The sequence below is a fragment of the Gracilinanus agilis genome, chromosome 2 (assembly GCF_016433145.1).
Source record: "Gracilinanus agilis isolate LMUSP501 chromosome 2, AgileGrace, whole genome shotgun sequence".
In the NCBI taxonomy this organism is placed as follows: Eukaryota; Metazoa; Chordata; class Mammalia; order Didelphimorphia; family Didelphidae; genus Gracilinanus; species Gracilinanus agilis.
Genome location: NC_058131.1, coordinates 383,153,126 through 383,297,304, shown reverse-complemented (window position 1 = coordinate 383,297,304; position 144,179 = coordinate 383,153,126). Strand labels below are relative to the sequence as shown.

The window sequence follows — 144,179 nt, the reverse complement described above, 5'->3', positions numbered from 1 at the left end:
CAAGGTTAAATGACTTGCCCAGGATCACACAGCTAGTAATTGTCTGAGGCCAGATTTGAACTCGGGTCTTCCTGATCTCAGAATTGGTGCTTTATTCACTGTGCCACCTATCTACCCTATTACATAAAAAATGTTAAATGCATTAGCTTGAATTGAATAACTGTGGAGAAAAATTATTAATAGTTCAGTTTAATGGATGTTATTAAAATATAGGGCACTGTTCTAATATGGAGGAGGTGAAAGGTACTTTCCTTACAAACCCTGAGAATTTAAGTATTATAAGTATTGCCATCATATAACCAATTTCTTTATTGTACCCCCCAATTCCTCAGCTATGTAAAAAGTAATATAACAAGTTTTCTCTCCCTGTTCTTTCTTTGTACTTACAAGTAAATTTATGACAAATGCGGCCTCTCAGTTTGCCTCCAGCTATGTCTTTTATTGGAAGGATTACTTTAAGGACCAGGACCTTCTATATCCTCCAGCCTTTGATGGAAGAGTCGTAGTATATCCTAGCAACCAGACCATAAAGGACTATCTCAGTTGGCGACAAGCAGATTGTAAGTATTTTAAAATACAATGAAGTTCCAAGGCCTTGAGCTGTTTAATATAAACTATTTTTGACTATATTCATTTGACTAGCTTCTGAGGAACTTAGAAAAAATTAGGAACTTAAATCAAATAACTTTGGAAATGTTCACTTAAGGCATTTTTCAATGAAAAGAATAGTATTAAAAGTAACTGAAAATAAGGATTTGTCCACCAATATTAACACTTGTCCTACACATAGTTATTATTATTCCTATTGACTCCCAGAGGAGCTTAGGGCCGCAACCATCTCACGCCAACGGACTCTATTCTGGGCAACTTCCCCCAACTGGGCATATCTTTGCCAGGCCTGTTTTGGCCTTCCAACTTTTCTCCTCCCTGGTGGGTTCCATATTTTTTTTTTTCCATAGCGTCCTGACTGATGGGATACTGAATTGTTCTTTCCCAGAGTCTGGTATTGGAGATCTTTTCAGGCCATCTGATGTTCAAGATTTGACGTAGGCCTGGAGTTTGTTGGCTTTTGCCAGCACGCGTTGTGGACTCTGTTGGAGAGCAATCTTCCAGACTAGGCGATTGTTGGTTTTGTTGGTTTAATGAGGTTGCAGTTTCTATAGCAAGTGAGATTTTTACAGGGTGAGGTTGCTAGCCTTGCGCCCAACCCTCCTCCTTTTTCAGCCGGGCTTGGGACCGTCCTTGGCGGAGTTCCTACACATAGTAGGCATTCTAAATTTACATTGAACTTATTAAAAAAAAATATATATATATACTTATATATATTTTAAATATATACACACATATACACAAATGATAATGCCTCTGAATTCTCCATTTAAAGTAGAAAAGTTTCTTCTTGGTGGGGGAGAGGGAAGTGGTGGGTGGTGGTGGTGGTGGTGGTAGTGATAGGAAAGTGATTTCTTTGGAATATTAATGTTGCATAAATATTTTTGAACTTTTTCTCTACAGGTCACGTTAATAATCTTTATAACACAGTTTTCTGGATGCTGATACAACGATCTAAATTAACACCCGCACAAGCCCAAGAAAGATTACGAGTATGAAAATGTTACTATCTTATTCTTAGCCTATTTAATTTTCCTAGCCCATAATGCTATCTTTGATAGTCCAGAAAATGAGTATTAGAGGTAAAAAGGACCTAAAAAGAAGTCATCTGTTCCATTTCTTTCATTTGAAAGAACAGGAAACTGAGGCCCAGTAGAGCAAAAGTCACATAAAAAAAAAAAAAAAGGTGGAACTGCTATCTAAGTCCCCTGGCATTTAGGCCAATGCTCTTTTCTCCATGCTATGGCTTCTTCCAAGATAATAGAGAATGCTGTTTGTTTTTAAAAACCACCTAACCTCTTTTAAATGAGGCTTTTCCCTAGGTTATGTGCTATTTGAAAAGACTGTAATGGAATGCCATTAAAACACAGCTCAATGGCATCCACATTCTGATAAACACAAGATAATGTGATGCAGTAGAGAAGAAGTCTGGCTTTTGCTTTCAGAGCACCTGGATTCATATCCTGGTTCTGACACTTTGTATGTGATCTTGGGTAAGTCACTTAACCTTTAGGCCTCAGTTTCCTTATCTAAGAGAGAACTGTATGAGATGACCTCTACTAATGTTCTTTGTGGCTCCTAATCTGTAAACCTATGATCAAGTCCAATGCAGGACTAGATCTAGTAAAACCACTTATAATGTGCTTAGCTCATAACATTTTTAAGTGTAGGGATTGTTCATTTTTGGCATTTTTATGTACCCCAAGCTTTTAGCATATAGCCTGGCAGATAGTAGATATTTAATAAATGCTTGTTGACAAGTCAAGTGTTAGTCCTGCCCTTCAGATGATTAAGAAAAAGTTACACTGTTTATATTCTCACTGAGATTACTATTGTGGCTTATGAAGCCACTGGTTCAATAATGACAGATGGAGAGTTTTATGATTTTAGAAATCAAATTGATTTGAGTTCTTTAAAATGCAGTATATTTCACAGTTACAGATAAAAGCTCTTAAAGCATTTTTAAAATTTCCCTTCCTCTTTTTGGTTTACTATCTTATTGGCATAGATTAAAGGTATAGTTAAGGAGGATATTTTTAAAAATACCTTTTTTTGTGCTTTTTTTTAATCTTAGGGAACACTTGCTGCAGATAAGAATGAAATTTTGTTTTCCGAATATAACATCAACTACAATAATGAGCCACCAATGTTCAGGAAAGGAACTGTACTGATATGGAAAAAGGTAAAAAGTATTATTCTAGGTGGAATGGGGCAAAGGAATAACCACAGCTTCAGAGCAGTTCTTGTACTTTTAATAAACTATTAGTAATTGCTTAAGTTTTTCTTGTTGGCTGCTAATTCTGGGCCTCTCTTTATAACTGTAGTTGTACATACATGAAATGGTGTTCATAAGAAAAAAGATGCTGACTATTCTATATTTTATAAGATCATTCTGAATGTTAGTGGCTGGAATGCCTATTACATAATTTAGATCATAGAACTGTAGGACTAGAAGGGGCATGAGGAATAATTTCATTTTGCAGATGAGGAAAATTAAGCCTCTGAGAAGTGAAATAATTTGTCCCAAGGCCAGCAAGAAACTAGACCTCCTGTCCAAATGTTCATGTAAATCTGTAAGTCAACCAGCATGTATAAAGTCAACAAAATATTTCTATAATGTTTATAGGGGGAGTTATAGGACAGATTCAGATTCAAATCCTAGCTTAGACAATTACTGTTTACACGTTTTTTGGACAGGTTAACTTTTTTTGAACCTGGTTCCTCAATTGTAAAATAAATATGAGTAATAAAACACATTAAAAATGTAAGCTGTTAAGCAAAACTCCACTGGGGTAAAAGATAATTTTTTTTTTTAAAACTATAGGTATGGAGGTAAGGACATTCATCCTGCCTATTTTTTTAATACCAATGAGTGTTTGGGGGGAGAGATTGGTGTTATCTTCCCAGTTTTTAATAATCTCTTATAATTTGCTAAACTGTTATTTGTAGATTAAAGAAGTAAAATCCAAGGAAATCAAGCCTCCAGGAGAAACAGAAGGAAAACAAGTTGAAGTTACACGGATAAGGACTAAACCAGTTGCTTTACACTGTGACATCATTGGGGATACTTTCTGGAAGGAGCATCCTGAGATCCTTGAAGATGACAGCTGACTTGTTTGTCTTTCCTTTCTTGTGGTTTTCCATGCAGGCATAGGATTCTTGCTAACTGTCCTCCCTCTGAAATTGGGCAGAGTTCTGTGAAATACACATGTTATGTAAACAGCAGTAAGAAATACATGTTTTAAGGAGAGGGAAGGAGTGTGGAAGAAATAGCACATCTTACTCTTCTGAAAGCAGGACACCTTTTTGTGTACCATAGAAACATGGTTCCATCTGCAAAAACAGAAATAAAATTGTGTTACTATTTTTGCAAAGCAATTAAGCTATATCTTGCATAATTAATCTTTTTAGATTGTGGTATAAATCATTTTTAAAACCGCCACCTACGCCTAACTAGCTTAGAGGTAGGATACAGTGACCTTGAAATTCTTACCTTTCTAAATGATCTGTAAGCAGTTCTCCTTGGCAGACCTGGAAATAAACATGGATTTCATGTTTATGAATTATATGTTCTTTGTGTCTTTCAATTATGGTAACTCTAGATTGACCCACTGAATATACTCCAGTTGGTCACTAAGCAATCAATTATTCTGTTCCTGTAGCCTCTACTATTATTTTCAGCTTTCTTCTCAAGAGTAACATTTCAAGTCCAAATTTCTAAGAACTATGCACAGTTTTGGGAATGAGAAGTTCAGAGAAAGTGGGTACAGACCTGAGTACTTCCTTGCATTTTTCAACAGAAACTAAATACCTACTATGTTAGGGGAGATAAAGTTTGTATAAGTGATGGTCATTCCTCAAGAAGATCTAACACAAGAATAGGATACCAACACATAAATCTGCTTATCATAACTTTATTATATATTTTAAAGACAGCCATCTTCAGTTTCTGGATAGCTTTTTCTACTCACAAAGGTGAAGTTGCTCCAGTTCTATTTCTTTTATGGCTCTTTAAATAAAGATTCTTGCTCTGGGACTTAGACTAATTTTGAAGGGCAGATGGATGATATTTATATTTATGGTTGGACCACAAGGGCTTTCATTTTAGGGTGAAACAGAAAAGTCCCTTGAATATAGTCAGTCTGGACTGTTCCCTTTGAATTAGGGGCTATAAATATCTTCTTGTGATGGCAGTCTGAGTAGATATAAGGAGGACAAGAATAGGCAATATTACTGTTAACATTAAGTTGCCAGTTTATTTAGAATTGATAGGGAATGAAACATAATTAGGAGAATTGAAGGAGAAATACAATTTCCTGATGCAGCCCTTAGGAATTCATTCAAGGAATCTATATTCTGGTTTTTCATAAAGCTTAAAGCCAAGAAGTAAATTTATCACTAAAAGGTTTAAGCCTGGGCTCATCCCTCACTAGTTGACATCCCATCTGTTCAACTTCCAGTCTGTCTTCTTGATTTTTCCTATTCCAATAAGAACTTCTGTCAGTACATATCAATTTTTGGTGTTCGAAATCGGGTGAACCTGTTGAAAGTGAAATAAAGCCTTGTGGGTCTGTTGGCATAATTTTCCATTTCTTGATACAACCCAATATCGCATCAACTTTAAGCAAAGCTAATGGCTTTTTGTGCCTGTCCTCTAGCTATTACTGATAGCAATATATTAATTACTCTAGCCAGAAGACAGCACCATTTGGAGGTTTATCACCATTTTTGAGAAAGAAAACCTTTTGAATCATAACACCTCTATCCCAGTTTTTTTCTTGAACTTTGGGTTCCTACTCCTTAAGAGCTATTTTTGACTATCCCTTTAACTAGAGGGTTAAGTGCATGTTATGGCCAAGGCACTCTACTAGGTACTGGATTTTAATTTTAATTTCTTTTGCTCTCCAAGAGTGGGTCAGCAATTGTCCTAGGAACTTTCTGGAATCCTATGTGGCAAAATTGAAAGAACCTATTGAGCTGTTTATAATAGAGAAGCATAGGTTCTTAGCTAGAAATGCTAATGTATAATACAGGTAGGTCAATGGGAAACACTTGCTGTTACATCATATTGGACATTTCCCTTTTCTTTATACCTAAATTACCAAATCCCGTCATTTTGCTTCTACTAATCTACCTCTTCTATATTCCCAACTGCTACCTCTACCTTAGTTCAGGCATTCTAATAGTATTCTAACTGGTCTCAGATTTTTAGGTTCTCCTTCATATTGCACACTTGCCAAATGCATTTTTCTGACTCACTTTCTTGCTTAAAAGCATTCAATAGTTCATCGCTTCCTATCAGACAAAATACAAAACCTACCCTGGCATTTACAACATTGCACATTGTGGCTCCATCCTACCTCTAATGTATTTTTCCTTGGCCTCTGATCCCTTTAGAATATTTGATCTTCTGAGGTCGTGCCAAATTATATAACCTATTCACTTTTGAAGTAACAAATGCCTTGGGTCTGTTCTGTCCCGGATCAGTTAGCAGCAATTCACATGTCCTACTGTATCTAGCCAGCTTCAGATCACAGACTATACTTTACATTCCATTGATTGTTCCTTTGTCATTCAGCCTAATTGTGTACTCTTCATTCTTGCCCCTTGGGATAATAATCAAACCAAAATTTCCACTGCTTCTGAAGAGGTCTTGTCAAATGATTCCTCTATGGCTACATTCTATACCTGTGACTTCACAAACCAAAACAATTACCTGGCCTCTATTTTTTTTTTTTTTTACAGATGTCGCATCCCTCTATTCGAATATAAGCTCTTTGGGAGCATGGACTATCTTGCTTTTGCATATGTATCACCAGCTCCTATGGTTTGGCACACATTCAAGGAGAAAGAGCTCCCAGAAGTAACAATAGTAAGGTTCAATTACTCTTAATTCTTTATTTTGGTAGGCAGATCACTCTGAGTTGTAGAATGCCAGCAGAATACAGAGAGTCTCTGAAGGGTCTTTCCAAGGTGGAAAAGCTTCAGAGGCAAGGCAGGTGCAATTACTTGTTATCCTAGCCTCAGCCTAGGTATAGTGGGAGACATTCATTAGCAGATCAGGAAATACATTAGTTTGATGGTAGCACTCATGAAATGGTCTCCTAAAATTTGGAGATCTTGTCATCTCAGTGTGTGGAGGAGGGAAAGGAAGGAATGAAGAGAAGACCCATACTGGCCTTTAAACATTGGAATAAATAAGGTTCCCATTTTTTTTAAAAGAAGAGAATCTAAAAGGATTTTTTCATAGCAATCATATCGGATGGTTTACCAACTTACTAAATTATGCTATACAATATTCCTTAGGTTAATTCTGTAGTCAATGATTTTGTCCAAGGCCTCTACATTCTTCTGCTGATCCAAGAAGAAATTCTGTCTTCCAAGAAATCTCCCTCTTGAATGAGCCTAAATAGATCCTTACAAGAAAGTTTGTAACCTTAGTTGTAGTACCTATCTTAATCTTAGGAAGGCTCCTTAGTGATGGTGGGTTTAACATTTTCCAACTTTACTTACTATATAAAGACTATTGTTAGTCCCCCAAATTAAATCATTCCTTGATCCATGGCAGCATTATAAGAATAGATAGCACATTATCCTGAAACTGTAGGGGCTTTCCCAAACTCCAACTCCTAGCCAAGGCCCTCAAGATTCTTCTATAGCAAAGGCCCACCACAATCTGGGGAGCTAGCTAGTTCAATGGACAGAGTTCTGGGTCTGGAGTCAGAAAGACCTCAGTTCAAACCCATCAAATAGACATTTATTACCTGGTTAAGTTGCTTAACTTGTTTGCTTCCATTTCCTCAATTGTAAAATGGAGGTGATAAGGCACCTCACTCTCAGAGTTGTTGTTATTCCATTAGGGCAAGAAAGGATTGTAGAGGTCATCTTGTCCATCCTTGCCTATGAAATAAATTTGTTAAAATGCCTAGTACAGTGCCTGGCACATAATAGGCACTTAATAAATGCTTGTTTCCTTCCTTCCACTCTACCTTACCAGCATGATCTCGTATTTACTGCACAGACACACTCAAACATTCCAGCCTTACTGCATTTCTGGAGATCCCGTACATGGTTTATGTTTTTCCATCTTAATGACAGTTCACCAATTTACTCAGTTCCTTAATTACTAAGCTGCCTTGTAGCCTCAGCAAAATTTAAAAAAAATTTTTTTTTTCTTACTAAAGTCCCCTTGAATCTTTTGTTACTTCATCTAAGCACTTGAGATTATATTTCCTCAGAAACATGTTAGCTAAAGGATCCAGCTGCTCAGGAATGCTTCAGAAATGGGTGTTGTAAAAAAATCCTCATTAAATAATGCAGTACCTTGTTTATTGTGGTTTCTTCTATTATATCCTAATAGTATGTCTGCCTCTGCATTTCAGTGGGGGAAAGCAATGGCTGGGGTCTATCCATCAGTCTTATTTATTTCCCAACTTTAATTTTAACAATTCATTTCCCTGAAACATCTGTGATAGAGAGGGCTGGTGGTGTGTGAGTCAAGGAAGTGCCAGTAAGTCATGACTGATTGGATTATTCAGAACCTTCTTTACCAACTCTATCCTTCATGCATGAAGCATATATCATCAGAGAGCAAGCTGGTCATAAAGTAAATTAATTAAATAACAATAGATAGTACATATCACCTGAATACTAACGTTTAGTTTAAGCGGTGACATGGGTGTAGGGCACAGGATTTGGAGTCAGAGGACCTGGTTTCAAGTCCGGACAGTTATGTATTTTATTTGTGTGGTCTTAAGAGTGACTTTGGACTAGGGTTTTCTGAGGTCCCTTCCAGCTCTAATAAAAAACATTGAATTTTGACCCAGGGGACCTATATTCCAGTGTTTCTACCTCTGGACAATTCCTCTTGGCCTCAGTTTCTTCATCTGTAAAATGAAGGGGCAGGCGGGAATGGACAAGATGTCCTCTACGATCCCTTCTTGCCCTAGTGGAATAAGCACTGGCTTTCTAGCTTAAGAATCTACCTTCTAAGAAGAGGCAGAGTCTCAGCTTGGCTTCTTTCTCCCTGTGTAATCCTGGGAAAATTCACTTCGTTTTCTTCCTCTCACCCCTGCCCCATTTCGAGCTGTCAATCCAAGGTTACTTCGCTCTCTTCCCCCATGGGCTGCCCCTTCGCAGGACCCTGCTGCCCTCTAGTGGCGGCAAGTGGCACTGCGTCTGCGCCGCGTCGCCCCCTGGCGGCCGCCTTTCGGAGACTGGTTCTTTTTCCCATCGGCCTCCGCTTGCGGGTGTTTCAAACATGGAGGAGCGGGAGCGGCGAGGGAGCTCGGCCCGGGCTGGGAGCCCCGGGAGCCCGCCCAGCCCGCGGCTGGACATCAACTCGGACCGCTTCGATCCACTGCTGGCCCTCTACGCGCCACGCCTGCCGCCCATCCCCTACCCCAACGCGCCCTGCTTTAACAACCTGGCCGAGTACGAGAGCTTCCTCCGCCTGGGCGGCCGGGGCCGGGGCCGTGGCCGGGCTCGGGGTCAGGCTGGCCCCGGGGTTCCGGGCGCTCCAGCCCCCGGCCCCACGTCGTCTGCCTCCAGCTCGGCGCGCCGGACCTCTCGCCGTCGTGGAGCGCCCGCCCCGGACCCCGAGCGCATCCAGCGGCTCCGCCGGCTCATGGTGACCAAGGAGGAGCCGGACGCCGGGGGCCCTGGCCCCGGCAGCAGCGGCCGCCCCGGCCGCCGGAGGAAGGCACCGCGCAACGTACTCACCAGGATGCCCCGTGAGTGCCGGAGGGTCAGCACTGCTGATAAAGGGAGGGTGGGGAAGATCTGCACAGCTGTTGGGGAGTGAGGAGGGTCTGCACAGTTGGTAAGGGATGGTGGTGAAGGGAGGGTCTGTACAGCTGATGGGGGGAGGTGCGGAAAGTCTGCAGGACTGATAGGGGAAATGGAGAGGGTCCAGTTTTATTGATATGAGGAAATGGTCTTGTGTGACACATGGAGGGGATGAGGCAAAGGGTCTACACAGCCGATATTGATGGGGGTGCATATGGAGAGGGTCTGTTTGATGTAGGAAGTTTTAGAGAGGCTCAGTATCTTTGATATGGGGGATTTGGGAGAGAGTCTGTATGACTGATGCTTCAGAGGGGATGTCAAGGAGTGTCTCGGTAAGACTGATGGCCCCCGAGGTCCCTTCCAGTGCTAGATCTATGATCCTATTATACTGTGAGAGAGAGAAATCTGGGAAAGGTCTGTGGGCCTGATATTGGGGAAAGGGAGGGTCTGTATGACTGACATGGGAAGATTTGGGGACAGTCTGTGTGACTAAGATGGGGGGAATCTGAGGAAGGTCTGTATGACTTATATGAGAGATACTGAGAAGGTTGGCATGGTTGATATGAGGAAAATTTGTAGGAAGTCTGGCTGATATGTGGAGAATATTCATTTCTGATATAGGAGGAATTACATATGTCTGCATAGCTAATTTGAGGGGATGTAGAGAGGTCTGCATGGCTAATATGGGGGACAGTTGGATGGTTGATTTGAAATGAGTCTACTTGACAATTCAAGGAAGTTTTTTTTGTTTGATTTGATTTGAGGAAGATCCATATGTATAGTTTATTGGAAGGTCTGCTAGGCCAGCAATTCAAAAAAGTGTCTTTATGGTGGGGTTTGTGGACAGCATAAAGGACATCTACTCTTAGTAGTGTCTTAGTCTCTCCCTTTTCTACCAGCTTTCCCAGTGCTGAGCTAAGGAGTCTTTGGTAGATTCCAGAATCTTTAAATACACATTGTTTAATCAATCAAAAGATATAAAACTTGGCATGCAGGGGCTGCCACTAAGAACAACACCTTGTTTGCCTTCTGGATGCATGAACTATGTGGATTCATATTACCATAATTGTGGGTTTCTTTAAATTCCAGAGGTTCAAGTTGCATGAGGAAATTTCTGGGAATCTCTTAATAAATTCTGATAGTAGAACTGTAGGAGATGGAGGTTGCTAGAATGTGCGATTTGGGTCTTGTATAAATGTAATAAACAGCCAGGCTTATACCTTTGTCATCTGGCAGGCAGTTCTGACATCTGCCCTGTGAACAAAATGACCTACTTAGCTATTCAAAGCATCTGTATCCTGATAGCTTAATTGTTATAATATGCCTCTTAAATGAGCCAGTATGTTAAATGAGTGATGTTTAGATTTCTCTTAGTGGTGTGTTTATTGAAAAAGAACATCTCTACTGACAAGATATAGAGCTGTAACAAGTTAAGGTAAATGATGTATGGGGCCATAGGATTCCTTTCGTGAATTTACAGCACATCTTGCCTGTCTACATCAAGTCCATAAGTTGTTCCTAAATGGGAACAATAAGACCATACATCTCTTCTGTGAATTAGATAGCTAGGTCTCAGATTGTAACACTAATTAATTAGAAGGCCACTGTATGCATAGTTGTGTTACTTTGTTGCAGAATGCTACATTACTGAGACCACAGAACATTCCTATAATAGTTCTAGGAAGAAGTACTCTGAGACTTCTTCAAATTGACCAGAGCTGTAGGGTCAACTCTTCCATATCCCAAATCATCTCTGGAGTTCTTAGAAAACTTGTTCTGGGAACAGAAATCTCTATTATGTCACTGGAAGCAATTAAGTGTGTCTGATATGTGCACCAAAAAAGGATTATTAGTAATCATGAAGCCTAGAGCACATGAACAGTCAAGGCAAATATAGAGTAGGAATCATCAGGCTTGTGTAAGCTTCCTAAAGGAAGTGAACCAAAGGTTCTCAGAGAAGGAAAGGACAGGAGTTGGAAAAGAACAGGAAAAAGGAGAAATGTGTACAAATATATGAGTACAATAAATAAGTCACAAAGGACGATAAGTAGATTTGCTTTGGTGGAGCAAAACTTGGTGTTGGTCATAAAGAGAAATTAAATCTGGGAGGAGATTGTTTTGGGAGGAGGCCTTATAGGCCAGACTGAAGGATGGATTTGATTTCTAAAAGTAGGGAATCACCCTAGATTTTAAAGTATGGGAATGAGACGATGATAACATTATTTGAAAGATTTTTCTAGCAGGTATGTGTGTAGCAGGGAACACCGAGGATCCAGAGGCACAGACACTAGCTAGAAGGCTCTGTAATCTAGTCATGAGGTGTGATAAGGAGCTAGATGAGCCTGGTGGCTTTGTAACTAGAAGTGAAAGAGATAGGTCTGACAGAATTATTTGGGCAGGATTTAGTGATGGTAGGGTAGAAAAGAAAAAGTGGAGAATGACGTTCCAAATGATTCTAAGGTTCTAAAGGGATGTCATGTGTATTAAACCAAAGGTTCTGTAAAAGCAAGGACCACATCTTATTTCTCTGTATTCCCTACAGTATTTTGCATATAATAAGTCCTCAATGAATATCTGATGAATGATATCTTTGTGAGCAATAATAGAAGAAATTGGGAAGGGAAGATATTTAGGAAGAATAAGGAATGTATTTTTTGAGGTTTTAGGTGTTTAATAGACTTCCAGGTGGTATTACCTTAGAGAAGGAATGACAGGTCTGGAGCTAACTTTTACTTTGTCTTTTTGTTCTGGTAGGTGGTGCTGGTGCTGGTGCTGCATTTTGACAATACCAAGTTGATTCTTCCCCTACTAAGATGTGGCTTTGTTACCCTCAAAGTATGGTGGTCTCTCCAGGAGCAGGAGAGGAATGCTCCATGGAATAGCACCTTATTAAAACCATTCAAGGGAAAAAATGCACATGAAAGCCACAGATGTGAGTTGAAAGGTCCTAAACTAGGTTTGCTATTTGACTAATTGGTTTTCAAAGTTTATTGGATAAGGGAGCCACAGAGCAGTTTTAGAAAATGTTTTACCATTCCTATTTTCTTTTTGACTGGAGGAAAAAATAAGACTTTACCTCTGAAGAGTTCATTTGGGCACATATTCTCTCACACATTTTGTATGTGTCTCTCTCCACATGTGTGTGTGTATATATATATAGATAGATATGTATAGATATGTAATGTAACTATGTAGAGGCAACATAGTATAGTGAGTAGAGACTAGATTTCAGGGTCAATAAGACCTGAGTTCAAGTCCTGCAGTATACTGTATGGTACTGCAGTATACATGTATGGAATATTTGACCTTGCTTAACGTAACCCTCCCTTCTGCCTCAGGATGACTGTCCTTGCCAGATGTAGACTAAATTAGTTTAGGGACTTTCCTACTTTCCTCTCTGCCAGGAGTTTTCCCCTTCAATGAAATCCTATATAGGTCCAGATACACACACACACACACACACACACACATGCATTCATATATATACATATATAAAGAGAAAGGGAGAGAGAGCTAGCACTGTACATAAGGGTAAGTAAACAACCAAGGTGAATTTAAACATACCTATAAAATAAGTTATTTCAGAAATGTGCACCAAAAAGTTGCCAATTTTATTGGTACATATCCAGACATGGTGATGATAGCATATAATAATGCCATTATTATAAGTAAATATATGCTTACAAAAATTAAAATGCACTTTTTGACTCCAGTGTATTTGAAAGTATGTGGATGAAATAGAACTTTGTTTACAATCTCTTCCACTTCTTCCTTAAATACTATTAAACATTATTAAAAATTAATAATATGGAATCTTGAGATAGAAGACTAAAGTATGGTTCAAGAGTTTCCCCCAAGTCTAATTTGGGATCATTGATTCCTAGAACTGGGAGTGAACCTGTGCCAAACTTTTTCTCCCATTGACCTTTCAGGGTGAAAAACCCTCCCAAATCATACCTGCCAAGCCTCTTTCCTCCACTTTCTCAAAAAGTAATTTCCACTGCTAATCCTTGTCTGACCTACGTCATCAATTTATTAGATTAGGGGGAAATAGGAACCCAGAAATTTAGACAAGAGCTGACACTATTATTTTTCTTTATAAAACAAGAGAAAGTAATGGCATATATATCTAAGCTATTCTGCCTTGTGTATCTTTGGTACAGCATAGCTAGCTCACTGCGAGTACTTAAAAATTAAATAATAACAATTTTTATAAAATTCATCACTGTTCCTAAGCACTTGGAAAAGGATTCCTCATTGAGTTGAACAGTAAAAGCTAAAGTTCATAGTCCCAGCATTCCTTCTCTGAGTCATAATGATCCTTATATGTGGCATCTATTTGCCATCTTATAGAATCCACATGCTTGGCATGTGCCTTTTACACCATCAGAGTTTGGATTTCAATCAATATTTCATATTGTATGAAGACAGTGTGTAGTTAAATCATCCGACTTCAGAGAGTCCAGATATGGAGTAGACTATGCTTTTGCATCCAGGCAGTTTTTGCAAATGTCTTAGAATTATGGATATTTAGGGCAAATTAAGTTTTTCACTCCTTTAAACATGTGAATGTTGAGTTTTTTGTGACTCTGAGATGGAATTCAAGAAGAACCTACTTAAATGACATATCTTAAGGCATGGGATTGAGAACAATTTGTATACAGATCATTTGGGAAGCACGTTAAATTGGCTTGACTAGAAAGTTTGCCAAAGGGGGTGAGAATTATTCAGATGAATGGGGCAGAACAGTTTGTTAGAAGGCTTTGAAGAAAAATATGTTTAGTTTTGATATGATAGAGTGAACCAATGTAAGAAGAAAATCTTCATCCTAGTGGATGATGCAGGTCACATATATTAGAGAATGTATGTGTCCATCTTTTTGTCTGTATATGTGTGTATCCATACATAAAATAGTTCTGCTATATTATTATGGGGACACCATCTTGCTATGTGTGGGGAAAGCAACAATGAGACACATCGAAACATAAACTGTGTTCTGTACTGGGTTTGGGCAGAGCTTAAAGTTCATTCATCATCCACTTATTAAATGCCTATTGTGTGCAGGGCACTCTGCTGGGCTCTGAGAGAGTCACAAAGATAGAAGAGACCAGGATTCTGCCCTTAAGGAGCTTACAGTATATTAGGGGAATAAGATTTCTACACAACCATAATACAAAAGAGAGCATGGTAAGTGCATAAGCAAGTACAGCCCTAGTCATCAGACTTCTGAAAAAGGACTCTTTTTCACTGGGGTGATCAGGGAACCTTCTTAAAGGGTGGGTAAAGATTCCACCTGGTGAGATAGGGAGGATATGCCAATCAGTCAGCAGACTTTTATTATGTTTCTCCTGTATGCTGGGTACTGTGCATATGTACTCAATATCATATATATATATATATATGTATATTTTAAGTGTATATATTCAGGATAGAAACAAAAAGGATCAGAGTCCCTTCTCTTAAGGCACTTATTATTTTGACAGGGGAGACCAATACGTATGTATGTTTGTGTGTGTATGTGATATACAGAACAGCCAAAAAAGAGAATAAATATACATTGGTTAAATATGAGATAATTTGAGGGGAAGAGCACTAGCATTTGAGAGAATGATGAAGAAAGACTTCATGCATGCTAGAACTTTGTCTTAAAAAAAAGAGAAGGATTCTTTTATTTAGAAGTGAGGAAGGAGTACATTTCAGGCATGGCCAGTATAAAGGCATGGAGATGGGCAATGGAATGTCATGTTTGAAGAACCTAAAGGTCAGTTTAGCTGGATGATAGCCAAATAAGTTGTTGCCAGGTTGTGAAAGGCTTTAAAGCTTAAACCAGAGGCAGCTAGATATCACCGTTTGGAGATGGGAGGTCTTGGATTCAAATGTGACCTCAGACACTTTCCAGCTATGTGCTCCTGAGCAAGTCACTTAACCCCAGTTGCCTAACCCTTACTGCTCTTCTGCCTGATACTTAGTATCAATTCTAAGACAGAAGGCAAGTGTTTTAAAAAATAAAAATAAAAAAAACCTTAACTTATTTAATCCTAGAAACAATAGTGAACCAGTGCAATTTATTGAGCTGGTAGCAACATTGCCTTTGTTTAAAGAAAATCACTTTGATAGTAGGGTCTAAGATGAACTGGAATGAGGTAAGACCATTTAGGATGCTGTTGCAATAATCTAGGGAAGAGCTGATGAATATTTGAGGTGTCCATGTGAGTAGAGAAAAGGTACTAAATGCAAGAGATAGAGGAAGAAATGGCAATATTTGTCTGTTGATATGCTACCATGTAGCTGAGGGAGAATAAGGAGTTTAAGATAGTACCAAAGTTCTAGACCTGGAAAACTGAAGGAATGATGCTGCCTTCAACAGAAATAGGGATGCCACTTCCTACCTGTGTGACCATGGGACAAGTCACTTAGCCCCAATCAACTAGCTCTTGCCACTCTTCTGTCTTAGAATTGGTACAAAGACAGAAGGTAAGGGTTTAAAAAACAAAACAAAACAGAAATAGGGATGTTTGAAAAAAGGTTGCATTTTTTTGGGAAAAGATAAAATAAATTTTGTTTTGGACATGTTGAGTTTTGTAATTTTTTTGTGATATCCAGTTCAAAATGTATAGTAAGTTTATTGACAATTCAGGACTGATGCTTAGGGGAGAGAACCAGAGTTGGATATAAAGATATAAAGTCATTTCCATAAAGTGCTAATAAGCCTATGGGAAGTGATGAGGTCATCAAGAGAGTATAGAGAGAGGGGGCAGGTGGGTAGCTCAGTGGATTGAGAGCCAGGCCTAGAGATGGGAGGTCCTGGGTTCAAATCTGGCCTCAGATACTTCCCAGTTGTGTGACCCTGGGCAAGTCACTTGACCCCCATTGCCTACCCTTACCACTCTTCCACCTATAAGTCAATACACAGAAGTTAAGGGTTTAAAAAAAAAATTAAAAAAAGAGAGTATATAGAGAGAAGATGGGCCAGGATCTGTGTAATATGGATAATGAAACTTCAGAGGAGACTAAGAAGCAGTTAGATGTGTTGGCTGAAAATCAAGAAAGAGTAGTGTCACTGGAGAAAATCTCTATTAAGAGTGGTCAACAATAAATAGAGAAGGGGGCAGCTGGATAGCTCAATGGATTGAGAGCCAGGTCTAGAGATGGGAGGTCCTAGGTTCAAATGTGACTTCAGCCACTCCCTTGCTGTGTAACCCTGGGCAAGTCACTTGACCCCCATTGCCTACCCTACCACTCTTATGCCTTTGGCTTCAAGGTGGAAGGTAAGGGTTTTTAAAACAAACAAACAAACAAACAAAAAATAAATTGAGAAGAATGAGGACTGAGAAAAGACCTTCAGATTTGTCAATTACAAGATTGGGGGTAATTTTGGAAAGAACAGTTTTAGTTAGTGATGAGATTAGAAGTCAGATTACCAAGAGTTAGAGAAAGGGGAGGAAATAGAGGCAGTGAGTAGTATTATGGGGAAAACCAGGGGAGTTAACTTAAATATTAATGTGGGTCCAGAAGGATGTGAGGGAGACAGGAATGACAAAAGATGGGGACTTAACAAGTTAGGGAAACTGGGTTTAACTGCTAAAGAAAATGTCTGTTAATGGAAGTGGCAGTTAGGCCTAACAGTCACCCTGCACCATCTAGACAAGGGGCCTATGGAAACTAGCAAGCAAATGACAAGAATTTGTAACAAATTTAATTAAGGGAACTATGGTAAAGGATGGGAATAAGGGTTGGGTTTCTACACTTCCAGACTAAGGGCAAATCACAGGGTCAGGGGAGGGACTTATCTACACTCAACTGAGACCTAAGCAAGACAGAGCCCAGAGAATAGCAGGACTGAAGTGGGTATCCTCACAGCAGAGTCCTGACACACTTCAGCGATGTTGCAGCTCCTCCAGGACCACTGGCTGTACTCTTTCAGGTGGGTAGATTCTGGGAGCTAACTCAGCCCAAGTTAACCTGCAACTCAGGTTGGGATTAATAGTCTCTACCAAAACCTCCCACAAGTAGATGTCAGTCTTCCTTCTGTATCTCTGGAAATCTGGGTGCAAACTCCACTTCCTCTGAGGTCTCCCAGTGTCAGTTACAACTTGTCCCAACCACCATGGAATCCGTCTCAGAGAGAGAGCACACTTCCTGCTTCCCCATTCCATTTGGAATTCTCAAGCCCTTTCTGCTAAGTCTCCTAAATAATAACTAAGTAATCCTCCTCATAACAGTTGGGACAGTTTTTTTTTTCCCTAGGACTTAAGCTGAAAAAGGGAAAAGAGATATAAGACCAAAGCTTGATGAGTTGATAGTTTCTAGTGAGGAGGTTTTTTGTTGTTGTGTTTATTCTTTAACTTAATTGAAAGAGACAAGACTTGGGCATTATTTGAAGACAATAGGGTAGAAATCAGTGTTTTAAGAAGGGTTGAAAATTGAGGGTTTGGTAGTTAAGGTCGCCATCTACTGGAAAAAGTGGGAGGAAATGTGATTAAAGGAATATGTCTAAAGGGGTTGGCCCTGGCAAAGAAAAGGGCCATTTCTTTGTCAGAGGCAAAAAAGGAGAAAAGTGTGGGAGATCACTTCAAAAGATTTTGAGATAAAGAGAAGGGAAGAAGCAAGAGATTGACTTTTTGCAAAGTGAGCCTATTTGAAGTTGGATAACATGAATTTATAATATACCTAATTGGCATTATTGTGTGACTTCCCCTAGCTCTCTTTAGCATTATGTGAGTAAGGACATAGGAAGTGGAAGGTAGGAGCAATGCAGGTCTCAGATGTGACAAGGTAGGTTTTGCAGCAGTGAAACACTGTATGGAATTAGTTTGCCAAATTCATGGAGTCAAGACTGGAAAAAACGGAAAATGAAGCCAGAGCAGAAGTAATGGCTTTAGAATATATTCAGAGGTAAAAGGATTAAATGCTTCAATGAAAGTGAAGAATAAACTTTGGAGAGATGGGGCATAGGGTGAGACAGGATGATGGGAGATAAGAGATTGTAAGAGGTTTTTTTTAATAAGGAAGTGGAACAGTTGTGGATAATGGTGAGAGTCAGGGTTTAACTACCCCTTTGTGTTATTTCATTATAGTTAAGGAGTAAGTCATGTGAGAGAGATTGAGAAAATGGGAGTGAGGAAGTTTGGAGGAGCAACCAAATGCTGAACTACTTTTAAAAAGAGGAGAATGGCTTGGAGGCCAGCCAGTACTGAATTTTCTGGATTGGGTGGGAAGCTGTAACTGAGTGAATTAAAAAGAAGAGACATTGCTGAATGACATCAGTAAAAGGAAAGTCTAGAAGTGATAGTGGAGGAGAACAGAGTGTTCTGACTCTGCTTCAGGGCTTCATAGATTGGAGCACTGGTGAAGAGGATGGCCATCTAGTTGCATCATCTAGGAGAAGCTCTCTCTTAATGAGGGATAGATAGAAAGAGATCCAGAATGAAGGGAAGTTTGTTTATGAACAGGAATTCCAGAAGATACAATGGAATAGGTGGGTAGAGTTAGAGTGGGAGATAGGTAGATTAAGGTTGCAGAGATAGGAATAAGGGAATGGGAGGCAGAGATTGAGAATAGTTTCTTCTCTGTGACTGATAGTTGAGTGATTTCAGGATAAGGAGAGATAAAAGTGGCGGCAGATTATTAACCATAGTGGTACTAGTGAGTGGCAGACAAGTAATAATGTTCAATCTTGAAAGGGTGTTGTTGCTGGACAAGGGCCAGGAGTATAGTAGTGCCTTAGTTCCTTCTACTAGCTTACCTATATCAGAATCTCCCCCAGTCTAGTGGTCCTTCTCCGTGGTTGAAGGAGAGAGGTGGGTTGGGAACTGCTGCATTGTGAAACTTAGAGTGTAATATATGGGACATATTCATGTGACAAGTAGTAGTCCCGTTTTATTGGAGCATAATATGTATAAAAAGGAGTAGTAGGCTACAAAGGTAACCTGGAAATGGAAACCATATTGGACTTTATTCAGTAGTAGATCATTCTGCCTCTCTGACTCCTGACATAGACATTTGTGTGCTACCCTGACTATTGTGTTCTTTTTATTCCAGTGCATGAGGGCAGCCCACTGGGTGAACTTCACCGCTGTATCAGAGAAGGGGTAAAGGTCAATGTTCACATTCGCACTTTCAAGGGGCTTCGGGGTGTCTGCTCTGGCTTCCTGGTTGCATTTGACAAGTTCTGGAATATGGTAATTAGTTCTTTTTATGGGGCTGGAAAAAAATTCATAGGAATTAGCCCTTCATTTGATTAGGTAATCTACATAACCTTTTTAGAATAGCAATTATTCTGATAACTGCATTGGAGAAGAGTTGGAGTCCTTAAGCTCTACTGGAACCTGCATAAGATCTGTGTTCCACTTTGCTTCCTTTCCCCCCAAAGCCAATTCTCTTATCCATTCATTCAACAGGTATTCTTTGAGCATCTATTATATGCAAAGTCCTGTGCTGGACACTGTAGGGGGGATACAAAGATATATAAGACAAAGACTCTGCCTTCCAGGAACTTACAATCTAGTAATGGAGAGAAGACATGTACATAAATAAACTATAATACAAGGTAATATATAGGTGTCATCATTCTGGAGTTTGTTCTCCAGGAGTTGTGGTTATCTTCCTCCTACAACTTTTCCAACTTATTCACTGTACTTTAACAGCCCCACATACATTCTCTTAAACAGAATTCATGAGTGATGTCTTATTCTTAAATACTATCTGTCTTATTCTTAAAGACTATCAAAGGGAAGATAGTTGGTAATAAATAGTATATGACAGTGGTGATGTCAGGAGATCTTATTATATAACATGAGTCATTTCCTACCTGTTGCTGACATGGATAGCAGACAGAGAAAGAGAAAGAAACTAGAGGTTATATGAAATGGCCCTCAAAATGGGAATGGGAACAATTCAGCAGTCAGAGGATTTTCAGGAGAAAAAATAAACGAGGATCAGAAGTAAAAGTGAACTTTAATACTTTGTAATCTTTGACCACAGATGATTTAGAAATAGTACTAAAATTGCTTTTATTTGCTTATTACCAGTGCTAATTATTTACTTCTTGTGAATTGAGATAGCTAGTTGTGGTTGCTATCTAATGATGAGAATGCTTTTTGGAAGTACTGAATATGCTGGGATTTTTGACAACATTTTCAATCTTTCTCCTTGTTTTCTTTAAAGGCACTTACTGATGTGGATGAGACTTACAGAAAACCAGTTCTGGGCAAAGCATTTGAACGAGAACCTCCTTTAACTCTCACCAGGGTAAGACATTTTCCCCTACTTACTAACAACCTAGTATTGTATTAAGGATTAAGAAATACTATATTAAGATTGGGGGCAGGGGAGGAATAAGATGGGAACTGTAGTAAGGGGTGTAAGGACTGGTATCATTATTCTCCATATTTCCAATTAATGAAAGCCTTCATTTCTGGAAACAAGGTATGGTGATAAGGACTTGATTATTCTCTTCTACACACCCCAATTTAAGTCTGACCTATGTTGCATCACCTAAAGATGAAGTGTCTTTTTAGTTCAATATAAAAATAAATCTTGCTAATTATATTTAGTTTATATATATATGTTTATATCTATTTTTATATATTTTATATATATAAAATATATGTATAATTGTTAATTATAATTAGTCACATAAAATGGCAGGTGACTTTTTTCTTAATTGTCCCTTTATTAATTTATCTACTGATGAGAATGGGAGAAATTGGTGTTGACTGATTTTAGAAAGGCAAAGCACTGTTCTACAGTGACAGGAATGGGTATTTTAAAAAGGGAATGTAGAATGTCAAGAGGGCAGCTAATATTCGCTTTGTTTCTTCGCAGCTGTTTGACCGACTCAAACTTCAGGATTCCTCTAAAAGGGAAGCTGACTCCAGGTCAATGGTTGAAGATTCCACGTTGTCTCGATATTCACAGACATCGACTTGGAAGATGGCCACAGTGTGGGGGAGAGGAGATGAGGATCGGGGATCACAGAAACGTTCTCGTTCGGCACCTTCTTCACTTCTGGCAGCCAGGTCTGACATGTCAGGCAGGACTACACGGACAGAGGGCTCTAGTGCAGGGGGTTCTAGTTCAAGGGGTCGGTCTCGTAAGAAAAGGCAGAAGCCCAAAGTGGATTACCAGCAGGTATTCACACGGCACATTAACCAGATATTTATCCGAGGAGAGAATGTCCTACTTGTCCACCTTGCCCAGTGACCAGCTGAGCTTTGAGTACCTTGTTTTTAAAATAAATTGCATGAAATTGCATTTGCACTGTGCTTTTTAGCATCTCTGTGAAAAGCTAAGTTGGAATGATTCCCTCTGATCTTGGATGTATAGAGGAAGGAGCTGAGTCTAGATATATTGGTTTGTCCACAAAGATGGGGTCAGCAAAGAAAGACTCTTTTTAGAATGAGTGGCTATTCAGAGGCAGAAGGCATTGTTATGAAATATAGATCTATACATTTATTCATAAATATAAATTAGATTTGGTTTCATGTGCTGCTATCAATACTCTTGAGAAATTAGAAAAATGATGGCCTTTTTGACTCTGCTAGGGTCATGGTGTGTTTCTAACTCACCCCAGATACAATAGCATGAAAAGGGAAACCATTCTTTACAATGATGTGGTATCTCTATGGTGAGTGCTTATAGAATTTCTTTTTAAGAGATAGTGGTATGTATTGTGCTGCCAACCCTGCACTGACAACTGCCTTTGGTATCATACCATTCATCCCACTTGACTTTCTCCTGATCAGAGACTAGAATTTATGAGTTTCATTGAGCATTCTTAACACCCATGGAACCCACCTACTTGGATTAGGGGGGATTTATACAGGTGGTATGCTATAAACACCTAGCTGTAAATATACCACACTTGGCCCTGCTGTCATTGTGAATTTGGTAGCTTAATCCATATGTTCACTGTCCTGATGAAGCAAGTTTTTGTGTATGGTAGATCAAGTGGGAATTGTATCCTGTTTTCTTGACCTTTTGCTATCTGACTTATGTGGCATGCTCTTGGTGCATGAGCTAGTCTGGCATGGCATTTAGTGCAGTATGAGTTGTCTTGTGAGCTGTGCGGCATTTGTGGTGCCATGCAAATTGCTGTGCATAGTCTAGCTTAAGTGGGTTCAGCATGAACTTAGTAATTTGTACATATCTTAACTGCTAGAACTCCCTCTCCTGGAACTGGGAACAAAGGGTGCTTTTTTAGCTTGGCTCTAATGTGAAACTGGGAAAGATTCTTTCCCCCTCATATCAGGCCAAAGAGGCTTTTGCAAGCTTTCGTGATAGGTGGTGTTGTCTCAGTGGGTCATTGTAGCCCAAGATGATACAGTGCAACAAGAACACCATAGAAATGTCACTTCCAGCAAACCTGTTGTGCTTCTACTGGAATGATTCTTTGCTCTTTTACTCAGCCAGTACAGAACAGGCTATATCCTGAAACAGACTGTTAGACAATAGCTGACTTTTTTTGGGTTGACTGTTTCTTTCTTTTTCCTGTAGCAAGGGATAGCTTTTGTGCAGAATGAGAATAAGTTCATTATATGGTTAGTCATTCAAGTGTATGGAAGGAAAAGTTACCCTAGTATATTATGCTATGTAACTTGTGGCAAAAACCCTTAGAGAAGGAAGGGGAGCTCAGGTATAGATAGCCGACTTTTAGGTCCTGCTGCTCATTCATCTTATGACTGTAGGTAAGTCAATGTAACCCCTTTCTGCCTCAGTTTTCCCCATTAGTCATATGGGGAGATAAGACACCTACCTCATAGGGGTATTGGGAAGAAGAGCCTAAAAAAAGCATTTTGAAGACAAAGTGTATTATTTAAGTGCCAGGTATGGTTTTTATTAACTCTTACTTCCTTTGCTTTTTAAGGCTTCATTATCTTGTGATCAAGGCAGGTGCTATATAAGATAGTCATTATTTGTCATTAGGGATAAAGATAATCTTCCCATAACTTTAAAACCAAAAGGCTGTCAGGTTCTCAGGAACCATTTGATAGGAAAGTCTATGTTCCATTCCTCGTTTCTAAGGAGTAATTGTATTCCTTAAGAAAATGCCACTAGCATGAAGACAGTTTGGGAATTACTGGCTCCTCATCTCTCCCCATTCTTTGTCTTTTCCTTTGGTATTTACAAAGTATCTGCCCTAGACTCTTCTGGGGGTTATAGTGCCAACAAAAGAACAGGTCCCTAAAAGTGCCTCACCTTCAAAGGGACAATCATGGGGAGCTTTCTACTCTTAAGTTTTAAATAAATTTGAAAATCTTCTAGAACCTAATTATAGACACAATAGTTAGAAAATCATAGAGAATCAAATGAAAATCACATTTGAAACTTGACAAAATAAATGGATTTAATTTTATGGTTCTTAAAGCATTTTCCCAAAATAGGCTTCAAACATTTTATTGGAGGGGAAATGGGATAGGGTATCGGGCAACAGCCCCCCTCCCCCCCAATCAGTATCGCCATATTAGCTTCCCTCAAGCTAAGAACTATGAATGCTTACTTTCTCAGAAAACATATTCCAGGAAAACAACCAAAGGGACTTGGGAGAAAATGTGGTTAATTTTCACTAGTCATGCTGATTGATTTCTATTAGATAACCTAATTTTAAAAAATTGGTAAATAATTTCATGGTTGCATCTAAAGCATGCAGGAGCTCACCACTTTTCCATCCAGGTTCAGAACCTTGTTTATCTAAATCAGTGATGGGGAAAACATCTGAATGTGGGGATGTAGTGATTAGGGAATTGCTTAAGGCAGTGATAGGCAAACTACGGCTTGGATCTGGCCCATGGGAAATAGTTTGCCCATCTCTGATCTAAATGATTTTTAAAAGTTGTATATGATTCATCTACACGATCATATGCATCATGACTGTCTACTTGGTTGTGACTTGGGTGCTGATTCTGAAATGATTACTATCTAGTTAAAAAATTTACAAAATAGTATTGTGTTGAAAACTTAATAGAACAGTTAAAAAATAACTTATCTACTCTGCTTAGAAAAGAAAAATAATATTTTCTCTTTATTCCTAAAGAAATAATTTAAAAGGGAAAAACCACTTCCTCAGGCATTCATGTATTGCTCAAAGATATAATCTTTCAAAACTCATGTTGGTTGCAATAAATGTAGCTAAAGGCATAACTGTCAGAATGAGGGAAAAGGGAAAAATAAGATTCTTAGAAACATCCAGTCTAATTCATCTAATAAAAGACCTTAAAACAGTAGTATATGTGGTGAATCTGATTCCAATAGAGAATCATGTTATTTTGGCAAAATGACCATTGTGTGTGATAAATCATTTAAACATTTCATGAGCTGAAACTTCTTTGAATTAGCTGAAGTTCTTATTAATTATTAGAGTAGGAAGGAAGGGAAATAGGTAGCCTCACCTGTTTACCCAATTATTTGCAAGGGCCAACCTCTTCATTCAGAGTTATTACTACAAACTCACCATTAAAAGGATATGCACTTTTAGTTCTTTTTCCAGTAGTAGGGACAGATTGCGGCTATATTATCCAGGCCTATTTTACCCTTTCTGCCTTTGGTCAAAGATACAAGCTGGTTGACCACGGGTTAGCAATGGGTGTAATTTAAGACTCTGAGCACTATTTTCTGCATCCATTGTTTGCATTAAATCAGAACAATAAATTAGCAAAACTGGAAGCTAAGAGCATAGATAGGTCCCAGTTAATGCTAATGAGCCCAGCTAAAAGGATTATCACTTTCAAATTTGCACTCCTTATTTCCATTGGGCCAGAACCATTATTTTAAATAATTCTAACTTCAGATATTACAAATTCAAATACATTTAGCCCCATTCAGCCGATTCATTGTTTGCACTAATTAGGACCTTCAGGTATAGAATTTGTTGCCATGAAAAGTCAAGACAACCATGAGTGAGCTCATCTATTCTATCTTTACAGAACTGTATAGAATACATTTGGGCTAGTGGACCTGTCCTGTTCCTGCCTTTCTAGAGAAGGTTAAATCTCTTGTGAATTTAGGTGTTTCTTTGGGCTGCTCTTATACTAGCTGCAAACAGAAAAGTCATATATTGGACTATATTCTATAAATTGTTTCCACAAATCAAATTCACCTAAATGTTTTCCAGTTAGGAAAAAAGGCATCCAAAGACAACATTCAACCATTCACTGGTGCTACCCACAAATCTTTTTATTTTATTTTATTTTATTTTATTTTATTTTATTTTATTTTATTTTATTTTTAAGGCAAATTCTATAATGATATAACTGTTGGTGCAGGAGTAATAATGACCTCTAAAAACATAATCGTTGGACTTTATTTCACAAATAGGATTGGTACAGAGTTCAGTGGAATCCTTCTTAAACAATAAGGTCTTAATCATTTGTTTGGCCTTAGCCTCTGTGTTTCACAGTGGCATACATAGTCATTTAGTAAGTATTTGTTCAAGAAATGACTGTAGAGTAATCTCCAGAAGGATTTCCTCAGTGATCCCAAACAAGGAAGGCCTGGCCTACCCAGCTGTTGTTGGAAAAGCTGGCTAATCTTTATTTTTTGGCAAATTGATTTGATTACAGTAAGACCAGAGAGTTCTGGTCAAAGTTTCAAGGGCACAGAAGGAGAATTAAGAGCCCTTTGCCCCTTATGCCCGAGTCATTTTGGGTAAGTCTGGAAGGGTTCTTTATCTCAACTAATGGAAACAAAAGATTTATATCAAGCAGCAACTTAGGATGGTTCAAGAGATCTAGGGGAGAAAAATTAGTATACCAGAAACCTTCAGTCCTTATACTCACTTAGAATGAAAAGTAATTTGATAAGCTTATGTAAAAGCATATGGTTGGCTTTTTTTTTTTAATCTTTTCTGAAAAGATGGGAACTATCTCTCAGGAAAGATGAAAGTCAGTCCCACTCCTTTTGCACTTGCTTTTGATTTTCATAGCTTTGGAGCAAAATACAACTACAGCTAGTATTATCATCTTGTTATATCTGGGGAAAATATTTAACTTTTTAAAAGGGCATTATTTAAGGTAGGACTGATTTTCAAGTGTACTAGTCCCAGAGGCACCCCCTGGGCTGGACCCATTATCCAGTTTCATCACAGTAAAGCAAACTGGAGATGATTTGGGAAAAGTAGGTTATTTACCTCCTATACCTGTCTCAAGAACCTTTCTCATTGGTATCTTATCTCCCATGGGCTCTGTGAATATCTATCTGCACCCAGACTTGTTACTTTTTTTTTTTTTCTAGAAAAAGCTAAACTGGGGTGAACATAGTCATTTCTATTTGCACTATTCAGATATCAACCATAATGGGAAAAACCATGAGTTGGAATCTGTTTTGTAAATTGCTTTTAACTGTCAAGTTCCCCTAAACAGTTGCTCTTTAGGGACAAATTGCTGCTAAGAACTTTAATGTGAATCTGCAATGTTCTGCTTTAGTTATAAGTACTGTACATGAAGTCTGGAAACTGCAATAAATATGATTTTAATAATGCATTGGCTGTTTGGTTTTTGCTGATTTTTGGTAAATCTCTCTCATGAGGAGAAAGCCCATCCTGATCATGAACCCCTACCTGGAGTTAGGAAAACCATGTGGCTTTCAGTAGCTTCACTGCTGTTGTTTGGTACCTTTTCTTTGCCAGCCATGTTATCTTGATCTTCCTCTGGTAACTGGTACAGCTTTCCTGCCTCCTACTTGTAACCAAACCCATTTGGACCAGAATTTGGTGGCTTCAAGCCGTGTCAGCCTCCCTGGAAGTTCAGTTAGTAGTAGCTGACTGACCTCATCAACCTATTTCCTTTTTGTTCTGCTGAAACCCCCATATCCCTACTTCCAAACTTATATTTTTTGATATATTTACATTTTATTTATTAAAAAATGTTCTCCTTCCCTTCCATACTTCCCCAAGAAGACAAGTAATATGATATAGATTTCACATATATTATAATATGATATATATTTTTCTGTTTGTCATCTTGTGAAAAAAGGCACATATTGCTTATGATAGAGAAAAATTCATGGAGGAAATAATGTGAAGAATGATATGTTTCAATCTACATTCGGATTCCGTCTGTTCCCAACTTATTTTTAAAAGCCTAAAAGTGTGTCACCGAATTGCTCATCTGATCATGTGTGAGCTGGAATAGCCAAAGGATTTGCTATGATGATTTCTGGTCTATGCATATTCAGAACACTATTGGAAGATGCTAAAATACTAGTCCAAATGACAGATGCACCTAAAACTGTATGGGTAAAGTTTTCCCCCCTTTCCAAGAAACAAATTGGAGAAAGAGTTCTCCGCTTTTCGGGAACGCTTGATTACAGGGTCAGAACCAAAATTTTGGAGTTGGCAGGTAGGGGTATAGATAGAATACTAAACCTAGGAGAAAGGAGATGCTCTACCACAGGGAACTGGTGGAAACAAATCACTCAGCCTTTTTAGGTCTCAGATTCCTCATCCATAAGTGAGGGAGATTGGACTAGAAGAATTCTTAAGTCTCATCCAGTTCTAAGTCAAAATTGATAAACCTTGGAGATCATCTAGAAAGCTAGGTGTCACAGTGTTAGAAACCTAGAAGACTCATCTTCCTGAGTTCAAATCTTACCTTAGACACTTTCTAATTATGTGAAACTGAGCAAGTCACTTAACCTTGTTTGCCTGAGTTTCCTCATCTATAAAATGAGTTGGAGAAGAAAAAGCAAACCTTTTCAGTATCTTTGCCAAGAAAACTCCAGATGGGGTCATGAAGAGTCAGATACAACCTAAAATGTCCAAACATCAACAAAGACATTATCTAGCCTAACTTATAGGAAAGTTGACTAAGGTCATACAACTACAGGAGGAGTAATGGGGACTGAACCCTTCACTTCATGGCATCCTATAGAAATTACATATCTGGACTGAAGTAGCAATGGTTGTTTTTTGACCCCCACAATATGAAGAAAAGAGTTAGCTTGATATTTTAAACATGAGATGGAAAAAAATTCTTAAAAAACTGATACTGTGTTGGACAGGCTATACATTGGTCTTAATTCTGGAAAACAGTTTGGAAAAATGTTAGAAAAGTGACAGTTTTTACTCAACTATCCTATTAGAGGTTATGTACTCACCAAGTGGATAGAAAACATAAGGTTCCATATATACCAAACTTCAGAGTAAAATGAAAATGAAAATGGGTTCCTATTTACTGGAGAGTGGTTGAACAAATTAGTAAGATAGATGTGATAAAATATCATTCTGTAAGAAATAGTGGGTATGAAAATTCAGAGAAACATGAGAAGACTTGTATGAACTGATACAGATCAAAGAAAGCAGAATATATACAACTGTAATAACATTAATGAAAACAATTAATGGTTTCTGAATTCAGACTAAAAGCTAGTGACCAATATTTCTCCCACAGTACAGATGACTGAATATATCTTCCTTCTCTAGGTAGATAGATGGGGAATTATGGGTGGTTAGTGTTGCATATTCTATCTGAAATAGTTGTTTTGTTTAGTATTACTCAACTGTTTTTCTTTGTGACAAAGGAAGGTTCTATTTGCTTTGGGAAGGATATTTGGAAATGTCTGGTAGAAAAAACAAGAGGCATCAATATAACTTTAAAGAAAAATGAAAGAATGGTGATGTAGAAAACTAGAATGTCATACATTGGTCTCATCCTTCTCACCAAGCCAGTGTAGCCATGGAAAAGACAGTATTTTTTAAAATTAAGTTTAGTTTAATTAATTAAGGGTTATTTTTCCATGGTTACATGATTCATGTTCTTTCCCTCCCCTTCTCCCATCCACCTCCTGTAGCCAACAAGCAATTCCCCTGGGTTTTACATGTGTCATTGATCAAGGCCTATTTCCATATTATTGATATTTGCACCAGGGTGATCATTTAGAGTTGTCAATATCCCCAATCATATCCCCATCGACACATATGATCAAGCTGTTGTTTTTCTTCTGTGTTTCTGCTCCCACAGTTCTTTCTCTGGATGTGGATAGCGTTCTTTCTCATAGATTCCCTCAGAATTGTCCTGAATCATTGCATCGCTGCTAGTAGAGAAGTCCTATATTCTATTGTGCCACAATATATCCAAAAAGACGGTATCTTTTGCTATGCCTTGTTTCAAATAAAACATTTTAAAATCTGCTCCATTACCACAAGGTGGCAGTCAGCTAAAGGGTAATGACTAAAGGGATGTCCCAGAGGTGATGGAGTCTGGGCTGACTAATCACTGCAGCTATTTACTGCTGAACATTTACCAGCCTGGACTGAGGCAATAAAGGAGAAACAAGATATAATCAGCTCAAGTGGCAACATAAACATTTCTTATCAATATTGAACTTATTTAATTTGAAGCAGAGGGAAGCCAACTAAGTAAGCTTGGCCCTGCCTTTGGCAATCAGTTGATGCATAATCAGTGTGTATATACTTGCTGCTGGAGGAAGGGGTTAGAAAGAAGCTATTGATTTCTCAGACATCAGCTTTTCCAGAAATTGGTTTTATCCTTCTTTCACCGGGTCCCTCTTCTTAGGATACTAGCTTTCCCCCTCCTTCTATAGAGTCATAAAAATATATTTTCTTTAAAACAACAACAACAACAACAACAACAAACTCAAAAACAACCTTTACCTTCTGTCTTAGAATTGATACTTAATATTAGTTCCAAGGCAGAAGAGTAGTAAGGGCTAGACAATGGGAGTAAAATGGCTTGCCCAGTGTCACCCAGCTAGGAAGTGTCTGAGGCCAAATTTGAACCCAAGTCTTCCTTCTCTAGGCTTGGCGCTATCCAGTGAGCCAGTGAGCTGCCCCTTCCATAAAAATATATAATTAAAGCCATTAAAGAGACCTCTAAGGATGAACCTTAGAGGAGATTGAGGCCACTACACATTTTATTGATGAAGAATCTGAGGCTTCATGGGCTGGAATGACTTGCCCCAAAAACACCCAGACTTTTCCCACATAGTGATAGTAGAAGAGCCAGGGCAAGATCCCAGGCCTCATGACTTCCAGTTAGGTGTACTTTCCATTGAGGTTTTGCATGACATACTGATTAGAATATTGAACAAGGAATTAGGAAAACCTGGGTTCATGTAAGTGACCGTAGGCATGTCAGAATCTCTTTGAGCCTCAGTTTTCACATGCAAAATAAAATAACTACCTCACAGCTTTTTGAATCCCAAAGGAGATACCATGCTTCACTATGCAAAGCATTTTGCTGGCTTTAAGCTATACAGATATCAACTATTATAATGATCAGAGTGGTATGCAGCCTCAAGGACAGAATTTTTCACCCATTGCTTCATTAAAAAAAAAAAGTCACTGCGCTGAGCTTTGATTCTCCAGAACCAAGAAGCAAGACAGCCCGCAACTTTTCAATTCTTCTGGGATAAGAGCTGAAGTCCTTACTGTGTATTACTCAGTGCCCATCTCTCTCCCAGAGGAGGGAGATTTTTTTTTTAATGACATTTGTTTTAAAGCAAAGTGAGCAGCTATATGGCACAGTAGATAGAGTACTAGGCTTGGGATCAGGTAGATTCATCTTCTTGAGTTCAAATCAGACCTTAGACACTTCCTAGCTGTGTGACCCTGGGTAAGCCATTTAACCCTGTTTGACTTAGTTTCCTCATCTGTAAAATGAGCTGGAGAGGGAAATGGGATGCCTCTCTAGTATCTCTGCCAAGAAAACTCCAAATGGGGTCACAAAGAGTTGGATATGAACAACAAAGGACTTGGCCTTGGGAAATCTAAAGTCTGTTGGGCACATGGAGAACTCAGCTTTCATTCATCTGCCCTTGAAGGATAGGCAGAGACATTTGTTTTTGGTCTTTATATCAGAGTCTGCTTTATCTTAGTTTTTAGTAAACTATCATTCCCAGTGTTAGCATACTTTTTCAGTTCCCTTGACAAAGAGGAATAGGGCACCTATGAGAATAGCAGCCTTTTCTACTTCACAAATGAATGAAATTTTCACACATGAAACCAGAGCATAAAAGTGACCTTTGTTCTATACCTTTCTCTGGACCATGGCAGTTTTTAGTCTTTTCTTTTGTGAGTTTTCTTTTTCATTGTGACATTGACAAACACCAACAGACCCAAACATTTCTACATACAAGAAATAGAAAAGAGGGCTAGAAATAAAACAGTTCATTTCAACTATGTATGCTTGTCTTTTTTTTTTTAAGTATATATGCTGGGGCAGCTAGGTAGTACAGTGGATAGAGAGCCCACCTGGAGTTGGGAGAACCTGGGTTCAGATCTGTCCTCAGATGCTTCCTAGCTGCGTGAGCCTGGGCAAGTCACTTAACCCCAATTACCTAGCCCTTGCTGTTCTTCTGTCTTAGAATTGATACTAAGACAGAAGGTAAGAGTTTAAAAAAAAAAAAATATATATATATATATATATATATATATAAATAATATTCAACACTAGAGTACCAGTATATCCCTGTTTATGTATATCCCCTTCTGAACTTTCTTCTGTGTATTTTAAAAGTAAAACTTTTAAATTGATTTCCTTTTTTTTTTTTTTAAATCACTATCACTAATCTCCAACCAAACTACTTCCAACTAAAATTTTATCACAAAAAGAGCCATGGGGTAGGGGTGCGGTTTGGGAAACTGTTACAGTGGAGGGAGGATTAGGGTGGTAATGGGTAATAATTAAACCTTACTTTCATTGGAAGTGACTCAGAGAGGGAAGAACTGTCAAACTACTTCTAACTCTTCCCCTATCCTCCTAAAAGCTCTTCTTTGTAACAAATATAGCCAAGCAAAAGAATTCACATTTTGTGTCTGAAAATATCTAAGTCTTTCTATAATCCTACAAACTATGAAGAATCTGAAATATCCCTATCACATTACATGGATAATCATGATAACTCATAATCACATAGCCTTAAGGTCTTTAAAGTACTTGTTCCATAATAATATCATAATGTAGTTTATATAAGTGGTATTTCCCCCATAATACAGATGAAGAAACTGAGGCTCAGAGCCATTAAGCAGCTTGTGACAATCAGAGATAGTTTTAACTCCAAGTCTTGTGCCTTTTCCACTATACCAATTGCTTTTCTTATGGGTTGAGGTGACAGATGGGAAGTTTGGGGACCTTAAGTGGTTCACTGTTAGCAAACTACACTTAAAAAGTGCCAAACTTCTCCAAGCATTAACCAGAAAATCTTTGGGACAAAAGGAAATGGATGTTAAATAGATACCTCCAGTAGCAGCTCAGTAGCACAGTGGATGGAGTACCAGGCCAGGAGTTAGGGGAACCTAGGTGCAAATCTGGCCTAAGATAATATAGTTGTGTGACCCTGTTCAAGTCACAACCCCAATTGCCTAGCTTTTGCCACTCTTCTGTCTCTCTAAATTTGATTTCCCTCAAGGGTTTTTTTTAATCAGATTAAATTGTAAAGGGAAGGAGAGTAGAGAAGCTCTGCCAATTGGGTGATCTTGGCCAAATTAACTTCCCTGGCACTTACTTTTTTCATCTATAAAATGAGGAGATGAAAGTAGCTAAATCATCTCCAAGGATACTTCCATCTAGTGGCCTAGTAGTAAATATTTAACAATGAGCTCTTCAGAAAAAGAAATTATGCAAAGCACACTTTTAAATCTAATCTGTATTAACATTTTCTCCATCACTTTCTTAAGCCTAAACAATCAACAAAACAATATATCAAGCCCTGATTGCTAATGATAGTCCTCTCTGTATACATTATCATTGCTATTATTGAGAGACATCATGGTGAATAGAAGGTCAGGCTGGGAGTTTGGAATACCCAAGTTCAAGTCCCACTTCTGACATAGACAATTTGAGAGATCCTAAACACCTCTCAGCCTCTTAGTACCCCAGAAAACTCCATAAGACATCTAAGTTGAAGATCTGAATTGGTAGAGGGTTTTTTTTATCAGAAATCACAGATCTGAAACAACAATAACTATTACTATTACTGCACACATCTTCCTCTTTTGTGATAGCTACTAGATAATGTGATGTAGATTCACTAATTCCTGGAAAAAACTAAGGGTCTAGGGTGTAAGACAGAACTCCAGTCTGTGGTGTAAGGTAGGATCCTTAACCTCCATTTCTACCTCAGGGAATAGGGCTAATGCTCCTATGGAAGGTTCCTGTAATAATATGTTGAGCTTTGTAGACATACCCTTATTTGATCCTCACAACAACCCCAGGACAGAGATAGTACAAATGTTATTATCCCACCCAGAGGAGAAATGGAAGCTCAGGTTATTACAGAGACTTCCAAATGGCTCTCCCTAACGAGGTCTGTGGATCACATGTACCCATTTGTTCAAGAAAATAGAGCTAGCACTTCCCCCCCGAAGGGGAGAAATAAACTCTCCTGACCTCTTTGGTAGAATCTCTTTCTATTATAATTCATCAAACGTTTATATTGCGTGCCTGTCACGTGTGCATGGTGCTGGTGCTAGGTTCTGGGAAAACAAAAGCAAAATGAAATAGTCAGTGTCCTTAAGGAGTTTATATTCTACTGGTGGACCCAACATGTACATGGATAAGCAAGTATAAAATATGTACAAAAGAATAGGAAGTTTTATTTTTTAAGCTTTCTTTAAAAAAAAAAGTAGAAACAAATTTTGACAATCGTTTTCTGACATTTTGTGATTCAGATCTTCTCCTTCCTCTCCTTCCCCTTCCCCAAGATGGTAAATAGTTTGATATAAGTTATACTAGTGCTTTCATATTTTCATATTCCCCATGCCATGGCAGAAGACACATATCACACATACAATAAAAAAAAAGACTCATGAAGGAAATAAAGTAAAATTCCAACAATCAGACTCTAATAGTTGCTTCTTTCTCTGTGGATAGCATTTTTTTCATCATGAGTCTCTTTGAGACCTTGTTTTCCTGATAATAATTTAGATCCATGTTGGTGAAGATGTGGCATATGTGCACCGGCATGCTGGAGGGGGCTGCTCCATTTCCTCTCTCCACTGTGTCTGAGGACAATTTTCAAATGCCCTGCTCCCCTTCCCAGCAGCCCACTTCCTCCCTTTGCTCTCTGGGGTGATGTGGGGGCTTACAGACAGCTTGAAAGTACAGTTTGGGCATGCAATCTCTAAAAGGTTCACCAATGCTGGTTTAGACCATAAAGTTATTATTTTTTTTAGAGATAAAAAGCACTGATAAGTGAGAGGATCAGGAAAGGCCTTGTGAAGGAATTGGAACTTGAACTGTGCTTTGTGGATAGCTAAGGATGAGATGGATTTAAAAGGAGGACATTTTAGGGATGGTGCACAGCCTGTGCAAAGGCATAGTAGAGGAGGATGCAATATATAGAGGGAACAGAGAGCAACTCACATTGACAGGAATGGAGAGCATGTGGTGGGGAGTATTTTGAAATGAAGGAAAGGTAAGTAGATAGGAATTCTATTATGAAGCTACTAAAAGTTCCAGACTGAGAATTTTGTATTTTTTTCTGGATTAATCAATAACATTAAGTGCCTATGTACTAGATACTACTAAAGTTGAGGATAGAAAGAAGGGCAAGAGACAGGCTCTGATCTCAAGGAGCTCTTAATCTAATGGAGGGGATGACAGGGAAGCACCTATGTACAAATAAGATATATATGGGATGTATTGGAGGTAATCAATAGAGGGAAATCACTTGGCATCAAGGGGGATGGGAGAAAGACTTTTTGTAGAAGATAGGAGTTTAGTTGGAACTTGAATCAGTTCAGGAGACGAAGATGAGGAGAGACAGAATTCCAGGCATAGGAGATATTCAGTGAAAATGCCCAGAGTCAGAAATGTGGAGTGTCTTAGGTGAGGAACAGCAAAAAGGCCAGTTTCACTGGATTTCAGAGTATGACCAGAAGCACAATAGAAAGCACTTGAAGATTTCTGAGGAAGGAAATGGAATGGGCAGATCTGCATTTCTGAGATATTAATTTGACAGCTGTATGGAGGGTAGCCTGGAAAGTGAATTAGAAATCAGAAGCACGGGAAACTAGTTAGGAAGGGATGTCTAAAGTCTTGGAGAGCCTGAACTAGCATGGTGACCTGTGAATGGAGAGAAGGGAGCACATGCTGGGCTGTTCCAGACACAGAACTGACGAGACTGTAACTAGATGGACGCGGGGAACGAGAGTGAGAGGAGAGTCAAGGATTAGTTCCAGACTGTGGAGTGACCAAGTGACCGGAATGATGCTAATGTTACAAATGCTTGAAGTTGTACAAAGAGCCTTATATCCATTAGCTCATTTGCTCCGCACCATGATGTCATGTGCTGCCTTTATATCCACGTGCAAGTATCCATAAAGGGGAGCTGTCTCCCTTCATTCTTCCTCTAGACCTTGCAAATTGCCCAAAGCTAGGCAAAGTGAGTAGGATTGACGTTGACTACTTCAATTCTGTTTCTAGAAGCTTAACCTTTTCTGATAGCTTCTTCCAAGGCCCCCTTAGTCCTAATTGCCTCCATTGGCTTTCACTGTGTTAAAAATTCAATATATCATTGGGTCTTATACTGCTGGTGGGGTTACATACTCCCCAAGCGTCCATTAGTCACCACGGGAGATTCATTAACTAAGGTCACTAGGGTGGCATAGAGCACTAGAATGGTAATTTCCTACATGGTACCCTAGTGACCTAGAGCCAGCTAGCTCAGCTGGTCCAAGTGTGTGGCTAATGAGGCTAGGGTCATGGCTTCCATCCTGTATGGCCAATTAGCTTCATGCAGAGAAAAACTCCCTTCTAGGATTACAGTCCCTATCCTCAGCCAGCCATCTTATAAATGTATGCCATTGGTCACAAGGAGGATTGGGTAAGAGTATATGGATGAGTCAATGTAGCCCATCACTTCTCCTGAAGAAAAAAAAAACAACCAAACAAACAAAAAATCCCCCCCAAAACCAAGCCAAAATGGCTCAGCTCTCACATCCAACTGATGGTAAGCATCACACTATACAAAGAAGAACACCTTAACACGATGACCTGGAGAAGATCCCATCTAATGAAAATAATTTAGAGTTCCATTTTCTTGGAGAGAAGCCAAGAGGTTCATTCCTTGTCACCACCATCCATGAGAAGTTGGTGGAAAAGGGAAGAAAAAGACTAACTTTGGTCATTCGAGCATAAATGTCAAGATGTGGTTTAGAAATTTTGACCTTCAAATTGTTTCAGCAAATCCAATTCTGACTTCTACCTTACTCTTTTAAAATGTCATTTAAGCATACTCAGATACTCATTTCCCTCATAGTAGTTTTGCTAAGCAAGCCTACCCAAAAGGGTATTATTAATGAAAAGTTATTAATTATTAATGAAAAACTTAACATATAGGCCTAAGTCTAAAGACTGAACATAGAACCCCATCCCTTATATATGTACCCCTTTATAAGGCAATGGAGTATGTAAATCTATTATAATATTATTAAAGTATAATTTTATTACAAACACATTAAATATGTGTTCCTATCTGTATATTAGGTTTCTCCACTGATAGTGAGTTTCTCCAGATGTTCCTATTTCTAGACATTGTGCTGATCACACTGAGCTAAGGAATACTACAAGAACACTAAAATGATCAGCCTCGCCATCTATTCAGGAAAAAAATAAATGGATGATGAGGGCATACATACTTTAGCCTAGCACTCTGTTTACTTTGTCACCTAGCTATTTCAGGTCAGAATTGGGGTGATCTCAGAGGGAAGGCACTAATATTAAAAAGGGCTGGAAAAGACTTCTTGCTGAAGGTATACGTTTAACTGGCATGTGAAGGAAACCAGGGAAGCCAGGAGTCAGAGGAGGAGAATGTTCTAGGCATAGGAGACAGCCAGTGGAAATTCCTGAAGTCAGGAGATGTAATATTGTTTGAGAGGAAGGGCAGGGAGGCCACTATCACATAGAGTACATGACGGAGAACAAGATGTAAGAAACCTAGAAAGGTAGGGAGGGGCCAGGTTATAAAGGGATTTGAAGGCCAAACAATAAAAGAATAGTACAAGAAAAATTAAGAGTTTCCTTGAATGTTTGCATTAAAACTGTGAGCTTGTTTTATTAAAAAAATCAACCATTTTTTAAAGTTAGTTTTTGATGTCTTTGATGAAGGATAATAGATTGAAGCCTGAGTACTAGAATGGTATCTATGGATATCAAAAGAACAAGATGAAGACTTCAGGTTCCTTAAGTAACTCCTCCATGGCAAATTATACACATACATGGACAGGAATATCCTAGGATAAGAGAATGTAGAGGGGTTGAAAGGATTCATGCCACCAGAAGGAACATACATTCATTAGAAGTACTAAAATATATAAAAAATAAGATTAAGTGGTAATGTCCATGCTTAGTTAGCAAGTCCATTACTTAGGATTAATTTTTATTTCTATTCTATAATATTAACATATAAATACAGTATCTGCTTCCACCTTTGCTGATCTCATAAGGAAAGCTCTTATTTTAGATGGATTTCTTGTTTTAGAAACTGGACTCATAAAAGCATAAAATATTAGAACTCGAATCAAACTTTAAGTTATCTAGCAAAACCCTCTGCTTCTACAAAGGAGGAAATTGAGGCCCAGAGAAATAGAACGATTTGTCAAATTTCACATAGTGAATTAAGGGCAGAATTGGGACTTTGGATTCTTAGTATAGTTTCTTTCCATTATATCAGGCTACCTTTCCCAGGGAAGAACATTCAATATGGTTACCAGTTATAACTGCGCTGAGCCTGGCCTTCCTTGCTCCCCATGAGACACTTATTTAAGGATATCTGTAGTTTCAGGGAGAATTGACTTTTTTTTTCCCCATTGTATTTTCTGATTTCCTAGTAGTTTTCTTGCAAGAGTGGAGGAAAGAATTAAGAGCTGAGCCATCAAAAAAAGGCTTTGTGTGGGAAGCAGTGCATGGGCTAAGTCTTGAAAGAAGCTAAGGGTTACTGGGTTTGAGATTCTCCTGCCTTAAAAACACTCTAGAGGGGGCAGAGTCAAGATGGCAGAGTAAAGACAGGGACTTGACTGAGCTTTCCCAAATGCCCATTAAAAAACAACAACATCAGAATAAGTTTGGAAGCTGCAAAACCAACAAAAGGAAGAGGTGAAATAATTTTCTATCCTCAAACAACTTAGAAGATCAGAGGATATGTCTGTCTCAGTGGGGTTAGAACAGAAAACAATCCAGCACAATCTATGCCCCAGCAAGCCAACAAAAGATGTTGGGGGCAACTGGATCTGTGGTGGTGGCACCTGGAGCTCTCAGCCCACAAGAAATAGACTTGAAAAAAGAGCAAACAACAATGAAAGAACCTTACTGTAGAAAATATGGTGACAGGTAAGATCAGAACACAAACTCTTTAAGAAGACAGGGTCAAAACAGCCCCATACAAAGCCTTAAAGAAAAATGTGAATTGGTCTCAGGTTCCTAAAGAATTCCTGGAAGAGCTCACAAAGGATTGTAAAAATCATATAAAATAGGGAGAAGAAAAATTGGGAAAAAAATGAAAATGATACAAGAAAATAGTGAAAAAATTAAATAACTTGGTAAAAGGGGCACAAAAAATACTGAAGAAAATAATCTTAAAAAACAGAATAGGCCACATGACAACTCTTTATAAAGTAGAATTGGTCAAATAGAAAAGTACGTCAATATAATAAAAGTGGCAATTCTAACTCAGTTTACTTATTTGGTGCCATAGCAATCAAACCAAAAAATTATCTTCTAGAGCTAGAAAAAACAACAACAAAATTCATCTGGAAAAACAAAAGGCTGAGAATATCAAGGTAATCAGTGAAAAAAAAAGTAAAGGAAGATAGTCTAGCCATACCAGATCTCAAACTTTATTACAAAGTGGTAATCATCAAAACAATCTGGTACAGGCTAAGAAAAAGAGTAGTGAATGAATAGAATAGGTTAGGTACATAATACATAACAGTAAATAACAATAGTAATCTAGTGTTTGATAAACCCAAAGTTCCAAGTTTTTGGATTAAGAACTTGTTATTTGACAAAGATTGCTGGGAAATCTGGAAACTAGTCTGGCAAAAACTAGTTATTGACCAACACCTTACACCATACATCAAGATAAGGTCAAAATGGGTTATGTGAGTTAGACATAAAGGATGATACCACAAACAAATTAGGGGAGCATGGAATAGTTTACTCAGACCTATGGATAAGGTTGGGAGGGAGAGAATTTGGAACTCAATATTTTAAAAAAATGAATGTTACACACCCTTACCACTCTTCCACCTATGAGACAATACACCGAAGTACAAGGGTTTAAAAAAAAAATGAATGTTACACTAATATACTGTTGGTGGAAATGTCAACTAAACCAACCATTTTGGTGAGCAATTTGGAATTATGCCCAGAGAGTTATAAAACAGTAAGGGTTTGTTTCTCAAGGAGATCAGGTAAAAGGAAAAGAATCTCTATGTTCCAAGATATTTTTAGCATCTCTCTTTGTGAAGGCAAAGAACTAGAAACTGAAGGGATATCCATGATTGGGGAATGGCAGAACAAATTGTGGTTTATGATTATGATGGAATACTACTGTGCCATAAGAAGCAATGAGTAGATTGATTTTTTTAAAACTTGGAAAGACCTACATGAAATAATGAAGAGCAAAAAAGAAAAATCAAGAGAACATTATATACAGCTATAAAAGTAATATATGAAGAATGACATGTGATATCCTCCAGAAAAAGGACTGACAAATAGAAACATGAAAGACATAATATATATATATATATATATGTATATGTATACATACTTTTTTGTAGAGTGATGCCATTTGTGGTCTGGGGAAGGGAGGAAACAGTTGAGATATCTGGAAATACATTCAAAAAATGTTAAAAATAGTTTTTATATGTAATTGAAAAAAAAAGAAGAAAAAACACTCTGTCCTGGTTGGTTCGGAACCATTAAAAAATCCATGATTTAGTGATATGAAATTATCAAAGAAAATTTTGTCATTTTGACAAGAAAAAATTAGACTATAAGATTTTTTTTTGTGGGTGAGTATTTCCTAAGGCTTTTTATTGGGCCTTCTATAATCTTTATACTCTTCCTTTGTGATCTCAACAGTTCTCAATGATTTTCATTATCAACTATATGTAGCTACATTTCAAATCTATACATCCAGGCCCTAATCTAGAGGCAGCTAATAACATAGTGGATAGAACTCTAGGCCTGGAAACCTAAATTCAAATCCTGCCTCAGACACTTACTAGCTTTGTGATCCTGGACAAGTCACTTAACCTATCTGCCTCAGTTTTGTTAATCGGGGAAATAATAGTTTTCACGTTACAAGGTTGTGAGGATCTAATGAGATAAAATTTGTAAAGCACTTAGCACAGTACGTGGTACATAATAGACACTTAATAAGTGTTTCCTTTCTTCACTTCTAATCTATTCCCAGAACTCCAGTCTTGTATTGCCAACAACCTGCTAGACATCTTCATCTGGATGTCTCCTCAGCATCTCAAATCCAGCTTACCCCAAAATGGAACTTTTCATCCTTTCCCTCTCAATCTCCTCAAATGCATTACTTTTCCTAAATTCCTTATTTCTATCAATGGCACTACCATCCTTGTAGTCACTGAAGTTCCTTGAATATTTCCATCACTCTTACCAAGGTTTGTGTCAGTAAATGTTTAACAATTGGCCCTCAGGGAAAAAAATAAGTATACACATGACCCATTAAATTTTTTAATTTGTATTATTAACATTTTTCCATCCCTTTCTTAAGTCTAAACAATTAACAAAACAGTAAAGGCAAGCTGTGATTCATAGGTTTGCTAGTTTTGGAGATGTAAATGCTCACGTTGAAAATTTAATAGTTGGCTCTCCAGAGTTGATAAAAATTGATTCTACTAGCACCCCCTATTACTCCCTCCAACTTCATTCAACTAGTCTGGATGGTTCTATTACCTTCATAACACCCTTTGCATCTGTTCCCTTCTTTCCAACCACATTGCTGCTCTCTTAGCTTAGGCACTCATCACTTCTCACCTGGACTGCTGTAAAAGCCTACTTGTTATTTCTTCTAGACTCTCCTCTCTCCAATGGACCCCCTATACAATTGCCATATCAGCTTTTCTCAAGGACAGCTTTGATTCTGTGGTTCCATGATACTTCTTGAATAAAATATAATGTCTCTGCTTGGCATTTAAAGCCCTAAACAATCTGACTCCCACCTGCCTTTCCAGGCTTATTTACATGATATTCCTTCATACTATATCTCAAACTCTCTTACTAAGCATTCTCTTAGCTTAGCACACTATCCCTCATTTGCACAGGTTGTCTTCCACACCTGGAATATCACTCCCTCTTCACCTTTGCCTCTTAAAATTGTTAGCTTCTTTCAAGGCTCAGCTCAGGTGCCACCTCCTACATGAAGCCTTTCCTGATTCTCTATGTCAGTTTTATTCCTCAGGTTATCTTGCATTTTCTTACCTGTATACACACTCTATCCCTCCTAGTAAATTCTTTGACTGCAGAGGTTGTCTTACCTTTCTATCACCAACACCAGCCCAGGTCTCTTGTGTATAAAAATGCTTGTTGAGTTGTGTATGGTAAAAGGTTATTTAGCCAAAACTATATGGGGGATGATGATGGTGACTGAGGCTCTTTAGACTGGTTAATTCTCAAGGGGTGGACTAGCTCTTCTAGCTCATTGGTTTTTTCTTCCTATCTTTATTCATTGAGGACAAAAGTAATGCTGTGAGTCTCCTTCAAAGCTAGTTTCTTTTCAACTAGGCAGAGATTCAAAATCTAAAGTATCTTATGTTACAGTCACATATCTTTTAAAAGTGAAGCGCTGTCCACATCCTTAGTGCTGAAGGAAAACCATGCCAATAAGGTCCTGGAGCTTCCCAGAGCAGTAAATCGATGGTCAGGGGGAATCTCCCTTTAGGGCAAGCCTGGTGGGTAGGGCAGATCAGCAACTCATCTCCAAAAGGCTCGGGGCCATTCACTTCTCATTCCCAAGAACTCAACACCATTAACCACAATATATTCTGTCAAATTTGTGACATTAAGAAATAGCTTTTGAGGTTTGGCTTGGGAAACCAAGATACAGTCTTCCCCTTTCTGGGTGCAAACACTGAGGATTCTCTTGGAAACTCTGCTTCAAACCCATAATTGTCTAGGTTGGAACTAGGGTGGTGGCTAAAGTGACTCCAGCTAGCAACTCCTGACCTAGAGACTCTTCTGCCAAAGCCAGATGCCATGTATAAATCTAAAAGAGCTGAAAGAATTTGGTGGTAACCCATCATCATCAACATTTTGTTAAAGGACTAATTGCCAAGTAGTGCATGCACGTGGGACCATTAGTAATTCTGTAGCTATGCAAATTAAAACAGTGATGTATGATTTATAGCTTTAATAATGTTCTGAAGGCTCTTAAATTTTAATCACTTGCAACATCCTTTTTAATATTCAATTACTTTATTAACTAATTAGGTCACTTGCTGAAAAAGCACATAAGGCTGGTGCTATTTTAATATCAGCTGAGCATCACAAAATACCTTTGAAATGGTGTAAATGGTTTATTTATTTTAAACAGATCATTAAGATGCTATAATTAATAAACCAATTATGAAGAATGGCCTGAAAGTGATGGATGCAAAAGTACAATAGCTGTGTCCATTAGATTAGTCATTTTTACAAACATATATCAAGGGGGCAAAACTTAAATGAAAATCACTGCAAAAGTGCCTAAATAATTCAGTCATGCAGTGATTGATAACTAGAGCCTGGTGAACTTAACTTGAGGCTTGTTCATTACACAAACCTGTAATGTGTGTTTTAGTTCAGCCTAATGATACTCAGGTTGGAAAAACCTTTGCAAGCTAAACTTTGTGTTCTCTGATTGCTTACAAGAGCTCTAATTTGAGAACAGGGCCATGCGCTTTAGTGTGTGTTAGTGGTTTGGAGAGAAGAGAGCCACCCAGAGGAAGAACGGAGGGAAGTATCTAAAGGGCCACTGATACTTCATCTGCTTTATTTCTCACTATCAGAGACTTGAAAACAAAGGATATTAAAAGAAGAGTCCAGTCTGGTCCTATTGGATCTTTCAAACCCTATTGCTTCTGATGCCAAATTGAGAATCACAAAACCAGAGAATATCAGAGTTGGAAGTGACCTTGAAACATATGTCAAAGCTGGAAAGAACCTTGGAATGTAGACTGCCAGAACAGAAAGGTCCTTTAGAGGACTGAACTTTGAATTTCAGAGCTGGAAGAGACCTTAGAAAACAGAATGTTTGAGTTGGAGGGGCATTACTATATAGAACGTCAAATTCAGATGTGACATTAGGTCACAGAGAATGTCGAGGAACAACTTTAGAATGTAGAAAGAATGTCAGTGAGGGACCTAGAATATTAGAATGGGAGGGACCTTAGAATATGGAATGTTTGAGTTAGAAGGGACTTTATAAATGTGCTTAATTAAATAACTACACTAGAGGGGATTTTAGTATGTAGAATGTTAAAGTTGGAAGGAGCATTAGAATGTGGAATGTTAGAAAAGGAAAGGACCTTTAGAGTATAGAACATAGAATGTCAAACTGGGAAAGGACCTTAATATATATAGAGAATATTATAGCTGGGAGGGACCTTAGAACATACAATATTTCACATATAAAGTACCTTTATATATAAAATTAGAACATATAATATTTAATATGTGAAGTACCCTTATATATAAGTTGTACCTATCATATATATATATATCTATATATATGTATATGATAGCAAAACTGGAAAGGATCCTCATATAGGAAACATCAAGTTAAGAGCAGGAAGGGACTCTTAGAGCATAGTACATAAAGTATGAAGGTTGGAAGAGACCTTTTTATTATTGTTCATTTGTTTTAGTCATGTCTGATTCTTCCAAATCCCATTTGGGGTTTTCTTGGCAAAGATACTACAGTGGCGTACCATTTCCTTCTCTAGTTCATTTTACAGATGAGGAAACAGGCAAATAGTGAAGTGACTTGCCCAGGGTCACCCACCTAGCAACCAACCTAAAGAAACAAACTCATTTTTAAAAAGTTTTATTGACATCTTTTGTTTTTACATCATATGTATCCTGGAATAGGAAGCAGTATGGCAAGGAGGAAAGAGCCATGAATTTGGAGCCAGAGAGACCTTGGTTTAAATCCTAGCCCTGCTGCATTCCACTTGCATGGACTTGGGCAAGTTTTTTCATCTCTGTTTCCTCATCTAGAAAGTAAGGGCATAATGGAATACTATTGTGCCATAAGAAATGATGAACAGGATGATTTCAGAAAAACTTGGAAAGACATGCAAAATGATGCAAAGTAAAGTAAGCAGAACCAGGAGAAAATAATACACAGTAACAGCAATAATGTATGATGATCAACTGTGAATGACTTAGCTATTCTCAGCAAGACAAGAATCCAAGACATTTCCAAAGGATTGATGATGAAAATGCTGTCCACTGCCATAGAAGGAACTGATGGGGTTTTAATTCAGATTGAAGCATACCATTCTTTATTTTATTTCTTTCATGATTTTTTCTCCAGTATAAGCAATATATGTCCTTTTTCACAACATGGTGAATATGAAATCATATATTGATTGATTGTACATGTATAACCTATATCGGATTACTTGCTGTCTCAGGGAAAGGGGAGGAGAAGGATGGAGGATAGCAAATTATCTGAAAACAAATATAAAAAATTGTTTTATATGTAATTTGGAAAAATACAATAAAATATTACTGGGGAAGGGGAAAAAAGAAAGTGAAGGGAGTATAACTTCTGAGGTTACTTCTATCTTTAAATAGGTCACGATTGGGTTATGATGCCCCCATCTTCAAATGAGATTTCGTTTTTAGCAATAGCAAAAATAGTTAAGCTAAACCAATCTGCTTGTCTGTGTCCTCTTTTGAACCTCCATCTGATTTCTTCTATTTAAAAAAAAATCTTTCATTGACACTCCTTTCTTTTTTTATTTTGCACCAATTCTACTCCCTACAAAAAGGAATTCTCTCTTGTAATAAGTAAGCATAGCAAAGTAAAACAAATTAATACCCTTTGTTTCTCTAGCTGATAGCTACATTATAAATGAAAGATATGATGATCTTATGGCCTCTTGATAACTGAATTTTCATGCAGGCTCTAGCCCCTGATTTCTTCAGATTACTCAGCTTCCTTTGTACAAGGTGAGGTAATTGGGCCAAATATGAGACTTTGTGACTTTCTTTCTATTTGCTTCAAGAGAAGATCACACTGGTGGCTGTGTTTAATACATCTTATGACCTGGGATCTATACACGCATTTTGGAGCTTCTAGAGAATTTCAATGACAGTAACTTTTCTCTGACAAAAGCTCAGAGACTAACAATCCATAGCAGAACTACCCTGGACAATATCATCACTAAGTTTCTTTATGGTTTAACATGTTGGGATTCCATTTGTTATTTCAAAGGTACAGCTATTTTTATTTCCAATTTTTTGAATTGATGCCTTTTGTTTTATATCACCTTCATTTCATTTGTCCTTTCCAATCCCCTACCTGCTAGACTTTCCCTTGTAACAAAGAATTAAAAAAAATTTAGAAAAAACAACCCAAACATTGACCATTCCTGATAGTATTTTCCATGTTCGTAGTGTTTCACATCTGCAATAAGGAGAGGAAAGTGAATTTTATGAACTCTTCTCTAGGTGCCTATGGTTACACAGTATATAGTTATATTTTATCATGTTTCCCATTAACATTGTTGAAGTCAACGTGTATGTTGTTTCCTTAGTTCTCCTTACTTCATTCTATATCAGTTCATATAAGTCTTTCCATGATTCTCTGATTTTTCATATTTGTCATTTCTTACAACACAATAATATCCTGTTACATTCATGTGCTATAATTTATTGAGCCCCTATTGTGGCTTTTGCTTCTAGTTCTTGGTATTATCTTTTTAAAAATAAGGTTTTAGTCTTCAAAGTATCTGTGAATTTCCTTTATTTTTAATGCATGTGGATATTAGCATCTAGTAGAGAATTTGGAAGCAAGAAAGTTTAGGAGGGGAAGGAATGGAGATAGTAAAGCTATTAATTTCACCTCCATCTTTTGCCTTTTCATGTGAGTACATGTGGTTTTGGGTAGACTGGGATAGCTTGGGCAGAATTTCTTTTTACCTTGTAAAAGATAAGAACTAAAAAGTGTCTTAGATATCATCTGGTTCAAGTCCCAATCCTCCCCTTCTCCACCCTATAGATTAGGAAATAAAAGTCTAAGAGGACTAAGTGAGCTGTCCAATAGTATACAGCAGGAATACCTCTCTTAACTCCCAGCCTGGTCTTTCTTGGCACCGTTATACTGCCTTCTCATTCACAAACTTCTTTAAGAGAAAAGTATATGCTGCATATTTTCCATGCACATTACCATATGATTAAGATGGATAGATTACCTGTGGAGCTTCAGTACTTCAAAAGTCATGCTATTGTTGTTTTCATCCTGAGTTATTTTGAAATGGTTTTGGGGATATAGATTTAATGACTGCAGTATGGTAGAATATATTATATTATCAACCATCTCTACTTCTGTATTTATTTGTTTATTGCTGAACTTCAACCACAGTCATCTTCACTCTCTTCTACCCATTTCTTTGCTGGTAGGATGTAATGGGTAGTCATGCACTATGTAGTTATGCCTTTTGTGGACACTAGATGGCATGGTGGATCAAATGCCAGACCTGGAGTCAGGAAAACTCATCTTCCTGAGTTCAAATCTGACCTTAGATACTTCCTAACTGTGTGACCCTGGGAAAATCACTTCACCCTGTTTGTCACAGTTTCCTCATCTGCAATTAAACTGTAGAAGGAAACGACAAAAGCACTCCAGTATCTTTGCCGAGAATGGGGTCATGGAAATTTGGACATGATTAAAGAATAACATGCATTTTGTATTAGAAACCTACCAATCTGTTATGTACTTTTTGTGCTGTTCATATACTTATAATTTTCCCTTAGATAGTGAATAAATTGAGTATTATTTAGAAAACCCCAAAATTTTACAGAATTTTTACAGTTATAAAATGTCATATGGCATAAGACAGTAGAGCTTAGTGAAAAAAATACTATGCCTTTGGAAACAGGGGACCTGCATTTGAATTCCAATTCTCTCTTTCCTATCCATGTGATGCTGGGTATTCCCTCCATGAATGCAGGCCATATCTTAGCAGATGGTCTCTGAGAGTTGCTATGGTCAAGAAAATTAATCATTCCATGGCCAACTGACTGGTAATAAGCCTTTTTGAAGTTAGCTAGAGTGATCTTCAGACAACAGAAGAGACAATTTTTGCTAGGCTCATACTGAAGGCATGTTTGGTTTTGGTTGGGGATGGTGATGTCAAAGAGCTATGAGATATAGAGAAAGGAAGGAAAGAGAGGCTGGGAAGATTGGCCTCAATTTTAGTTTAAATGACACTAGCATGGTTTAGGGGTAGGTATGTGAGAATTGAATACCAGTTGGCACTGCTTTTCTTAGTACCCCAATATTATTCATGGGGTCTTTTTCTAGTGAGTTGGGTTTCCATTCAGACCCCACCCTTTGGCTGGATTAAAACCTGAGGGTTATTTGGATAAGAGGGGCATATGCTTATTATGGGAGAATACCAGAAGCCTTGTGGCTCCCTGGAGTCCTGGAAGATGCTTGCCTCTTGTCTCACATGACTCCTGGCATCAGAATGACATGCCTCTGACCCAGACTGATGTCAAGCCTATCCAATCAGGGGGACCCAGAAAAAGTGATGTCATAGGGATATAAGTTATAGATCAAGGAAGCTCTGGGGTCTTTTGCTGATGAAGGAGTGTTCTTTTCCAGCCAAGCAGTGATCAGTGCTGGCCAAACGGCAGGAATAAACAGGGACACAAGGTGAGAAGCAAGCTCAGGTTAGCTGGGCAACTGGCCATGTGATGGACCTGCTTTTCACTATTTAATAAATTATTACAAATTAATATATAGTCTCCAGAGAATTTTAATCTTAACAAGTAGATGGCAATTAACATCACTATCTAGATGATTTCCAGGTCTATACATTATGCCCTTGTCTTTCTACTGAGCTCCAGTCCCACGTTACCAATTGCCAATGGTTAATTTCCAACTATATGTCCTAAAGGCATCTTTGTGTCTAAAATGGGCTTATTATCTTTTCCCCAAAACCCATCTCTTTTTAGTATTTCCCTATTATAGCTGAAGGGTTTACCTTTATCCTAGTCATCAAGATTCCCAATCTTGAGTGTTGGAGTCAGATGGATGCTAATCAAAGTATACTATTCACATCAGTATATATACACTTTTATTTGGGGGTTTTGGTTTTGTATGAGTGTGCTTTTTGTAAAAATAATATACTCAATGAAGTGATTATGGATATAAACTGATTTGATACTCTGCATGTTGTGCTTACAAAATATCTTCAGTTTATTGAAGTGAAGCTCCTAAGTTAACTTCTCTTCAGGCCAGGCACAAGGACACTAAGGAGACTCTTGTTATACAAAAATAAACAATTTATTGAGAATATAAGAATATAAAAGGATTTCTAACTCTAAGGGATTCTAACTCCACCCAAAATAAAACTCTCTGGTTCTACAAGGATCCACTTCTCCTGTTTCCACAGGCTACACTGATCCTTCCTGATCTGATTAATGCAAATTTTCTCTATTCTTCAATAAACTAATACTATTATCCTTATAAGAAGTATATAATTCTTAACTTTGTCTCCAAGTTATAAAAATAACAAAGGCTAGCTGGCTGAGCCTCAGCAAGAACCAAGTTAGGACTCTGAGCCTTAGCAGACTCAGAGTCCAAACCAAAGACCAGGTCTTTCTTTGGTCTTCTCAGAGATAAGACAACCTATGAAACGGCAATAGATAGTCACTAGTGCTTCCCAAGTTGGAAAAGGAAATCACTTAGCTCCTTCAGGTTTTTCCCCTCTTTTCCTTCTACCTTCAGACAGGGAGGAGAGAGAGAAATGAAGATGTTATCTGCTCCCAGCACCCAGAGAGTAACTACAACTCCCTCAGAGCAACAACCATACCCAGAGAGAGTAACTGCCACAGAAAAACCATTACACTGTCAACATTTGAAACTGACACTCTGTCTCAGATATGTTTCAAATTAATTCTTTCTCAAGCCAGCTTCTTTACTTATCTCTAAACTAATATAACAAGACTTAATTTCTAATACCATCCTTATAATTTCTCCCTTCGAGCATCTGGAGAAATAAAAAATGTCTCCCATATGCTTGCTATTCTATGTAATTCTAAATATATACCTAACCTTATTATTATTATATTTCAAAAAATAGTCTTAATCTTATGCTTATCTTATGCTATTCTTTTTTTTTTATTTTAAACCCTTAACTTCTGTGTATTGACTTATAGGTGGAAGAGTGGTAAGGGTAGGCAATGTGGGTCAAGTGACTTGCCCAGGGTCACACAGCTGGGAAGTGTCTGAGGCCGGATTTGAACCTAGGACCTCCCGTCTCTAGGCCTGGCTCTCAATCCACTTAGCTACCCAGCTGCCTCCCTCTTATGCTATTCTTATTGCTACACCTTATCTATGCTAACCTGCACTAGGGATATAAATAAAAGAAAAGAAAATTTCAATGAAAATAAATAATCAATGAAAACATACTTGTACAACTGCAAGTATAAAACATACAATTACAGAATTTCAAAATGCAAAATGCAAACTTTTGAAAAAGTTTCGAAACAATAAAATACAGTTATCAAATCTTACAACAAGGACCAATATGGAAGTGTGTTTTGCATGTTAAAAAACAAGATTCACAGTCTTGAAGGCATCTTTGACTCCTCACTCACCTCATATATCTAATCATTTACCAAATCTTGCCATTTTTACTTTCACATCTCTCACATGATATCTCTTTTTCTCTCCTCATACAGCCACTCCCTTGGTTCTAATCTTCATGACCTCCCACCTAGACTACCACAATAGACTTAACTGGCCTCCCTGCCTCTCTGATTTACCCTCTACATAGTTCCCAAAGTGATTTTCCTAAAGCATAGGTCTTGTCATGTCATTTTCTTACTCATAAAATTCCCATGATTCTCTGTTACCTCAGATCAAATATAAACTTCCCTGCATGGCATTTAGAGCTCTTCACAATCTGGTCTCAAACTTTTCCAGCTTATTGTACATTCCTTTCCTTCATGTATTAACCTGACTGTTCCTCACACCCAATACCCTTTCTCCTGATTCTGTGTTTCACATGACCTATACCACCATGCCTAGAATGTGTTCCATACTCATCTCTCTATCTTAGTATTTCTAATTTATTTTGAAATTCAACTCATGTTCTACCTTCATCATGAGACCTTTCCTGATAGCTTCAGCTGCTAGTGCATCCTCTCTCCAAAAATTCATCATGTACCACCTCATACTTATAAGATTGGCCAATATGACAGTAAAGGAAAAATGATAAATGTTGGAAGGAATGTGGCAAAACTGGGACACTAATGCATTGCTAGTAGAGTTGTAAACTGATCCAACCATTCTGGAGGGCAATTTGGAATTATGCCCAAAGAGCTATAAAAGAATGCATACCCTTTGATACCACTACTAGGTCTGCATCCCAAAGAGATTTTAAAAAATGGGAAAGGACCTGTTTGAACAAAAATATTTAAAGCTGCTCTCTTTGTGTAGCAAAGAATTGGAAATTAGGAGGCAGCTGGGTGGCTCAGTGGATAGAGAGCCAGGCCCAGAGATATGAGGTCCTGGTTTCAAATCTGGCCTCAGACAATTCCTAGCTGTGTGACCCTGTGCAAGTCACTTAACCCCCATTGCCTAGTCCTTATCATTCTTCTGCCTTAGAATCAATATTCTGAGATGGAAGGTAGGGATTTTAAAAAAAAAGGGAAACTAAAGGATATCCCTCAATTGCAGAATGGCTGAACAAAATGTGGTATATGATGGTGATGGAATACTATTGTGCTATAAGGAATGATGAACTGGATGATTTCAGAAAGAGCTGGAAACCTACATGAACTAATGCAAAGTAAAATAAGCAGAAGCATGAGAACATTGTACAACAGCAATATTGTGGAACAATCAAATATGATAGACTTTGCTACTAACGGCAATACAACAATCCAGGACAATTTTGAGAGACTCATGAAAAAGAATGCTATTCACCTCCAGAGAAAGAACTGTTGTAGTATAAACACAAGTGAAAACATGATTTATCACTTGTTTATTTTGGGTATATGTTTTAGGTGGGCTGGTTTTATAAGGCCATTCACTTACAAAAATGAATAATATGGAAACATGTTTTGCAAGATAATACATATGTAACCTAGATTGAATTGCTTGCCAGCTCTGGGATGGGGAAGGGAAGAAGACAGGGAAACAACATTAATCATATAATTTTGGAAAACTTATGTAGAAATTTGTTGTTAAAATAACTTATTTTAAAAATCATTTGTAATGGTTGTAATGGAATACTATTGCATCATAAGAAATGACAACAGGATGAGTTCAGAAAAACCTGGAAAGACATATTAACTGATGCAAAGTGAAGTGAGCAGAACCAGGAGAACAATGTATATAGTAACATAAATATTATATGATGCTAAACTGTGAAGGAATAAATTATTATAAGAAAGCAAGTTTTCAAGATATCCCCAAAGGACTCATGATAAAAAATGCTATCAACAGCCAAAGAAGGAACTATAGAGTCTGATTGCAGATCAAAGCATACCATCTTCTATTTTATTTCTTTTATGAGTTTTTTTTATTCTATGTGTCATATGTATCTTCTATCACATCACGAGCAATATGGAAATATGTATTGCATGAAAGCACTAGTATAAACTATATTAGAATATTTACTGCCTCAGGGAGGGAGAGGGAAGGAGAGAGAGAATCTGAATCCTAAAATGTTAGAAAAACAGTTTTCAAAAATTATTTCTACATATAATCAGAAAAAAAGTTTTAAAAAATCATCTTGTACCTGTTTTTTACATGTACGTTTTGTCTCTGATAAAATGCAAGCTCCTTGAAGGCAGGGCATGTTTGTCTTTTGTCTTTGTTCCCTAAGAGTATGGAACTTGGCACATTTTGTTGCTTAGTTATTTCAGTTTTGTCTGACTCTTCTTGACCCCATTTGGGGTTTTCTTGGCAAAGTGATTTTTCCATTTCTTTCTCCAGCTCATTTTTCAGATGAGGTAACTCAGGCAAACAAGGCTAAGTGACTTGCCCAGGGTCACACAGCTATTAAGTTTCTGAGAATGGATTTGAAATCCCTGGTGCTCTATCAACTGTGCAACCTTGCTGCCCCTTTGGCACTTAATAGGTGGTTAATACATCTTTGCTCTTTAATTGCTCTATAAGTCCCCTTCGGGCTTTTCTCTAAAGATTTCACATTCCAATCAGCCTCCTCTAATTGAAACTACTTCTCCCTTAAGCATCATAATACACACATGGTAAAATGGAGAGAAAAATAGATTTGGAACAAGAGACTTGGGCACTAGGTTTAGGGTCAGGAAGACCTGGCTTCAAGTTTTCTACAGTTACTTTACCTGTGTGACAAATAATTTAATCTCGAATTATCTCAAACTGTGAAATAAGGAAGTTGGACTAGATCATTTCCTTAGGGTTATAGATCTAAAGTTTGAAAGGATTGTTAGAGGTTGTTGAATCCACCACCTTCATTTTATAGATGAGGAAGAAAACTGAGACCTAGGGAGATTGTAATTTGCCCCAGGTCACATAACCAGCCATTCCCACCAAGTGCTAACTGACTACCACACATTAGGCAAGCAAGCTAGCCTAGCTGAAGCATCAAGGCACCTGGAGGGAGAATCCAAGACGCAGCATGTGCCAGGCAAGTCAAACCATTAGTACCACCTTGACCACTATCTCCCTCAGATCCTGATGCAGACAATCCAAGAACCTGAGTGCAAGAGCTTTAGAAATAGCACTATTTTCAGCTATTATCCTAGGAAGCAACCCCTTGTGGAAATGAAGCCAGGTAGTCATTTTGAGGGTGCTACAGTTGTTCCTACTGAAGACCTAGAAAAGAAAGTTCTTGCCACTCAAGCCCTCCACATTGTTAAATAGTTCATTATCAAAAACTGTTAGGATTGGAGCAGTGAGATGGGTCAGTACAGAGAGAACCAGGTCTGGAGACAGTTTTCCTGGGTTCAAATCTGACCTCAGACACTTCCTAGCTGTGTGATCCTTGGCAAGTCATTTAGCCCCGATTGCCTAGCCCTTACTATGCTTCGGCCTTGGAATGTATACTTAGCACGCATTCTAAGACAGAAGGTAAGAGTTTAAAAAGAATTGATAGGATTTTATCAATGGACATGAGATTAAAGAAGAAACACTAATTTCTGCTTTGCCTTAAGCAACATGAGATTTTTCCATCTGACTAGCACTAAAACCTGTATTTAGTGTCTTTCACATTAGAAAGTGAACTCCTTCTCAAGGAGGAGATAGATAGACCATACTAGTGGGAATTTCAAACTTCCCCTTTCAGAACTAGATAAATTGATTAAAAAACAAATAAGAAAGAAGTAAGGGAAGAATAAATATCTGGAGAAAACTGAAAAGGGATAAAAAGGAATTTATCTTCTTCTTAGCAGTACATGGTACATATACAAAGATCCACCATGTACTAGAGCATAGAAATATTGCAAACAAATGCAGAAAAGCAGAAATAATAAATGCAACTTTTTCAGATCATAATGTGATAAAAATTATAATTAACAAGGTTCTTTGGAAAGGCAAATTTAAAATTAATTAGAAAATAAATAATCTAATTCTTCAAAACTGGTGGGTCAAAGAAGAAATCATAGAAACAATTATGGACTTCATCAAAGAGAATGACAATGAGGAGACAACGTATCAAAACCTATGGGATATAGACAAGGCAGTACTCAGGGGACAATTTATATATCTGAGTGCCTATAGCAACAAAATTGAGAGGAGATCAATGAATTGGGCTTGCAACTTAAAAAATTAGAAAAGGAACAAATTAAAATCCCTAGATAAAAACTAAATTGGGAATCCTAAAAATTAAAGAATGTGAGTTCCTTGAGAGTAGGGCCTTGCTTACATTTCTATTTCTATCCAGTGTGCTTAGTACAATTCTTTGGACATAATAAATACTTAATTAATGCCTTATTCATTCAACTAGTAGGTGCTGGGGGTGAAGTTTGAACCCAGATCTTCCTGATTCCAAGTCTAGTAGCCTAGCCACTACATAAAACTTTGTCTTCCAGTTCTGAATCTATGATCCTAAGACAATTTCTTTTTCTACTTTATTGTGTTTACATTATGTTTAATTATGAGATAAAAATATAATGAGTGCTTAAGAAATGCTTCATTCATTCATTCATGAGGAGCTAGAGTCTTCAGCCTTCTTTCTCCTTCTCTTTATTCTATCCCTATTCCTGCTCACTTCTACAAAATCAGTAACAAATATCTGGATGAGAAAAAAGCCCTGGGTGACAACTAACTTGGTTTCCTAAGAATGAGCCTTACTAGATGGAAAATCTGGGTCTGGCTGCTGTAGAGGAAATGAGAGATGGAACCTTTTCCCATGGGGGAACAACCTTTGATTACCTCTCTTCAAGACATTCTAATCAATAAGCCTGAGACTTGTGGTCTAGATTACACAACTGTTAGGGGAGTGTACAATTAAATGAATGACCCTATTTGGAGTGATTATCAGTGAATGCATCTCTGAAAACAGATTGAGGGTATGAGAAGTGATTACCCATGGACACACAATACAGGTGTTCCATACCAAAAAGTCTTCAATTCCTTGATCATAATCCTTTTAACTTGTTATTCTTATCAAGTATTTCTATCTGGGATTCCCATCTACAAAGAGCTATAATGGAAAGAATACTAACTTTGGAGTCATGGAATCATGACCTAGATGAGTCACTTGGGCTTTGGGGGCTTCCTTTACCTCTTTTTTAAAATGAGAGGAATGGACTACATTCAGTTAGTTTCAACATTTCTTTTAAATTTGAATGGGGTAAGTGAATATATCTCTATATGTATATACAACAGCCAGGTGGTCCAGTGGATAGAATACCGAACTTGGAGTCAGTATGACTCATCTTCCTGAGCTCAAATGTGATCTTAGACACTGTGTGACACTGGGTAAGTCATTTAACCTTCTTTGCCACAGTTTCCTCATCTGTAAAATTAACTGGAAAAGGAAATGGCAAACCACTCCAATATCTTTGCCAATAAAAATCCAAGTGGGGCCACAAAGAGTCAGACACCATTGAAATGACTGAAAAATACATACATATATAAATGCATTTAAATGTTTTTGTTTTTCTACCACTTTTATTTCCATATATTTACCTATTTTCCTCCTTGATCCAGAGAGTTATCTCTTGTAATAAAGAACAAAAAAGAAGCCATAAAAACTAACCTTCCATCAATTGAGTATGATGTTTGTGTATATGCACTGCCCTACAACCAGAGTCCCTCACCTCTGCAAAGAGGGAAGAAAGGGGCTTCTGCTCATTTTTACTTCAGGGCTAAGTTGGCCATTATTATTACATTTATAATTACAGTTTATTCAGTCTTTTTTTGGTTGCTCTTCTTTCTACTTCTGCTTACTGCACTTTGCCTCAGCTCATATGAATCTTCTCATGCCTCTCTGAATTCTTCATTTTCATTTTTCCCCTACAGTACAAGTAATATTTCATTACATACACATACCACAATTCAGTTAGTTTTTCCCCAGTTGATGAGTAATTTTGTTTCCAATTCCTCATTGATATAAAAAGTGCTGATATGAATATTTTAATATATGTGGGACTTTTCTTTTTATCATTGAGTTCTCTGTAGGGTATAAGCCAAGAGTGGAACTTCTGGGTTAAAGAATCTGGACATTTTAATTCTTTCATTGCATAATTCATAGTTTAAGAGGCAGCTAGTGGCACAGTGGATAGAGCACTGGGCCTAAAGTTATGAAGACTTGAGTTCAACTCAAGCCTCAGATATTTATTAGCTATGAGACCCCTGGGCAAGTTACTTAACCTCTAATTGCTTTGTTTTCCTCATCTAAAAATGGAGATTACAATAACACCTACCTTGTGAAGGTTATTGTGAAGATCAAATGAGAAAATATTCATAAAAGCACTTAGCACAGTGCTTGGCACATAGGTGCTATATAAATGCTTATTCCCTTCCTTTTCCCTTAATTCCAAATTGTTTTCAAGAATGGTTGAGATACAGCTAGGTGGCTCAGTGGAAAAAGAACCAAATCTAGAGACGGGAGGTTCTGGGTTCAAATCTGACCTCAGACACTTCCTAGCTGTGTGATCCTCATCAAATCACTTGACCCCAATTGCCTAGCCCTTACTGCTATTCTGCTTTGAAATCAATACTCAGTGTCAATTCCAACATGGAAGATAAGGTTTAAATAAAAAAAAGAATGTTTGAATTAAATCATAGCCCCCCTAAGAGTGTTTCAATATGCTTTTTTTAAACCCTAAGAATCTTCCATCTTAGAATCAATACTGTGTATTGGTTCCAAGGCAGAAGAGTGGTAAGGGCTAGGTAATGGGGATTAGGTGACTCGCCCAGGGTCACACAGCTAGGACGTGTCTGAGACCAGATTTGAACCCAGGACCTCCTGTCTCTGGGCCTGGCTCTCAATCCACTGAGCCACCCAGCTGCCCCCATCAATATGCTTTCAACACAGAGATGTTAAATGCTTATTATGTACTTGGAACTGGGCATGGTGGCATATGAAGACAAAATTTAAAAAAAACACAAAACATTTGCCTTCAAAAAGTTTCCATTTTAGGGGGCAGCTGGATGGCTCAGTGTAGTGAGAGCCAGGCCTAGAGACAGGAGGTCCTGGTTCAAATCTGGCCTCAGACACTTTCTAGCTGCGTGACCCTGGGCAAGTCACCTAACCCCCATTGCCTAGCCCTTACTGCTCTTCTGCCTTGGAACCAATGCACAGTGCTGAAACTAAGACAGAAGGTAACGGTTTAAAAAAAGAGAGAGAGAAGTTTCCATTTTATTGGAGGAACTTGGCTAATCTCTCAGGTAACTTCTAGCTCAAAATCTTGAGGATCAAGTTGCTTCCATTTTAAAGAGTAATAGGAATAGTAAGGATAGTAGCTGGGCATCTGGGTGACCCCAAGTCAGGAAGACTCATCTTCCTGAGTACAAATGAGGCCTTGGACACCTATCTGCTGAGTGACCCTGGCCAAGCCACTAAACTTTCTTTATCTCAGTTTCCTCAAGTATCAAATGATGGCAAACCACTCCTTTATCTTTGCCAAGAAAATCCCCAAAGGGGTCCCCACACGACTGAGAAAGGACTAACCATCAACAAACAGGAATGGCTTTGCTGCCTTTGGGAATACAGAACGTCCCGGGGACACCGCGGAGTCAAGGTCACATGGTCGAAAGAAGTCTTCCAGGTCCCCAGTCCAAACTCCCCGTCCATCCTCTGGCCTTACTGGCGAGGAAAGGAAGCGGGGAGGAGGGCTGCGCGGGAGCTGTCCGAGGTCCCAAAGGAAGCGAGGCACGGGGTGACCTCGCCTGGAACCGAGCTCTTTTGTCCTCTAATGCGGGCGGTCTTTCCGCCGTTCCAGACGGCTCTGGTGGAACAAAATGGAAACCATTTTCTGGACGTTCTAATCCGGCAGTCGGGAAAAAGAAATAAGACGTACGTCAAAAACCCAGTTCCCGGCGTGTCGCGAGCGTTCGGAGAAGTCTAGTGATACAAAGAGCCGGGAGCCGGCGGTCCATTGTTAACCTCCCCAAGTCTATTCAATGTGACAGTGACACTTCACAGCACATTGCACCCAATCTCATTTGAAGCTGACAAAGATTGTTTCTGCTCTCCATCTATTGGTTTATTAATGGTCTACAGCCTCTTAAGCAGATGCATATTCATTAGGTAGCCAGCTGTTAGGAGGTTCCCAGATGTCGAATGGAACTCTGTCTTGGAATGTATTTTTTTTTTTCTTATCATGAAACAAAGTAATTGAGGCTCTATTAAAGAACCAGTTAATTACGAAAGCGGTACCTTATGGCATACTTTGTTTTTATCATTCAAATCTGAGAACTCTTGGGACCCCTAAAAAATTTGGTGAAGAGACAGTATTTAAGAGTTAACGTATACCTGTGCGCATTTACATAGACGTACACACAGATGTTGGGTCGGTGCTCATAAATGCAGACACGCTTACAGTCGAGGTACCAGAGCAAGTTTTTATAGGATGCACTATTTAAAAACAAACAAACCAAAAACATTTGCCCTCTGTCTTAGAATCAATACTATAGTATTGGTTCTAAAGCAGAAGAGCAGTAAGGGACAGGCAATGGAGATTAAGTGATTTGCCCAGGATCACATAGCTAGGAAGTGTCTGGTTTGAACTCGGGACCTCCCATCTCCAGATCTAGCTGCCGCTTAGTTGGGGGGATACTTTTAAGACATTCTAGCCTTTTTCTGGTTCATCAAAGGAGCTAAGTTCAGGAGGTAACATTTGTAAGCCTTATAAATTCATTGGAAGTTAATTTTCTACTTTTTTTTTTTTTTAAATCACAGGGCAGCTGGGTGGCACACAGTGGATAGAGTGCCAAACCTGGAGTTAGGGAGACCTGAATTCAAATTTGGTGTCAGACGTTTACTAACTGACTCACCCTGGGCGTGTCATTTAACCCTGTTTGCCTCAGTTTTCTCATCTGGAAAATGAGATGAAGAAGGAAATGGCAAATCACTCCAACATCTTTGCTAAGAGATCTCATGTTTCAAATAGGGCTATGAAGAGTTGGACAAGACTGAAACTACTAAATAAGATTTTCTCCCTTTTAAAAAAAAAACATTGTTATGGAATAGCTTTTGAAGTTATCCTCTGTATAAGAGATTAAAAAAAAACTTTGCCAATTTGTTTTCCAAACCTCATTCTGAGAGAGGGAGGACTTAAATAAAATTATCAACAGAAATAAAGAGCTTTAATTATTGGTAATGAAATGGGACTTTCAGACTATCACTTAAAAACCTCTATGACAGTGTGGTACAGTGGATAGAATGCAACCAAAATGGATTCCTCCTGTTCTCCAAACTTGATATTTCATTGTCTTTATCCACTTTCATGCCTTTGCATGGGTGCTTTGGCATGCTTGCAGTACGCTCCTTCCTCATCTCCATAAACAAAACAAACAAACAAACAAACACAACCTTATTGACTTTTGTCTTAGGATCAATACTAAGTATCATTTCTAAGGCAGAAGAGCAATAAGGGACAGGCAATGGGGGTTAAGTGACTTGGCCAGGGTCACACAGCTAGGAAGAGTCTGAGGCCAGATTTGACCCTAGGTCCTCCCAACTCCAGGCCAGACACTCTATCGGTTACACTACCTAGCTGCCTCTTATTTATTAAAATTTTCAGTCACAGTTTTCCCAATTAATTCTAAGAATAATTATGATTAAAGTTGAATACTACAATAAATCACCATGTCAAATATTCATATGAAGAATTTCTGATTACTCAAGTTGTTCTGGGATGGTAGCTCTCTATCACTTGGGGACCTTGCATTGTCTGAGTTTTAGCTACTGCTGCATGGAAAGTCATATATCTACTTTTCACAAAAACAAGCCAAACTGGAATCCTTAATAAACTATGAACTTAATGTTTGTTTGCCTCATAGAACACTCTGAGCTGGTGACCTTTGTAGAATCCAAAGAGTCTATGCAAACACTTCAGAGCTTACTAAAAACAATATTAGTTTTCAAGCTCTTATTGAATGTCAATTGAATGTTTCAGTGACTTCTACTAGACATCTGTGGTCAAAGTAAAGTGAGGACTCTGGGAAAAAAAAGAAAATCTCTGTTTTTAAAGAATTTTGAGCTTTTGACTTGAGATTTCAGATCTCAGGAATGATCATTAATCAAAATTTTACATCAGGATTCATCATAGGAGAATGATTTTTAAGGGTTTAAGAGGAAAAATGGAATTTCTGAGAATATTTACTTAACATATATTTAATACCATAGAACCTTTTACTGGGTTTCCATGATTGAATAAGTCATCGCCAACTGGTCAGCCAGTTGAAACAAAGAATCATCTATTTATTTATCTCTCTAAATCTCATTTTCATTAATATATTAATTTTCTACCATTCACAAAAAACTCCCTTCTCTCTCACTTAGTCATGGAGTTTCTTGTAACAGAGGGGAAAAAAATTAATAAGGTATAAACAACATTCCATACCCATAGTTGCCCACTTCTACAAAGAGAGGAAAAAGGTATATTTTCTCCAATTCTGTGGAAGCCTGTCTTTTTTAATGACAACATTCTTCCCCAGCTGGTGCCTGGTGATGAATTATAGAACAGTATAGTCTGAGGATCACCCAAAGCAAAATAAAGAGGGACATGATGGGTGTGAGCAGTCTGCCATTTCTTCAATTATGAAAAAAAAACCCTTTAAAGATGGGCAGCTGGATGGCTCAGTGAATTGAGAGCCATGCCCAGAGATGGGAAGTCTTGGGTTCAAATATGGCCTCAGATACTTTCTAGCTGAGTGAACCTGGGCAAGTCACTTAACCCCCATTGCCTAGCCTTTACCACTCTTCTGCCTTAGAGCTGATACATAGTATTGATTCTAAGGTGGAAAGTAAGAGTTAAAAAAAAAGTTTAAAGGATGTGATCCAAGAAACATATGGGTAAAAAAGATAGATTAACCACATGGCAAGAGCAAAGGATAATCAATGGACAGCCCATGTGCTCCACTGGTATGTTTGTGAAGTCAAGGGAAAGCAATGGCTCCTGTAAGCTGAGTACACCTTCCGCCTCAAGGGAGAATATAGACAAGCTCTGCACAGGTTAGCTGGTTATGGTTAGACATCTGCATCCTTTGAATGAATATCCACATTGATGAGATGGCAGAATTTGAATATCCTTTTACTACTGTTGAAGTATAAACTAAGCACATAGTTGTATGAATGAAAAATTTACACAAAGGCAAACTCTTCTGTGAAATGAGGTGTAACCAAGTAGTTCATCCAGCTGTGGAAGCCTACAGGAGTGGCTTTTCACAATAGCAAAGTGTCTTCAATAGGGCCATAGGAATTAGAACTAAAAGGAATCTTCTTAAGACAATCTGGTCTGTGGATTCTCAACCTTTTTTGTGTGTCATGGATCCTTTTGATGCCCCCTTCTCAAAACAATTTTAACTGTATAAATAGAATGATAAGGACAACAATTATACTGCAATAGTTATAAAAGCATGTTTTTAAAAAATCTCACAGACTCATGGTTAAGAACTGTTAGAGAACATGAATCATGTAACCATGGAAAAATATTCTAAATCAATCAATTAAATAAAAATTTTCAAACCAAAAAATTAAATTAAATTAAAAAAAAAAGAACTCCTGTTTGAGTCCAATCTCATTTTATGGGATTTTTTTGAACCCTTACTTTCTGCTTGGAATTGATACAAGTCTGGTTCCAAGGCAGAAGAATGGTAAGGTCTGGCTTTCTATCCCCTGAGCCACTTAGCTGATCCCACCTCATTTTGTGTTGAAAAGCGCCTGAAGAATTGAAAGGTGAAGGGCTTGAGAGGTTAAATCTTTTGCCCAATGTGTCGAAATATAGTATGCTTCCAGCTCAAATCTGATGACCCTAAATCTCATGCTGTTTCACCACACTACCTTAAAGCATGCATCTTTATTGAACTGAACAGTACCTGATATGCATTTTAAGAATGCCATAGTCTGTCTGTGCTTCATTTTCCATCCTGTAAAGTAAAGGAATTAATCTCCGATTTCCTCAGGTCGAAATCTTGGGGTCATAATAAATGTATGAAATTTGGGTAGTCACACTTGATGAATTTTCTTCCATGTTGATGTTATTTTCCCAACACTAGTCAATGTCATATTAAAATGTTCTCAGTAGTCTTGATTATTCTCAAGTTCTCTTCTATGATTCTCATTTCAGTAACTTACCTTTATATACTGTTCTAAGGTTTGCAAAGTACTTCCTGTACAACACTCGGGAAGTAAATCAAGTATTGTGTTCATTTTATAGTTGAAGACTCTTCTGCATTGCCAGTGATTGCAATCATACAGCTAGTAGGTACAAGAAACAGGACTTGAATCTGTGTCATTTGCTTCTAAGTCTGTTACGCTATTGATGTGGCCAGTTCTGAATCTGTGAATCGGGAGATTGTAGAATGAGAGTTGGAAGAAGGGACTTTCAAGATCATCCTCATTGAGTCCAATTTCTGCCTTTTGCAGATGAGGAAGCCAGCATTTAGGAGAAGTGAATTTCTCAAGGTCACCCAGATAGTAAGAGCTGGGAATTGAAAGGTGGCTCTCTGACTCCAAATCCAACCTTCCTTTCTTTGCAATCTGCTCCTTCTAGTTTATTACCTGTTGAACTGCATTTCTTTCTCTAAATCCTATTTCATTTATTTCAGTCATGCCCTCAACTCTTTGTTGATCTCATTTGGCATTTTCTTTGCAAAGATACTGGAGTGGTTTTCCATTTCCTTCTTCAGCTCATTCTACAGATGAGGAAACTGAGGCAAAGTTAGATGACTTCTCTGGGGTCACATAGCTATTAAGTATCCGAGTCCGTATTTGAACTGGGGAAGATGTCTTTCTTGAGACTCAACTACATCACCTAGTGGCCAGACTGGTGTCGAATCCTAGCAATTTACCTAAAGCATGAATCCCTTCTTTCACAATAGCCTAGAAGTAGCTTAAAAGCTCTCCAAGAGCAGGGATCCTATATCATGTCTCCCTATCTATCAGCAATGAGCATACATATAACTAAATTGTAGTAAATATTCATTGATGGCCCATAGCGCCATGACATGGTCATAGGGAGCTGCATACAATGAAGTTAACCCATTTACTGAATTGAACAAAACCTCACATATTTCCCCAAGTAAGGTTTGGCTTTGATTCCTTTCCCCCCTTTCAGGTGTAAGGAGGGGGAAAAACTATGCCAAGTGCTAGTGGACAGTTGTCAACCCCAATAAAGACCTCTATAAAACTAAAATGGAAGCTGTTCGTGTTAATTATGTCTGTACCTTCCAGGAGGTTCTCTAGCGAACATATTCCTCAGGATCATCCATGGATGACTGTATGAATGCTGATGTGCTGGTTTTTTAGATTCCCATTGTTAACAAGTGTTGCTCACTGAAGATATTCATGCTGTAATACAAAGCACAATACTTTCTTTCCTTCAAGTGGTCAGGCTTATAAAACAGTGGGCACTTTTCAGAATTACCCTGGTTTCCTCTCTGGTCCCAGGACAAATCAGCAAACCAGAATGAGAGAAGGTATCAGGATTTCACTAATATGTGAATATTAATTTATTTAAAAACCAAAGTCGTTTGGACATTCTTTTTCAGTTTTTCAAAACCAATTATTCCACTATCAGGAGTCCTTGTGAAAGCCCTGATTGCCTCATTGCTGTGGAGAGTAGGTGATCCCAAGTTTCCAAGACTGAGATTGTAAGAGTGAATGTTAGCACAGACTTTTACTGAGCTGCAGAACGTTTGAGTACAAGCCCAGAGATGGAATGCCAGTGGATTAGTCTTGCTAAGTCTAAGGAACTTGTCTGCCTAAAGATGGATTTTTTTTTTTTTTTGTAGCTACTTGGATTCCCAAGACCATAGAGCAGTGATTCCCAAAGTGGGCGCCACCGCCCCCTGATGGATGCTGCAGTGATCCAGGGAGGCGGTGATGGCCACAGGTGCATTTATCTTTCCTATTAATTGCTATTAAATTTTTTTAAAAATTAATTTCCAGGGGGCTAAGTAATATTTTTTCTGGAAAGGGGGTGGTAGGCCAAAAGAGTTTGGGAACCACTGCTAGAGAGTGAGCTACAGAGTGGAGACCTGTGTCAGGAAAAGGACTGCCTACAGTGATCAATTCAAAGTACCTTGAAATCTTTGAGTCTCTATCAGTTGTCTATGTAGCCTTTATCAAGAAGTCACTAGTTTTTAAAATGTAATCATCAGGAATCATTTAGATTTTGATACTCAATGCCTACGCAGAAATTCTACATAAAAATTAGTATGCTTGAGCCTGAGGATATGAACAAAATTCACCTAATGAACAGCAATTCAAAAAATTCTGGACTGCCAAAGTTTACTCAAATTCCCTAAAACCAACTCAACTGATTTAAAAAAAAACAAACTCAGGGAATGATTTGCTTTCTTATTAGTTGATCTTTCCTTATATGCAAGTATATGCAATGTCTTCTTATCACAATACTGAAAAAGACAACATGAATTGAAGCCACATTAAGTATTGATAGAATATTATACCAACAACAAATGTTGGTTAGTTAGGATAGTCTTTGAAACATACTCAGGAAACAGAAATAGGTGATCTTGGTCAACAAACATTTCCGTCAGAAAAGGAACTTTGCATTGTTACATTCAGCTCCTTCATATTATTCTCTACACATTACAAAACACATTCCTATACTCACAAATAATCACTTTGATATGTTGGCAGTTGCAAGGATTATCATCTGCCCTGTAAATACAACCCAAGTACTTTCTAATCATTTGCTGAATTAGACGTAGATGGAGTGTTGATTATTAACTTCAAAGGAAGATTTAAAATAATCTCTTTTAACAGAAACTTTTCATGGTAAATATTAACATGAGAAATTTGTGAAGTAGCTAGATGGCACAGTAGAGACGAGGCTTGTGTCAGGAAGACCTGAGTTCAAATCTTGCCTCAAAGATGGATTGGGTGTATGACCCTGGGCAAGTTATTTAATCTCTCTCAAGCCTTGATTTCTTTGGTAAGTGGGGATAACACTTCTTTCATAGAAGGTTATAGTAAGAATCAACTGAATTAACATTTGTAGTTTACAAATCTTAAAGCACTATATAAAAGCTATTATGATTCCATTTTTAAAAAATCTACCTTTTTTTCCCCTTTCCCAAACATCTTAAGGTTGTGACCTATATCCATATATTAAATCTTCATGACCCCATTTGGGATTTTCTTGGCAAAGATACTAGAGTGGTTTTGCCATTTCTTTCTTCAGCTCATTTTACAAATGAAGAAACTGAGGAAAATAGGTTGTGACTTGTCCAGTCACACACCTAGCATTTGTGGCCAAATTTAAACCCAGGAAGATGAGTCTTTCTGACTCCAGGCCCAGCATTTTATCTACTGAAGACACCTAGCTGCTCCTAGTCCATAGTTGGGGAAAGCCTATATTTTGATCACTATATTAACCTCCTTTTTGTTGAGATTCGAAAACAGATCATCAGACTCTTGATATGATTCATTTGCATTTCACTACAATATACTGCCTTTCAATAAATACGATTACTCTCAGCTAGGAAACCATTGTCTTTTAAAAATGTTTTATTTATGTCTTTTTGCTTTTCTCCATTATTTGTCTTCCAACATCCATTCTCCCCTTCTCCAGAAACATTAAGAGATAGTACTTTTCTAAAGACAAAAAGGAAATCAGCATCAACCAATTAATACATGGAAAAAGTCTGAAAATACGTGCAACATACACTTATGGCCCTCCCATCACTGCAAAGGCGGGTGTCTTCTCTTCTTCAAGCCGTGTTTGTTCTTTATGAATTTGTAATATTCACTTCTGATTTTTAGGGGTGTGAGATACTTTCCATTTATGTTGTAGCAATTGCATACTTTCTTGGCTCTGCTTACTCAGTTCGTGTAGATCTTTCCAAGCATTTCTTTATTCATCACATCTTTTAAACTGCACAGCAATACTCTATTACAATGTATAACAATTTGTCAGTCACTGCCCAGTCAATGGGCATCTGTTTCCAATTTTTTGCTATCACAAATGGGCTGCTATAAATCTTTAGGTGCACACGATTACTTCCTTCTCATCACTGATTCACAGCTCTAGCAATGATTATCTTTTGCTTACAATGAATGTACTTATCTTCTCACAACCTCTCCAACACTGACTATTCTCATCTGTCATTTTTGTCAAGTTACAGGTTATGAGGTGAAACCCCAAGGTTGTTTTTTCATCTTTCTTACTAGTGCCTCCAATTCTTGGGTAACTTTGTTGATATTCTTTGATTATTTAATTACTAGAGAATAGCTGTTGGTCTTATATCCATATCTTGGACACTGAACCATTAAACCTTAGAAGTCAGATTCCTTGTTCCCAAAGTCTTATGTATTTGGCAGATTTCATTTAAGTTTTTCATCTCAATATTTCCTGGGGCATTAAGTAGGAAAACACTGGTCAACAAGACTGAAACCAGTTGAAAGTAATCAATGATGGCTGGACGGAGTTGCAATTCATAAAATACGAAGGATGAGAGGAGGTCATGCCTAATTCTGAAAATCAAAGAGGAGGATCCCTCAAGTAGCTTTTCCCTTGCTTTGCATTGGTATTATTGCTGCAAGAAGTGTTAGTATGCTAATAATCCATTTATAATTTCTTGGCTCATTTTTTTAAAAAGCAGATTTAAGATCAATGAGTAAGTCCTATAGTTGAATTTCATTTAGGCTTCCTCTTGTTAGAGCCTTTGCTGATGAGAATTCTTTAGCCATACTCCATTAAAGATAAAATAAAAACAAACTTAAATCGGTGGTTTGTTGTAAACAACTACCCGGTTAGATTGAGGCTTTGTTGAAAACGTAACCTTTCTTATCTCCAGATGCTGTGCGAATGCAACTCTGGATCATTTGAGCTAACTGCATACAGTATACTGGATATACCAAAGAAGATGACTGTACAAACACATTTTTTTAAAAAGATGGCCAGAAAACCTATTTTAAGGGACTACCATCCTCCTCTCTGAGTTTGTTTCCTCATTTGTAAAATAGGAACAATAATCTCATAACCTACATTAAAGAGTGTGGGAAGCACTATATAGTTTTATATACATATGACCTATCATTGAAAAATAAAGGTTGACTTTTAAGCTGAAAATACAATGAACAATTTTGTTTAATGTATTGTTTAGGTCAACAAAACAAAAAAATCCAACAAGATGTAGGCTTTGATCAGAAAGCATTAGACACGAAACAGGCAAAAACACTGAATCTGGAGCCATAAAGTTTATATTCAAAATAGTTCTTGCTATTTAATAACTGTGTGATCTTGGGCAAGCCATTTAACTAACCTATGTCCTTTTCCATATCTGTCAAATAAAGGGATTGGACAAGATGATCCCAGTCCCTTTAATAATGATAACTAACATTTACATAGTACCTAGTGTCACACACATTATCCTAAGCAATTACAATGATCTTATTTGGTCCTCACAGCCCTAGGAGGTTGGTGTTATTATTAACCCTCTTTTACAGATGAAGAAAAAGAGGCAGAGGTTAAGTGACTTGCCCAGGGTCATGCTGCTAGTGTAAAGTCAACTTTGAATCCTGTCTCCAGCCCTCATGCTCAATCCACTGTGCCTTTTCTCTCATAGGAAAACATGGAAGTTCCATAATACAATACTATGAAGAATAGTTACTTAAACCAAATAAAAAGATATAGGGAAATGGAGAGTAAGGGTCAAGGTAAACTAAAATGATGACAAGTTAAAACTCTTGTATGAAGACAGATAAAAAAGATGGTTTTTTTAGTTTGGAAAATATTTTGACCAAAGTAAAGCCACAAACGAAATCAAAGAGAACATTAAGACTTGTTCAGTTTATGGGGCATTTTTGAAAATGTTAGGTTAAAAAAAGTACTTCTTATGGCAAGTATTAAAGCTTATTTTAATGACTATTTCAAGAAGCTGCAGAGAATATGAAAGGAAGAACTTTCAGGAGATTTTTGAAATAAATGCAGTCAATGAAATTCTGGAATGAGTGATAAACTTCAATTTGTTGAGTTTGCTCCTTTATAGAAGAGGAGCCAAACCCAGACTTAGTCCAACCCTTCCTTTCCTATGACACCATGAGAAGTCCCAAGGAAGCAGATTTATAATTGATCATTAATGGGATCTAGGGATGGATATTTGAGGGGAAAGGTGAGAATGTGCTCAAAGATTGGTAACAGAGAAGACAGGCTACCAAATATTTCTTGTTGCCAATTTCAGAAAAAGAATGCTACATTGTATAGATCCTGAAGTTTGACTCCATATGGCAATTCTTGTTTTGTAGGGCTAATAACACTTAAGGAAAAAAAATAAGGTATAGAAAGCCAGCAAGCTGCATTTTCACATTCATCAAAACTGAAATGTGAGATGTGTCTACTTTTGGACTCAGGAGAGATCTTTTGGAAAGACATGACACCTCAATCAATTAAACTTGACTTACTGAAAATGCTATTTCTTTTGAGTAGGAGGTATCTGGGAATAAAAACCTAACTTCCTCCTCTGACAACTGCATACTGTTGAAGGTTGGGCATGTAACAACTATCAATCTCAAGCTTAAGAAAAAAAAAAAAAAAAGCATGGCTTCCCCCCAATCCCCCAATTTGAGGATTAAAAAAAAAAATCAGCATTGAGTTCTCCTGCCCTACCACTAGAGTCTGGCTTGATTACTTTGAAGTAACAACACTTGAAAGCTCCTATTCTTTGAAACTAATTTAAACACACTGAATTGTTGAAAGATTAAAAACCGCAGTCAGCTAATTACACTCTCTCTCATCTCTTATTCAGCAAATGAATCACTTTTCATTACCACTTAGCTGAAGTACATGAATTTCTGCCTAATTAGAAATGTTGTAGATGGAGCATTAGCAAGACTGGAGCAGGTCAGGATATCTTTGCTGCTTCATTTTTAATTCCTAACAGTAGAGTCAGATAGAAAAGGATGGAGAGAAGTCATTAAACAATTTTAAATTATTTATAAAAATTACTTTGCCCAAATTATAATTATTTTTTCCCCAAACAGTTTCAAATGTCAAACAGAATGAAGGAAAAAGCGGTTCAACAATGATTTTAATGAATATTTTAATGTTATGTATAACAGAACATTATGAATACAATGGGAACAAAGTTTTGTCAATTTAATAAAAAAGAAATCCAACATAAAGAGGGGAGGTAATAATTTGATACCTATATTATAGTGTTTATTTTCAATATTATTATTCCCAACTTGTGGGTAAAACAATTCATTTTGCATTCCAAACTCTAGAATCATGATTTTCATGTGATCTTAATGCAGAATTATAGCAGGAAAACAAAAATGCTTTTTAATTAATTTCCTTTATTTTCCATTAAATCAATAAAATCTTTGACTGCTACAGGTCTCCTTTAATAATATATATTTAACTCCCGCTACTGGAACCACAGCTTGTAAATGCCATATTTACACCAAACACAAAACAAAACAAAACCAAAACCAAGTACTGTATAAAATCTAAAAACCAACACTGTTGGGTTTAAACATTTATATTTAACTTAAAAATGTATTAAGGCGTTAAACCTTATGTTTTGAAAAGATGCCAAAAAAAAAAATAAATATTTTTGCTCTTTGACTTTTGCTGTTAACCAATGGCTAAGGGGATAAACACAGAAAGAAATCTTGCCCATAAATCACTACAAATTGTAAAGAATGCCTGCTGAAAATAAAAGATGCTGGAGATCTTTTCAGAAAGGAAACCATACAACAGCCCCAGATAAAGTATTTCTCCCAGTTCTCTACTGAATTATAATTATAGTAGTAGAAGCAGGAGAAGCAACTTCCATACTTATCACCAATTGCTTCAAAAGATTTTGTTATAATAAAAATTTGGATAGTATAGCAGTGTGCCTGGAACATTAGCAAAAAGTATATACATTCCAGTTACCTCTGATTTAGCCATAATCACATATGTAAGCCTTTTTTTGGACAAAAATAGATATTTTTATAAAAAACAGATTATCAGACTTGAATGACTTCAACTATGGACTCAAGGGTGGTAGTAAAAGCAACGGGTCCAATTATGACAAGGCGATTCAGGGACAGAAAAATCAAGTTCATCAGGTAAAAGAAAAGTACAAAATTAGAGATTCAAACAGATTTGTTCAGCCCTATTTCAGTCTTTCCACAAATTACAATGAAATTGCTTATTTAATTTATAAAGGCTTTTGATGGTCTCACTACAAAACATGGTCTAGGCTCATTGGAAAAAATAATTATACTGCCTCGTCTGAAGTGCTCTGGCCTGTCCATCTGGAACACTAGATATTTCACTTTTACAAAAAAGCCTTTTTTGGTTTTTTATGCAGGTTCATTTTTAGTAATTGGTAAAAGAAAAGGGTACTGATCAGCATTTTCCACCCCAACATCACCTCTCTCTGCAGCTAAAAATCCTTCATTCAATCTGGTTCTTTATAAACTCTTATTTGCTAAAGTTGGCAAAGTTTGCAAAGGCATCTTGCTTGGGTTGTACAGTTCCAGAAGCCATGGCTAGACTGGGCACTCCCATGCCCATTGTGCCTGTTAATCCCAGCCCCGTAGAAGGCATTCCCATGTTCACATTCATTCCCATTATTCCCTGGTTCATCAAAGGAGTATTTCCAAGAGAGGCAATGCCCATTGTGCCAGTCATCACATTAGGCATGCCTACAGGCATGGGTCCCCCCATCAAGGTATTGGTCTGAGGCCGGACAGGGATCATATTCGGTGGTGAGCTTAGGTTCACAGCTCCAAAACTTTGGGTCATCACATTCATAGGCTGTTGCATATCTGTGGGAAGAAAGAGACAATTTTACCACTTTTGAATCTCAGATGGAAGCAGAATGGAAATGAAGGAAAAAAGTTCAAATTCCTTTGCAAATACTTTGCAAAGTAAGTCTTCTGTAAAATAATAAATCGTATTGTACTCACAATAAGTAACATTATAATAATAAGAGAATTTAAAAGTTTATAATGTATTTTCAAATGCATCATCTAACTGGGTGATTTCTACAATACTGTGAAGGAAGGGCAAATAGTAATAACTCCATTCTGGTGATAAGGAAAAACAGGCTTAAAGAGATGAAGTGACCTGGTCAGTATCAGATAGCTAGTTAGTAGAAAAGGCAGAACTGGAAACTGGAACTCAAATCTTCTCTTTCTAGCTAATGGGTTAACTTTTCTTGTGTGATATTTTGTTGCTACAGGCCCTGCTATCCCAAAAGTGTTGTAGATGGAATGGGAAAAAAGGGAACAAATAAGCCCCTCTATAACACTGCCACCTAACCTCTTTGGGTTTATAGTAACCAAAGTTGTCAAGGTGAGAACAGGAAAAGAAGTCATTTAATGTGATGGAAACGGACAATATATGGCAGCAAGAATAAAGACAAATTTTAGGATAGACTGGAGGCAGGATGTCTCTACAATTAAAGTAAAAGCTTTCATAGCTTGAAGTGTTTTTTGACATGGCAACCAACCACAGAGCTGAAATCAGGACTGTCAAGAGTAACCCACACAAGAATGGAACAATTCAAGGTGAAGGCAAAAGGGTCATTGTCACTTACTTTGTTGCTGAATCATTGTATTAAGAGATGGCTGCTGGGGTTTGGAAGGCTGCATACCAGGTAGTAGGTTGTCCAGGCTAATGTTTACACTGGGGTCCGACCAAGTAGATGGCAGGGTTTTGCTGACTGATTTCTGGACCATATCTGTATTCTGATTATAGAGAGGATTAGGCTTCTGCAGCACTGTGCTAACATTTTGTAAAGGCTGGAAGAAAGAAAAAGACTCTAAAAATTAAGCCTCTTCTCAACTGACACGATAAGGTAAAATGAGGAAGTTTTACTACATAAAAGTTTCATCAAAAATAGCATATGTGTGTGCCTGTGCTTGTGTCTCAGACTTTCAAATGAAGCCCCGGAAACCAAAGACCAACCACAATTGCTTTATGTTAGTTCATAAAAATTTTAAAAAATGTTAAATTTACCTTCACAGAGAGTTTGATGGTTTACAAAGTAATTTGTTTATATCAACCGTATGAATTATGAGTACGAGATAAGGGAACTGAAATTTAAAGAGGTTAATAACTTTGTCCAAGGACTCAACTAAGTAAGAGTCGAGTTGGTTCTGAAATCAAGGTTTTGACTCATCTTTCCCTCTTTAATCACATTTTAAAATCTCATCTGTATCACAAAGTTAACAATTATTCCAATTTTGTGTGCTAAGGCCTAGTGGCAAATGCCACCTTTATGATCCAAATTATCTGTTGGTTAAAATATTCAACCCCCCCCACAGAATATTAGTATTGGAATGGGCTTGGGCCAGGACATACATTTTACAAGAAACTAAGGTCCAAGGCAGTTTTTAAGCCTCATGGTGATTTAGTAACAGTCCAAGACTCTTTCCAGTATACATGGGTACCTCTCATTGTCACTATCAGATACAAGTGTGCCATACTTTAAGAAAATACTTTTCACAAAACTATAAACTTAGGTAATTTTTCAAAATGCAAAGTAATTATTCCTCTTTGAAATAAGATAAATTATATATACACATATAAAAAAATAAATAGTGCTTTGAATGCACCTATATTTTTTTGTGATTAATTCAAGAGAAAGGAGAGCCTGAGGACACATGCAAGACAGAAAGATAAGAGTAAAAGAACAGAGAAAATATATCTAAAAAGATAGCAAGACACAGGTATTAATGCAGAATTTAATGCTTAGCTGTAATTTAAACTGCAAAAAGTTTATGACTGTGTGCATAAGCTAAGTTTTATGTGATTCCAGAAAAGAAACCTGTTTGCTTATAGAAAGAGAATGTTTCTCTAATTATGTTGGTGAGGCCTTTTATTCAATACCCCCTCACCTTTCTTGTCCTATTCCCCACCACCCAGTATTATGATTTATTTGTAGGCTCAATTTGTGTATACAGCAACCATCTCTTTATATTCTTTATTCTCTTCCTGTATCCTAGCACCTGGAAGAATAGAACCTGGACACTGAAACTGGTAGTTAGCATCAGAAGTAAATTTGCTCAAGAGTGAAAGATATAAAATTACCAGGTTCCCAAACTCTTAACCTGCACTTATTCTAAACCTAATCTTCTTAAATGTAGTAACTTTAAAAAAATCCTAATAACTACAAACAATACCCTGTAACCTTTCATTTTCATTTAATTCACATAAATGACCCAAAGTTTTGAAAGAGAAACAACATCTGAACATAGTTAACCAATTTAAGGTGGACTAATCCATGAGATGAATGTTTCCTTGAATGGTATCATTTAGAAACAATACTGTTGAAAATTTTAGTATGTTATATGTGCATATGTATAAATACAAAGAGAATAATTTTTTTTTCCATCCAAAGTATGTTTCCTCATTCAAATGACTATTACTTCCTAAACTACCATTACATTTATGGTTGTAGTTTGGAAAACTAAATACAATAGCATTTTCATTAGGTTGAAATTAGAGAGATGATGATGTGGTATCTCCTGAGCCCATGACTTTACTATTAGTTTTTTTGTGTGTGTGTGTTTTTTTTTTTTTTTTGGTGGGGGATGGGGGATAAGGGGGGGTGGTATGGGTGGGTGGGGTTGTTGGTGGAGGGCCAAGGGAAGAGATGAAGGATAGACTGGATTGGACTTACCTGTGACCGTGACATGGGTAAACCAAGGCCCACCGTATTAGTGCTCATCATAGAGAAATTCATACTTTGGGAAGATGTTATGGTTCCCTGGGAGGAGCCCATTAAATCAAATAGGTCTGAAGTATTTGAGGCTGCTGAAGGCTGACTCAGAGTTGGCTGTGAGCTACTGAAAAGTTCCACAGCTGGCTGGGAGGGGCTACTGAAAAGCTCTCCACTAGGAGTCATGGGACCCGAAGAAGCTTGGTTGAAGGCACTCCAATCACCAAAGTCTCCATTCCCACTTGTTGCTGAACCTAAGAGGAAAGAGAGAAAAAAAGGTAAGAGACATTTTGAAAGGCACAGAACAAATGCAACACTCTATGAACTGAAACAAATGAGAGCTGATTTGTGTCCATCCAGATTAACATCTGCAGGTACAATCTCCATCTGGACTTCGTTTTCTCTCATGAATATTTCATGAGTTTTAACAAGGTAGCAATGAAAAAAAAAAAAGAAACTCTACTTATAAAGTAAAATCTATGTTTGACAGGTCTTCAGGTGGCACACTTCTGAAATGATAGTGAAAGAGGTTCCCTTTAGCCAAGTTTACAAATTAAAAGTGCTTCTAGCTAGATGATAATGGTATGTACAGGTTGAGACTGTTGAAAAGCAAAAAGAGATTTTTAGCTCTAAACTGGCTGAATTTTTTCCTGGAAATGCCAGTATTCTTAAAAAGAAGCCTGGTGGAGACAACAAATGCTTTGAAAAAAACTGTCATTTCACAGGACTCTCAAGGAAAGCAAGGTGCACAGAATACCAAAAAAAATAAGTTAATGAAATTCAATGAATAGGACACAAAGAAAAATAGGAAACCAGGAAAATTAAAGAGTATTCAGAATGTTTATCTAGAACACCTTCTAACTTACTTGTCCAATTCTTCAATATGAATACATTTTGAAAAGTCAGCTGAAAATAAAGCTTTGTATGGAACGTTCAATTTATAGTTAAGGTCTGCTGTGACTAAGGAAGATATTTTTTTTCCTTTCAGTATATAAACAGATACCAAATTTTTCTTAACTATCATTTAAAATAAGGTATGTAGGTGTTCCAAGCACCTTCCTCTACATTTTCTACAAATGAGTTGCACATGCAACTATTAAAAAGTAAACAAACCTTTGAGAAATGAATTCATTTGCACTCTTCAAGTACTTTTAACAATTTAATTCAAGAAGTGGGCTAGTATTCATTACCTCAGGGTCTTCACTAAAGCTAGTCTTTGATCTCTTTTACAAAAGAGAGACTGTTTTGGGATATTTCAATTAGTACTACATACTGAAATCTAAACCCACTTTAGGTAATCTGGATGGATAAAGTAAACACTGAAGGTACTAATTCTCCACTTATTTCACTAAAAAAAGTTTTGGAAAATGGGGAGCGGGAAAGGGCAAAAGTCTTTGACCGTTTATAAAATTTTACCAAAGATAATTAATCAAAAGAGGGAAAGATTTCTAGTGGGGCTTTTATTGCTCAGAAATGATTAATCATCTTATAAGTCTCTCTGCCCTTTGAATAATGATGATCAGGTTAGATTAATCACATAAACAAATACATTATTTAAACTATGTGAATGTATTAAAATGATGTGCATAGTCACATATAGAAAAAATTTTATTGTAACTAAAGAGAAGACTTAGGACATGGTTTCTGTTCATTTTGATTTTCATGAAAATGCAGTCTATTAACTCTTGGTTGTAGGCAATCGATCATAATTCCCAATGAAACATTTAAGTAATGAATCAAAAACTCTGGTTTCCTATTAACCTATGTTTCTAGAAAATCGTTACTCTCCTCTATTTGAAGTAACTATTTCAGAGAATAAAGAATCACATAATTTCATTTATGTTACACATAATTATATATCTATTCCATTTCAAACTTAAGGAATTTTATATCTAACTCGGGAGCATCTTCTTATGCTGCATGTCCAATTATGGACTGAACTGGAAAAAGAAAGCATATTGCAACTATAAAAGGATTTTTTGGTAAAGAGTCTGGTGGCTAGGCAATTACTAAAAGCAAAACAATCCTATCAAAACATTCTTTATAGTTTCATAGATTTTACTAGGACAAAGCTCTAAACAAACATTTAAATAATCTCCGTATCTGTTTTGTCCTATCTTTTTTACCGCTTATTCCTTGTCCTCTGCTTTGATAGGTTGATCTTTCTCTAAGAAGGTTTAGAAGGGGAACTGCTACAGTAGCCTTGTTGATCATTTTCTACTTTTGAGATGTAAAAGAAATCTCAAATTATTTTAAAGCAACTGCATGATGAGGTTTCAACCTAGACGGCTACATTTTGTGGTAATTTATTTAAACATTTAAATTATTAACTTGTTTTGGCTCAGTAGTTCGTATCAATCTTGCTTTACCCATGAGTTCCTCTGGAAAAAAACTGTACCAATAGGTAAACTAAATCACAAATCACAAGACTGTTATAAATATAGACTAGTGCTTAACATAGTGCCTGGTACATAGTAGGAACTTTTAACAAATGCTTGTTGACTTCTCTACCGCTCCCAAAGATGAATATTAATAACTCGAAACTCAGTAACTCCAAGTAAAGGAAACTAACCAAATTACAAATTTTCTCCCAAACAAAACACATTAAAAAAAAATACTCAACACAACAGACATTCAAGAGTTCAATATGGCCTATATTTAGAAATGCTTCATTTGGCTAATTTAAATTTTCATCTTAAATGCCCTTATGAGTGAACAGGAAGTCATACATATCAGAGAAGGAAAAAAGATACTGAGGTAGAACTTAAAAAGAAAAAAGTATTTAATTTTAACCCTTTAGTTCCAGTCAGTGAAATCTTATCATACCTTGTGAAGGAAAGTTTCCTGATGCAGCAGCTGATCCAAAGTCAGCAAATCCTCCAAACAGATCAGCTGATCCACCTGGAAATTAGGGACAGAGAAAAAGAAAAAGTAAATATTGCTTTCCAAAAAGAGCTAGTATTTCTAAATTAATTTTTTACATCTTGGTTTTTAGAATAGAAAAACAACAAAACAGAATCCCATTCCCATAATGCTTGAAAGCAAAAACTGGCTAACATTAGTTTGTAAGACACTGCACTGGTTCTTTTAAATAACTACCACTCAGCTCTATTTCTGAAATAAAACACACCATTTTTGGTGTTAAAAATCACTACATTAAAAACAAAAAACAAAAAACAAATGGGTTAATAGCAAGAGTGCTGATGCTTCAGGAAGCTTAATTTTTTTTGCATGAAAATTTTGGTCCACACATTTTCAAAATGCTAACATTAAATACTAGAGGATTTATTTTTCCAATGTTTCAAGTACAAAATGTGCATCATGCTTATCTTATAACTAATTTACTAAAGAAAAAATTAAGTTCAAATATCCATTTACAAATACAAAAATAAAATATCTAATTAAAAAATTCCTAGTTGTAAATTTATGCCAAGTTTAATTTCTAATAACAGTTTCAATTGAAATATTTGAAGTTAATGTGTATTAAATATTTTTTTCTCCATTTCAGTTATAAACTTTCTAAGAGTGACCTAAATTCTGAAATGGCTGCCCTTATTTTTGTTTGTCCTTAAAGAATTCACCCCATAACAGTCACAACCTTAGAAGTAGCAGCAGCTCAATTATTGTGCTTTTAGTGTTATACGTACATTATATAGGTTACATCACAGCTGCTTAGCCTGCAGTGCTTAGAAACTAGCCAGGTGGGACTGGAACATCTGTGCTGCACTCAAACACCACCAGGGACAACTTCCAACATCTGGTGCCATTTCTGAATTGTCTTATCGCTGCAAGACATTCTGCCCCATCTGCTACACTCAACTGGGTTAATTAAACTAGAACCATCTCCCCCTTTTAATAAATGGCCAGCAGTAATGAAAGGAACAATTCAGTTTCTGATACATGTGTACTTGTATTCCTTTTTATGTCATTTTATTGTATATAGCTATTGGCAGGCATAACAAATAACCTTCTCCTCTAAATGGGATCTAGCACCCACTATACCTAAACCCCATAAACATATTAAATAAAAGATGGAGTCACAGTTCTATTCTTTATGTAGTCTCCAAAGCATAATGTCATTATGACCTTTGTTTTCTCCTCTTTTAAAAGTATCTGTACAATCATTGTTTTGTGATAATTTGTAAATTAATCTGATTCATAAATCAATCTAATTTGTTTACATTGATTTAATAGTAATACAAAAATCCTGAATATAAGTCAAGGAAAATAGCCAATTTCAAGCTAGAAGATCGATTACTGGAATACAGACTGTTTTTTGATTCCATAGTTTAAGCCCTTCATTTTAAAGATGGAGAACTGAAGCTTAGAGAAAGTAAATGACCTGCCCAGGGTCATGAGGAAAAAGTAAAAGAAAGGCTTCAAATCTAGGTCCTGCAGTTCCAAAGCCTACATTTCCCATATTGTATTACATTGCTTTGTATTAATAAATGTGAACAGGAAAACCATTAATGATTTACTCATAATGGGCATACTTAAGTGATGATGATTGTAAGGAAATAGCTCCTCTAAAAACTATAAATAGACATACATTTAAAACCTCTCAAGTCCTAAATTAAAACCTGAAGTAACTGACTTGGTACATTACACTTTTCCACCTTTTATCATAAAGACCATCCAATCCAGAAGCATTTGTTACAGACACCAAGTGTCTCCTCTCCTTATGCTATAAGAAGGCTGCCCAAATCAAGTGTGGTCAAGGAGGACCAAGTGGGGTCTTCATAAGAAAGTGTTATCACCTCAAAAGGACAATTATTATTTGCTTCTTTTTATAATTACTAAGTGTATTTGGTCCAATTATGAATTCTACTTAGAGTCAACAAAACAAATGCTACCTTTTGTTTGATGTCTGAAAATTCTCTCAGTTCAAAACCTCCTTATGTTTCAGTCAAGTTTCCTCACTCGTCTGGGAAACCTATCTTTTCCCAAACGTGTGGTACAATTCACATAAAAATGATTAAATTCACCAACACATTTTAAATTTCTTGGGTTGTTCCAGCTAATTTCTTTGAAGAGAATTTTAAGAGATGTCTTCTGACCTCTCACATTCTTTGCTGATAAGAAAAAATGTTCCCATACTCTTTTCTGAAAGTATATATTGGTCTATCACAAATCAAATGCATGTGAAAGACTGTGTTAAACTTCACAACATGAGCTATCCTTCAAGATTCCCACATGAGAGCTGTCATTATAAATGAACCATTTCCATCTGCCTTCTCAGGGCAGCAAGGAGGTTATTTACAATCACCAGCTGGCAACATGTCTTTTTTCAAAACCCTGTTATACAAAGGAAAAATATAGCCAAACTACATGGTATTTAAAATACAGAGTAAATAATATCTACTTTGAGAAGTACTTTCATCAGCTAGGTATCAAAACTGATGGCTAAAATAGAACTGTCTAATGTAAGAACATCTGAATTTTGAGTTGGTATCTTGAGAATGCACAAGGCGTTTAATATTAATATTTATGTGAACAACTTCAGTCTAAATTCTGTTAAGGCTTTCACTGCAGATGTGTACTTAAGTATGTATTTAAACCCCTAAATTATTCATTAACATAAAACCCCTGGCATAAATATAATGAAAACTAACTTTCAGATACTTTGTAATTTTATGAAGTTGATAAGATTTCATATAATTCTTATCTTCTAAGATAAAAATCTGCCAATGACCTATTTATAATTCCCTCTTGAATTCTATATGCCATCAAACTTTTAAATGGGCATGAGCATGATAAAATTTTAAAAATATTACCAGGCATATAAATTATCTTATATGAAGCTAGCCTATGGATCAATTCTTAAGTTATTTAGTGTAAGAAGGTCCATTGGAACTGTTTTTGAAGGATAGTCGATATAGTCAGTACTAGATGTAAAACAGGCTTTCCAGTACAAATATGCTTATTAAAACAAAACAAGACTTTTAGCTGGTTTACCTCTATGTACCATCCATAAAAGCCACCAAAATATTCCTAAGACAGAGCTCCACATGAAAACATCCCAATTTCAGAAAGTTTTCATGGCATCTAGTAATGAATAACCTGGTTGGGTGTAAGTGCTGTTTTGTTTTAAATTCAATGGAACATTTTATAACAGTTTTAATATAGGTGTTCTCAAAGATGTAACAAGAAGTATGAACTACCTCCCAAAAAAGCATAAAAAAATTTTTTTTTCCTCAAAGGAGACAGTCATCTGTAAGCAGTACAGATGCCATATCTGCTTAGCTTTTATAGTTCATGCTCTTATTGCTTGCAGGATGGCACTATTATAAGTATAGGCACATCTGCTAAATGGCACCCAAATGGCATACCACACAGCAATATTAATATGATATCTTCCTATACCTTCAGATGTGTAGGTGAACCTTCTTTCTTTCAATGGAATAGTCAATTTGAAATTGTTTGTATATTATTAAAACATTTAAACAGAGATCCAGGGTAACTGATAATTTTCTTACAAACTGGACTGAAGAAAGATTGGAAAAAAAAAAAGGGTCTTAAAAATAGTTTTGAGATCAATTATTTCATTTTGTTTAAGCACTCAAGAGAAAATTAAGTTTAATGTGAGAATGTATAGATTTTGTTCAAACTTTCACTAAGTATTGGGGGGGAAAAAGTTGATTTAACTTTAACTATGGTTTCTCTGCTACCATTATCTCACTACTTTAATACTGATTTCTACTTAATTTGCCAAACTTTTGCTTGCACTCAAGGAAGAAAACTTCCAAAGGTTTCTTGCCAAAGGAAAGAAGCATGGTTGGTGCTTAAACATGCTCTCTATTCAAAGTAATTATTGATACACTGCTTCCCCCACCCCAAAAAGTTATAGTCATCCAACTGACCTTCCTAGGATTGCTCCATTTGAAACACACCATAGACATGTGAAAGGAGCTGTTTAATACTTCAATCCAGGAAGTCCAAAATAGTTGATACTTTGTGACACTACTTCTGTATTAAAGATAAATTTTAATTTAACCACTTTACATATTTACATAAGGATACAACTCAAACTTAAAATACACCCCAAAAGAAAACAAGTAATTAAATAGTTAAAATATTTAATATTGGAGAGTTGCCAAACTATTTTTGATTTACCTATCTGATATGAACATGAAGCAGCAGAGAGGGAAAAGATTAGGAAAAGCAGAGAGAAGGACAAAGGGGGACCCTAGACTTACAAAGACCAGGCGGGCTTACAAAAACACCTTCAAATCAAACCTTCAGTTGTTTTCTACTCAACCTCAAGTGCAAATTGTTTAGCTCAAATGTGTTTTAAAAATTAATTGCATTTGGGGGGGCAGCTGGGTGGCTCAGTGGATTGAGAGCCAGGCCCAGAGATGGAGGTCCTAGGTTCAAATCTGGCCTCAGACACTTCCTAGCTGTGTGACCCTGGGCAAGTCTCACTTGATCCCCATTGCCTAGCCCTAACCACTCTTCTGCTTTAGAAGCAATACACAATACTGATTCTAAGATGGAAGGTAAGGGTTTTAAAAAAAAAATTAATTGTATTAAAAAGGTAACATTTTATTTACTTTTAAAGATTATTCATATCCCTTTTTTCTTACCCTTTCACCTTTCTTTTTGCTGTTTGAATTTTATTTAACATGTATTTAAAGTATACTTAGTAAGATATGAATTCTGCCTAAGTTTTACTTGTTGATCTGTTTTTACCAAAACAACCTTTTATTATACTATGATCATTCACACAACCTTAAAAAGAACACTTTTGCTGAAATCAATTTTTCAAGATTAAAAAAAATCTGATGGACATTTAAATATGGCAAATTTAGAAAGAAAGTTAAGAAAATTTTATCCCCATGTGCCAAAAGTCTACTCAGTAGGCTAAGAAAATTATATTGCAGGGTTTTTTTTCCCCAAATAGAACAAAAACTTGCTGTCTTCTAGACGTACCTCAAATTAGATAGTCAAAAGGAGTTACATTCAATGGAGGAGCAATAAAACAGGCAGAACCTAGTGCTTTATCCCCCTCGAGCAGAAGAAGCTCCATGGTTAGGCAATTTTATGAAGAAAAGCATTATCTTTCTCTCTCCAAATCAATTCAGAAAAAAACTAGAAAGTGACAAATGTGGTCTCAGTGAGAGATTCCACTGAGCACACATAACATGAACATCACATTAATGAGCAACATCATTTTAGAGTAAAGTCATAGGAAGGCAATCTCTTAAAAGGTGATTTTAAATTTATTTTACAACGAACTCTGCTTGGTCCTGGGGATACAAAGTACTAGGGGGCTAGACTAGATGACTCTTAAGGCTCCTTCTGGTCTTAAATCTATGAGTCTATGAGGAGGTATGGCTGCTATCTTCAAAAAATTTAACTCTTTTGGGGGATAGGAAACATACATATAAGAAAGTAACAACTCAAGCTTAAAAGCTTTTCTTCAACAGGATGTCTTCTAGTCAGAGTAGGATCATAACACAAGGAATCTCTAGAATAGTGATAACTTATTCAACAATCCTTTGATAACTAATGCCAAGCAAAATATAAAAGACACCAAATGTGTTGCCATTATCACGAAGGACTGCCCCATTCAAAGTTAAAACTGAAGGTGTAATAAAAAAATAAAAAAAATAATGAAACTTTCTAAATATCCTTTTCTTACAGATATTTAAAACGTCAAGCTCAGGAGCTCTAGAAAGTTTCCTCAATGACATTCTACCTCACTCAAAAGAGATTGATCTAGTAATTCATGCAACAAAACTGAAACCAATAAAAAATATACATTATGCAGGTATGACACTCAATGCATGTTTATGTTTTAGTGTTATTTTAGACAGGTGGTAAAGATAGAGAACTGAACCCTTGATTGAGCTAAGTGGGCTAGACTATATTTGGAAAATTGTATTGCATTTCTAAAGATTCCTAAGCTAATTTTTCTCCTATGAAATCATATCTTTTTAATAGCAATACCCTCCCAAAGATACCATGTGGCTATAAATCAAACAATACCAACCCCATCTACTTTGCCCATTAAAAAATAAAACTGCAAGAAACCCAAAGGGGAATGGTAAGACATTTGGGTGGAGAAGGGCATATTTAAGTAGGCCAGAGTGTGCCTATGTTCCATAATATTGATTTTCATACAAAAATGACATAAAAGATTCATCAAAAGACACATGACCAGAAGAAAGTGGAATGGCCATACTTCCTCTCACAGATACCAAATGGAGGACATATGAAAAAATATAGATGAAAATCAGAGAATGAGAAAATAGACAGGGTTGAAATCTGGAACACCAATAAGTTCATGGAACTGCCAGACTAATAATATAAGGCAACAGGTATATGTTACAGTGCCATATTACAGGTACCACAAGCACTGAGAGGGATGTGATCACTAAGGAGTTGGTCAAATTTCTATGCCTTTCCATTACCTTATTACAAATAATCAAACAATATTATAACAGAAGTTGAGATGTCTCTCAAATCCCTCTTGTAATTCCTCTAACCTAAATACTGTTGTCTTTTCCACCTTTCTTTTCATAGGGTTATTATATATGAATTACAAAAGACTGAGAGCTTATAATCCATTGTATAGATGGAAGGAACTGATTCTCAGAAACTTTAAGCGATTTGTTCAAAGTACAAAGAACAGAGTGGGGACAATATAAGATAGGCCTTCCTTATTCTTAATTTAAATAGTCTTTCTATTTTTTTATTATACTGCCTCCTTTTGAGAAATACTATTTTGCAACTTTCTTTCCAGTTTTTTAAAAGTAATGCAACATTTTTTTTTAAATATTGCTATTAGAGAGGTTCTGTGATGAAAGTTATTTAGTAGGGGGAGGGAGAAGGGAGTAAACATGAATCTTACCTGTTGGTTGGCTAGTGCCATCAAACAGTAGATCAACAAGGTCACCAGATGATTTGCTGCTAGGCACTGAAGTCTAAAAGCAAACCCACAATGCATAGTTTTAAAATTTCTTAGATTTTTCTAGACCTACAACTGAAAAGGGAGTAGACGGAAACTCCAGATAATCATTAAGTTTCACATTTTATCCATCTCTACTTCTAAAAATAATGATGGTAAGCAAATCTCAACCAAGTAAAGTAATATTATTCTTTAAAAGACTAGTTAACTTCAATCAGAGGCAACTCTGATGTGCAAAGTTGCAGAGCAAGTGCCCATCTGCCCTAGATAGATGAAGTTCCTCAGAAGCAGTTTCTAAACACTAATAAAATCATACATCTAAAAAAAAATACTTTCACCAAAATTGACAAGTATACGAAAATTTATTAAGTGGCTACAACATGTCTAAAACTGTAGGCATTATGACAAATACCATGAAGACAACATGATCATCATCCTGAATCAAACCCTAATATAGACAGCTGGAAGGACCAAGATATATTTATACAATCAAGAGCATGGATGAATGCTCTAGATTTTGAAGGGAAATATAACTTTAGATTGGATTAACTCCCAAAAAGGAAGTGGGACTTTGAAGACCTGGACTGGTAAAGAGGTGTGGAGAAAGTTTCCTACAAATACATAAGAATCCAATTGAGCAGTTCTGGCTAGGAGAGGCAGAACCAACTGATGAAGGGTATTGAAAGTGACATTACACTGGCCCCTCCTCCAAATACAAACTCATTGTTGCCTGAATCTTTGTTTATGGTATTCATCCTCTTGTCATTTCTATGTAAACAAAACGATCTGAATCTTTCAAAGATCAGATCAAATGAAGTAATACTTATAAAGCATTTAGCACAGTACTGGCACAGAGCAGATACCATATAAAAGCTTAGTCTATTCCTCTCCCCCTTCAAAGTTCCAATCAATTCCTCCTCTGCCCATGATATCTTTCCTAATTATACACTACCCACACGTTAATCTCTCTCTTCTCTAAGCTCATGTTTATAGTCTAGACCAGAGGTGTCAAACTCAATAGAAATGGAGGCCTCTAAATCATACATAAAGATTCTTCTGGACCACATATTGACTTAGAAAATCAACAATATCTATATCTTGTTGTATTTTTTATTTAGTTTGTTAAATATTTCCTAATTACATTTTAATCTGGTTTGGGTCATAACTGAGTGTCACAGACAGACAGCATGTTTGACACCTTTGGTCTAGACCATGCAATCTATAGTACTTGATAAGATATACTTCTTGTGATTCTTCTTCCTAACAATCTCAAGTACATACTGTCTCCCTAACTAGACTGGAACACTGGTGTTGAGATCTTAAAAGAATTGGTGACATACATCATATGTTCCAGTAACTGAACAACAGGTTTTAAGTTTCTTTTTCCCAACCTAAGATTAGGCAGAATTTCAGACCAACATGGAAAGTATATTGTTCATGTTACTTTTATAGTATTTATAATCAAACTTTATGTTATGGCATTTATAGGTAGCATGAGCTATACCAAACTTACAAAATACATTTTGTTCAATTTTCTAAGTTTTAACAGCACATGATAAGAGTAGGAACAAGAATTTTCAGAAAACAAAATATTAAGAAAAGCATCAATATCACAGATGAGATAATTTATTCAAAGAGTCAGCTTTCTATATTAACATTGGCAAATTCAGCATGCTGAGTTCACTTCTGGAATGACTGATAAACAATTCAGAGCAAAATAGTTTTGATACTCTTCAAAGCTGACTGGCAAACTGGCACCCTCCCCTCCCCTTTCCCAATGTATGTTAAATATATACTACTTCTATATACTTTATTTCTTTTTTTTTTCTAAAAATCTTTTAATTGTGGAGTCCAGATTCAGAAATTTTTCTGTGGCTCCAATAATGAAGTTAGTCATTCTCAGAAGTCAGAGAGAAAGAAATCTATATATATATATCATTGTCTTACCCTCCTCCTTCTACCTAAAATAATATGTTGCTTCTACATTCAGGATTTGCGTTCAGAAGATACCAACGGAATAGTTTCTCTGTCTAAAGAACTCTTTCCTGTCATAAATGGTTATGCTAGAGAATTGCTAATTAACATGGCTGTTTACAGTAAGTACACTGTTACTTGCCCATGTTGAGGAATTCTGAGAATATGTACACTTAAGGTTATGCCTACCTTTATTGAAGACTGAGGTGTATGAGTTGTAGCATTTTGATCTGGACTTGCTTTGTCCCCTGTGTAATGTGCTGCTGCTCCAAGATCAATGGTTTTGGAAGGATTTGCTGTGCGTTTGTGTCTAGTGGTGGTTGTCTCTGTGGCTTGTGTAATGTGTATGTGTTTTGTCGTTACAGTTTCCTCTTCATCTTTAAATTCATTCTTGGGAGATTTGCCTCTTCTTGCTTTCTTTTCTTCATCACTGTCACTAAAAATATTTTAAAAAATCAAGCAAATGGTAAGATGATTCACAATTCTGAAAGTTATCTTTAGTGACTTGTATTCAGGCATTTCAGACACAGTAAAACCCAAATTCCATACTTTCTTATACTGGATGTAATCATTAAAAAACTACTTGAATATTAAACAAATTATATAAAGTGCATTTCCTATGTAAAAATTTAAATAACTAAAAAGAGTTAATTGATGAAAGTGTTAAGATCTCATTTGATAACTCCTCTGCCAAAACCCCCACTATTTTGTGAAATGAGTAAATAAAGCGAATACCATTTTTGCAATGTTATCAATAAGGAAAATGACTGAGACTCTGAGAAATTAATTGATTTAGCGATTTTCTGCTATATTAATAAGATTTGTTTTTTCTGCTACATATTACACTGCTTTCTAAAGCACCTATCAGTACTAACTCAACCTGCAGCATTATCCCATCAGATTCCAACAGTATAAGAACCAGGATATGACATCCATTTTCTTGAAAAGATGCTTCCAAATAGTTTCCAGTTTACTTCCTCTATATAGTATATTATTATTACTAACTCACCTGAGCAGCCTTTTCAAAAACTACAATTATTTTTTTGTTATCCCTTATTTCAATAGATAAGTAAGCTGATTTCTATGTAAGTGGAGAAAAAGGCTCAGCATTTAATTCACTTTAATTCTAGTTTTCTTATATTAGAATAAAATGAAGCAAGTTGCATTTGACATGACTTTCATGGAAAGTTTAAAAGTACTTAGAAGTATTCTGGAATAGCTAGGGTAACACAGTTGATAGAGTCCAGGCCCAGAGTTGAGAAGACTTAGGTTTAAATCTGGCCTTTGACACTTCCTAGGTTTATAACCCTAGGCAAGTCACTCAATCCCAGTTAACTAACCCTTGACAGAAAGCAAGAGCAAATAAATAAATAAATAAATAAAAGTATTGGGGGAAATCACCTGTTGGGTAAAGTCTAAAAGAGAAGTTTGTTTTTAATAGTATAAAGGAAAAATTACTTATTGATAAGAAATTAGCTGGGGTCCTTACCTTTGAAAACTCAAAGAAACACTGGGGATCTGGGACAAAATATGGCAAAAGATACGCTACTTGTCTTATTTTAGCTTACCCTAAAGTAGGCAGTTTAATTTAAAGAAACCACTTAATATACATGGTGTCGAAAAAGATTCCTTCTTTGCTGTAACAATTACTAATTATTATGTTCTGATTTAGAGCTAAGCTAAAAGCAATTTTCTACTTAAATATGAGTCATTTTGGAAATGATAGGACAAAAGTCTAGGATGAAGAAGGCTGGCTTCTCATACAAACAGGCTAACACATTTATATAGACATCTGGTTTAAAGGTCACAATCTTGAAAAACATTCAGTAGTCATTCCTACTTAATATCACAATGACAGGCCTGAATAATTGTAACACTAGAAATGTGGATCATTCCAGTCAAGTCCATGGAAATGTTATTTTTTTGCAGTTCAGATGTTTTAGATCCAAACTGACTTTGTAGCTTGTGATTTTTAAGCCCAAGTTGCCAAAAATGAAGTAATGAGCTTTGCAGTTTGAGTGCTGAAATAATAAGGTGAATAAATGAAGTATTAAGGTGATATACTGTGGGTTACTCTGCTTGATGACTCAATATCTATTTTCTATTTCATTCCTATAGTGCTAAGAGCCACTATGAAAAGATCAGATCTATTAATACTAAAGGATTTGCCCTCAGGGTCTAGCCATCTAAAAATCTACACCTCAGGGGCAGGTAGGTGGCTCAGTAGATTGAGAGCCAGGTCCAAAGATAAGAGCCTCAAGACATTCCCTAGCTATGTGACCCTGGGCAAGTCACTTAACTCCCATGGCCTAGCTGTTACCACTTTTCTGCCTTGGAAGCAATATACAGTAAAGATTCTAAGGTGGAAGGAAAGGGTTTAAAAAAAAAATCTACATACCTCTGTCCCTCCCAAAAGAAGATGACAAAATAGGTCTGGCCAGAAGCTTTTGAATGTAAAGGAGTAAAGTCTCTGTTGTATCAATTATTTGGTTAATCTATGGGGTCATATTCTTTTTCCAGTTTATCCTTGCTATTTTTTCCAACCCCTCCCCCTACTGAAACCTGAATACTTCAAATGAAAGAAATAAAAGTTATAAGTTCTTGCACATATGTACAGAGTTTCTGTTTTAGATAGAAGGAATAAATGGGAAAAGTTAAGGAAGAGAAGGGAGAATGATGTGAAGAAACAGAGTAAGGAAAAAAGAAGATCAGAACACAGGAGAGAATATTAAGATGCAGAAAGTCAGATCCTTAGAAAACAGGCATCTATGTCATCATCTTATTTATCTACCAAATACAATAATGCCAAAAAAGAAAATACTAAAAACACATAAATTCTTGGGCCAACAGATAACATTCCAGAAATTGTCTTGAAAGTGGTGGTCAGTCTATGGTATTCCCAGGGCTCTGAGATGTAAACAAATAAATGTACTGAGAAGAGTACTAGTAAATATTACAGTACCTACATATGCTTGAAACAAAACAAATATTTCATGAGATTATTAGTTTTACTATTTCTATAATGTCCAGAAATAGTACAGATTAATGTTCCTTTTAGAGGTAGATGACCACTATATAGGGAAGAAACAAATATTTAACATAGGCTTATGAAAAAGCAACATAATATGAGTGCTGAAATAGGTTAGATTTTGCTCTATTCTATTATTGGAGGAAAATGGGATGCATGAAAATAGATCGCTAAACCTCAGAACCACTCTGTGACAATTCTTCTGGTTTTTATTACTAATCTATTGGGCACTGTGATGTTTCCCCTTTTATATGTATATGATATAAACACACAATGAAGTGGCAAAAAAAAAAAAAGAATAAAATTTCAAGCCCTAGATTTGCCTTATATTTTGAAAAATAATTTCAATAATCTTGTAGTTCCTATCTCCATCTAAGGGGTAATTTGTTCCTTATGTGATTCACCTGACACCCTCAAGGTGACCCACAACCTGTTGTGGAATCAGAATAAACATTGGTACTTCTTGTTCTAGGGGGAACCATTTTATAGGAGAAATTAAATGACTTAAGTAAATGCACAAAAAAAACCCTGTTCAACTTTTAGGAAAAACGGAGTGAATGATATGGAAAACAAATTAAATACTGTTAGCAAAACACATGTGACAGCATTAAAAAAAAAAAGCCACAACCCTTTCCAAGAGACCTAAGAGACAAAAAGAATTAATACCTGCATCTTTCTGGGGAGTCTTCTCTATCTTTCCTGCGGAACTTGCTGATGGTGTCGTCAATTGTGCTTCCAATTTTATCACTCAGCTCACCTAATTTATCACTGAATGGAAAAGCACTCTTGTTTTTATCCCACTCTTCGTCCCATTTTGATTTTGGCTCAGGATCATACCTTTCACCTATAAGATACATAAAAAAAACAAGAGCAAAACCAAGGACATTAAATCCAAAAAGATGCCTGCAGTTCTTTTCCTTCTACAAAACAGTTTTCAAAGCAAAATCGAAAGCTCCCACCGTGCTGAATCAACACAATTACAGCAAGATCCAGCATGTAATGCCAGTCATTAAGTGGTAGGAATGAAGATTCAAAAGCCTTTGTTTATGAAAACTTCCACAACCTCAATACCTAGTCCAGCACATCAGGATGTTCTTAAATGCTGCTGAAAGGTGCACCACAAGATAGAAAAATCAAACACAATGATAACAAGCATATCAGGAATAGAAAAAACTAATGATCATTCAAGGAAAAATATTTTACATTTTGGGGAGATTTTAAGATATTCTAATGCTATGAATATTTGAGATCATGGTACTCTAAAACCTAGAAAAAACATCTAATTTCATCTTATTAATGAAATCTTTTATTAGAGGGCATCATGAAAAAAAACACAGGAGCATCATTAAATGAAATCAAATTTCAAAAAGTAATGGAAAGGAAATGAGCAAAACATTTAGATAAATAATATGACTCCAAAATATTTCTTTCCAACTGATTATATCTTTCCAATACTTAAAAAAACACTACTCCAGCTGTGTGACCCTGGGCAAGTCACTTGACCCCCAATGCCCACCCTTACCACTCTTCCACCTATGAGCCAATACACAGAAGTTAAGGGTTTAAAAAAAAGAAAAAGACTACTGACAGCAATTTTGTAGAATCAAATGAAATAGAACAAACTCATTATTAAAGTTATAGATTTTCTAATATATCAAAGGAACTTAATAAGAGTTCTTTGCTTTAAAAGGCCAAATCATCTAGTAGGGAGAACAAGTTTTATCTTAAACTTTTCTATAATGTAGTTGAAGTCAGCAATAACTAGTCAACAAAAATAAATTGTTGCCACTAACAATTACACAGAATAAAATGACTAACAAAAAAGGCATTCCTTGACATGAAAGTAAAATAAACAGTCAATAACAGCTTATCACTTGATCAACTACACACATAGTACAAACATACACCTGGACTTGCACTACTTAGGGACCATCTGTTCGAACTGTGGGGGAACAGTAAGCGAACAAGCCTGAGACCATAATTTCAAGAGCTTCGGCTTTTTGTCTGGTTCATCTGGTGGCCTCAGAGAGAACTGGAAAAACTGGAAATAAGTGGGGTCTCTTTCAGTGAGTTGAGGTCATATTTTTATGTACATGCTCAGAATGAACTGCAAGTGGGAATAGGGTATGAAGTGAAACTTGTGGGACATGGAAAAATAAAAAGGTACTCTCTGAGTAGCCTAAGGGAAACAGGGATAGAAGTATTTGCTAACTAAAAATAATGAACCCTGGAATAAGCTAGCATTGACTATAACAGACTTTCAATAATGGTTTCTCAGCCTCTGAAGAGTATAAACACAATGTTTGACAGGGACTTCTGGATCAGGCCAACATTATACATAGTCCAATAGTTTTTGAAAATAAAAGTGCTATACCTACAATAACATTCAGAGACTAAAAGATTTTTTTTTAAACCTAGAGATTCTCCAGCTTAAAAGGAATAACTATATCCATGTTATCCAGATAAAACTGAACCTGATTAGGCTTAATAGTCATAGGTAAAATTTAGATTGTGAGAAGAAAACACAGTTATAATAAGATTATAGGTGGATGTACAAAGTCATTACATTATACAAAGGAATTCTTAATATGGGAGAAATGGGTTGTAGATGATCATCTTGAGTCTTTGGACTACATAAACAACAATTTCAAACAATTTTAAAAGCACAAAAACATGACAGGAATGATTAAAACCTACAACTAACACTGAGTTATTGTAGTAGCAAGAAGCTCATACTGACAGTTATAAATGCTTCACATATGAAAAATCCCTAAAAGAGCTAATTCAAAGGCTTAAGTTTTCCATCACCACCAGATATACTTATCTGATTATACCAATAGAGAGAGGAGAGGTATATGTGCAGATATCCTTTATAAAGCAAATGTGTTGAAAAACATGGTCTAAAAAATTTTTTTAAGGAAAATAATTACTATTGTGAAACTGTTCCTCTAAAAATAAGCACATAACTATTTTGTTGAACAAAATTTTAGATTTTATTTTTAAATTTAATTAATTCTAAATTTCTTAAGATTCCTGATAAAGTACTTTAATTTTGAGTAAAATAATCAGGACTGTTCAAGAATTGCTTTTTATGTTGTTTTTGTTAACATGAAAATTTTCTAATTTTAGAATTATTACTGCATTTTAGAAATATTTATGCTTAACTATTTCTTTTTCTCTGTGGGCATGGAATATAAGAAATTAGAAATTTCTACATGCCTTCATACATAAGGTTTTAAGACACTTTTGTGTTTTCTATACACCAGCAAACCCAAACTAGTGTGTGAAACTGTGTGTATATATGTACATGTGTGTTTCCCAAAAGATCAAAATTACTGGAGCTCCTAGCACAGGATAGTTAACAAGCTCAAAGGAACAAATTTGCAAAGGCGTTATCCTTAGTCTAAATTCATGAAAAACCTAAGTTGACCCATTTGAAGGGCCCTGTTTAATTAGATTATGTTCTAGTTTGTCAGGAGTAACAATGTAAAACAGAAGTGAAGAAGTCCACTATAGTTATTCTAATTTATGTAAACCTGAAGCTGTGTTAGGTACGAATAGTGAGTGGAACAGTACATGACAACATGCCTAATGGCTACTAAGGAAGGATCTGAATCCAGTTATTTCACTACATTTGGGAGAAAAGTGACCTGCATTGCTCAAGGAAAGACTAGTTATAAAGTTGGATTAAAACTTAAAAGACAACTCTTGGTCAAAAAGTAGTTGAAGATTGTATCACAGTGTATCAGTCTCTGTGTACAATGTTCTCCTGGATCCGCTCCTTTCACTCTGCATCAATTCCTGGAGGTCATTCCAGTTCACATGGAATTCCTCCATTTCATTATTCCTTTCAGCACAATAGTACTCCATACAATCGAACATAATGGACTTCTCTACTAGCAGCAATGCAAGAATCCAGAGCAAGGTTGAGAGACTTATGAGAAAGAAAACTAGCCACACCCAGAGGAAGAACTGTAGTAGAAACACAGAAGAAAAACAACTGCTTGATCACATGGCCTGATGGGAATATTATTGGGGATGTAGACACTAAATGATAACTCTAGTCCAACTATCAATAATGTGGAATTAGGTATTAATCAATGATACATGTAAAATCCAATGGAATTGTGTGTTGGCTACAGGGGGTAGGGGGACTTGGGGGAGAGGGAAAGAACATGAAACATGTAACTATGGGAAAATATTCAAAATTATAATTTAAAAAAAGTAGTTTAAGAGTTGAGACATGGAACCTCTCCAAGTATAAATTTTAAACAAGAAAAATACAATGATAATACACTAGACTTTCCCCCCTCCCATTGTTGTTTGTTTTAAAGTTAAGCTTTGAATATAGACATTAAAGGAGCAGAAATTCTGTTACATGTTCAATACAACTATTTTTTTTTGTAGGAAAATTGTCTAATGAGATAACAGAATAAACATTCAATTGATTACTAAAACTTTATGTTGTAAAAAATCTTGCGAAATAGGCTGAAAGATTTCCAGGATTCATCAGATAGAAACTTAAAAAGGTATTCATATGTCAAAATATAATATTCTACAGAGTCCAGAATAATTGGGCTTTAGTCTCTGGTACTTCACTGGTTTTGCATTATATCCCAAGAGTCAACTAAACATATCTGAATGCTCTTTGCCCACAACTCACCGTATCTGAACCCTCCAACACTGTCTGAAGAAACCCCAACATATTTGTCTTTGTTCTTCTTTGCCTTCTTTCTCTCTTCTCGAAGTCTATCATCATCTTGGGCAAATTCTACCATTTCTTTCACCTTTTGGCGTATATTTATACCTTGGTCCTTGCCATTTTCATCTGTATTTATGAAAGAAAGTAATGTAGCCAACAAAAACCAAGTTACAAGAAAAAAATCATGAACCAAAATCCTACCAAATACAATAGTATACTATAGCATTCTTTTAAAAATAAATAAAAGGTTAACAGCACCATTTCATTTTGAACACAGTCCCCTCTTCTGCATATTTTAAGACAGTTTAAAGTATCTTTATAAGGAGTGTCTGATTTGCTAAAAACAACTATATGGTAGTAACAATATAAAACAATAGCTCATCACCAAATGTCAATTTGCTTTTACATTATATTTAAACAAAAATGCTTTCAGTTAAAGCTTTTAGAAAAAGTGCTTATGTTTCTTGGTTTCATCGGTAGTAATTACAAGAGATCTTGTTTAAAGACTGAATTTTTAAAGTGCTTTCAACTGGGGTACACTACAAACTGAAATTTGCTTCACTCTCTAGCCTCTTTCACATTCAAAACACACACTGGCCTTGCTGCCTTTGCACAGTAAATATTATTTGGTGGGAGGAAAAAACCCCAGCTTCAAACAGATGTGTGTGTTTTGGAGCTCTAACCTTTTCTTCCCATATGATTAAAGCTATTCCTTTATGGACACCACAGGGGACCAGTCTCTAGTGCATATTTTAATATAAACCCGAACACTCATGTTGTGTTGGTTCTGTTGTTATTAGCCAGTCTTTTCTGCAAGTTCTTGTCTTCACTAATTAATACTCTAGGGTACCACGTCTTGGATTCTGCACTCTTCACACAACCAGCAACAGTCACATTCTAATTAGAGCGGAGAAGCTTCTAAGCTGGTTCAGGTGACTGACAACTCCAACTACTGTTTTAATTTGCTTATAAGATTTTTCTATTGCTCACCTACAAAGTGGTAATTTTCCAGGGATCGCAAATCATAAATGTGTTCTCTGGCACTTGTAACAACACGCTCTGATCCGTTCCTTATGAGGTAAGCTAGGAGCAGCAACGACTATAAAAATACAAAGCACCTTATGATGGCATGAACAAAAGCTCCATCAGCATTTTAAAAGTGTTTTTCTTTAAAAACCAGTTAGATTCCGAAATTAATTAAAAATACAGAATTATATCATGCTATAAAGATTCTTACTTTAAACTGTAATTCAGATATAGACTTATATGAGAACATAATAAAATTTTTGTGTTAAGCACAAATCAATTATAACTTATTTGAAGGAGCTCAAATATCCAGTAGAAAAGTAAAAATTCTATTCACTTAGATGTCCCTAAAATATCTAAATTTGGTATTAAACAAAGCATTTATATTATTGACTGAATTTTTTTTACTTTTAATGCAAGTGACAAAACATCAATATGGAACCAAGATTCTATTTCTATTCTGTGAATAAGTAACCAAATCAATCTAATAAACCAAGCCAGTTCCTTAAACAAAGAAAATTATATTTAGTATAATTGTAAGTACATGGATATACTCCTTTTGTATTTAAAATGTTTAGGGTAATGCATATAAAGATCCTGTTGAAAATATTTTGATTAATAAGAGATGAAAGTTCTATAAAATTTCAAAAAATATGTTGAGATTTAAAAAAACAAACTTCATTTAACTTTCAACAGCTATATCTAACTTATGAAAACCTAGATATAAGGATGTAGATTGGACAATATTGCAGATAATTCGTTTTACTGGAGTATAATTTACTTTATAATTTGCCAGAAGATTTTAAAGTTAAAATGACAACTTCAATCATTCTATTTTTAGCCTTGAAGTTTTTATATAAAGATTGTTTGTTAATGCCAATCTATCAAAAAAAAAAAAAAAAAAAAAGAAATGGATGTTAACGACAAAAATTTAAGTACAACTAGTAAAAATATTTTTATAGGCTAAAATAAAATAAATGGTATTATATGCCAAATTACAGACTACAATGATATACAAAAAAATTACTTGGAACACTCTTGAAAAAAAAATTACCCTGTACCTAAGTATTTGATTGTAGAATTCTATATTATAACTGCAATGCAGGAACAAAATACCCTTTTTAGACAGACTCTCATAATAATTATTTTGCAACTTTTTTTGACATACCTGTGATTATTTCATTGGGGTACCCTACCTCTATCACTATATATGGCAACCTTTCCACACTTTCTCATTCTATGTGATCCTCATATAGATTTTTAAAAAGCAATATACACCTTGCTTCAAAAAATATATATGTATATATATTCATATTCAATAATAATAGGATGCTATGGTTTTTAAAAGTGCTTTACATGATATCAGAATTCTAATTTTATCAGCTGTACAGTTTCTATTTTCAGGTTATAATATCATACTGTGATATTATATTTTGTTTTTTGAAATTCTTCTTTAAAAAGCTCAGATATACAAAGTCAAATGGGAATTGCTGTCCATGTTAATTTCCTAATCTAAAATATACATTTTGAAAAATAATACAATGAAATGTGATTCTCTACATTAAAAACTTTATTCTTTATATGATTTTAAAAAGCCAGAAAAATGTTACTGAGGAAAATGAAAGATACAATATGCACCTTAAAAGCATTGTTATAATATAGTTTTAAATATTTTCACATGAGAAAATGCTTAAAAATGAAAATACACAAGCAGCAAGACTGTCTCTATGCATTCTACAATATACAAGCATATAAATGCTTTATATATATAAACATATAAAGCATAATAAGTTAACAAAACTTTAAATTTTCTCAAATCCAACCTTATAGACTCTTCTCCAGTTCTTTTTGTTATCTTTCAACATTCGAGTCCAAAGCATGTTCATAAGTTCAGAAAACTGTTCATACATAAATGTGGCCCTTTAAAAAAAAAAAAAAAGTGAGGGAGAGACTACCTTGATTTTCCTGAAGGGTTACAATGTATTCATTTCAACAGTAGATGGCAGGCTTGGTCTAACAGTGTTTTCCCATATAGCACCCCTCCCACCGCAAAGTCATAAATATTTTACTAATTTAATTCCTAAAACTCATAGAGAGCAAATGCCTTTGTAATAGGTTTTAAAAAAATTCTTTTTACAATATCTAGTTCACTGCAAAGCCATAGTATCAATAACTTAATAGATCATTCACATTTTTGTTTGCCACACTAATCTTTAAACAGACTAAGGAAAAGTTTAGTTTTAAGCTTTTATTTCAGGTTCTCTTATCTCTTCTAGTCAACAATTCTTTATTAAACATACAATTCTTTGTGCCTTTGGTATACTAGAAACACAGGATAAGCAATTTATAAATACAACCTGTGGCACATTCAAACAGTCTGATAGACTCTGCCTTCAATTTTCTATATTGCTGTCTCCTCAGAACCTACAAAATTAAGCTCCAGTTGATGGAGAATAAAACCTGAGTTCAGAAAAAAGGTTTACATTTCTCTGTAAAGATGCACTACTTCTTTCTGCACTGCTGAGTCAAATTATCACTTACCTGGCAATCTCTCCCATGAGTTGCCCAGAAGGTCCCCAAGGATCATCGTTGGTTGCCTCTCGAACCTTAGACTCAATCTCTGAATAATTCATAACCACATTGGTGCTGCAAAGGAAAAAAATTGCACACACATACACACGGAGATTAGCATCAAAACTGAGAAACACATGAAAACTTAATAATGACACTACTGGGTGTCCTAATGAGATACCTCTAAAGGGTGGGAAAGAAAACATCTTTAGTGCACAAGCTACCCTGAGGACACTATACTATGCATTTAAGTTATCTTTAAGAAGGTTTTACTATTCCATTAGCCTTCAAGAATACAGATGAGAGACTAGGGATTACATTAGAGTTGGCATAAGTCCAATAAAAAATGGCTTTTGGTCAAATTAAAATTGAAATTGAACCAATAGAGTCTATTATAAGACGAAGTTGTCAGTTTCCTGATCAGATCTAGTTTGTATGCGACTTATGTTGCACATTTACGAGAAATTCCATAACTCAATCAACAAAATTAGACAGGCTCTGATGAATGCCATAGTTTCAATTTTTTCAAAAAGAACTGCAGAGGATTTTTGAAATCATTTGAGAAATCTGAAAGGCTTGAAGACATTTTAAAATGAGGAATGAAGAATTTAAAGCAAGAACATCAAGTTGAAAAATGAGGTGGAAAGAATAGGGCTGATAAAACTCAATAATTCTACCTTTTTATATTAATTTAATAGTTTAAAGGCCCTTTTGGGAAGGCAAAGAAATGAATATGATGACAATATTAAGTGCTATAACAGTATAAACATTTAAAGTACTTGTCATTAATGAATAATTTTAAAGCAAATTAATGAGGCCAACTTGAATCACTAAATGATCTTACAAAAATCTTAAGAAAGTCAAAATGGTTATTTACTGATTATGTAGTCATATAACTACCACCCCTTCCTCCCTAACCAAAGATCTTTATTCTTGTTTTAGAGATTTTCAGAAATCATGGAAGTTTATTTTTTAGTTCTCAATATTCCATCACAAATGAAATGAGACCCAAAATTCACTTCAATGCCTCACTTTCTTCATCTTCATAAGACAGTCTGCAAAAAATATTTTTGGCCAAATTACAATCAAAAGCCAAGCATTTACTTTAAAATAAAATTAACATTTTCTTCCCAACAACTGCTCATCTAGTTTATGTCTTAGATCTTTAGGAAAAGTTGCCACATAAAATACAAACTACTTTAATGTAAATGATACAAATTACTTTCTCTGTGACTAAAAGGAGTATTTTATCTTCCAAAATGTAAAACCTTAAACAAGTGGCTTCTAATGCAGATCAGATGGAAGGGGCATTGTTTTCAAATTGTCAGATATAATATGGGAAAGTAAAACCAGTGAAGCCACTGGCATATCTTCAGTGTAGTATATCCCTGTAATCATTTGAAGATACTTACGTATCTTGATGAATGAAGAACATAAGTTTAAGTTGGCTGTATTCATAGCTAATTAGCAAAATGAGTCTATTGCCTACTGTAAATCAAAAAGCATGTCAAAACACAACTGTGGGCACGGACAATAGTAATTAGGGTTATATTTAATTTTACAAGTATTATTGAGAATTTACTTGAAATTTGCTTATGTAATTTAATTCGGTTTATAAGATAGTAGAAGTTAATTCCACACACATACATACACCCACACATCCACGCCCATATATATGTATATATGAATGAAATGTTTTTACTGGAGCTGCTTTCATGAACCCTACAGTTTTCAGCACACTAGTTTCCTTGTTTAAATTACAAAGAGACCCATGGGTCAAATGAAATAGGTCTTGTTTATATAACCCCCTCACAAAGTTCTTGAAGGTCTGTATGTGTGTAGAACAACAGAAAGGGGTGAAAAAAATGTTTCCTGTATTTCTTCAGATGAAAAACATTAAGTCACAAAAAGTGCCAAGTATTTCCATTTACAAGTTTATAATTAAAAAACATTTTCAGCAAGCATTTAGTGTATAATAGAGAATCTAAGTAGAATAGAGCAATCAAAAAAATTAGCCATAATTAAAATAATTACTAAATAGAAAATGGGTCCTCATTTCTAAAGTCAATAATGTAATAAACTTATAATTTTCAGCAAAATGGAAAGTGCTCTCAAAAATTCTGAGAAAATATCTTAGCACAAATAGTTCCAAAACAAAACATCTTTAAGCTTCATTTAATTCAGAAACAAATATAAACTTAAAAAAAAAAAGTTGTATAGTTTGGCTTTTTTCCAGGTCATTTATAAATAACTATTTCTAAAAAGGTGAAAATAACATTTTATTCTTCCTTTCCCATGTTTTCTATGGCCTCCATTCCAGTGCCCTACCCATGATTCCTGTGACCTTTTCTGCAAAAATAATAATAATAATAATTTATGTCCAGATGCGAAGGGGAGAAAATGACTAGTTTGATTTCGAAGACTTCCTGTGATTGAGGGAAAGTAAAATGAGAGAACATTTTAGACACTAGAGGGAGCTCTCTGATCAGTTTTTGCTAGACAGTGCAAGTAATTGTGTTAACTACAAAAGTTGGGAGAAAAATCACATCAACTAAAACTTTGTTATGCATATTACCTTTAGACTTATACTAGTTTATACAATTTAGAACATACAGAGAACTTATCTAGTTACTATATAGCCAATTTTCTGACAAGCATGGACTACCATGAAAACAATGTAAAAAGAAAAAAAGGTAGTAGTATTTCTTAAGTTTCTCTAAACTATTTTCTCAGACTCTAGGTAGGTTGGTAATCTTGCCACTTCTTTACTAGAAAGAACAATGAGTTGTCAAAGAATTGAATAACAAGCTACACAACTGCTGTAGATTTAGCCAAAGTAACAATTGATAATAAAAGATCTAAGAACACTTTTCCTTAATCAAGGATTATGATCAAATACTGATTAGAACTCACTATTTGACTGTTTTAACTTTTTGCTAAGTGAGGAGCTACTTAACTAAGCACTGAGGCAGTGAGTAGCAGTGGGGAAATGAGCATTAGACTGGGAGTAAAGGAACTTGTGTTCAGGTCTACTACTTTTACTTGTGTACCTTGGGCAAATCACAACCTACCTATGCCTCAAATTCTTATCTTTAAAATGAGGTATTCTAGTTCCTGTATGATTTAGGAACTGTCAAGTTTCCCAGAGTACTTTAGCTATTTAGGAAGTAAACACTCTATCACTAGACATACATATTCTCCAGATTTCTATATAATGCAAACTAAGTTTCATTAGATTCCTCATTTAGAAATGATTTCCCAATTGGTGAGTTATCCATGCTCCTCCTTGTCTCCCCACCCCACCCCCACTTTAGTTTTGTTTTCTTTTTTTAAAAATTCAATTCACTGTTTCAAAACACCCTCAAAAAAGTCTACAGTATTGCTATAAGATGCTAGGCAATGAAAACTCATAATTCACTTTACAATTTATTAGTAGTTCTGGCAAATATACTGGAGGTTAAAAAGGTTGAAATCAATATCCAAAACAGGGATTTTAACTTGCTTCTAGATTTCAATTGTCTATGCTATTCTTGAAATGCATATTATAATTATATTAATGGCTATGGTAATAAAAATTCACACACTATTTCTGTATTACTTCCAGTTCACCAAAAATTGATGTACTTTTATAAAAACAAAACTACCCTGAATTTAAAATGTAAGTAGACTATGGGTCCATCAAAATAACCAGTAAAAAAGAGTCACAGCAAAAGCTGAATATAATTTTTACTTCTATTTTAACTATTTAAATTCAATTTAATCCAATAGTTGTCAACTATACATATGGCAAAATATACAAGAGCTACATATAGTGTTTGCCCTACAATAGCTTACAATATGGAGTTTAAAAAATTATACTCTCAAAATATGAAATGAAAGAGATTTTAAGGTAACTTTAAAGAAGAGAGTAAATAAACTTTTAGGAGTAGTAAGAGAAGGTTAAGTTTTTATATATGGGCCACAATTTTTTAAATGGGAGTAATAGGAATATATGCATTCCTTAATAGAGAAGTGATCAGGGGGCAGCTGGATGGCTCAGTGGATTGAGAGACAGGCCTAGGGACCAGAGCACCTATGTTCAAATTTGGATTCATTTCCAGCTGTGTGACCGTGGGCAAGTCACTTAAACCCCATCGCCTAGTCCTTACCACTCTTCTGGCTTGGAACCAAAATGCAGTATTGATTCTAAGATGGAAGGTAAGTGTTAGAGAGAGAGAGAGAGAGAAGTGATCCATGCATACTGACAGTTCTCAAAAGAATAACTGGAAACTATTTAACAACTATATGAAAGGCTCTATGTAACTTAAAATACAAATCAAAACAACTCTCAGTTTTACCTCATACTCAGCAAACTGACAGAGATGAGAAAAGAGAGAAATACTCAATATTGTAAAGACAGTGGAAAGATAGGCACATAAATCCATTTTTGGTGAAGCTGTGAACTGGTATAACCATTCTGGAAAGCAATTTCTAAATATCTTTTGAAACAGAGTTTTGATTGCTGAGCATAAACCAGAAGATCATCAATGAGAAAAAATAAAGGCCCATATACCCCAAAATATTGATATTTGTTAGCACTGATCAAGAAGGTAGATAAACAAACTGTGGTAGAGAATGTCATGAAATATTACTGTGCGATAAAAAAAAAATTACTATAAAGCATGTGAAAATTTAAAAGCTGATATAAAGTGAAGCAAATAGAGCCAGGAAAATAATATATAATACAACAATTTCCATGAAAAGAAAAGCCAGAAAACTAACAAAACCAAATACTGAATAAAATGAAAAATAAGCATAGTGCTGAAGAGCACTATCCTTTGGAGAGATGGGCATGCAAAGGTGCAAGTGCGATCCACTGCATATATCAATTTTTTAAATATGTTGATAGGTTTGCCTGCTTTTCTCTCTCTCTCTCTCTCCTCTCTCCCCCCCCCATTATAAAAAAATGGCCCTTTCTTGGAAGGCAAAGAGGGGGAAATGTAGACAATACAAAAGATATCAATAAAATATATTTAAAAGTATTAACAGATATAACCATTTACATGACATTATATATATTTACATAACTGTAAACAGATGTGTAAGTAATAAATGTATTAAATATCCACAAAACCTGAAGGTAATAATTTTTATTAAAGTATCTTTTACTATAGTCTTAACCTGGTATTAAAGGAATAAAATGGAGAATGATTCCAAAACATATGAAAAAATGTCACTATGAAGACATCAGAAAGGGGTAACAAAACGAAAGTAAAGTGAATTGTGTCTTTGGGATAAACTTATTTTCAAAATGTTTTAACATAAAAGTCAAAACAAGAGAAAATGTTCCCTGGAACTACTCACTTAAAGTGCCAGGAAATTTTATTCTTTTTTTGGGGTGTTTCTAGCCAAAACATAAGGACTTTTTTAAAAATTGCATTTAATGTCTGATGATGATACATGCAATTTCAAAGGTTAATCAAAAAAAAATCATCCTTAGGAAAGTTTAATTTGTTGGCAAGCTGAAAATTCTATGAATGAATATGAAAATATTCTAAAACTGATGTAAATGTTCTACTTAGGGAACCACCCACAAGTTACTTATTATCACTCTTGTTAATATAAAATCTATTGTGAACAGCCAACACCACCTCACCCCAGCTGTAATAAATCCATATTCCTTATTGTCAACTTAAATCCTAAGGATAAGAATAGCTCATAGGCATTTTGAGGTTTGCAAAAAAAGGACACTCCATTACAATGCTGTGAGGTAAGTTCAGTAGAAAAAACTGTTAACTATCACTGCCAATTCTATTGCTATATTTGGTTACATAGGATCACAATTTACAAAGGAGCTCTGTTACAGAACTGCAATGCCAAATAAAAGTATAGTATAACTTTACACTCCCTCCCAACATTTGATAAACATTGCAAATTTTATAGGTAACAAAATAATCTATTCTCCAAAAGAAATACAACAGAATATAGTAAAAGAGAATTGGAAATAATACTTCACTAAGGAAAAATTAAAAAAATAATAATACCAACCCAAAAAGATTATTGCTATTTGCTTGATAAATAATAGCAAGATATGAATGCAAAGTATGCTGGCAACAGTACAAGGAAACATGGGAAAGACACATTTTTAGCTCTGGTTATAAATCCTTCATTTATCTTGCAAAATATGAATTATTTTAGTGAAGAAAATAATTTGACAAACTGCATTCATTTTTTTCAAAAGGAAAAGAGAGTACACCTTGAATTTGGAAAACAATAATATTTCTAAAACTCAGAGCCTTATTCTTTTAGGAGTAAGACTTGAAAAAAGTGAAATCATGTTCCTTTTTAAATGTATATTTCAAGCCAATTATACTGTGTGTACATGGAGTGCCTATGTGTATAATATTATACAGTCAACTATTACACAGAGGACCTTGCTGGATTAAGCACCTTCTGTTTTCCATCTTTACTTTCCAAGAGGGAACACTAAAATGCTAAATGCTGAAATGTGAAACTTTCTAACTCCCCCTCCCTTTTCTTTTACTATCACCATGAGTTTGCATTGAAACAGTATACATCATCCTTCCAGTATCTCCTTCCATAAGGAATAAAAATTGCCAGGTTCACTGGAAAAATTTTATTTCCTTCCAAAATTCAATATTTAGGATCAATCTAAATATATGATAAAAAGAAAGTATTTTTCTATGACAAAGGGTAGCCAAAACTTTAAAAACTCTAAATTAAAAAAAAAAATTGCCTGTCACAAGCATTCTGCCTGGCATAAAATAAAAAAAAGTTAAAATAACCGTCTCCTTTTGACATGCATGGACATAACAACAGAGATACACCTCTGACTGGTGCCACTGCTTTTGAAGTTCCAATAATTGAATCCGCTTTGGTTTTTCACGTAGTAGGTGCTTAACAAATGCTTGTAGACTTGATTTAATTTTTAAAATTTCTCAATAAACTTATCACAAGAAAACAAAGGATTACAGTTTTCCTGACTAATCTGATTTTGGCCTTTTCAAAGGCTACCCACTATATAAATTCTACTAATTAATACTCCTCCCACCTTGAAATTGACCTATAATTTCTGTAGTAATCAATCCACCAACATGTTAGTATTTTAGGAAGCAATTCTGAACTACATAATTTGAATTAACCTTGTTATTTTCCCATTAGAATAATATTCTTTTGGTGTTTTCTCACCAATGTACCTCCCTGATGATTTAAGTATTTTAAAAAAGTTGTTCTCATTTGGACTATTTTTCATGTAAAATATAAAGATAATTTCAATGAAAGGCTTTGACTTTTTTGCAAGGAAAAACTGCATTTTAGGAAAGAAGTGGTCAAGTGGAGTTAGAATAAAACTTAATTTGACCATTATCAGTAACATAGTCACATAGCACTTTTCATAATGATCTCCAAACAGTTACATATTCTAAATATTCCTCAAAGAATATTCTTAATTATTAAAAGCTTTTCAAAAAACCAAATCTTAAAAGCTAAAGTGAAACCCTCAAATTTTTGCCTATTGTGCAAATGTTAGAAGCATCTAGAGAGTCAACCATCTTGGGTTAGAACAAAAAAGCATTGGAATTGCAGTTAAGAAACTTGAGTTCCAGTTCCAGCTCTGCTATTTTACTAACTATATGACCTTATATAAGCTACTTCACTCATTTCTCTAAGTCTTTTCTTCATGTGTAAAATGGGGATACTGCTACTTACATTAACTACACAGAGTTATTGTGAGGATCACTGTAGGATCTATGCCAAAGTTTGTAAGGTGTAAGTAATATGTCATAATTGTTATTCTTTATGGAGAAGATTGTGAAAATTCTTCAAATTTTGTGATAGTGGAAAGTTTGCATTAAAAGTCACATTCAAAGACTCATTCTGTGTAAATCTTTATGCATAAATCAAAGGAAACCCCTATTTTTAAGTTCAACCAAAACTTCACAATAGGCAAGTACTCTTGATTGCTGTTTCATCTGGCCTGAATGGATTGTTTTAAACATGCAGGGTAGTAATCTTCTTAGAAATACACAGCATAGGCAACACAGATTCTCATATACTTGGAACAATGTCATAGGTCATTAAGAGATAAAAAGCCAGTGTTAAGTACAACCTAACCGTGGACAAAATCCTTGGTTTTCTTCCAAAATATCAAAAATAAGAAAATTAATTTGTTCTGAATATACTGGTTTTTACTGAAAACTTGGATACTAATGGGCCTTTTCATTTTCCCCCCTAAAAGGTCATATCTTCTTGATATGCATTCAGAATCTGATTTGAATTTGCAACTTTTAAAGGGAATACTTTAATAATTTATGAAGCAGATGTGCAAGGCAAACTGCATAGAAATAGATAAGCCAAAAAAAACATCCTGATGTCCACAACTGAATTATGACTAGTGGGAGGAAAAACTATAAAGCTATTTCCTGTGCCTTACAACTTCAGTGGTTAGACAGCGTACCAAGTAAAATAACCCATTATGTAGCTGCCCCCTTTTTAAACATTATAAAAGTCCAAATCTCCAGGAATTACCCAAAGTTTTTATACATTTCCTTTAAATCGGCTTAATTCTTTATGTCAATTTACTTAAAATAAATGCTTGGAAAATAAATACTAGCTAAGCACTGAAATTTATTACTTATTAAATATATAAATGGTGACACCCATCTTTAATCAGTATATTAGGAATGACATCCGTTTTGCAGCTTTTAAAGGTAATCTGACCCAAAGTTGAAGTAACAAAGGAAAACTATTATTTAAAGTACATCTACAATGACTTTAGCGGTTAGTATACTCGATGTTGTCTCAAAAGAGGCCAAGAGTTCCACTATTCATCACAGGTGAACAAGGGAGCCTTGGGACATTTTTTATTTTAAAACTCACTTCCATAATTTTGTAGACAACTCCTTTTGAACTAAGTTTTTATTCACATATCATAAAAAATAAAAATTTGGGACAAAAATCCATCCCACAACCCAATTTAATTCATATGGACTGACTTTCATAACTACAATCTATATGAAATTAGAAACATGTATCAGCACCTTCCCCATTAAGAATTTTATTATACAAATTAAGCTGACAATAAGACTAGTATAAATCCTGCATTTATTATTCAATTTGTTTACATTCTCTTTTACAAAAACTACAAGAACTGTGCCAGTAATGAGGGAAGCAACATCCGGATGGGAGACTGCTACTGAATTCTGAAAACGAATTAAAAAAAAAACCCAACAATAATTCTTTTATTATGAACTTGACAAGCATTAATACAAATGTTTCCATATGCAAAAAACAAAAACAGAAAAAGACGATTGTATAATAAAGCCAAAAATTTCTCTTACAGCAGATGTTCTTAACTTTTTTTTTGGTCTCAGACCCTTGTGGCAGTTTGGCTAAGCTTATGGATTCTTTCTCAGAATATTTTTAAAAGTATAAAATGAAATACATAGGATTACAAAAGCAACTAATTATAATGAAATGGAGTTATCAAAGTATTTTCCCCAAATTCCTGACATAACAACTCCCATTTAAAAAAATACATGAAATTTAAAACAATAATACTAGCACTACCCTGACTTTTGTCATTCCTAAAATTACCACATAGATTGTTTTCATTGCTTTCTTGACCTTGGAAGAAGCCTCATACGGATATATCTCTGTCTTCTGCTCCTTCTGTTATAGATACCACCATCACCTTTGTTGCTACTTTCCTCTTTAATTCAACACATTTCACATTATTTTGAGTTCAGGAGCAGCTTTCTATCCTAATGTTATATTCCTCTTCAGATTGATCCCAATTCCTTGATTAATAACTTCTGAACAAATAGTTGGATAACATTTTATTGAATAAAAAGTACATGGCTGGCTTTCAGAGGCCAAAGTGTGAATCCTGGAGCTGCCCACTCAGCAGGACTCTGGACAAGTGCTCCTAACTATAAAATTTTATCAATCTTACCTACCTTTTGCAATATACCCCTATATATTTTAGTACCATCCTATCAAAATTACATGAAATATCTATCAAACTTTTAAACTTTAAAGTGCTATCAAATACATTATTACAAATATGATTATTATGGAATAGTTATATGATTAGGTATTGATGTACATCCCTCCACTTTTTAAGAATTTCAAAATCTTAGTTTTTAATACTTTATACCTGAAAGAAATCACAGATCATCAGGCTGTCTGGTCCAATTACCCAGTTAGAACTTCGGCAGCAATGGGCATTTTCAAGGGGGAAACTATTCCATATCAGCTAAGGCTAATCCAAATGACCAAATAGGCAAGTAGAAAGCAGTGGGAAGCAGTAACATTAGTCAAGGTTTTTTTGTCTAATGCCATAGGAAAACCTCTTTGGATATGGTGAGAATCAATTGTTGGTAGTCATTTTCAGAAGACTGGATTTCTAATGTGTAAGTCAATAGATATCTATCGTAATTATACAAATTTTCACTTTGAAATCAACTTACTTGGAATATTTCTTCATATATAACCATATACCATTTTACATTCATCTGTTCTTATAATACTGGCCATGTATTTATCTTATCTCTCCCTGCTATATTGTGAACTCTTTGTAGACAAAGACCATCTCCTTTTAAAAATTACTGTATAATGTACTGTGCATTGCAGATGATTAATGCTTAATTAAATGCTTGTTAAATTAATGAAGACAATTTTTCTATTTTTTAAATTATATTTCAATAGTGGGAAAATCAGATTAGATTTCAGATATACTTGTGCAGATAATCATCACTAATGAAATTTTTATTTTATAAAGATTATATACTCTTATGGAAGCATTCTCTTTTGGAATGTAAATGGAGCGAGAATAAAAATATACTTAACACAAAAATTAAGTATTTGTTTTCTTAATATTGTGGGAAGACTAAGGAACAGTGAGCAAAGAGATTTAGTTTTTCTGGAACAATAAGAGAAACATATTTTTTTTGCCTAGGTTTTACAACAAAATCCCAGTACACACCAGGTTTATAGTTAGTTACAGTTAAATTTAGGTAAAAATCATTCCTCTTAGGCATACCACTCAAGTCTAGCAGAAAAAAAACAAAAGCAAACTTAAAATACCAGTCCTTTAAGAAAGTGATGGTGTGTATGAGAACTAGACTGATATTGCATTCTAATTAGTTCTTATTTCTCATGGTATATAACTTTTTTTAAAAAAGTTAATTTATCTATTTACTTTATAACTAACACTAAAATAAACACTTAGTTGAAGATTGGTGGAATGCAAGAACTTTTTACAGTATCTGAGTCTATATTTATGTAAGTCTGCAAAGTGTTAGAATGAGAGTTGATGGACTCTTAATGGGTGAATTACCTCCTCTGGATTATAGAATAATCTTGATTGGCAGAATTACATTCTATAAAAAAATCAAATTGTTTGAAAGTAAAGGAGAAGAGTCAAGAGACATTTGAGTCCTAGCACTGATATGGGTAGCACAGTAGACAGAGTGCCAGTACTGTGGCACATAGTAGATGCTTATTAAGTGTTTGTTGATTCAATTTTTATTCAAGGGAGATAAAGGCACATAAAAATGTTAATAAAAACATAAAAAATGAGATTAAAATGATAATGAAAGTTAAGGAGTTCTGCTCTGGCCATGTTGAGCCTGTGATATCGATGAAGTATACAGTTTGAAATGTACAAAGGTGGTTGTGAAGCAGTTAAGTGGTGCAATGGATAAGTGGGCTAAGCCTGAAGTCAGGAAGATGCTTCTTCCAGAGTTCAAATCTGGCATCAGACAGTTCCTAGCTATGTAACAATCCCTGAACACGCCATTTAACCCTGTGTTTGCTTCAGGTCCTCATCTGTAAAATGAGATGGAGAAGGAAATAGCAAACTACTTCAGAATTTTTGCCAAGACAGCCCCAAATATGGTCACAGTGAGCATCAACAGAACAAATTAATCACTGGTACCCCCTGAAAACAAAAGGATGTTATCTACTTTATTTGGATATACAAACTCTGAAGATTACTAGTGGTAATCTTATAATTTGGGGTTTTAAAGTACATTCTGGCTAGTAGAATATTTATATCAACATAGGAACAGAGCCAATAAAACTATAAAGATTTACACTGCAAATTAAATGGTTTAATTTTTTTAAAAAACAGAAACTTCCCCCCAATATATATTCAGCAGCAAAAAGGAAATAGACAACTGCTAAAAGTTTATATACATAAGCTTTTGAACAGTTGGCACAACCAATTCCACAAAAAGAAACTAAGTAATAGCATATTCCAGGTAAGAAGCAATTAAGAAATGCATCGTGTTAATTTGCCGCTAGACAGGAAATCAGTATAGAGTGTACAGATCATTAGAAGATCAAGCTTTTATCTAGATGGTATATCACAATTAATGAGGGCTTAATACCATATTGAATATAGAAATCACAGACATATACACATATATAATGACAATGAAATAATTATTTTATTTTATTTTGGAGAGGTTAATAGCTATCATGCCTAATTTCCCTCTCTCCTCAGTCCATGATTTAAAAAAAAAAAGGAGGAAACTAAAATATGTGCACTGGGGCTAAGGAATGGTTAGATTAAGCGCAATATATGAATGTAATAGAATATTACTAAGTAGTAAAGAATGAAGATTAGGAAGTTAGAGAAACATGAGAAGACTTCTATGAAACATTGTACAGAGAAGAAAGCAGACACAATGACATACTCAAAATAAAAATCAACGAAACTTTGGTAGAATACCCCAAAACATTTGATTACCATCCTATTAAATTAAGGGATGCACCTTTCTTTTCTGTTAAACAATTACTAAACTAACTTTTCAGGGAACACAGGAATGTGTACTGGAAAATGATTGTTAAAATAAGTCAATTACATTTTTTCTAAAAATTTTAAAATCAGAATGAAACAGATATAACTGACATTCTAAATAAAAGCAGATACTGCAAATGAATAGGAAAAGATAGGGCAAAAGTAATGACAGAATATGACCAAGGTTAATAAACCAAAAAGCTAAAGCTAAAATTCCACTGGTGGGCAAGAAGAAATTCTGAAGCCAAGCTTCACTGGTTCTCTATTGCCTCTAGTATAAAAAAACTCTTCAGACTGGCATTCATAGTCCTTCAATATCTATCTCAAACTATGTTCCTGGACTGAGTTCAGCTTTAACATTTTCATTCACTCCAAAATCCTAAACAAATTTGCCTGCTTGCTAGTCTCTCTATCCTACACGCCATCTCTGGTCTCTGGGCGAAGAATTTTCTACTACCCTACACCTCTTAGAAACCCTAAATCCCTTCAAGATAAGTCTCAGGTGCTGCCACCTACAGGAGAAGCCTTTCTTGATCTCCCTCCATCCCTCCATCCCCAGTTGTTATAAAATTTCCCCTTAAGTGGATTAATATTTATTTTCTATTTATCATCTAAGTCTTAAACAGCCCTAGAATAATAAAAGCTGCTTCAATGTTTTGCTTTTGTTTTTATATTCCCAATGTCTAACACAGATTCTTTAGATACTGTAGGTACCTTAGTAACTGGGGAATTGAATATAGTTCACTAAATAAAAGTTGAGAAGTAGGGATTGGTATGTGTCGTGTTTTTTATTTTTTTAAGCCTTAACTTCTGTGTATTGGCTCCTTAGTGGAAGAGTGGTAACGGTGGGCAATGGGGGGGGGCGGGGGTGGTGGTGGTGGTGGTGGTCACGTGACTTGCCCAGGGTCACACAGCTGGGAAGTGTCTGAGGCTGGATTTGAACCTAGGACCTCCTGTCTCTAGGCCTGGCTCTCAATCCACTGAGTTACCCAGCAGCCCCCTGTGTCGTTTTTTTTTTTTTTTTTAACTTCCTAACAGTGCCTTATACAGCAGGGCAAATATTTACTGAATTGAAGCCATCCAGAAGGATACAGTTGATAAAATTTTAAAAACACGTTCACTCTAAAGTGTCAGTTAATAAAAGTTCCATTAAACCTCAAAATTTTAGCATTTTCCGAAAGAGCCAATTGGAAAAAATGGAAATTTGTGCCATCTTGTCTAAGACCCTCAGTTTCACAGATGAGGAAAATAAAGCCCCGAGAAAGTAAATTGTTTTGTTCAAGATCATCCAGGTAGTTATATGTGTTGAAGCCAGGATTCAAATTCCAGCCCTTTGAATCTAATATCGGTGCTCTTTTTACTGTACTTCATTGTCCTTTGCTATTATTAATAGGTTAACAGAATGAGCTTTCAGTCTTGAAAAAGTTATCTAGTTCAAACTCTTTAATTTATAGAAAATAAAACAGAGGTGAAGTGACCTGTCCAAGGACACCCAGGTATTAAATAGGAATGCCAGGACTTACTGTTAAATCTAGCATTTTGAACTAACCATAGTATGATTTCTTTAAAAAGTCAGGTCCTGGGATAGTTAGGTGACTCAATGGATAGAGAGCCTAGAGACTGAAGGTTCTGGGTTCAAATATAACCTCAGATACTTCCTAGCTGTGTGATTCCGAGCAAGTCACTTCGCTCCCATTGTCTAGCTCTCACTGCTCTTCTGCTTTGGAACACATATTAGTATTGATTCTAAGAGAGAAGGTAAAGATTTTAAGAAGGTGGGGGGAAGGCAGGTCTTCGGAGGCTATTTGAACTGGATTTGATTTTTTTAAATGGATCATTAACTGATAGAAATGGAGGCATCTCTGACACAAAACTTTTCTTGATCCTCTTAGTGTCCTATTCCTCTGAAATCACTCCATATATTTATTATCTATATATTTCTTGTATATCCTCTATCCCCTACACCCATCTGAGAACCCTGAGAGAAGAGACTTATTCTATTTTTATTTGCCAGTACTTTGAACGCAGTTGACAGAACTAGAAATGTGATTTCCTTAAAATGGGGGTCTCCCAAAACAAGTCCACACCTTCTCTTCAATTTATAGTCTTAGAGAGTTGCTTAGAACACTGAGAAATTAAATGACTTGACAGAATCATGCAACCAGTATGTGTCTAAAGCCAAACTTGAACCCAGTGCTTTCCTAATAAACACTTACTGACTTGAGAATCTTAAAGCTTAAGCACTGGGAGCCTCTATCCACTGAAAAAAAATTTAGAAATGAAGAAGTCATTTCACCTTCTGGATCTGTTTCTTCATGTGTAAAACGAAGGGAATAGCTTATAAGGTGAATTTCACCTTTAATGAGCTATGAACTTGAACCCTGCCATACCTCACTCTTAGAAGTATCAATCTGCAAAAGCAGCAATGCTAAATGGAAGTAATGTTGTAGGACAGGGGTCAAAGAGGCCTGGTCCTACCCCCTTTACCCATACCATGATCACCCAGAACCCCATAAGCTGAGTTCTTTTATATCTGGTCTATATCCTCCTTACTATTCTGGGTTCTGGCTATCCTTTGGTACTCAAACCTCCTGGGAGACAGGAAACAGTTATGAAAGGTTCAACCCTTTCTTGGAGAAAGAAGTTACAAAATAAAACTTTGTAAAATTACATTTTTTTCCAGAAATTAAATTTTTGAAAGGAGCCTCAAACAAAAATTAGATTAAGAATAGATTCTTCCCCTTCCCCTACTGATCTGAAAAAAAGCAGAGGTCAGAGAAGGGAATTCCGGGAAGGAGGAACTTTTTAGTATGTCTACATAAATGAAAAACAAGTCAAAAAGCAAGTGTTCCACTCAGCCATGAGATTAAGAGATATGACATCTCATTCAATAAGTACTACTACTCTACCATAACTACTTAATAAAGTATAAGTATATAATTATTCATTAAGAAACTAATGAATATTATACCCTATAGAGAAAGGAGAAACAAATAATCTAAAGTACAAATATGGAACTAGGAAGTCACAAAGTACATTGAAATGGAGAGATTTCAGAGGTACTTTCAAGTACAAAAAGAGTTATGTGTTATTTAAATAAGTTCTGGGGTTCCATTTAGAGGTATTTGGGGCTCATTTGAGCCTTAAGATATGTAGCTATATGACAAACTTCCTGTGGACGCTTTGGGGACTTTGGAAACATCATTTTCCATGATTCCTCTGGTAAAAAGACAGACAGGAAGTGTGATGATGTAAGAGAATGATATAAGACTCCTGGGGTCATTGGAGGCAAGCTCTAAGAGCGCGTTCTTTGGGGGATGTAGAAAAGTTTAGGGAAGGTACAGAATGTAATGGCTGAGGTGGCAATTTGAAATTTTTACAGGCGCGTGGTTGATTTTGTTTTACCAACATGGGCCTAAATAAAATATTAGTTATCCTCATAATATCAGCCTTTATCATTTTTAAAATAACAGTTATTTCTTCTTATTTCTTGCCAAGAATTGTGAATGAGTTCAGAGACTTCACATAGGTGGATATTTTTTATATGATTACACATATCTTTTCTCAGTAACATTTAAAACTGTTACAATGTACATTTGATTTAGTCTCAAAATCTCTTTGAACATCTAGGTATTCTAGTAACACTATAAATATTACGATAGTTTATAGTGCTCAAGGGATTTTTGTTAGTAATACAGGAAGAGGACCTTTCCTACTAAAGCCTTATTACTTTTAAGAAGGTTTAGCATAAAATTAATATTTGAACAACTGTAAAAAAAAAGCATTTAAAACAGAAAATAACTATTGTCATTTCCAAATTCTCCAAATTAAACTAAAACTATCTAAAGAAGATTATTATATCTATTTAGCTCCAAACTCCAGGAGCATATACACTGCCAAGTTTCTTAAATCCCTCTAACTCAATATAAACTACCCAGATAATTATTAGTTAACAGATTATTTTCCATTTTAGTTTCACCATTTCAAAAACTAACTTTGTTTTCAATATTCAGACATTTTGTGTTACTTTATACACAACATATTATGAAAATCAAGGTAAGAAAATACCATTCTCAATATTTCTCTGAGAAAACCTAGTCCCTCAAAAGTGGATTTTTATGTATCAGCGTTTCAGGAGGGAAAAGACCCTATCTATCTACATCTCTATATAAAAGTTAAACTCATTATCTATTTGTATATTCCATAATACTATTTTGCTTCTGGTTGCTGAACAGCCAAATGTCGCTACTATAAGAAGAATGGCATTAGAGGGCATCTTAAAGTTATTCAGTAATCACAGTCTACAGAGAAACAGTGATTTTTGGAGGACTCTTAAGGTCAAATTATATCAGTGACTCACAAAAAAATTATTATTTATATACAGGCACCATCCACTATCCTTAGTTCAGGCCTAAATCACTGCATCTCAGCTGGACTATATCCTAAATGATATCTGTGCTTCCATTCCAGTCTCTCTCCTCTCCAATCTACGGGCCAACAAAACTGTCTATACTATCTCCTTAAAGTACAGGTCTTGCTTCCATCCTGAAGCAGCTAAGCAGCAAATATAGTACTAGGCCTGGAATTAGGAAGACCTGGGTTTAAATCACAGACTTCATAGCTGTGACCCTAGACATCTCACTTAACTATTATCTGTCTCAGTTTTCTCAACTGCAAAATGAGGATAATTTTAATATATATTATGTTTATATATTATCATAATATGTTATGTATAATAATAATAATATATAATAGCACCTATAATAGCACTTACCTCATAGGGGTGTGAGGACAAAATAATATTTGTAAAGCGACTTGGCATATGGCACATTAATAAATGCTTGTCCCCTCCTTTTTCCTTTCTACTCAGAAATCCCAGTAGTTGCTTACTGCTTCTAGCATACAGTACAAAACTGCTTGGCCTAGCAATTATCATCATCCTACAGAATATTGTGCCCACTTACCTTTTGTAAAAGGGAATCCTTTGTTCTCTTTGCCTAGTTGGAGTTAACACTTTGGTTGGCAATAACTTTGAATCGACCCAAGCTTGAACTAGGTGGGAGAAGCTTGAAAACCACTTAGTGAATTCATACCCTACCTAGTACTAGGTGAGAAGCCAACAAGATACTTGGAGGAGAGTTCCACTCTTTTTTTCTAACTCAAACAGTCAGAAACTTGTTCACACCCTCTCTTTCCTCCTCACCTCTTCTTAGAATTCTTAATTTCCTTCAAGGCTCAATTTAGGTACTATTTCCTACATAAACCTTTTTGAATCACCGTTATACTATTTCTCTCTTCAAATTCTCTTGTATTTAATTACTTATGTGTGTACATGTACATGTATGTTCTGCAGACTTGCTAGTTGACTAGACCATGTTACCTTTCTAAAGGTTATTCAATAAACAATATTGCTTATAAAACTGAAAGACTGAAAAACAACAAAAACTATCAAGGCCTGCCTCAAATCTCCTCCCACTAGGATCAACCCTGTTATTTGGCCATCAAAGTGATTTTCCTTTATGTTATTCCTGCCAGCCCTACCCCAAAACAAAATTTAGCGTACTCCCAATTGCCTTCAAGATCAAATACAAAAGGCTTTCTATTTGACATTCAAAGGCCTCATAACCAAGTCCCCAACTACTTTTCTAATCTTATACCCTATTCCAAACCCCACCCTGTAGATCCAGTGTCAAAGGCCTGCTGGTCTTCCCTTCCCCCTGCCCCATGTCTGTCTGTCTGTCTGTCTGTCTGTCTGTCTGTCTGTCTGTCTGTCTGTCTCTCTCTCTCTGCCTCCCTCTACTCTACCTACTGACCTCCTTGGCTCCCTTCAAGACCCAACTCAAATCTCATCTTTTACTGGATGCCTTCCCTCATTAATTCCAGTGCCCTTCCTCTGTTAATTATTTCTTATTTTTCCTGTACATAGCTTTGCTTTATATATATTTGTTTGTATATTGTCTCTCTTTTAGACTGCAAGGTCCTTGAGGGCAGAGAATGTCTTACCTTCTTTTTATATTTCCTGTGCTTAATATTAGCACAGTGCCTGGCAATGAATGATATTGTTACATACAATTTTCCATCTCTAACAACACTGTAATTCCTTATTGTACAGAGCTTACTCTAAAGTTAGAAGTATCAGTAATTTTTAGTTTTCATCAGGGGGAAGTAAGAAGAAAGGCCAATCTTCAGGAGAGTTTCCAAATAACCACAAGAGTGAGCAAATTAAGGCTAATGGACTCACCTCAAATAAATTTTTATAAATATGTGAAAAAAATGAGGAATCAACTGAATTTGTGTTTAAGAGAAATGGCAAATGTTTAAAGAATCCTAAAATTTCCTGTGGGGCTTTCAGTCACCATATTTCTAAAATTTGTATCTTGATTACTTTGCTTCAAACATTGTTAGGATGAAATGAAACTACCATATAATGACTTGGAACAAGTCACTTAAAAAAAAGTGTGATTAATTTTAATGTTTTTTTTTCCCTCTTGATCTATCATTTCTTGATCTTGCAACTTAGGGAACATTTTAGTGTTAGCCGCCTGATTCTCTTAAGTAAGGCTATTCTCCCACTGAAGCATGAAGGATTTATTTATATGTAGGCTATAGTAATGCTTATGGGAGTTGACTACAAATTCTTTAATGTGAGTTTACGGTATTTAAAACATTTCTTTTATGTGATTTAGGCCTAAATAATTTTTATACCTAATGTCATTTTGAGTTTATATTTAAATTGGGCATGTATAAGTTAAAAACACAAACTTGTCCCATATTCAATATATCCATGGCAGTATGAAAACTATTAGGTTAATTTGTGTTATTTTAGTAAGAATATTTTGAATATGATTGAACATATCAAATTTCTTGCCTTCTTGATGAGGAGGAAGAAAAAAGAAATTAGAACTCAAATTTTTTAAAAAACGTTAAAAATTTGTTTTTATTCTAGAAAAACTTCAATTTACAGAAGTCCTAATAAAACAAATCAATTATTGATGTTCATTTATATCTACTATAGAGTATAAGGGAAGCTAAGTGGCTCAGTGAATAGTGCCAGCCCTGCAGTCAGGAAGATTCATCTTCCCAGTTCAAATATGGCCTCAGGAACTTTCTAGCTACAAGAAACCAGGGCAAGTCTTAAATGGGCTTAATCCTATTTGCCTCAGTTTCCTCAAAAAGGAAATGGCAAGCCACTCTAGTATTTCTGTCAAGAAAACCTCAAACGATTGAACAACAAAGGAATATTCACTTTGTCCATAAATGATCCAAAATCAGAGCAGGGAGGACTTCAGACAAGTTTGTTCCTATAGTCTATTCAATCAACAACTGACAAAGTTTCTAACTGATGGGCAATGGGGACACAAAAGCAAAAATTTAAGTCTCTGGTCTCAAGGCTTTACATTCTATTGGGAAAAATTAACATGTAAACAAGAAAGATCTTGTGCAAAGAGTACTGCTTCAGCTAAGCTTTGAAGCCATGGGACTTTATAAGCAGAGAAAGAGGGAGTAAATTCCAGGTATGGGGAACAGCTGAGATAGTGCAAAGTTAAAGCAGAAGATGGATTCTCTGTGTGACAAACATTAAGTAGGCCAGTTTGGCTAGAGTGCCATGTATAAAGGGGCATCATTTTACCAGATTTTGCCAACCTTACTGCTGAGACCAGAGACCATGATCTACAAACTTAACCCTTTTAAAAGCTCTGGAATTCTTTCTGTCCAATGTATTCTGCATTAACAGTGATTCTGTCCCAGCCCATTTTCAAGTTTTGGAACCACAATAAAATCAATAATGTCATCACCACTGGTAAGAGTTTGAGAATCTATACTCACAAATCCTATAACTTCCCAAACCAAAATACAAGACCACCACAATCCTCTATGTGTTATCTCCTACAGTTAGAATGAAGGCTCTCTGAAGGCATAGAGAATGCCTTTTTTGTATTTATATTCCCAAAAATATATATATTTATTGTATTTATATTTGTATTTATATTAGGCACATAGGATATGATTAATAAATTCTTTCTTTTCCATTTTATTTCTATAAATTTAGAAAAGTAGGCTGGACCCAAATAACCCAAATAATGAAGAACTTTAAATGCTAAACAGTTTTATTTGATCCTAAATTTAATAGTCACAGTTTGTTGATCAAAAGAGCAATATAGTCAGCCTTGTTCTTGAAGGCTATCACTTTGATGGTTGTGTGAAGGAGAAGAGACTTAAGTTAGGAGGGATGTAAGAGTCCAGTGGAGAGGTTATGAAGGTTTGGTTGTACTAGCAGACCAAAGATAATGAATGCAAGAGATGTGGTACTGGTAGAATCAAGACTGAGAAATAATTGGATATGTTCTATAAGGAAGAATGAGGAGGATTATGACTTTGAAGTTGTGAAAGTTGGAAAAGTAAGAGGAGACCAAAATATTTTCCCTGAAAAAGAGGTCTTAAACTTTTTCCAAATACATTAACTTTAATGTGGCACAGCAACCTAGTATCCTAATTCAGGATATTAATTTATAAAAATCTAGAATTGTTTTTATATTTAGCTACATTGCATTTAGAATATTTATTAAGGCAGTAGATAACTAGTCCTTAGATTAAATTCAAGAAGCTGAATATTCAAGGCCTAAAAATTTTACAAAACACCTCTTCCTCATATCTTTGCTTCATGAATATTCTTTGATGATACAGAATTACATATTAAAAATAGCATGAAAATACTTAATAGGATTAGTTTCATTTTAGAAAACTTGGAGGGGGGATCCTCATCCACCCCCATTAAAAGAAAAGCTATTTTCTGCATGATATGAGCTAAGGTGTATAATTATTAATTTAAATTATCCATCTGATACATAGGAGAAAAAAGTTCAAAAGGGGAAACACATAAGAATTTTGTCACTATTTTGATACTGTTGATGGACACGAACCCATTAAACTTTCAAAAAAATTCTCCTAAACTGAAAATAATGGAACTTATGTTTTTCTGTACAGCTACATTTTTATATTTCAGCAGGTATATTTTTACCAAGTTTATGATAACCTCACCCCACCCCACTCCAGAAAAAGAAATCCAAAGTCATTGCATGACTTTCTGAATTGCAGAAGGGAAGGCTTTTACCCAGAATATTTTCTTTTCAGTAGGCCTGGTTTTTTAGATAGAACAATGTGATGTTTCCTCTTCAAAGTGGTATCATATGTTAAACTGGCTCAATCAACAGATCAAATAACAAAAGCTTCTCAAAAATGAGTACAACAAAGTGTTTTCACTTATATTACCACTCCCAATTCTAGTTTCCAAGGACAAAATTAACAAGTGTTCTTAGTGAAACAAGGGATACTTTAGAAAATGACTTTCAAAAGTTGATACAAGTAGATATTTACTTAAATTTTATACCTGTTTTCTTTCAACTAATTAATACTAAGCTAATAGCTTTTCAAACAGTTTCTATTTACAACTTAAAAACAAAACAAAACTAGAAACTGCAATTTGATACAAGTTAATCATTGTTCATATGGAAGATACTTTTTATTGTATCTCATTCTCAGAGTATCACCCCTTATACACAGAAAGCACTTGAGAATGAATACTCACTTACTTCAAAATAAAGCTAAAATAAATGAAGTTTTTTTACATGTTGTTGATAAAGTATCAAAGACACAATAATATGAAAGCACAAGTTTCTCCTCTTTTATTTAGGAGTAGAATAGGATAAATTAGTAAATACTGGAAAAAATGTGATATATGTGATTGATTTACCTCGTAAAAGTTAACAACCAAAATCATATTTGGTTTTTTTAGTACAAAGAAACAGCTATATATAGCTAACCAATTATTCCCCCTAAACGACAAAGACCACATTTTTCTTATAATTCTTTTAAATGAAAAGAGAAGGATGAGGATCAGATATTCTACTCCTATGCAGCAGACTGTAGGAGACTTAAAATTATTATAATGAAGCCTTCTGTCCAGATTACATTATAAAATCAAATGGACAATCCATACAGCCCATCTATTCACACACCTTGGACAAAAATATAGATGGGCAATGAGCTGGAACTAGAATTGTGCAGAAGGCTCAACAAAGGCTTGGATGGCATTTAGGAAACTTGCGGAGTGCTTTTTAATGACTCTGTGCTTCTTTCTGAAATAAAGGTTCATATTTTTATCAGCAATATTTTTCTGGTGATGCTTTAAATGACAGCAATTTAAGGAAAACCACAATCTCCAAAGAATTAAAGTTTCAGGTCATTTAAATAGCAATAAGACACCCAATAATGTAGGGGTGTGAACAGGTGACAACAAATTATAAGCAAAGTACCATGAAACAAAAGCCACATAAAAGATGCTTTAAGATAGATAAATAATTTTTGAAAAGAGAAGCAACAAGGGCAAGTCCACTGATAGTCATACAATATCAAGATATCAAGAGGAATGCCCCCCAGAAAGCTGCATGAATTCTCTATGACATATTACTAGAGGATAAGGATGGGAGTTAAAACAGCATGAGAAGAATGAATTTCAATTTGCACTGATAAGAGGGACTGCCCTCGACAGGATCAGAGATTCATCAAAATATCAAATAAATCATTATAGGAAAACAGCAAAAACAATGGATTTGGAAAACATTTTCAAGATTGAAATCAGTTGCTAAATCATATTTTCCATTTTTCTACCACATAAATATAAAACTCAGAGCAACTTGAAGGTCTCAAACACTACACACTAACTTTTGTAACATAGAGGAAACTAAGTTCCTTGATGCCAGGAATCCTTTATTACCTGAAGATACAATTTTGAAAATGTGGACTACTTGGGGAATTTTCCTTGGTTGCTTCAAGAAGTAATATTCTGTACATTTCAAATAGTTCAGTTAGGTGAAGGTGGGGGGGTGGTGGAGGTGGGGGTGGGATTGGATTGTTGTTTTTCCCCATTAGGAAAAAAAAAACCAAAAAGTACCCACTAAATGTTCAGCCTTGTGAATAAGCAGTCAACTCTATTTCTGGCTCTTCCATCTATTTCTTATAAGGCTAAATTTGATCTGTCTCCTACACTTTTCACTCAATACCTAGCATATCTAATTTGCCCTTCCCACTCTATGTAACCAATGTAATTCCTTTAAAATCAAGCTAAGAACTTAGTACCATCTCCATAAAGTCTTCTCTGAATATTCTAGTTCATTCAAAGCACTTACAGCACTCAGTCATACCTTAAAACTTAACAATTACAGGTATTCCCATCATATCTTAGGAGTTAGGAGTGCAGTATCCCCTTGATGCAGAAAATCTGCATAAAATTTTTTGGCTCTTACTTCGTACCAGAGAAGTCTGAAGTTTTTTCTTTTTCTTTTACAGGGTGTTTACAGTACTTCATAAGGGGTTAAATACAGGTATCTCTTCTGCATCACTTTAGCTTTATAAAGGAAACTGTATAAAAAATAAAGTATATTGATATTATACACATGTTTTATGCATTTCTGAGCTTCTAAATCTTTTCTGTGTTGTCTGCAGCTTCCACAAATTCCCCCGTAATTCCCATTTAATTTCTTATGCTGTGTCAAAACTTCAATGGGGAAAGTTGCAATGGATGGGATACCTGTATCTTGTTTTTAGCTTATCCTCCACAAGTGTGACGTCTTTTAATTTTGTCTTCCTATCTGAACTAAGCTTCTTATGATAAGAAACTGTCTTCTTATTTTTATATCCTAAGATGGCACAATAGATAAATTTGAGAGTTAGCAAGATGCTAATTGGCTATGTGAACCTGAGCAAATCACTTAACTTCGGTCTTAGTTTCCTCCTCTGTAAAATGGAGATAATAGCACTTACTTCACAGGATTATTGTGGGAATCAATGAAATAAAGTATGTAAAAGCATCTTGCAAACTTTAAAGTGACATGTAAATGCTATTACTATATTATTATCTCAAGTTTTCTACTAGGATTGTTACAATTGTTAAGGGTGGGAGATAACCAATTATCACTATGTATCAATTTACATTACAAAAGCTATCACCATAATATAAGTAAATTGATTAGGATTGGTAGTGATTCAGTTGCTACACAAGAATCTTAGATAAAATACTTTGTACACAAGAAAAATGAAGAATAGAATTCCATAACTAAGCAATTGACATGAGTCACTATAGTATAGTATTATGGACATAATTACCTTATGAAAAAGTCAATGAACTATCACACAAGGAAGCAGTATAAGAATCACATGAGGTTTTAAATAAAAAATAGGCAGAACCAAGAACATGTATGACTATAGGATCTCTAATCAAATATCAGATATTAACAATTGGTTAATTAATATATAAAGGTAATCAGACTGAGGATCTTGCCATTATTTACGGGAATGAGTTTTAGTATGTGTCAAGTAGATACTTGATTGATTTGTTCTAATAGAGAAAAAATAATTTTTGTTTTTTTTCCTCACCTAAGTAGACTATATAAAATGTATACATATTGTTTCTTGCAACAACAAAGGAAAATGTCCCCAAATAGTCCAGATTTCCAAAACTCTACCTTCAGATAACAGGATCCTTGGTATCAAGAATAGGGCTTTTTTGAAAGTTAGTGTCCACATTTGAGATCTTGTAGTCTTTCTAAATTTTATCCAGTAGGAAAAAAATGAAAATAGGATTTAAAAGCTAAATATTTTTATCTTGAAAATGTTTTAAAATCTGTCAGCCATTTTCTATAGGTTCTCTTTTGGTATTTTGATGAATCTATGATTTTGTATGGGTAATCTCTCCATCGGTGAAGGGTCCCCTCTTTGCCAAAGTTACAGTCACATTTGTTTATTTCTTCCTCCATGGATGGAATCAATAAGTAGCATTAGGAGGATGGAGAGCAGAGACTAGAAGGAATAAAAATACCTAAAAAAAAAATCAAGGCATTACATATTTTCTTCTTTAGGTGCCACTCTAACATATACTCTACTAGAATAGCATCTACTCTCCAGTGAACTTCCACTAACTTTTGAGGATTTCTACCTGTTTCAAAACTAACACAACCTCCATTAAATTTTATTTAGGAACACATATTTAAATTCGTATTTATTTAAATTGATTTTTAACCTCCAAATAGTAGGCATTTAAGTGTTTGCCAAATGAGCTAAATGGAAGGAAGCTCTGGTAATCAGACATACAGCCAGAAAAGATATAGATAGGCAAAGACTGTTAAATATTCAAGAATAATGACTTTCCCAAATCTTTACAATATTTACCATGAGATGACTTCCTCAGAATAAAATATTCAAATTCATAATATAAGTCACCTTCAGCAGAAATTTTGACAGAAATGAAAACTCATACTTTAAATATGATGCAAGTGATACAGTTTAAATATAGGAATATAATTCTCTACTAAAATCCTACTTTATTACCTTAGAGTGACATGAAAGCAACCTTGGGTTATCAAAGACTATGCTACCAGGCAAGTTCTGGTAGGTGCTACACTAAGTTCTAAGATATTCATGGCTAAGGTTGGCTGCAGAGTGATTCAATTTTTTGGTCACTGCAAGCTTTTTTTTTTCCTTTCTAATTTAACTACAAGCCTATTGTTAGATCCCTTCTCTCCTCAAAAAGAAAAATCTTTTTTTAACAAATATGCATAATCAAGCAAAACAAATTCCTACATGGTCATATACAGAAAACGTATCTCATTTTGCACCCAGAGTACATAATTTTTCTGACAGGAGGTGGGCAGCAGGTTTCATCACTGGTCCTCTGTAGTCATTACTGGTATAGAAAGCAAGAGTTGGTAAGTCTTTCTAAGTTGTTTTTCTGTATAACTTTGTTATTTTATAAACTGTTCTCTGCTCAATTCATTCTACATAGTTTCATACTAGGTTTTTCTGAAATTGTAACCTTTGTCATTTTGTACGAGATAGTATTATTTTCTCATATTCACATCCCATGTTTGCTCAGTATTTCCCCAACTGACAGGCAACCTCTCAGCATCCAGTTCTGTGCTATACCAAAAAAGCCACAGCAACTACTTTGTTGGAGATGTTACAATCTGCATCAGTATGGGTACCTACACTGATGAAATCACAGGCCTTCAAAAATAAACATATAATGCAATTTTTAAAAATACGATTTTTTAAATTGCCTCCCAAATCAAGTAATTTAACAGGCTTGCAAAGCAATGAATAACTATGGGGAAATTAAACAAACAATAAAAATTTTGAAATGCACACTTTAAAAAAATTATTTTAAATCAATACTTTTTGTTTTTTTATTGCTTTAATTTTCAAATATATCCCAATCCAGCCTCCTACTCAGAAAGCCAGTCCTAACAACAACTTTTGTTAAAAAGCTTGGCAAAATCTTTCACACTTCAACTTTTTACCAGTATCCAAAATTTTACGAGCACAGTCCCCTATATCTAAAGAGGAAGGGATATGCAGTGAAATGTATATTTTAAAATAAAAATTTGTAATGGTGCAAGAAAATTAGTGGCACAGCAGAGTTTTGCTACATATCATTTGTGCTGTTCAAAAGATTTAAATACTAAAATATAAAACTAGTCAAATATTTCAAAATCACATAACAATAAAAAATAGTGTTATTATATGAAACCTTTGAATACAATATAAATAACATACTGAATGAAATACTGTCTGGAAAATTTTGGTAACTATGCAAAACTTAAATTGTTCGAAGAAATAAGGCACATTTTATGTATGGAAAAAGCATATACTTTATGACATGCATAGAAGTTAAACTCCTACAAAAGCCAAGTTTGGTTTATCAAATTTTCTAAGGTTTACAAGTTCTTTAAGATCTTGACTTAGGTGAAGAATTCTTATATTTATTTCTTTATTAAAACCTTATATTCTCTCATAATCGACACTAAGTATCGTTTCCAAGGCAAAAGAGCAGCAAGGGCTAGACAATTGGGGTTGTGACTTTCCCAGAGGTCACACACCAGAAAGTATCTCTTTCCAGGCCTTGCTCTCTCTCAACTGAGCCATGTTTAACAAAATCATCCATGCTTAGCATCTCACTGGTTTAATCCAACCCAGAAGTCAGATATGGTTATATACTGGCCTCATATGATCTATGAACTAAAAAAATGTGCAACTCAATGGCATTACAAGTAAGCCAATGAGATGCCTGCCAAATGAAGGGATATGAAGAAAATCCTGATTCAAAGATTATCTTTGGATTGGTCTTCTGTTATAAATATTATAAATCTCTACTTTTTGTCAAATGAATTTTTCTCAAAAACCAAATCTTCAACATAATTTTAAAAAGATCAATAATATAAATTTTTAATAGTGAAGATCAATTCAAAACTGGCAACTAGTGGTTTTTAAATCTGCCTAAAGTTAATTATTGAATGAACATAACATAAGCTTTTGTACTAAAAACAAAAGCATATGAAAGGTTTTTACACATTTAGTGCAATAAGATTGTTAATTATCCAAAATAAGACACCAATTACTGAAAAAATATTTAGGAATAGAGAGAAGTTGCAGTAAAAATATTACACAAACTACACTGCAACAAGTCGTCTTCAAATAATATTTCTATAATATAATGTTTACAATGTTAAATGGTATATATTCCCGATTTAAAAAAAAATCTGTATTAAACAAAGTATATTGAAAACAATTCTCTTAGTTGCAAAATCCAATGGCTTCTTCTCAATCTTCATACTCCTTGCCCTTCTCCACCACTGTTGATCACTCACTCCTCCCTGATATGCTTTAGATTTTTGGGACACATTCTCTTTTGGCTTTTGACCTACTAATTTGATGACACATCTTTTGTCATCTTTGCTGGATCCTTTTCCAGATCATACTCCCTAAATGTAGGTGTTCCTCAGGGTTCAATCCTGAGTCTTTTCCTCTTCTCTCTCTAAACTATACTTCACTTAGTGATTATATCAGCTTTGATGTATTTAATTATATCTCTATGCAATGATTCTCAAATCTACCTGTTTTCAATCAAATTCTCTGTTGACTTCTATTCAGAATTTTATCTTAAACTGCTGTTCAGATATATGGAACTGAATGTCTAGTAGACATCTTAAACTCATTATGTCCAAAGTTGAAGTCATAGCTTTCCTTCTAAACTTCCCTACCTTCTACATTCCCTATTACCATAGAGGGCAGCAACACCATCTAATTCCTCAGCCTTAAAAATCTGGGAGTCATCTCCTCACTATACCCAATCTGTTGCCAAAATTATTTCACCTCTTCAACATTTCTCATATAGGCTTCTTGCTCTCCTCTAACATTGCCACCCATCTAGACAAAGCCTTATCACTTCATACCTGGATTGTTTTAATAGCCTGAAGGGGATTAGCCTCTGCCTCAAGTTTCTCTTTACTACAATTTACCCATTCAGCCACCAGAGATTTTCCCAAATGAGAGGTCTAACACCCCCATTCAGTAAACTCCAATGGCTTCCTAATGCCTCCTGGATCAAATACAAAATATTCTGGCATTAAAAGCCATTCATAACCTCTTCCTCTCTCATCTTTCCAGTTTTCTTACACCTAACTCCCAACATATAATTTTTCGTTTCACTATCAATAGACATTTCACCTCTTAGCTCTGGGCATTTTCTCTGGCTCTTCTTTCATGCCTGGAAAGCTCCCTCATTTGCTCTGACTAGTGACCACTCTGTTTTCTTTCAAGTTCCAATTAAAATCTCATTTTTTACTAGAAGGCCTTTCTAACCACTTTTCTTAATTCCAGTGCCTTCTCTCTGTTATTTCTTATCCTGTATTTAGCATGCTTTGTATACATTTACATGTCTGTTCCTCCCCCCCCCCCCCAGTAGACTGTAAGCTCCTCAAGGGCAAGAACTGACTTTTACCTCTTTTGGTATGCCCAGTGTTTAGCACAATGCCTAAAACATACTAGGCATTTAATAAATGATTGATGGATTTGTTAGATTTAAGCTCTTATATGAAAAGCTTGTTAGAAGAAAGCATGCCTCTGGGATTCAGACATACATTATTATTATACAGATATGCTGAAATTACTTCAACAAGTTGAGTACTTCATGGTCAATCTCTTTCCTTGTTTTTTTTAAGCTCCAGAATATACAACCAACCCTCTTCCCCCAAAAGCTACCAAAATTACTTGCTTCATAGAGTAAAATATTAAATAGGTCCATTCTAGATGTGTTATAGAAGATTTTTCCAGAGCAGAAGTAAGACTAAATAAGGAGAAGATACAATTTGGAAGAGTGGGTACTAATATATAGACAAAGGATACAGTTAAACAGTTTATCAACAGGATATTGTTATGAAGAGTAACATGCAGATATGGTTCAATGACAATATTAAACGTTTTTTGCAAGAAGAAACCACTAGAAATCAAAATGTGCCTTGCTTAAGTTAAATATGAATTTTTATGAAGTGAAACCTGAAGGGTATGTTAGATAATTCAACTGGATAACTATAACAACATCCACTAGCATTAAAGAGCATGCAGTGACAGAAAGGTCAAGTACTTTTAGTTATATCAGAAAACAGATTTTTAAAAATAGCTTGTTAATAAACACACTGGAAGGTGGAAAAATTTAAGAGGTAGTTGAGTACTTTTTTACAATCATCTTAAGTAGTGGTGAAAAGAAAAAGTTACTCAAGTTGTAAAACACCTTTCAAAGAGGCTGGTAAAAGAAAGTAAACTTATAACTTGATTTCATAATTAGGCCTTAATATCTAGATACTTGTGTCCTGGGTACTAAGACTGCTTCATTGACCAACAATAATAAGTATTAGATCTGGTGTAAGGAATTAATAAAGGAAGGAGAACTGAGAGGTAACTTCACTCTAAATGAATATTCATTCAATAAAATTTAAATGCCAAGAAGGTAGGCACTGTGGAAGATACAAAGATAAGTGAGATAGTCTCAGTTCCTGAGGAACTTAAAATCTAGTAGAAGAGATAATGCATGCACAAAAAACCCCAAAAATAAATAGAACATTACAAGTGCAGAAGAGAAATCAAGTATAAGAGTTGAGAACTGGAAAAAGTCTCTACTAGTGGAAGCCAAGATTTAGAACAGTGATTCCCAAAGTGGGTGCTGCAGCGATCAGGGGGGCTGTGATGGTCACACTTTTTTTCTATTACATTCTATTCTGAGTTCAATAAATAGTTTCATAATTTCCAGGGGGAAATTATGCTAAATAATATTTTTTTCTGGAAAGGGGGCGGTAGGCCAAAAAAGTTTGGGAACCACTGACTTAGAAGAATTAGGGAAAGCTTCAGAGAAGAGACAATATTTGGGTTTGGAATTTGAAAGTTGAGCTAGGGAAAAATTGGAGAGTTTTGACTCATTGATTTCTCAGTATTTTAATGCTTTAATCTGAAAGAAACAAGGATGAGAGAGAGTTGCTGCTGGAATGAAGATTATGGGGGAAAGTCTATATGACTAAAAGAAAAGCAAAAAATAAAAATATAAAAATCACTTGTTGGATCACCTATATATATTCACTCCCTTTGGCCAAAAAGTTTGAGGGTAGAGAATGTAGCTTTGATGTTGAAAGTATATTGTGGACTTCCAATAAATGATGATAAACTGTTCTCCTTCTCCAATGGTTGATAAGATACTATCTATACATTTAAGAAATATACATTAGGAAAAAATGAGCACTGCCTTGTCACTTACATTTAGGTGAGTGGGAAGAATAACTGAAACTAATATTTACAGAAAGTTCGACACAGCTATTTAAACAAGCTGTCCTAGGACCTAAATAATAATGCAAAGAACAAATCTTCACATGATAAATTAATTTGACAAGTACCAATTAATTTTACAAATCTGGCTGATAATTAGCTAGTAAAAATGATTTTTAAATTGTAAAAATGAACTTTTTTAAAAAATCCTACCTTCTGTCTTAGAATCAATACTGTGAATTGGTCCCAAGGAAGAAGTGTACTAAGGGCTAGGCAATGAGGGAGGGGGGTGGTGTTAAATGATTTGCCCAGGTTCACAACAGTGAGGAAATGTCATAGACCACATCTGAACCCAGAACTTCCATCCCTGGGCCTGGCTCTCTATCCATCTAGCTGCCCCCTCAAATAAACATGAATCACTATTTAAATTATCATTACCTTAACACACCAGAATGAAAGTGGGGAATTACCTAAAATCAAGACATTCAGCATCAGTCCTACTAGCATAAACCCACCTCACCACTTTTCCTAAACCCGAGGAGCGAATTCAATGGTCCTATATCTTATATGCCAATAACTCCAGCTAGGAAGGTTTAGAGGAGGGGTCAGCAACTTTTTTGGCTGTGAGAGCCATAAATGCCACATTTTAAAAAATGTAATTGCTTGAAAACCGTACAGTGCTCACAGTGCGCGCTCCTGTAACAGCGCCTGAAAAAAAAATTGACTTTATGGATCCTTCAGAAAGAGCCATACGTTATTGACCCCTGGTTTAGAGGTATCCTGGTTAACTTGTTTCTCAAATGAATGCAGAAAAGTGATTAATGCTGAAAAAGTTTTACCCAAATGACCTTTGAGAAGAGGAGGGTAAAGTTCCCCTTAGAAGCTCTAGAAATGGTGATGGAATCATATGTAATTGCCATTACTTTGGTAATCAAAAAGTGCTTCAATGAAAGACTATACTTGTTCCCAGTCTTATGTTCTCACTTCCCATGCTAATGAAAAAAAATCCCTCTAAGGTCTCAAAACCAAACATGGATATAGATATTACATATTAGTTTATGCAGAGTGTACATGAACTGCTCTCTGTCAGATGCTCAGATTATATACACAGTATTTATTCTGCTTCTGACAGGGACCCTATGGTTCATATTTTTAGAAGAACATGTTGTCCTTTCTTGAGATGAATTTCACAATTAGGGACAAATTCCAAATATCCTACTTTTTCTAAGTAGTTTCTTTACCTATAAAAGTCTAAACTTTTTTTTAAAACCTGTTTTCATCCAGTATAAATTCATCATTTTCTGATAATACTTAAACAAAGGGGCTCTCATATAAGATTTGATGCTTAACTTATTGATACCATTCATGATTTTGTAGATTTAAATCATAAGCATTTTGAGCATTCCTTAACACTTTATTTTCTCCTCAGATGGATGTACCCCCCCCAATCTATGTTCATTAGTTTTCCTCCTCTGGATCTTCATTAGCTCCAGTATTAACATTTTTAAAATTCATATCTCATGATTTCTGTATAAGAGCAGTGCAATACTGACATTCATAGGAAGTGAGTTTTCTTCCAGCAAATTGAGAAATGAGATATGTTATACCAAAAACTTTCAAATATTAATTTTAACTCCATGTTCTTGACAAGTAAAAGCTCATCAATACATATTTACACACCCCCACCCCTCTTAAACTAACACTCCAAACATACATACAAGAATTGCATTGAATGGATTGGGTTGTCTTTGAGAAATGTAAACCTGAAAGTTGTTGTTTTAATGGTCCCCCTAAAGAAACAAAAACCTAAGGCAAAAAGCCCATCTTTTCAATACTGATATTCTTGTAGGTTTACATGACTGTGAGACTTGGAGCAATATTAATCTCTAAAGAAATAACAAAGTTTCATTCCAAGAGCAATGATAACACAAAATGATAGTTGTGAGTAGACTGCAACAAATATAAACAAGGAATTATGGAAAATGTAGACAAATCAACAAAATGTTAAGAAAAAGGCTGGTAATATACTGAAAGCAAAAGGAAACTAATGGGTAGACCAAGGGTTCCACTGACATCCTTGAGATATCAAAATTTCTAGTTCATTGGGTAGATTTGGGAACACTTATCAGGGGACTATGAAAAAGCATCATAAAGGACTGGCAAACATGGATCAGTTGGGATTTTCAAAATTGGAGGGCCCACTCAGGACAATGAGATCTAGGTGAGTTCTTAGTTCTTAAATCATACCAACTATGTGCTTAGGTGACCACTATAAGTTTCTGACTGATATTTTTCCTTCTGAAATACTGTTTCTGAAAGAAAACTACTCACAAACACAAACATTTTTATGATAAGTTAACATCTCTAAACTGAATAGTAAAATGAAGAGGAAATAATTTCTCAAGAACAGGCTCTTTCTTCAGATAAGTAGGAAAACTTGTGTAAGTAACATTAAAGTGAAGCAATTACAAAATTATGTCATTAGGATACAAAAAACAAGTGGTGACTACAGTATCATAGATGTGGGGCTGTAAAGGATCTTATGTGCTCTCTAGCCTCAACCCTTAGTTTCACAAAAGAGGAAACTAAAGCCAGAGAAGTGTGACTTCCCCAAGGTCACACAGGCAGTAAGGGAGATGTGGGGATTTAGGTCTTCTGACTACAAATATGAAATAAACAGTAAAACATTACTGGCTAAAGTCTACTGAAAAACTAAATTTAGGTTTCCAATTTTACTTTTTTATTTTTCTTATCTTCTATACATTCCTTTGCCCTTTTAATCTTAAACCTTTCAACTCAAAATCATAAAGAATCTTTTAAAAGTCTTTCAGATTTAGATTGTCTATTTCAAATTTTAAATACTGCTTGCTCTAATGTATTTGTAGTACAGCATATTATAGTTAAAATAAAAATAGGAAATGAAGATCAATATTTGCTTACAGTCTTAGCTTAGTATAAACAAAAACAATGGGTAGATATAAACCTAAATCAAAATTTTCTTAAGTTTTACTATTTTCATGGAGTTGCTCTAATGTACACAGTGCAAATCCCTAATCCAAACATTACACAAAATATCAAAAATGGGTTTTAGGTCAAAGGATATTTCTAAAGAAAACCATATCAGTGTCATAAACAACACCAAGAATATTACTGTTTAATGATTTTTGAAAAATACCCAAATCATTGACTTTCTATATATTTATTTGTTTGTTTTAGGGTAGTTAGACAAAAACAGGCCAATTTTTAACCACTCTTACTTGCATAATCACTAAACATTCAAGAGGAAGGCGGCTGTCTAAATTTTCTAACTTTTATTTCCTGTTGGCCTAGAAAAAAAATGTTACTTAATTCGCCATTTTACCTAATGTGTTCTTTTAACGACCAAAGTTTTCCTAGTACACTATCAACCTAAAAATTCTAACTTTAGAAAGAATGAAAACTGTAAATGCTTTAGTTATTATAGATTAAGCTAGTTTAAATCTGGTTAACAGTAAGTTCTATTCTTTTTTTAAAAAATCCAATTGCCATTAATAACAAAGTACTTTCTGTTGTTTTTGGTGTACATTTATTTTAGGGGAAATTTCTCAGCGATTCCATTCCACAAGGAGGAAGTGGCACACCAACAGCTAAGTGTAATGGAAAGAGTAAAGGAGCAAACAGGAACAACAAGTTATGGCAGTGTACCTTTTCAAAGGTGTCACAAAAGCTTAAAAAAAAATCCAAAACACTAGAGTCAGCTTAAACTATACTGTCATCAACCCTCTCCACCGAACAACTTTAGACCATGACTTGAGTGGACCACCTGTTAAACCTACCACTAGTATTAGTAGACTCACTTTAAAAATAAAGTTTTTTTAGGAAAAGAAAACCAGGCAACTCGGAGAACAGATACTCTTCCAGGCCTCAGGTATCCTCCAATGACTGCTAATCCTTCTACCCAGTGGGGGGCCTGGGCCCAAAGTCCTGATTGTAGTGCCTGCCCCCGGCTCTCCCCCACTAACCCCTGGCCAGAGCTAGCCCACTCCGTGACCCCAAGGGGGTCAGCTGGGGGCGGACCTCGCCAGTTCAACTCTGTCCCCAGTCCCCTGGATCGAGGACTTCCTTCCTGAGGCGCCGGGATCGCCAGGGGACACTGGCTGCCCAAGGGATAACCCCGAGACGCGGGTCCGAGGAAGGAAAGCAGTCACTCCAGAAAGACTGGGGGACAAAGTTGTACCTCTGTATCCCTCCCGCCCCCACGGAGAGGGCCCGGAGGCGGGGAGACCAGCCGCCGCCATGATGGGACTGGATCAGCTGGAAGAAGTGGGGGGCGGGGGGGGGTTGGCCAGTGTGACGTGGGGAGGCCCCTGCGCGCGGATCCGGCCCGCCCCCTCCCTCCGCGGGCCCCCGACAACAAACTGCCCCCCGACTCTTCCTCTACTCACGCTTTGTCCACCAGCTCCCGGACCTTCCACATGTTCAACATCTTGCCCCACGGGAGTTGGGCCTCCGCCGCTTCCTCCTCCTCCTGCTCCCCGCAGACCCAGGGGCACTTGCGTGCGGGAGCAGGGGCAGGTCGGGGCCGGGGGTGATGTCTCCGGCGCCGTCGCCACCCGCCGCCGCTACCTCGAACTGGCCCCTTCACTCCTTCCTCTACCACAGCAGCGGCGGCGCCGGTGACACGTCGGGGACGTGGCGCTGCGTGAAGCGGAAGTGTTATCCGACACTCCCCCTCTGCCTCCGCTCTCGCGTAAGGCATTCTGGGAATTGTAGTTTTCTGTCCGGAAAGAGGGGATTGGTCTCAGTGGGTTAAGTAAGTTGCTCTCTTGTCCTGGTCCTGGTGGTGCTGCCTTTCTTTGCTAGTTGACATAGCTATTTTTGTTATGGTTAAGAAGACTTGCAAATTGAAAAGGCCATAAGTGGGAGCAGTCACTGTTGCACTTATATAGCTACTGCACAAGAGATCCCTTCTTTCAGAGGCAGTGGAGAGGGACCTTTTATTTTATAAAGGATCATACATTTAGAGCTGGAAGGGATGTTAGAGGTCATTCAGTACAATTCCTTCACTTTACAGATGAGGAAAATTGAGATCCGGGTGACTTGCCCATGATAGTATATAATTGGTGGACCTAAGTCACCTACCTCCAAATCCTATTCTTTCAGATTCCTGGGACCTTAGAGGTCACTTGGTGGAATAGAAAGAGTATTAGCTTATGTAACCAAAACAGAAGTCATTATTTTCACCCTTCCCTTTTCCTGAGTTCCCTTTTATTTTCCAAGAAATTACCTATCATCCTCGACTCTTCACTCTTTCTCACTCCCCTACCAATATGATGCCAAGGCCTTTGAGTTTTTACCTATGTAATGTCTATAAGACACCCTCTCCACCCATGTCCAGACCTTCATCACCACACATACAGACTTTGCAGTAGCCTTCTAGTTGGTCTCCCACCTTCTCTCTCCATTGTTTCCAGTCTCTCCTCCTCTCAGCTGCTAACGGGATCTTCCTGGAGTATGTGTTACCATGTCATTCACCTATTCAATAAGCTTTAAGTCATTTCCAAGATCATAATTTGAAAATCCTTTGTTTAAGCTTTTAAAACCCTTGATAACTTGGCCTCTTTCTACTTTTCTGTTTTCTCTGCATACTCTTAAGTGACTGCTCTTCTTGCTCTTTCTCCAGTATGACAGACACTTCATCTCCTAACTAGACATTTTTCACTTGCTATCCACTTTGCCTGAAATGCTCTCCTTCACCTCTACCTTATAGCTTCCTTGACTACCTTCAAATATCAGCTAAAATCTTACCTTCTATAGGAAAAATTCCCCCTTCTATAGAATGTTAGTGCCTTTCCTCTGAGATTATCTATCTATCTATCTATCTATCTATCTATCTATCTATCTATCCATCTCGTTCTTTATATGTTGACTACTTGCTTTAGATTGTGAGCTATCTGAGGGCAGGAACTATTTTTGCCTTTCTTCACATTCCCAACACTTGGCACAGTGTCTGGTATATAGTATTGTGTGGTATGAAATTTGTGCATTATTCCCAAATATACATTGATTAGAATTAGTAATCATAGACTGGTAACCTCCTTTAGAAAAATAGTAAAGTTAGGTACCCTCCGCCCTCCACTAGGAGATATCAATCTCTCTTTTTGAAGAGTAGAAGAAACCCCCTCTCTAAGCAGCTTTATATGCATATATATTAATATAGACCTTTAATGTACTCTTTTTTAAATGTGGCTGAGAGACTACCCCTCTTTTTCTATTCCCATGGGAAGAAGTTTAGGGGTGACCTAATTCCTAAGAGAAATCTCAAAACTTATAAGTTATTATCTTGACTACATGTCCCAAGAAATGTTGCAATGCTATGGCCTGAGTAATGTTTCAAAAAGTGTTTCCTGAATCTGATAAATCCTTGGATGGGCCTAAAACCCTGACTTACCTAAAAAATGCAAACCTAAGGCCTGAATTGTTGCAATCTGGTAAATCCTTGGACAGAAAGGAAGATAGAAGGAGGAGAATACAGAGGATGGGAAAGTAGAGATAGCATTGTGTTGAAAATCCCTATAAAATCTGAGCAAATCTAGGCATTGCTGCCCATTGTTTTGGGGACCTAAGACTGTGGAAACTCTCTCTCTCTCTCTCTCTCTCTCTCTCTCTCTCTCTCTCTCTCTCTCTCTATCTCTCTCTCTCTCTCTCTCTCTCTCTCCATTCCTTGTGTGAGGGATGCTGGCCATACCTGGTCAAGTATTCCCTAACCCTACACCCCTACCCCTTGTGAGCATGCTCCCTATACTCAGGTAGCCCTCCCTCCCCACTTCTGAGGATGCTGTCTACGGCCCAGACAGTGTCCTTCACTCTGTGCCCCCCCACCTCTGAATAAAGTCATGTAAACTCTGCCAGCATCAAGTCTCCTGTCTGCTCAATAGAATGATTTGGGGGGTATGAGCTCCCCCAAAATTTCACTCCAAATAGTATGTTAAAAATTGGCTTAATAAATAAAATTATTGGCTTGACTTGGGGTTCAGATCTCACCCCTAAAATCTATTACCTATGTGACTAGACAAGTTGGCCTCCCTTTGCCTCAGTTTCCTCTTTAAAACAAGGGGGTTGACATATCCTTCAATTCTAATAATTCTTTATGATCCAAACAAACCCCTTTGAGGTCCAGGGAAATTAAATTATTTGCTCATAGTAGTAGTATAAGCAATGAAATTCAAATCCATGACTTTTACTGCTTTTCTCTTAGCTATTTCTTGTTCCTTCAATCCAATATTAGGATACTTTGAAGGAAATGGGAATATTTAGCCTGGAGGAGAGAAGACTTAGCTGGGTATATGATAGCAGTCTTGGAGTATAGTACCTGAAATGTCATAGAAGAGGGATTAGGCTTGTTCTGTTTGGTCCCAGAAGGCAGAAAAATGAGCAATAGATTCAAAATTGACAAGGAAATGGGATAGTGAGGTGGCTTAATGGATAGAGATCCAGGCCTAGAGACAGAAAGTCCTGGGTTTAGATTTGACCTCAGACATCCTGGGCAAGTCACTTAACCCCAATTGCCTAGCTGCTTAAAGCCCCTTTTGCCTTAGAAATGATAATCAGTATCAATTCTAAGACAAAAGGAAGGGGTCTATAAAACCCCAAGGTAAATTGCAGAGACATATTTGCACTTAATATTGAGGAAAACTTCCTAACACTTAGATCTGACTAAAGTAGAATGGGTTGTTTGGAGAGCTGGTAAATAGGAAAATCTTGAAACTGAAGCTAAATGACCACTTGGATTCTCATCAATTCTAATGTATTTAATTTTCATCGTACTGGAAGTTCTCATATGTGATTCTCCTGCCCCAATCTCTTTCTGACTTCCAATTTTGCATTTCCAAGTGCCTTTCAGATATATTACACTATGTCCAGTAGACATAGTAAACTCAATACGTCCCAAACTGAATTCAATTATCTTTTCCCCGCTCAGTCCCTTAGGCCCCAAGACCCATGTGTGGGCCTCAACTTTGCACTATCTCAGCATCCCTTCCCCCTATAGTCTCCTTCCCTATCTAATCTGTTGCCAAGACCTGTCAGTTTCATCTTTTCAAAATCTTTCCAATATACCCTTCTGTGCCATCACTCTAGGGTAGACCCTTTTAATTTCATACTTTGTCTATTACAATGGCCTGGCCTGTGAGTGAGTATAATTGTCTTAAGTCTCTCCCCACTCTAATCCATCTTCTATACAGCCACTAAAGTGATTTTCCTAAAGTATAGGTCTGATCAATAATGACCTTACTCCCTCTAGTGACTCCCTATTGACTCCAAAGTCAAATTCAAAATCCTTTGCTTGGTAAATAAAACTATAACCTAGCCCCCTCTTACTTTTTCCATCTTCTTATGCTTTATTTCCCTTAAGTTTGTACTATTTGATCCTGTGTGCTGACCTCCTACTTGTCCCATGTCTTATGTCTCCTTTATAGAATGCTTTATTTCCTCATAGCTGCCTTTTATCTTCCCTGGTTTCCTTTTAAATCCCAACTAAAATTCCACCTTCTGCAGGAAGCCTTTTCTAACTTTTCCTTCTCTTAATTATATCCTATTTATTTAGTATATAATTTGTATGTACATGTTGTTTGCTGGTTGTCTGCCCCATTAGACTATAAGTCCCTTGAGGGCAGAGAGCTTTTTTTTTATTTTTTGCCTTTTTTTATAAGCCCAGCACTAAACACAGTGCCTAACACATAGGAAGTGCTTAGTAAACTTTCAATGCCTAACTAACTATATTGTTGTGGAATATACAACTGCCAAGATCCCTTCCAAATGTCAAAGTTTGGGATTCTGTGATTCTGTAATTTAGTGAACATTTATTAGGTATCTGTTGTATGCAAAGACATACAAGGCATAAAGACAAAAAGAAAAATAATTGCTGCCCTTAAGGACTAAACTTTGGAGAAGAAGGGGAGACAACCATTTTAGGGTATCAGTAAATAGAACATAATTTGGATAGGGGAAATGCACTAACAATTAGGGTAATCCTGAAAGACTTCCTTTAGAAGTAGGAAGTGGAGGTAAACTGAGAAGAAAGCTAAGGATTCTAAAAGCAAAAAAAGAGGCAGGAATACTCTCCTGGCCTGCAAAGGCACAGAACCGGAATGTGGAATGTTGAGTTTAGGGAACAGAAAAGGAGGCCAATGTGCCTGGTCTAGAGAGTTTGTAAAAGGAAGCAATGTGCAATAAGTTTGTGAAAGTAGGTAGAACCAGACTTATGAGGGGCTTTAAATGTCAAACCGAATTTAACCCTAGTGTAAGGCCTCAAGTAAAGGTAATGACATGGTTAGATTTGTTCTATAGGAAGATTATTTGGGCACTTATGTGGATGTTGGATTAGAGAGGAGAGAAAGGAAGAATGGAGACCCATCAGAAAGCTATGACATTGGTCAATTCCTTAAAAATCACTTATTGGGGAACCTACTTTAGTGTTTCTAAGACACTCCTATTCAGGGAAATTAGTAAGACAGAGCTTGGAAAACTTATCTTCCTGAGACTGAATCTGGCCTCAGACACCGGCTGTATAACTCTGGGCCAGTTATTTAACCATGTTTGACTCTGTTTCCTTATCTGTAAAATGAGCTGAAAAAAGTAATAAGAACAGGTGGGAAAACAGAGCTGCATTTCCCCAAAGAGCTTTTCTTTGGCAGAGATATGTGTTGATCATTAGGGGGAAACTGACCTATTTTGTGCTCCTTGGAAGTTAGACTGAAAAGTCTCTTCTTTTTTGAAAGCCATGTTTTCTAAGGACTTCTCCCTCTCCCTTTAGTGTTTCTGATGTATGAGGATTAACTTTCTGCCCAGGACCATTCCTGAAGTTACTTCCTCTGCTAATTTAGGTGTCCACCTTTCTAGTGCTGGCTATTGATGCTGAAGTGTCTCTTGTTCCTTTTGTAGATATTCTTTTGGGGTGTTTGAGGTATTTAGGGAGGTCTAGCACCTCTGGTCTAATTGCTTGCCAATCCCTTTTCAGGGCTGTTCATCCTTCTTTGGTATCTACCTCTCTCACCTCTGGCTCCAAGTACCTGTGTCATGCCCAGTGGCCACACCCCAGTAAAATCATGTTGGCAGATAGCTAGGTTAAACTAGTTTGAGGGAAACAAATAGATCTCAGACTCATAGGTGAGTTAGGAGGGTGTCTATCCCAAGCATGTGAAGATTTCCTCAGATGGAATAAGCAGATGAGAACAATTTGTTCCAGTGGCTGTGAAGGTGGCTGAATTGGGTATTGTGGAGTGCTTAGAGCAGTGATTCCCAAAGTGGGTGCCACTGCCCCCTGGGTGGGTGCTGCAGCGATCCAGTGGAGTGGTGATGGCCACAGGTGCATTTATCTTTCCTGTTAATTGCTATTAAAATTAAAAAAAAATTAATTTCCAGGGGGCTAAGTAATATTTTTTCTGGAAAGGGGGGCGGTAGGCCAAAAAAGTTTGGGAACCACTGGCTTAGACCTTGGATAGACATCGAAGACACCCAAGATCATCCATTGCATCCTGGGTCATCAGGAATTGTTTTGACTTTTATCCTGCTGCTGGACTTCAGCAATTCTGGAAGAGAGCTTGAAACTGCCAACTTTGTGCAACTCTGTTTTACTTAATATCCAGTTCACATGCAAATCAAGACATCTACCTATGATCTCATTGGCCCTCTTCAAATATGAAAGATGAACAGCAACAGATGCTATTTTGCTTCTTATTCTCCATCAGCAATTTATGGGACTTTTACCTCCTAAAAGATGACATCTGAACTTGAATGTAAGATGCTAGGCAGTGAATCTTTTCCCTTAGGTACAGTGGTCCATAAGGGATCAAGGTTCAGCCAGGATAAGTGGGAGGGGGAAGAGAATTTTACTTAAGATATCCCCTGACAAATGACTCTCTTTTGCACTGGGACTGCTCTACCTTTCTATCTAAAATCATCCAACAGATCTCACTTTCTTCTAACCCAACCAGACTCAAATCCATATCTTGAGTTCATTTGATCATCTCATTTATCATGCTGATCTTGGTAGTAATCTCCTTCACTGATCTTCATCCCAGCAGTGTCTATTACAAAATGTCCTTCTGTCACTGCTTATCCTAGATTCAAGACCTCTAACATAGTCTTTACTAGCTATTGCCACTGTATTAATCTTTCTTTCCAGACTAGTCCATATCCTGTCATGGGCCATCTTGTTATCAATCTAGATCATAACAACCATGAAACAGGTCCATAAAATTATCATCGGTCCTTAAAATAAGGATATCAACTGTATAAATATCCTAAAATCCAGGGTTTGAAATCTTTTGGAGGAATTTTAGGAGAAGAAGCTCACCAACATCTTGAACCAGGAAGACTAATCTTTTGAAGAGGGTGCCATGGAGATGCCTGCAGAAACCACACACTGCATCTGCATCAAGAGATCCACAATGAACTGAACTCAAGAGGGTTGAACACATTTATTTTAAATGTAAATTATTACGCCAAAGGGGAATGCCCCCAGTTGGTTTTTTTGTCACTGTATCTATTAATTTTTGTTTTCTTTCTCCTTCTATTCCCCTCTTGTTCCAGGTTACTGTAATTTCCCCTTTAAAAAGTACAATGTTTTATAAACCTTTCACAGAAGAATCCTTAGATGTATAGGTTGGTTATTTGAAATGATTCATTGAGGAGACTAGGCATATTAATCTTCCAAGACCTTCAGTTAGGGAGATTTCAACATGCTCGTCTCCCAATAGAATCACAAGGGGGATTTTGAGAAGGGAATTTGTATTTTGATTTGATCAATCAGAGATTTAAACTTCCCTTCCATTTGTTTTGAATTTGGGTCAATCAGCAACTATGAAATTGATCCCGCAGGCACTGACCTCCTGGGTAGTGCCAAGCTAATTACAGAACTGGGGTTGGTTCTTGGGGAGTGATGTAAAGAAAGTTAGTGGGTATAGAAAGGATATATAAGATGAGACCCAGCAGGAAGCTGAGGGTGATATTTTCTGAGGCTGAGATTCAGAGACAGACACTGAGTTGTTAGGATCTGGATTATTAGGCTAGGAAATTCTACAACTCCTTTCTATATTTCTCTCTTATTTTCTTTTTCTTAATAATAAATCTAGCTATTAACAGTCTTGTGACTTAAGGGTTAATTCCAATTTTTGGCAACTACCCATTCTAACCATTACACAACAAAGGTATCTGTGTCATAGAAATCCCTTTACACTGGGTTCATTTTGCTAGAATCTTAATTCCACTCTTCCTCATGGCCATCTTCATTTGATCAACACTAGTATTATTTTGTTACCTATAGACTCTTCATTAGACTCAAAGCATTGAGCAGAAAATCTGTCTTCCAATTTAATGTAGTCAAAATCTCTCCACCTTTCTGAATTGCTTACTTCATGTGGCAAAATGTTGTGCTGATATTCAATCTTCTGAAATATCCTTGATGGAATCCAATATGTCATAGCACAGTTACCCAAGAAAATTGTGGCAACTTGAGGAGATGGTGCTGATGTATATTAAGTTCTTGAGATATCCATGTAGCAATGGACATGTCTTAAACTTAGGATATCCAAATACGATCTCATTTATTTTTCTTTCCAAACTCTACTTTCTTTTTCATTTCCGTTTTAATATACTCTTGAAGGCTACACCACTATCCCAGGCATCCAGTTTATAACTTTGGTGTTATCCTCTAATCCTCATTTGCACTCCCTTGCTACGCACTGAATTTATTCAATCTGTTACTAAATTTGGTTTTAACCTTCATAGCATATCTCCGGTATGCTCTTTTTCTCTCCTGCCACTACCCTAGTACAGGCCTTCTTTACCTCATGCCTAGATTATTCCAAGAGCCTATTTGGTGGTCTCCCTGCCTCAACTTTATCCATATTCCAGTCTATCTTCCATAGGCTGCCCAAGTGATCTGCCCAAAGTGTAAGTCTAAGCATATTAACTCTTCAATGGCTCCCTTTTATGCCTCCAAGATCAAATAACAACTATAAAATCTTCTCTTTGGATTTTAAAGCCCCTCACAACCTAGTACTTTGCTATATTTCCTGTCTTCTTATACTTTACTATACTCCACATATTCTTTAGCCCTGCAATACCAGCTTTCATTCTTTTTCTCAAATACCATATTCCGTCTCCTGACTTCAAGTCTTTTTTTACTGACTGAAATGCTTTCCTCTTTATCTTCTGTTTTCCCTCACTTATTTCAAGATTTATCTCCAATCCTACATAGAAAGAAGTCTTTCTAGTCATTTCCAGTGCTAGTGCCTTCCTCTGAGATTACCTACCATTTACAATGAATATTTCTTGTATGTATAATTTTTTGCATGCTGTCTTCTCTAATAGATTGTGAATGCTGTGATCGCATAGACTATGCTTTTGTCTTTCTTTCTATCCCCAGCATTTAGCTTTCCCTAGCACATAGTAAATGCTTAACAAATATTGGATGATTGATTGATTAGATAGTGAACCAGAGATATCTTATACATATATTATCATTACTGTGCCAAATGATAGAAACATCACCTAATGGATCATCCATTTTATCAGACAAATTGATTAGTTTGGAAACTAAAGTGCTTCTTTTGCCATTACTGAGCCTAACAGTAAGGAAGTCAGTTATGGTGAAGGTCTTCTTTCTAGTTGAATGTGCCATATTGGAAAAGGGCAGCATATTTATTTTATAGATAGGAAGAAACTAAAAGTTATCTAGTCCAATACTCTTTAAAAACATTCCCAAAGACTATTACATATTTTTTTCCATTTGCCTACATACAGAGTATTTCAAATTTGTTTTTCTGACATTTTGAGATCCAAATTCTTTTCTTCTCTCCCTCTTCCCTCTCTTCTCCTCTGCTTAAGGTAGTAAGCAATATGATATAGGTTATACATGTGCTATCATGCAATACCAATTTCCATATTCTTCATGTTGTGAAAGAAGACATATCACACATACAAGAAAATACTTATGAAGGAAAGAAAGTTGAAAATTATATGCTTCAGTCTGCATTTAGACTCCCATCAGTTCCTTTTATGGTAGTGAATAGCATTTTTTATCATGAGTAGTTTTGGATCTTTGCATTCCTAATAGTAATTAAGTCACTCACAGTTGATTGTTGTATAGTATTGATGTTACTGGGTACAATGTTCTCCTGATTCTTCTCATTTTATTCTGCCTTGGCATTGGTTCATATAAGTGTTCTTATGAAAACCTCCTGTTCATCATTTCACAATATTATTCCAACAAAATCATATACCATATATATAACCTGTTAAGTCATTCTCCAATTGATGACTAGTCCAATATTCTTTAAAAAACAAAAACAAAAACAAAAACAAAACCTGTCTTAGAATCAATAACAAAGCACAAGAGTGGTAAGGTCTAGGCCAGTGATGGGCAGACTACTGCCCGCGGGCCAGATGAGGCCCCCTGATATGTTCTATCCGGCTATCTGACATTATTCCTAGTCTTGACAAATACAGTGAATAGGATACAATACAATGAAACTTTGAAAGAGTTGCCTTAGAAACAGACTGACAGATGAACATTTCCTTTCCTTTGGCAGCCTCTTTAAAAAGTTTGCTCATTACTGGTCTAGGCAATGGGAGGTTAAGTGACTTGCCCTAGGTCACATAGCTAGGAAGTATCTGAGGCCATATTTAAACCCAGGACCTCCTGTCTCTAAGCATTTCTCTAAATCCACTGAGCCACCAAGCTGTCCTCTAGTCTAGTACTCTTAATAAGGTTCCATGAGCTTATCGGACTTATTCCAGAGTTATACAGTTAGAGAGTGACAGACAGAACCAGGATTTAAACTCAATCCTTTTCAGTCTACATTTTATTCTCTTTCTACTACAGCAGTGATTTACAAAATGTTTCATTCTGAGAACCAAATGTTTATAATAACTTCAATAACTCTACCCAAAAGCTTTAAACTAAAATTTATATTCTATAATAAAATATAAAATGTTATTCTACCTGCAATTATAAAAACTAAATAGAAAATAATAAATCACAAATATTTTATGTAGGACATCCTGTAAGAATGAAAAGAAATAAAGATCTCATATGTTAACTATTATCTACAAGAATTAATTTTAAATTTCTTCACAAAATTTATTGAATATAAATAATATTTTAATGAAATAAGTCATAACTTGGAGGATATTTAACATAAAATAATAACCATATAGATACTTAATTTTGATGTTTGATGTTTTTATTTGAACAAAAGGTTTTTAATATTTTGCTTGATATCAGACAAATAAATTTGATTCTGTATTAAGTTTATATCTATATTTTTTTAAAACAAGAAAAAGTGAAAATGATTATACAAATATGTAATGGAAAATACGAGAATTTTTTTTAAATTCTTACCTTCCATCTTGGAGTCAATAGTGTGTATTGGCTCCAAGGCAGAAGAGTAGTAAGGGTAGGCAATGGGGGGGTCAAGTGACTTGCCCTGGGTCACACAGCTGGGAAGTGTCTTGAGGCCAGATTTGAACCTAGGAGCTCCTATCTCTAGGCCTGGCTCTCAATCCACTGAGCTACCCAGCTGCCCCCAATACAAAAATTTTAAAACTTTATTTTTAAGAGATAGAATTCATTCATTTAAAA

General features: G+C 36.0%; 3 protein-coding genes across 6 annotated transcripts in view; 2 read left to right on the top strand and 1 right to left on the bottom strand.

Moving 5' to 3' along the window:
* THG1L (tRNA-histidine guanylyltransferase 1 like) overlaps positions 1-4,172 on the top strand; it is an 8,914-nt gene extending 4,742 nt beyond the window's left edge. For 2 of the 3 annotated variants that reach the window (XM_044661752.1, XM_044661753.1), the window contains exons 3-6: positions 391-560; positions 1,513-1,601; positions 2,684-2,791; positions 3,559-4,172. In XM_044661752.1, the coding sequence (XP_044517687.1) occupies positions 391-560; positions 1,513-1,601; positions 2,684-2,791; positions 3,559-3,720 (529 nt within the window). In that variant the 3' untranslated portion in view covers positions 3,721-4,172. The remainder of the gene's footprint in view (positions 1-390; positions 561-1,512; positions 1,602-2,683; positions 2,792-3,558) is intronic. The other variant, XM_044661754.1, reaches the window with a different exon arrangement.
* A 4,697-nt stretch (positions 4,173-8,869) lies between these two features.
* On the top strand, positions 8,870-21,651 carry LSM11 (LSM11, U7 small nuclear RNA associated). The gene is made up of 4 exons (XM_044661751.1): positions 8,870-9,341; positions 19,438-19,577; positions 20,563-20,646; positions 21,223-21,651. Exons 1-4 carry the CDS (start codon positions 8,870-8,872, stop codon positions 21,598-21,600), a joined length of 1,074 nt encoding a protein of 357 aa, XP_044517686.1. The 3' UTR covers positions 21,601-21,651.
* A 47,595-nt stretch (positions 21,652-69,246) lies between these two features.
* Positions 69,247-133,197, bottom strand: CLINT1 (clathrin interactor 1). 2 transcript variants are annotated; one of them, XM_044664463.1, is made up of 12 exons: positions 132,979-133,197; positions 97,078-97,182; positions 96,360-96,456; positions 94,501-94,609; positions 93,472-93,636; positions 89,475-89,652; positions 85,970-86,216; positions 83,750-83,822; positions 76,723-76,797; positions 73,858-74,150; positions 71,770-71,974; positions 69,247-70,996 (listed from the first exon to the last, which is right to left on the bottom strand). In XM_044664463.1, exons 1-12 carry the CDS (start codon positions 133,017-133,019, stop codon positions 70,650-70,652), a joined length of 1,935 nt encoding a protein of 644 aa, XP_044520398.1. In that variant the 5' UTR covers positions 133,020-133,197; the 3' UTR covers positions 69,247-70,649. The 2 variants fall into 2 exon arrangements, with proteins under 2 accessions (XP_044520398.1, XP_044520400.1); XM_044664465.1 differs by having other exon boundaries at positions 71,770-71,920.
* Between the last annotated feature and the right edge of the window lie 10,982 nt (positions 133,198-144,179).

Bases quoted from the DNA above. Each gene is read 5' to 3' on its own strand.
- LSM11 (XM_044661751.1), top strand. From the start codon at position 8,870: ATGGAGGAGCGGGAGCGGCGAGGGAGCTCGGCCCGGGCTGGGAGCCCC. The intron at 9,342-19,437 runs GTGAGTGCCGGA...TTTTTATTCCAG, and splicing joins CGTACTCACCAGGATGCCCC to TGCATGAGGGCAGCCCACTG. The intron at 20,647-21,222 runs GTAAGACATTTT...GTTTCTTCGCAG, and splicing joins CTCCTTTAACTCTCACCAGG to CTGTTTGACCGACTCAAACT.
- CLINT1 (XM_044664463.1), bottom strand. From the start codon at position 133,019: ATGTTGAACATGTGGAAGGTCCGGGAGCTGGTGGACAAAGC. The intron at 96,457-97,077 runs GTAAGTGATAAT...TTTTTTTTAAAG, and splicing joins CTCATGGGAGAGATTGCCAG to GGCCACATTTATGTATGAAC. The intron at 86,217-89,474 runs GTATTAATTCTT...AAATATTTTTAG, and splicing joins GACTCCCCAGAAAGATGCAG to TGACAGTGATGAAGAAAAGA.